The 131621-nt window shown below is 42.9% G+C and overlaps 1 protein-coding gene and 1 pseudogene across 2 annotated transcripts; both read left to right on the top strand.

Moving 5' to 3' along the window:
- Window positions 1-9943: 9943 nt before the first annotated feature.
- Window positions 9944-97718, top strand: LOC137625411 (tRNA pseudouridine(38/39) synthase). Of its 2 annotated transcripts, none has more exons than XM_068356316.1 (10): window positions 9944-10035; window positions 21828-21955; window positions 41446-41573; window positions 41796-41957; window positions 44045-44211; window positions 57830-57951; window positions 58250-58674; window positions 81561-81704; window positions 83106-83323; window positions 97565-97718. In XM_068356316.1, exons 2-10 carry the CDS (start codon window positions 21854-21856, stop codon window positions 97675-97677), a joined length of 1581 nt encoding a protein of 526 aa, XP_068212417.1. In that variant the 5' UTR covers window positions 9944-10035; window positions 21828-21853; the 3' UTR covers window positions 97678-97718. The 2 variants fall into 2 exon arrangements, with proteins under 2 accessions (XP_068212417.1, XP_068212418.1); XM_068356317.1 differs by having other exon boundaries at window positions 10032-10054.
- A 15768-nt stretch (window positions 97719-113486) lies between these two features.
- Window positions 113487-115733, top strand: LOC137625795 (uncharacterized; annotated as a pseudogene).
- Window positions 115734-131621: the final 15888 nt, after the last annotated feature.

Here is a 131621-nt window from a genome sequence, read left to right as displayed (position 1 = left end):
TATATATATATATATATATATATATATATATATATATATATATATATATATATATATATATATATATATATATATATATATATATATCTAAATATATATATATATATATATATATATATATATATATATATATATATATATATATATATATATATATATATGTATATATATATATATATGTATATATATATATATATATATATATATATATATATATATATATATATATTTAGATATATATATATATATATATATATGTATATATGCATATACACAACAACAGCAAATGCGGTTGTTTCTAGTCCACTGTAAAAAAAAAAAAAAAAAAAAAAAAAGGCCTCAGACATGTCCTTATTCATGTCTGGGGTTTGGCCAGTTTTCCTCACCACGCTGGCCAACTCAACTGCAAATTGATGATGGTGGGAGACTTATGCCTCATAGCTCACAGCAAACCAACCTACTATGAGATTCAGGGCCTCTGTAACACGGTTTTTTGGACTTTGCTCCTTATCAAAGCATCGGATGTAGCTGAAAGTTGACATATGTATATTTTACAACAACACACAAATTTTGTCAGCATTATCAATAACCTAAACCCGATAGTTTTAATTTCTATAGAGTAAAAATGATCTAGCCGACGCCATGGCCAGTGATAACGAGCAAAGAGTCGAAAACATTCATTACGTAAGCAATGTAAACACCCTTTGACAAAATTTTGCCCTGCCCATCCACCAGATACCCATTCACCTTCCATTGGCTCTGAAACCCATGACAGTCACGAATGGCTAACAGGATTTGGAATTGCCCCCGTGGTTGCAAAACTGCATTTGTCTTACGACTTGCAATTTTATACAGTCAAGAGAAAGCCCGTGGCCATATTTATTATAGCCTGAATAAGTAATTATTCGGTTTCTAGTTTAAATCCAATGTTTATGGTCTGATTTGTTTTTAGCATAACATGATTATAATACTTGTAATATCATTCAGGCTTTTGAACATTTCCATTAACTATTCACTATGCCACCAAGAGAGAGAGAAAGAGAGAGATTGTATGTAAACAGTCTTTATATAACTATTTTTGTTAAAATAAGATTTTTGTGCTAAAATCTCCATCAGACCAACGGATCATCCGATTTAAATATTTTTTTCTTCTTCTTAGGCCGTGCGACCGTGTTGGCTATGTTTTGGGCATGACTGCATTTTGTAAATAAATCATGAATAGTTTTAGGAGTTTTATTTGTACATCTAAGGGGAATTTATAGAAGTAAAGTGGACATAATTAATTCATCCTTTAAAATAATTACTACATGTAGCCAAACAAATAGTAGTAAAGATGATAATGCAATGAAGGAATGATACCATACTTTATCTTTAGCTTCAACATCGGCAATAACATACCCAGTTGCCATAATTTGTCAGCTTAATGAAATAACCTATCATCTAATGTTAAACTTAATTTCTGAGGAGGCCATGGCTTATTGCACAGTGAAAAAACATGACAAAGACTTTATGAATGGCGGAACGATACATAAATGTGGGTGGGGTATCTGTGCTAGCGTAGTAATACTACTGTAGAAGTAGTGCCGCAACAGTAGTATACATGAATTAAACGTTTAGGCCAACTGCTGGGATCCTTGAGGATCATTTAGCACTTCTTACAACTACTCGAGAATTGAGTTTTTATAGCCAGAATTCAAATTTTATAATCCAACAATGCCCATGATAGCCTTCAGTGTTATCCTGGATTATAACGAGGCCAAAGTGGGTGGAGCCTCATGAAGGTTTGAAGCCAAAATACGGTACCGTTTTTTTTTCAGTAAATAGGTAGGTAGATAGACAATAAATAAAAATTGCTTGACATTGGATATAGCAGTTATCAAATCAAGCTTGTCTACTACGTTTTTGAAAATTACCAACTATTCCCTACACCTTGTCAATCTGATTGTGACCTATAAAAGTAGACTGTAATTTCTTAGGAAACCTATTTTGGGAGTTAGACTAATAATCGAAGTGTTTTTGTATTTATTAATATATTTTGTTGGTTTGTTCATTAGGACAATTATCAGTGGAGAGGTTTCAGAGTTCATAAAGGTGTACTGCTTTGCTTTTATTTAAACTTTTGTGTCATTGTTGGCAGAGGTATAGCCTTTGTTACGTATAACCAATCATTGATCGAGAAAGAGGGAAGAAATGCCGTCATAGGTTACGTAACGAGTGCGTTCGAAACCTTTTCTCTGAGTAAGTTGGCCCGTCTTAAAAAAACGTCACTTTTACATTATAAGTACCAAATTTATTCAACCTACGTAATGCAGAATATAGTCAAAATTTATGTGTAGATATAATGTGCATTCTGAATAAGCGATATATATATGAAATTCATAGATAAAAAATTATTGCGAAAAAACCGTGTTACAGGGGCCCTGAATCTCATAGTAGCTCTGTCACCACATTATCCTTTGTATGTGCTTTCCTCTGTGCACTCCACAATATTATTTATCACCAGACTGTTTTTGCTTTTCCTATATTTTTTTAACCTCTTCATCAATGTCTTCTACTGACTCTTTGTCCGTTGTCCTACCTTTGCCACGTCTATATTTTTTTTCTATTATTACATGTTCTAGTACCTCTAGCTTATCATTAATCTCCTTCACCTTTTTTTTTTCTTTTTTTTTTGTACTCTATCTTCATATTCGTATATGATCCCTTGCATCTTCTACAAAACCAAGTGAGATTTTTGTTGTTTTGCAGTACTTTATATTTATCCCTTCTCAGTTTAACGCAGTTAAAGTGGTACCAATACTCATTGTGGTATTCTTAAACTTTTCTTTCTGTCCTGTTCTCTTAACTTTTCTAATTTTGTGTCTGAAAACAAATGTTCTGTATTATCTTCTTCTTTGTACGAGTTAAAAACATCGTCTTTGCATTTTCCCACGAAATTTACTTTTATTTTGAGCATATTTAGCCTTGTCTTGTCCAGATCCATTTCTATAGGACTTTCTTCTACGAATCTCAATTTTTTTCATCCGTGTTCTTTTTTTCAATAGTTTTCCCATAATTCTTTTTTAGTTTATTCTATTTTCATCAGGACCTTCCCCAACCCCCCATTTCTGTTTTTTCCTATTTTCATTCGCTATTTATAACAGAATTCTTCAATGCTGCTACGATAGAACTTACCATAGTGATTCTTCAAGCGACCCTTAATTCTCTCTCTGAGCAGTCTCTTTTCATCAGTTTATATTAAAGCAGAGCATTTTTCTATCATCTATTCTGCAAGATACTGACCATATTCCTGTTTCTGCAAGGATGCCCCAATATGGAGTACATGCTGGTTGTTTGTGCATGTTTCTTATTATCCTATATTAAAGGATTTTCAGATCTCTCATATCTTTATCTTTTATTTTACTCAAAGGCTTTACATTAACAAATGTTGCTGGAACAACCGCTGTTTCATATATTTTCTTTTTCGCTTCCAGTTCCATTCTTATACTTTCCTCATGTCTCTATGTTATGTATTTCTTGGATCATGTACGCAGTCCTATTGCTTTTCTTGTTTAGACTCACTTGATTCACTTCCTTATTTCCTTTCTCTGTGTGATGCCGCCATAGTTGTTTAACTTGTATGTTGATGGAGTGGTGAGAGAGGTGAATGCTCGAGTGCTTGGACGAACATTAAAACTGACAGACGAGTATGATCAAGAACGGGAGGTAAATCAGTTGTTGTTTGCGGATGATACTGTACTGGTTGCAGACACAGAAGAGAAGCTTGACCGACTAGTGACAGAATTTGGAAGGGTGTGTGAGAGAAGGAAGTTGAGAGTTAATGTGGGTAAGAGTAAGGTTATGAGATGTACGAGAAGGGAAGGTGGTGCAAGGTTGAATGTCATGTTGAATGGAGAGTTACTTGAGGAGGTGGATCAGTTTAAGTACTTGGAGTCTGTTGTTGCAGCAAATGGTGGAGTGGAAGCAGATGTACGCCAGAGAGTGAATGAAGGATGCAAAGTGTTGGGGTTTGTGAAGGGAGTGGTAAAGAATAGAGGGCTGGTTATGAATGTAAAGAGAATTCTGTGCGAGAAAGTGATTGTACCAACTGTGGTGTATGAATCGGAGTTGTGGGAAATGAAAGTGATGGAGAGACAGAAATTGAATGTGTTTGAGATGAAGTGTCTGAGGAGTATGGCTGGTGTATCTCGAGTATATAGGGTTAGGAATGAAGTAGTAAGGGTAAGAACGGGCGTAAGAAATGAGTTAGCAGCTAGAGTTGATATGACTGTCTTGAGGTAGTTTGGCCATGTTGAGAGAATTGAAAGTGGCTGTCTGCTAAAGAAGATGATGAATGCAATAGTTGATAGGATAAGTACAAGAGAAAGGCCAAGGTTTGGGTGGATGGATGGAGTGAAGAAAGCTCTGGGTGATAGGAGGATAGATGTGAGAGAGGCAAGAGAGCGTGCTAGAAATAGGAATGAATCGAGAGCGGTTGTGATGCAGTTCCGGTAGGACCTGCTGCTTCCTCCGGTGCCTTGGATGCCTGCGGAGGTAGCAGCAGTAGGGGATTCAGTGTTATGAAGCTTCATCTGTGGTGGATAAGGGAAGGGGAGTGGATGGGCTGTGGCACCCAAGCAGTACCAGTCGAACTCAGCTGAGTCCCTCGTCAGGCTGGGAGGAGCGTAGAGAGGAAAGGTCCTCCTTTTTCTCATTTGTTTGAAATCGGCTAACCCCCAAAATCTGGAGAAGTGCCTTGGTATATGTATGTATGACACGTAGGCTACTATTCTCCCAATTACTTATACTCCTTAACTATACTTCGCTTTTGGTTTATTTTCTTCTTCCTTTTCCTTTCCTGTGTTAATTATTTAGACAGCAAGTTTTTTTTTTTTTTTTTTTTTTTTTTTTTGTGATTGGTACTAATTGTTGATTTTTTTTTATCTCTAACAGTTACTTATAGGTTCCAAGTTCTTCGTTACTCTCTCCACAACACTATGATTGTGGGCACACTACAAGAAGCGTAGACTCAAAACGCTACAATTAGAAGAAAATTTAATGTCATTAGTTACCTCTGACACTGTCCAGCAGGTAGGCTACAACCGGAAATATAAAGATTGAAGTAAAAGTTATACAAGGGACTATATATGGACCCAAACTGTGCAGTATCGGGACTGACAAAGTGAATAGCATTAGTAGAAAAAATATTATGTTGATAAGAAATATTGAAATTGAATCACTGATATTTGTAGATGATATTATGTTTCTTACAGGAAGGAAAGAAGGAACAGAATGTGCCATAAGTAACTGTCAGAGCTTGGAGATCTTAAAGTTCACAATCAACACCAACCCCAAAAACTGGGTATATTAATAATTAACACAAGAAAGAATGAGAAAGAGGAGGAGATTAAAACAGAAGTGAAGAGGCCAGTAAGTTTAGTTAAAGAATATAAGTATTTTGGTGACTGGTATACAGAGAAAGGAAACAAAGAATTGAGTATCAGTAGAAAAAGCCAGAGAGTCCCATATATGACCCAAGAAATAAATAAATATGGGGATACGGGAAAAGTAGGAAAGATGGTTTTGGAAGTCAGATAGAAAATATATGAAACAGTAGTAGTACCAACATTATTTGCCAATGTAGAGACCTGGAGTGAAATAAGAGATGAAGATATGAAAGATCTTGAAAACCTTCAATATAAGATAAAAAGGAACAATGAACAACCTACAAGTATTCCATATTGGGGCATTCTGGCTGAATTAGGAACATGGCCGGTGTCTTGCAGAATAAAATATAAGAAATTAATGCTCTTCCATAACATCATAAACTCCGATTAAAAAACACTAGTAAGAGAGGATCGAAGATCAGTTGAAGAACCCTTATGAAAAGTGTCGGAGTAAGAGCGTAGAAGAAATCTGTAGTAAATATGGGAAGGAATTTGAAGAAAGAAGAACCTGGGGGAAAAGAACCCTGAAAAAATAAAGAAATAAAAAAAAGAATTGTGGAAAAAATAGAAGAAACTATTAAAGAAAAAAATGATGAAAAAATTGAGATTTATAGAAGGAAATGGCCCACAACCTTATATCAGATAAACGAATCTGGATAAGGCATCCCTTGTAATGAAGACAAAATTAAATATGCTCAATTTAAAAGCAAATTTCAGGGGAAAATATGAAGGGTACTTTATGTGACCTGTGCAAAGATGAAGAAGACACTACAGAAGATTTATTTTTATGCCCAAAATTAGGACACCTAATGCAAGTAGACACAAGTATAGGTACGCTGAAAAATCTAACAGGGATCTGGTTGCATTTATAGGTAGGGCAATGCACATGAAAGAAGAATTTGAAAAGTCCAAACTGACCACAATAGGTTGCCTAAACTGATGATAGCAGGGTGTTATCATATCTGAGTTCAAGGTTGAATGGGATAAAAGTAAAGATTGAGAATCTCATTATTGATTTATTTATGGTACAGGTAAAATAAGCTTGATTATAATAATAAGAATATGCCGAGAAGCTTTGCACCTATCTATAAAGTGGTAGAGTGCCCGCAATCTTATTTTGCGGAGTGAGCAATAAGGAATCAGGAGCCTACACAGACAGCACAGCTTTCATACTTTTGATTCGAACTTCCAGGGCCTGTCTAATACATCTTTCATGTTCTCTAGTTAGTGATTCTAACATATTGAATCCTATGCCACTGCCTCTCAATTATCTTAGTTCTTTACAGCCAAACATATGCTGTGTTGTATAATCTGCATCACTGCACTATACGCACAAAGACTATCCTTTTCATTCCCCTTTCTATAATCTCCTTTCATATCTATCAAATTCAACATTGTCTTCATTACTATTACTGCTTTCTTAGTGTTAAGTTCGCTTATGTAATCTCTTCTGTCCCTACCATTTACAAACCGCAACTTGGTCATTTCTACTTTCTTTTCTTCTCTTTTTTTTTTTTTAACTTCATTTGCCACTTTACTTTTTATTTATTAAAACTAAACAGTTAAGAAAGTATATTCTTAATTGTTTAATTTTAATATATATATATATATATATATATATATATATATATATATATATATATATATATATATATATATATTTTACATATTTCCAAAAGTCATCTTCACCAGCATTCCCCATATAATTCCCTTAGTTGGTCTTCCAATATATCCTTGACTAATCGTTTATCATCTGATGTAGTGATGTTATGAAACAACATCTTCTTCTATACTTTATTCTGTTTTCAACTGGCCACATTCCTATTTCTGGTATTAATCCCCGATAATTCCTTGCACAATCTTGTGCTGTATACCCTCTAGTTCAGTGGTTCCCAACCTTTTTCCTGTCATTTCCCCCTGCACCCAGTGCAACCCTCCAGATTTCCCCCTTCATGTGTATGAGGGAAAGAGTAGTTGAAACACACTGTGACGACTTACTAATTTATTTTTCCATTATACAAATATACTGATAAACAAATAGTTACAGGGTAAAATGGATAGAGAGTGGTTAGTAACAACTAACCGCATAGCCATAGAGCTATGAGGTTAGTTGTTACTAACCGCTCTCTATCCTTTTTACTCTGTAACTATTTGTTTATCAGTATATGGAGAGCGGCTAGTAAAAAAATAGAAGGACTTTTGTTTATTCTTCTACTTCAAAATTGAATTAATGAGAAGGTTGAGGCTGCTTCTTGTGCAGCAGTGTATCAATATCAGGGCTAGCTTCGTTACCTGATATATTTTTTAGTTAGTAGGTGGTGTAATTATTTCCCCCCTGGTAGCTTCAAATTTCCCCCCCCCCCCAGGGGGAAATTTCCCCCAGGTTGGGAACCACTGCTTTAGTTCTTTCATTTCTTGTTACTTGTGAGTAGTCTTCAATACCCGACTCCGCTGCAGGCGCAGCGCTCCGTGGGGCCTCCCCCGTGCATATTTCAGTTAACATCCGTATTCTTATCTGGTGTACTTTTCACTCAAGTTATAGCATCCAGCTAATAAGTGGGTTTTTAATTTCGTCTAAAAACTCTAGAGACTTTCGCTGTTCTTGAGATTTTCAGGCAGCTTGTTATAGATTCTTGGTGCACACGATGCAAACTCTCTAAACACGATATTCAAGTTATAGCTCGGCTCATTCAATATATGACGATCTAAGCTATGCCTTAAAGTCATAGAAGTGTTGATATGAAGGGCGTTTAATAATTCATTTATGTAATTTTGTTTTCCAAAATGTAGTGCTTGATAAGTCACAAGACATATATTGTAAATACTCCTTGCCTTTACTGGCAGCCAGTGTAAATCAATTAATACTGGTGTAATCCTTTCTCTTCGAGGTAAACCTTTGATTAATCTGGCAGCTCTGTTCATGACATTTTTTTTTCAATAAATAGCTGAGTAGTCCATAGTATAGTGAGTTGCAATAATCCAGCTTGGAGAACATAATTCTGGACAAACATTTTTATAGTTTTCTCATCCAAATATTTCTTAACGAAAGCAAAATTCTTAAGATGGTATCCAGTTGCCTTTACTACATTTGTAATCTGATCATGAAAAGACAGATGGCAATCAATTAAGACTCCTCTAGCTCTGACCACATTTTTTTTTACTACCATAGTGGTTCCATGCATTTGTAGAGTTGTGGTCGCTAGTCTTCTTAGATTATTCTTCTTCCCTGTAATTAACATTCTGATTTGTCTTCATTCAGTTTCACTTGTTTAGCTTCCATCCAGCTTTTAACATCTCACATTATTTCATCTAGCTTTCCTTCAGTGTCTCTTACATTACACAGGGACGTATAGAAGTGAGTATCATCTGCAAACAATTTAAAATCAACTACGTGTCTTCTCAGCAGAGGTGAGAGTTCAGTTATATAAATGCAAAATAAAACTGGACCCAATAGCCTACACTACCTTGAGGAACTCCTCTTGTCAAGGGTTTAGTAGATAAGAATGACTTTCCAATCTGTAAGCTCTATTTTCAAGATAACTCTTTAAGTAAATCAATGCATCCCCACCTACGCTAATTGTTTTACACTCCTCAAGCAGGAGGTCACGTACCACAGTATGAAAGGCAGCACTCAGATCTAACAAGATAAGAATTCCACATTTCCCTTCATCCATTAATAAGAGCAAATCATTCACCACTGAACACAGAGCTGTTTCTGTGAAATACAGTCACTTATAGGCAGACTGATTATCTAGAAGGGCTTCAACCGTTTTCCATAATCTTGGATAGAAATGTTAAGCACGACACTGGCCTATGAGAAATTAAGCTTTGGTAATCTATTTTGTCCTCAACTACGAGCTTCACAACTGCTAGCTTTTCGGTATCTGGAAAGACTTTATTCTCAATACTGACACTAACACAATGCAGGAACACTCGTAAAATTTCCACTGAAGTTATCGCTATTGACAATGTCTCAATATTTGCAAACATTGTAGGCACTACCTCTGTTTCATAGACATTTATACTCACCAACAATGTCAAATACCCTACACTGTTACTGTCTCTATAGTTCCTATTTTTGTTTCCCTTTTACTTTTTCTATGACTATGGTACATATAGCATATTCATCTTCTTCTGTTTTTAGTAGGAGTCTGGAGATTTGGGCATCTGCCATCTGGCTCAATCTTTGGAGGCAATTTACTCACCTGAAACCTGAAAAATGATACAGAATGGGACATAACTATTCAATGCAGTTGATATAAATAGAAATGTTAGTCTGTCAATACATAAATCAATCAGTGAATGAAATGAATGACATTTTCGATCCACCACACGAGGCTTAATACCTATTATACAACTAATAGCCATATCCCCATTCCATTGATATCATTCATATTGATAAAATATTTCACAAACTTTTTAAAGATTTTACTCTTTCCTTCCTGGGGAAACATTACAATTTTGTATTCCCTGCACTTTCAGCCCATATGTTTACCTAATTCTATCGTGTGTCTTTCTTTATTTCCAGGTTATCTATCATAACACTCCGCTTACAGATAAATAAGTGTACATTGAAACACTGAAAGTTTATTTTGCTTATCATAATTGGGTACGTGGTTAAGGATTGAGTAAGGATTACTAATATCTCCTGTGTGCATTATTGTGCTCCCTGTGGTGTTTAATAGGATTTTGAGAGTGCTTATGTTGGTATGCTAATTAAAGAAAAAGTTGTGTGACTTAGGAGAGAATCGAAGGTTCTAACTCACAGTGAATGTTTTTATGTTGAACAGGTTGACACTAAGTCTCTCTTCATATTTTATATATGAAAGATCCATGGTTAAGTTGTACTGTAATACAGGGCCTGATTTCGAACAGAAAATATATGTTTTCCTGTAGTAAATAACGTGATTTGACCGAATTTGACCTTCATTTCAACCTTCATTTCAACCGCAAACAAACAGAACAACCAATCCTACTTACTTTAAGTGCCCAGACTGGATGCTGTTATTACGGATGAAATGAAGGTCAAAACCGGTTAAATCACGTTATTTTCTACAGGAAAACATATTTTCTGTTAAAATGGTCAGATATAATGTCTTATAATATATATTTTGTTAAAATACTTAAATATAATGACTTGTTCAAATTCAGTGTCACTTCACTCACGTATGTACTGTGAACGATAACATTAGCAACGTTACCAACGGTACACGCCGTTAACAATGTTACGGTGGTACACAGCGTTACTAACTCTACGGTGGAAATACTAACGTTAGCAATTATACGGTATTATTATCATATGTATTTTAAAGAATTTTTCCATATACCCTTTACACAAAATATAAAAAAGTACAAAAAGGGTACAGAACCTGATAAACCCACCTAACCTAACATAGAAGTTCCCAGGTTACAAACCCTATATAATGCACTTTGTTATATCACTTCACTCACGTTACGGTAACGTTAGTACTGTTACGATAACATTATATGTAATGGTTCTTGTTTCGCCATTAGTTCGCTTCGCTCCCATGAAAATAAAACATCAAGGTCGTATGTACTGGCAAGCGGTAGTGTTGAGCTGCGCACGCTAACATTAGTAATTTTACGCTAACATTACCAACGTTAAATATAATGGTTCTTGTTCCTCACTTACGATCACAGGAAAATAAAACATCACCCTCATATACATTGGCAATTGGTAATGCTGAGCTTTGCACTCTAACAAAATATAATAAAACTAACACATTAATATTGAAGAAATTAATGACTTGCTTTTATGACCGTGACATCGTAACTTAGGGGTCAAGGGTGGTGTTGTGACTGAGTCTGTGGTGTCTTAACTGTTTTGCCTTAGATTAGCACTGCACTTGGAACACTGTAAAAGTTGGTATATTACATTACGTGATTTAAGAAAATTATCAATATTGGAATACACCAAAATACTTTCAAGTATGGATTACTGAAGCCGAAACAATTTTCTAATACTTAGATCGTAAAATACGCAAAAGACGACAATTGAACTAACAAAGACCTGACTAGGGCAAAGGTTTCCACGTAAAAGGGCTTGTTGGAAGGTGGGGGTAGGGAAATATTAACCCCCCTGTGCAAACTTTACATACGTTTAGGTTCGTGATTGGTTAACGGAAAAGCAACGAAGTCTAAAGAGTAAACATGAATGAACAGAATGAGAAACTTGTCCAGAGCAAGTATTTATGTGAAATCTGGGAGTGACAAGGTAATAAGAAAATGTATAAAAGTAATATATGAAGATAAAATGGAATGTATGTTAAATAATATTTGATGGGTATATAAAATGAGGTGATTTTATAAGGTATCGGATAATAAAATGAGTAATACTGGGGTCAAACGTAATATGTATACGAGGGTATTACATAACTAATCAAGTAATAGACTTGAACAGAGCTGGTAGAGTGACGAATACTTACATTTCACGATTAGAGAAGAAGAAATCCTATTGGTGGAGGAAAAGTCTCTGCGCAGGGAGGCAGGGTTTTTGCGGCGAAGGTCAAAACCTGCTATTTACAAACGCACGAACAAGAGCGTCTACAACGGGCAAGTAGAATGAGAAAAATTAAATGGAAAACACTGCTAATGTTAGCATGATACGTTAACATTTGATCTATATTACACGTTGGCAGCACTGGTTACTGTATTTTTTCATGAGACATAGCCTTTGCAACGGCGCCTCCAAAATTTATCCAGTTATACTGTTTTGTATTTTCCTCCGTTTATTATACATCGAAGAAGGTTATGTATAGAAAAGAAAAGGCTTGTTTTATGTCTATATATCGTTTCCCCAGTATATTTTCCCCACCCAAAACCCTGAGTTCCCACTGGGGGTTCCCCATTATCGTAGGATATATATATATATATATATATATATATATATATATATATATATATATATATATATATATATATATATATATATATATATATATATATATATATATATATATAAATATATATATATATATATAAATATATATATATATATATATATATATATATATATATATATATATATATATATATATATATATATGTATATATATATATATAAATATATAAATATATATATATATATATATATATATACTGTATATATATATATATATATATATATATATATATATATATATATATATATATATATATATATATATATATATATATATATATATATATATATATATATATAAATATGTATATATATATATATATATATATATATATATATATATATATATATATATATATATATATATATATATATCTATATATCTATATATATATATATATATATCTATATATATATATATATATATATATATATATATATATAGATATATATATATATATATATATATATATATAGATATATATATATATATATATATATATATATATATATATATATATATATATATATATATATATATATATATATATATATATATATATATATAACGGATTTTGAGCGAAGCGAAAAATCTATTTTTGGGTGAGATAGCCATGGCGTCCTGATGGAAGGTTCCTTTTTGGTAGCTTCCTTGGGTATAAGACTACTAAGATATTCCCAGAGAATTTAACCACAGGTTATCACAGAATTCTAACTTCTGGAGCGAGTATCTCAAAGGTTTCCCTTTAAGACATCGTAATACAACAGGGGACGCGCATGTCTGAACGCGCCACATAGCTATCTTCACCCCGAACAGAGTTAATGCTTCGGTGTGTAAGGACTGAGAATAGCTGGGAGCCGTTCCACAGCTAATCTCACTCGTGGCTACTACTGATACTCGAGACGTAAACAAACGGACGCCATTGCTCTGATGACGTCACGCCCGTCTTCATCCTGAAGCCAGTTGCTGCCCATCACCATGATACAATTGCGTAGGGTGGGAACAAAACTGGACGAAGTAGTAGGGAGGGTCCATCAGGACGCCATGGCTATCTCACCCAAAAATAGATTTTTCGCTTCGCTCAAAATCCGTTTTTTGGGCTCAAGCCATGGCGTCCTGATGGAAGAGTACCAGAGAATCAATGTATCGTGGTAGATTTTCCCCCAGTATTAAGTGCCTAGGCATTGACAAAACAGCAAAGTAATCTTAGGTAAAGAACCATAGGAACGAAGTATCCTGCCCCCCTTGGTAGGAAGTTCCATGGGCTATGCCGACGTCAAAGTGGTATTGAAGGGCTATTCATCCTGAAAGAAGAACTTGAAGAACTTAGAGATGAAGCGGAATGTTTGGTATTTGTATAGGAACATTCTGAATTAGACCAGTGGTGGTTGGGCACTGTGTATAGAGTTCATCTCTTGGTTATCAGAAGTAAGTATTCGTGTAGGAACCTTACTGAGACAGGGTGAATATAATTTAGGATTAGACATCTTAAATTCTTCATAACCATAAGAAAGGAGGAATAAATAAAACTATGACAGTATGTATTTCATAGTAAGTAGGAGCTGAAAGAGACGCATAAGTAATAAAATAGAAATTTTATTTCGCAATGCAGAAATTAAATAATTTACAGCAAAAGTAAAGTTCATTTACAGTAATAATAATGTACATAGAAATAAAGGCTTGCTCTTGAATCTGAAAAGGAATTTCAGGATTAGTAGGTACTCGTTCTCGAGGAACGCAAGTCTTTAAATAACACATCATGCTCAAGGCATGCGGCACTTGTGTGACACTATGACATTTCACCTGGGATAAGAACAGTTATAAAAGCACTAAGTGTTTTTAGACATCACTATGAATCGCTCGAGGGTCAACATAGGCACCCGAAGAGTTAGAGTCCCAAGTAACTCACTGTTCTACGCAGAGTTAGGTGCAGGTTTCATAACACTACCTGCGGCTACCACAAAATGTTTGACTTCGTGCACTTGTTTCGCATAATGTTTAAAGAAAACTCGCGAGGACTTCCAGCCCGTAAAGTTTTTAAGGCTTTCAAAGTCCATGCTCTGAAAGAAGTTCAGAGAAGATGCCACTTTTCTAGGATCATGACCAGCGGGTGTACTGTTCGGATCCGCTCTGCGAATGAAGTAGGTGATTTTCGCTCTTAATTGTTTCAGTGACAGGTCGCTGCCCGATGTTTCTCCTTTGAAGAGTTGGCCTCCACCAAAGTTCGAAGTTCTGCGAAGATAGACCTTGAGACTCTCTACTGGACATAGAGAGACATCCTCCTTCAGGGGGCATATTCTCCAAGGGCCCCATCTTTTGGTGGGTAATTCGTTTTTAGCGAGAAACGTCGGATCAGGGGAGAGGGTCACTTCTCCTGAATCGGTAAACAGGATGTGTCCTTCTTCTCTTGATAATGCCACTATTTCGCTGACTCGAGCTCCCGAAGCGAGAGCAAATAAAAATATAACTTTCTGAGTCAGATCCTTGAGGGGGCATGAATCATTGTCCAAGTTGGAGGCGAAATGGAGTACCTTGTCTAGTGACCAGGAGATCGGTTTCGGAGGGGGTGCTGGACGTAGGCGAGCACATGCTTTTGGTAATTTGTTAAAGATGTCGTTGGACAGATCAATTTGGAAAGCATATAGAATTGGTCTAGCCAAGGCCGATTTGCAGGTTGAAATCGTATTGGCTGCTAATCCTTGTCCATGAAGGTGAATGAAGAAGGACATACAGAAATCAATGGTGATTTCTTTAGGATTTTTTGCCTTGACAAAGGAGACCCATTTCCTCCAGGATGATTCATATTGCCGTCTCGTGGATTCGGTCTTGTATTCCTCTAGGAAGTCTAGACTTTTCTTCGAGATCCCAAACCTCTTCTTTGCGGCAAGGGAGAGAAAATCATGAGATGAAGGTCCTTGATTTTCGATGATGAAGCGAAGACAGTCGACTTCTGTACTTGTTGAGAGAGAACTGGGCCCGGGAGAGGGATCAGCTTGGGCTGCAGCTCCAGGACCAGGGGGTACCAGTTGCTCCGGGGCCACTTGGGAGCCACTAGGGCCGCTGTCCCTTTGAAGGTTCTCAGTTTGGAGAGGACTTTCAACAGAAGGTTGGTGGGAGGGAACAGGTAGATCTTGGACCACCTGTTCCAGTCCAGTGACATGGCGTCCACCGCTTCTGCTTTGGGGTCCTCGTACGGGGCTACGTACAGAGGAAGTTGATTGTTGTCGCTCGTTGCAAAGAGATCTATCTGAAGTTCTGGGACTTGGTGAGAGATGAAGGAGAACGATCTTGCGTCTAGAGACCATTCCGACTCTATCGGGTTTGTCCGAGATAGAGCATCCGCTGTCACATTGCGGAATCCTTATAGGTGAACTGCAGACAGGTGCCACTTCTTCTTCTCCGCCAGACGGAAGATTGGGAGAAGCACCTGATTTATCTGGGGCGATCTTGAGCCTTGGCGATTGAGACAACGAACTACCACCGAGTTGTCTAGGGTTAGACGAATGTGGATCGAGGGCGGCGGGGATAACTTCTTCAGAGTTAGAAGGACCGCCATGGCCTCCAAGATGTTTATGTGGAACGTCTTGAATAGTGGAGACCAGGTACCTTGAGCCTGTTTCAGGTGGGAGTGACCTCCCCAACCTTCCAGTGAGGCATCCGTGTGGATGTTGAGTGATGGAGGAGGGTGTTGGAGAGGAATGGACCTTTTCAGGGCCTTTTCTTCCGACCACGGCTTTAGGAGGCGTCGTAGTCTGTTTGGAAGCCGTCTCTTGAGGTCTCTTCGAGCGATGGATGCCGATCGTCTCCAGACTCCCGCGGCATCCTTTAGCTGTGCACGAAGCACTGGGTTTGTCACTGAGGCGAATTGTAGAGAGCCTAGAACTCGTTCCTGCTGTCGTCTTGAAATGCGTTTGGATTTCAGTAGTCGCTTGACAGACCCTGCTATTTCCTTCCTTTTCTTCTGGGGGATGGAAAGGCGGTGTGACTGAAGATTCCAGTGGATTCCCAACCACTGAAACTTCTGAGCTGGAGAGAGGCGAGATTTTTTCTCGTTGATCTTGAATCCCAGGTGTTCTAAGTACTGGGTAACTTCGTTGCAAGACTTTGCACACTCTTCGGGCGATGGAGCCCAGACTAGCCAGTCGTCGAGGTAGGCCATCACCTGGACGTTTCTTAGACGGAGCTGTTGTACTATGGCATCCGCCAGTTTTGTGAAGATCCGAGGGGCCACATTGAGGCCGAATGGCATGGCCCGGAAGGCGTAGCTTTTCCTTTGGAGTCGAAATCCTAGGTAGGAGGCAGCGTGATGGTTCATTGGAATGTGCCAGTAGGCATCCGCCAGGTCTATAGAGACCGTGTAGGAACCTTGAGGCAGAAGGGTCCTTATTTGTTGAAGCGTCAGCATCTTGAATTTGTTGTTCTCTATGAACTTGTTGAGGGGGGATAAGTCCAGAATGACTCTGAGTTTGTCTGAGTCCTTCTTGGGAACACAAAACAGTCTCCCTTGGAACCTGGTGGACTTTACCTTCCTTATCACCTTCTTGTTCAAGAGGTCTAGAACATATTCTTCCAGAAGGGGGGTCGATTGCTGGAAGAACTGCTGGAAGATTGGGGGTGGTTGCGTCCAACTCCAGCCTAGACCGTTCTTGATGATGCTGTGTGCCCAGGGATCGAAGGTCCAACGATCCTGGAATTGGCGGAGTCTTCCTCCCACCGGAAGCACTTCATTGCTTCTGGTGTCCCGAGGACTTGTTGCCTCGGCCGCTAGCTCCCTTTCCTCCTCTACCTCTGGAGGGACGGCGAGATGCGTCTCTGCTTGCACCCCTGAACGAGCCTCTACCTTTGGCATGAAAGGTAGTGGATGGTTGCTCAAAGGCAGGGGTGAAGACCGGTGACTGTGACAACACCGGTTGGGGGACCAATTGAAAGGTCTGTTGTGGTTGGGCAACCACTTGGGAGGTAGCGGGTCCCGGAAACTGACGTCGTTGCTGACGTTGCTGGGGTTTTGGCTTCTGAGGTTTCCTCTTAGGCTGAGGTCCATCGTCCTGAGAGGGTTTCCTTTTTCTGGACATGCCCCACTTGTGGAGAAGGTTCCTATTCTCCGTGGCGGCTCTGTCAGTTATTTCCTTGACAAGGTCAGAAGGAAACAGGTGCTTTCCCCAGATGTTGGAGGAAATCAGCCTCCGGGGTTCGTGTTTCACGGTGGCACCGGCAAACACGAATTCACGACAGGCTCTTCGAGCCTTTATGAAGTGGTACAAGTCCTTCATTACTGTCAGTAAGTGGGATTTGGAGAGTACCATGTAGTGATCTGGTACTCTAGTGTCACAGGCCATCACTTCCAGTTGGACTTGATGAGAAAGAGATGCCGCAAGCCTCTCCTTCGTGTCTTGTTCCCGGCGAAGGAGGTGATCGTTGAGCTTAGGGAGGTCTTCATTAAACTGACGTCCGGCGACGTCAGGATCGAGCCTTCCCACGACGAAAGTATGCTGAACATCTTTCCAGTGTCGAGCGTCAGGGGGGGTCACGATGGAGAAGGGTCTGCACTCCTCCAGTGCAGGGCAGGGTTTCCCTTCTTCCGCCGCTTTAAGGCATGCAGCTAAGGCCTTTTCCAAGAATGGAAGAACCGCAGTGTCAGGTGCAACGTACGTAGGGTGCTTCTTGCTCAAAGCCGGAAGCTTAGAGCAGGTAAAGCCTCTACTCTTAAATGCGGAGGCTAGCATAGCCTGGGCCTTTGTGAGATCGAACACTATCTCTTGTTTAGGTTCGGTCTCTTCCTTCGAGGCAGGTTCGGAACGAAGCCGGACGTAACAGTCCGGGTAGGCCTCAAAGCTTGGGAAGAATTCCACATCTTCCAAAGGGACCGTGCCGATCTTATCACTGACAAAGATCCTGCCGGTCGCAATAACCATATGCTCTGCATACCTCCACGGGTTGGCATGAGAGCAAGCGGGGAGATCCTTGACCGAAATCTTCTTCGGCTCTCTGGATCCAATCATCGACCTGATGGACTCCTGGTTCTCCTTCAGCCTGTCGTCCATGACGGCTCTAATCAGCCGGATCAGTTCTTGAGTAGAAGAAGAGGGATCCGGAGTCGAGGAGGTAGACGGAATGGACATTTCCGTCGGTGTAGGAGTAGGAGGGGGGATGGACGAGGGAGCAGCTCCTAGCTCCGACTCGGTGTACTCCACCTTGTCTTCGTCCTCTTCGGCTCCTTGAGCCATAAGCGTCTTCTCCGTGTCTTCCGAGACGTCTGAAATCTGTTCATCATCCTCGGAATCTAAACGACACTCGTGCATGGACTGAGCCATGACCACATCAGGTTCCACCGTAATTTGGACAGTGGGGATCACATCTTTTGGTACCACTGAGTCAGGGGAGGCCTTAGGGAACAATAGGGACCTCAGTTCTTCGGTGGCCAGGTACGGTCCAGTAGCATTTTTCTGAAAGCCACGCACCCACTTGCGCAGCTTTTCACGAGAAATGTCTCTAACCTCCGCTGAAGGAGGGTTATGGAAGGCCTCAACTAGGTGGGCCTGGCAGACCGTACAATCCAGTGGATTCCAAAACTTCAAATCCCCTTTCTTGTCTGCACAAGGGGCGTGAGTCCTGCAAGCCGTATGCCCGTAAAACTGCGGGCGTTTCACAGCGCAGAAGGCGAAGTCACACTTCATCTGCTCCTCCTGTGGAAGAAAGAGAAAATGAGTATGGGGGAGTCATAAGAATGGCTCTTAAACTAAGTTAATATTAATCATTAATTTTAACTTAAAGAAGGTGTGATGCATAGAGAATGAAAACAGTAAAGGAGAACATGCTCCATGCATCTCGCCCGGCTGGTTACCATAAGCTTGGTCCCTGGATAATCCAAATGACCGAGATCATTGGATATATTTTCCTAGAATTCCAAGTATTTTGGAATTCCATGAAAAACCAAGGACAAGATTGGGATCGAATTCATTCGGTTCCCAGTTCAGAGCCAGAAGGCCTCATTTAAAGGGTAACTGCTTCTGGCAACCAGCCGTGCTAAGATGCACATAGCATGCTGGAATTAGAAGAATGCAAAGAGACAGCATGATCACTAATAGAGCAGTACTAGGTACTGATCTTAATAGCAGAAGCAGCTTATCTGTTTGCGATATAGGGCTATCATAGTCTTATGATAGCTACAGTAAGGGGGTGCAAGTATTCTTGACGCCTCCGGGGCATCCGGCAAGCCGCCGGCATGCCGGAGCTCGCTCCAGCATAGATTCTGGCATTAGGACAGACAATTTTCAAAAGTCAGTTAAATACCAGGATGGCGGCCGCCGGCACAACGGGGGCACGCCGGCAGGGAGCGGCGGCTCCGGCAGTCGGAGGATGCCAGGTTGGTGACTGGGATAAGGATGGTAAAGGCTGTATCGGGTTGCCGGCAGTATATGCCGGCACTCCGGTGATCGACCGGCAAGCGGACGACTAGATAGGAGTAGGAGAGCCGCCGGTAGTAGCCGGCGGCAGCCGGCAGTCCCTCGGTACACGGGGGGCTGGCGGCAAGGGTAGGGAAGTCACCAAGTAGGAGGCAGGTATTGCCGACAGTAGAGGCGGCAAGAGACCGGCACCCGGATAGATAGAGAGACAGGGGGGAGGGGGGAAGGGATGCAGGAAGTACCATCAGGGTTCCAGACATCCCTCCTCCTCCCTGAGGGGGTGTACCCATGATAGAGGCAGGCTCTAACATCCATGAGCAGGGGTCACTAGGGACCGGGAGCAAGGTAGCCCAAGGGAGGGCTAGGGAACACCCAAGAGGGGGGGGGGGGAGACTCCCATATGCAGAACTATACTAGTAACTAACCTTATAGGACACTATGAAGGTATATGTACCAGAGTGGACTGCACAAGGAAGCTCGGGTAGCCCTACTCTTCCACCCTAAGGAGGAGTTGTAGGACAGGGGACAGATGAGTATAAACTAACCTAAGCATAGGCTAGGCTATACAAGAGATAGGTGGGGAGGGAGAAGAGAGAAGTCTTCCCAGGAAGGGTTTCTGTACCAGAGCGGCCACTAAGGAAAGGGAGGACACTCCCTAACCTAAGATCAGGCTGATCGGCTAAAACGGTGCAAGAGTACAGTTTCAGCATGGAACAGAGAAACCTTCCTAACCTAACCTAGAACAGGGCTAAAAGTCCTGAACTAGGAAAGGAAGAAGACATATCGCTATCGCAGGAAAGTCATAGACTATCCTAGCCATAGAGGTAGGCTAGCCTAACCTCACTCTCGGACGCAGCCCTAAAGGGGGTTCATTCCTTTAGGGAGGACAGAGAGGCGATATATACTCTATTAGACAATTAATCCCTTTACTCAGAAAAGGGATCAAGGCTAAATAGAGGGAATGCCAAGGCAGGGGATGAAGGAAGCATATAGGGGTCCTAATATTAGGTTAGGCTAGAAAGAGTCACTGACTAGCCTATCCCCTATATGGTCCCTGAAGGCGAAAACATTTGCATCACTGTCAAAAGTATTGTAAAATAATAATGCCACTATCTTCATAACTTAGTCTAGGATCACTAATAAATCATGCATGAACACTTGTATGTAGGCTCCTGGCCTGGGGGCTATAGTAGCCGACTGGTATGAGGTCAATCGATGACCGATAAAAAGCGTCTAAACACGATATAAAAGTTCCTAGCTATGAAGACTAAATAAACTAATGAATTCGATTAGTATATAATGCCGGAAACGTTGTTGTGGCTAACTAAATAAGACATGCATAACAACAACGACGCCATAAAATGGCGGGTCCGGTAGAGGCACAGCTCTGCCACAAAACATCAATTATTTCGAAAAGTAATATTTACTTTACGGCCAGAGCTTAATTAAACAATACTGGAACCTTGTACTCAACTTTCCAGAAGAAGGCGAGGCTGAAGGTAACGACATAGCGAAGATGCAAAGCGATAAAGATAACACAGGGAAAATCCGTCTAAGTAGGGCAGCTACTAAACAAAGGATGAAGACGGGCGTGACGTCATCAGAGCAATGGCGTCCGTTTGTTTACGTCTCGAGTATCAGTAGTAGCCACGAGTGAGATTAGCTGTGGAACGGCTCCCAGCTATTCTCAGTCCTTACACACCGAAGCATTAACTCTGTTCGGGGTGAAGATAGCTATGTGGCGCGTTCAGACATGCGCGTCCCCTGTTGTATTACGATGTCTTAAAGGGAAACCTTTGAGATACTCGCTCCAGAAGTTAGAATTCTGTGATAACCTGTGGTTAAATTCTCTGGGAATATCTTAGTAGTCTTATACCCAAGGAAGCTACCAAAAAGGAACCTTCCATCAGGACGCCATGGCTTGAGCCCAAAAATATATATATATATATATATATATATATATATCCACCGGGTAAGTATATTCAAAAATTTATTTTAAATTGAAAATATAATTTTTCATATACTATTTCTAATAACTTTAATAAATACTTTTTTTCTTTTATTTGTCTTTGCAGGATACTGAAAATATTTCAGATTCATAATGGATCCACAGAAGACCAATGGTGTTGTTGAAAGGGACAAGAAGGATGTTAAAAGAAGTAAAAACCAGAAGAGCACTCCCATATCCCAGCTGACTCGAGAAGTAAGTAAATTTTATACGTCGTTATTATGTTTGCATGTTCGTACATGTAATATAAGCCTTTGACCTTTAATAGGTGTATGACTTCAGTGAAGCTGGAACTCCCTAAGTTTTTATGAGGTAAACATAGTTGCCTGCTGTTTGGGAGCCAACTGATAGGGAGAGCTTCCTTCACTTTGGCTTTGGCCATGGCAAACTACAGATGTGTTTCTCAACATCTTCATCTGTCTGTTCCTCTCCTTTGATGAAGGGATTAACTAAATGGAAGACAGCCTGTGAATAGTGGTTTTCACACGCCCTTGTTGTATACACGACACCCACAATGTGATCGCGCGAGGGTAGTAACCTCTGCATTCCATGCTTTTATCTTTCTCTGGTATATTTGGAAATTTTATATTAGAAAAGTGTAAAGAAGGACCCTTTTCACCGGGCGTCACAGGTCTCTCCCCAGAAATAGATTTTTCCTTCGTCAAAATCCCTTTTGTTTTATCTTTCAGATTAGATAGATTGTCTTTCAGACAGTCGCCTTTGAGAGATATTGTAAGAAGCCAAGGATATGTATTGTTTCCTTGTAACTGTAATTGTGTGACCATTTTCTTTGCTATTGGCCATTATCCAGCTTACTTGTTCCTCTCGGACAGCATGTCTACTGTATTGCTGTTCTATCCCTTTGTGTGTGGCCGCACACTGAGAATGACTACGGAAACCTGAGGAATTCTGTTTCCATTCGGACATCGTTTATGCTCCGTCGCAAGAGGAATTTCTCAGTGTTTGGTGATCACAGAAGGCGCTACGTACGTTTCACCTGATTGTGCTGTTGTGGTCTCTCCCAGTGAGAGCGTCGTCATTAGCCTTGCAAGACTCCAGGGAAAAAGAACTCTCCCTTCTCCACTAACTCAACTACCCCAATGTGGAAATCAAAAATGACCAAAAGTGATTAATATACCCAAAAAAACATTTGAAATAAAAGAAAACTTCTGTTCAGTACTTAATTCAATTGGAAATTTATAATTCTTCTGAGTCTTAGAATTCTGTCTCGGGATATACGCTGGGATTCAACAATTTGCTGACGAGCAATAGTAATTTCTCGCAGCACTGGAGATAGGTTAAGCCAGCGACTCTCCAAGTATAAGCGAGGTGCCTTTAACCATTCAATAACCTCGCATAACATTTGATATTTACGGGCTGACGACATTCTCAGATGTGGCCCGGAGACGGAATGTGTATGCTCAGAAGAAGAAAATAAAAATCCCTAAAAATCGCGCGATGATTCAGGAAAAATTCCTAGTTGAGAAAACCAAAGAGAGCTGTCTCGTTCAGATTAGATAAATTTGACTGTGCTACTTCAGCCTCGAGTTCCGACCTGTGTTTCAAACTTCCATCGTAATGCAGAAAAGGGTACAAATTCCGAGGGGACTCAAGAGTGGAGGACAGTTTCCTCTCTGGAGTTTTCATCTGATCAGTGAGAAGAGGCTTCCACTCCATGACTCGTGGCTGAACTAGAGGTAGGTCAGGAACTGGAGCTTTGTACCAAATACATGGGGAACTAAATCCACTAGAGGTGGGATTTTCAGCCAACAATCGGGTGGCAAAAAGCCATGAAAGTCATAATCAGGGTAAATGGACACAGCTGAATCAGAAACAGGGCTTTCTAAATTTGCAGGTTTAGGTAAGTATGAATTGGAACTTTTGGAGCCAACAAAAAGTGGTCCCAACAACAGAATGCTGGAAATTTCCCAGAATTCCCAACTCCCTGGGGGATGAACGACACCTTCCTCTTGGAAAGAGGGTGCTAAGAAACGTGGTGTTGAAAATTCGGACACAAGAGAGTTAAGCACCAATTCAGGCGTCAAAATTGGGGTTTTACGCAATTTAGCAGAGCTGTTCTCGCATAATTGGAGGACCACACGATCTCGAACCGATTCAGGCTTCAATACTGGAGTCTCATCAAAATTTTCTGGAGGATATAACCAAGCATCAGGTGCTCTTTTCCACTCTTAAGTCCTAGCTGGCTTTAGGATGGGTATGGGCTGCGTAATACTGTAGTTCTTGTAGGAAGTTTACTTTTCATTTGTTATCGGGACTTGTTATGATCTTGAGACAAAAAGGTATGATGCGACTATTGCAGCCACACCATACAAGTTACTATCACTACTAGAATCAGAACACTGCAAGACTTCAAAGGAAGTCGGATTATTATCCACAAGTCCTGAAGTATTCTGAGTCTTGGTTACAGGATCAGGACCCTTCGGATATCAGAGAAAGTGCCTCTTAAGATACACCGTAGGTTCAAGACAGATTTTTAGCTGGATATGGTGCGTTTTTACCAGTTCACCATCAGGCAGTCTCTGCAGCTCTCAGGTGACTTTATTTTCGTATACTATAGTAACATGAAATACCCTCTTAAACCTTGGGATGAGCTTGTTTGACAGGTGTCCCAACTGGTACACCTTCTTAAGAACCAAAGAACCCTCCTTAAACTGTTTATACCGAGGATGCCCTTCAGCCCATGTGTCTCTCGTTTCTTCTGACAGCAATGGGATACTATCAACATCGTGAGCATCCTTCAGTATGTTCTTAGCTGGAGTAAACTAATCTCAGTGTGGTGGGAATGGTTGTAGCTGAGAACTGCACAGGATAAATACTAGTCCAATTTCCCAAATTCTCCAGAAACCACCCTCAGTAACTCACCAATGGTATGTATCACCTGCTCCATAGTGGCATTACTAGAAGGTTTATACAGTTGTTTTCACTTGTACAGTAAATTCCTGTGAAATAAACTCAGGGCCTGTTTCAGTCAATATCTGGACTGGAACACTTTGAATAACAGGAAAAACTCGGTCCTCAATTGCTTGGCATATCGTACTGCTTTTCTTATTCCTTATGGATACTGCCATCACCCACTTGCAGTAAGGGTCGACTACCATCAGACACCAAATAAAACCAGTACTGGTTGTTGGAAGACAGACAAGGGCTATAGCAATCAATTCATAAGGAGAAGAGGTCACTATTTTCAAGGTTGGTGAGGCAACCACCTCCCTTGAAACCTTACAAGTCTGACATTCCTAACACATCCGGCACTTATCCCTGATTACACTATTTAGAGATTTGTGCCAATTGATTTGATGGAGCATTGCAGTCATTTTCCTTATTCCACAGTGAGCATTCTGGAGGTGTGTTTCGGAAACTAGGTCAATTATTGAAGGTAACTACTGAGCCATCTGGGTTCCGTTTCACTAGCAAACCCTGGTGCACCTCCAGGTCAGACCAACATCTCTTAACTTCTCCCTGGATCTTTGACCACTAGACTAAAGGACAGGAGATCATTCCCAGAGAACACTCCTTGATCAGGTTCAGGATCAGTTAGCTCCATAACAGTGGTCTTGGTATGCAGTGGGGAGACTGAGAGTACCTTGAGAAACAATTAAAGAACAGTAGTGTGGTCATACACCAACTGTTCTCGGTGTGAATCCAGTGTCAGGTAGGCTGCGTTAAGTAGGTTCCTACCAAGAACAAAACAAAAGTTAATGTCTTTGGCAGTTACCACCTCAGTTAAATGGCGGTAGTCTCCAACTGGAAGGACACTTCACCTCTAACTGGAGATAGCCTAGAATGCTGGTGCAGGTACCGGTCACCTCCTCTAACCGTTCTCCTGACAGTACCTGGTACTCTATTATTATTATTATTATTACTAGGCAAGCTACAACCCTAGTTGCTATTAGCCCAAGGGCTCCAACAGGAAAAAATAGTCAAGTGAGAAAAGGAAACAAGGAAATGAGTAAACGATATAAGAAGTAATGAAAAATTGAAATAAAATACCTTAAACTTTAACATTAAAACATAATTCATATATAGACTATATAAAGACTTATGTCAGCCAAATTGGCTCAGTACAGACTCATTGACAAGGCAAACCTGTGCCCCTGTATCAACAAGGGCATAGTACAGTACCCGTACAAAGTTTCCTGTAACATTATTAGACCTACTGCCGAGTGTCGAGACATATGCTTAAAACTCGACTTTTCAGTCACGTACTGGTTTACAGGATAATACTCTGTTGGACGGACATAATTACGGAGCTCGATCAAAGGGTTAAAATTCACTCCATTATGACACTGAAGATGCACAAACTGAGGCTTGGTCATGGGTGGATCTTGATAAATTACAAGACATGTACCAAAATGGACCCATATTTCCAGGTTCAGTATCTTAGACGCTACCAAGAGCAACTCCTGAGCTGGGGCTGTACCTGGAAAACATATTGCCTTGATACTGTTTCTGCTAGTTTTGTCCAGTTTAAAGCCTAATCAACCGGCGTCTTTCAGAAACTGCTGAACTAAGGCATCCCGGAGTTTGGCTCCCATTAGCGTAGAGTCGGATGCAACACCTGACCCTTTCGTCCAGCAGTTCACGACGAATTCCAAAGATTCTGAGAGAATATGGACCACCAGAAATTAGCGGAGCAATGGCTCTACTCCCTAAGAGCCTCTTTGGCTGAATTATATCCCAATACTTGGAGCCTGATGTCAGCAAATGCTCTACACACTTGAAGTCCACACAGCTGATTTAATCAGGATTGCCAGTACTGTATTAAGCACGTACTTGTTCCTGTCACCGTAGATTTTCCTAAGGGGCTTGACACCTCTTTTAGGTGATCTGCTTGTCTGTCTTAACTGTTTGCTGGAGATGTATGATGATGGCGACATCATAACTCCCGGGTCTGGGAACCAAAATTTATGTAGTGTTTTGCGGTCTGTGGTTGGACGTAGCATGCTGACTGCCTAGTGTCAGAATGCCAACCACACTTGAACTTCTCACTACACAAAATAAAGATAGAATGCCCAGAGATCTGAACAAAAAGTAAACAGTCAAGAAAGAAATCGGGCACTGGGCACCACCCCTTGATTTTATGCGGGGCAAGAGAACCCAGAAACGACCTTAGATCTTACCTCTTATATTTTTATCTTGAGTATACCGACTCTCTTCCACCTGCAAACTGCACTGAGTTCTTCGGAACACTGGAAAAGCTCATGGGTTTAGGTAAGCTTCGCTTGCGCATGGCTACATTAATAATTCATAAAATAGATAAAGAATTAAAGTCTAAAGGCTGGGAATGAGGAAAATTATCAAAGGAATTACATATGGCATATATATTTAAGAAAATTATTCATTTTCAAAATGAGAAAATAATAATTAGGAAATCTTGTTCTACTATATTGAATAAGACTTTACAAGCAATAATTGGACTAAAGAATGAATTGACAAAAAAAAAAAAAGCCCTCTTATTTGTCACTCCCATACCAATACAACTACCCAATCTCCTCATTAAATATATCTTGGTTCAGCATGTCGATTCAAATTTCATGGAACTAATTATCCTCTTTCATTAATATTCCCCTACTATAACGGAAGTGGCACAGCATTTAGGTGTACAACTAATGAATGTAGAACTCTAAACAAGTATCTAGAAAGAGCAGCTGTTGAGAAAAGCAACTCAATAACTAGATAAAAATCAGCTGCTGAATTCAACATTAAAACAAGTGGACGGAAAGCATTTGACGCAAACCTTTTAAAATTGAGGGTTTAAACAGTTTTCAAATATGAGGACACACACACACTAGCATCTTTTCAGGAGCAGATGTGCTCAGAAAGGACAAACATGAATTATATATCCTCTTCCAGGCAGGCTTTAGTCTCTCATAATAAATCAAAATATGATTACTCCTTTGAATCCTTAGGAAAAACACTTGAGTCAGGTTTAACAAGGCAATTAAGCTTGTGATGCAGAGCCTATTTTCACTGTTTGTAAAGTATACAGGATCACCAAATGCTACGGTAATGAACGTTACCCAATATAGTACTTCTATGAGGTCCCCCTAGAGGTGACAGGCAAGGGAATGGTTGTTTAATTAGAAATAGATTTCATTTGTGTTTACATCAGCAGAGAAAGTCAAGTTCATCAACAGAGAATTCAATCAAAGTTGCCCTAACTTTAGCAGATATCTCAGCAGGTGCTCTTACTATCTACAGTTCCCTACAGGGAGTAGGCTGTGCTGCTAATTACCTGTTAAGAAAAAAAAAACATATTACAGATTACTTGGGACATTATTTTAAGAGAGGTTTCACCCCTTTGCTATGATGATGTGCTTGGTAATACACACCGTGATGTCAGGATACGTCATCTATATTATTATTATCATTACAGTATTATTTTGTTCCAATGCCAAACATATCTTATGCTATTTAATAGGGATTATCTTTTGGCTAAGCTGAAGACTAGCCATTAAGACTTTAATGCTAGTTGGCAACTACTCAACCATTAGTTAGTGGGAAGGTGGAGGGGGTAGCCGTATGTGCCGGCTACCCCTACTCACTTAAACGTCAGTAATGTAACACCACTTTTTCTTTTGGCTTTGGAGAGAACGGATGTGTCCGCTCACTGCTCCCTCATAAGACTTGGCCATACATACCATTGCTTTCAATTCTCTTTTTCAGGTGTGATTGTTCTCCTTGATGCTCCTTATGCGCTTAAGTCCAGGGCCTAAAGGGCACACTAGTGGCACCTTCATGTCCACGGTTGAGACCAACTCCTACTCTTTGTGTCTGACCGGTAGAGGGCATTGCTGAGTGTAGGGTTTCACCTGCAATGAGTGTAGGGAGTGGTCTGCCTCCCAGTGGGAAAGGTTTGGGCGCCGGCGAAAGAAGAAGTCTTAAAAGAGAGCCTTTGCCTTCGGGGTCTTACTTGGGGCTAAGACACCTCAGACAACTTCTCTCACCCCCCCCCCCCCCCAATCTCTTCCTTAAGCTCCTCCTTGGTTTGCCTCTTCTGAGGGAGATTCGAGTTGGAGAGTAAACCGATTAACTCTTTGGCAACCCCGGGGTACTGGGGATGTTGTTGCTTCTCCTAGCAAAGCACCTTTGCCTCCGCCCTTGGGTGAGCCTTTCTTCCTTTCAGATGTGTTGCAGGCTTGGCTGTCTTTGGGTTTGGCTGGACCTTCTTCCAAGGAAGTCCTTGAGCTTCTTCAGCGAGGTGCCCAAAGGGATTGCTCTCCTGTTACCTCTGTTCTTGACGTCTCTTCTCTTGTCGACGCTCTGGGTGTGTATAAGTCCCATCTCTCGCCTTCCCCTGTTCCAGCCAGTTCTGTTTCTTGATCATCGCACCCATTCACCCTCTCGTCGATGACCTGCTGACGACAAGTCCCCCCATCATCTTCAGACCTCTTCGTCTTCGAGGGACCATAGTCCGCTACGTTCTTCCTCCTTCGGGCAGCGCTCCAGTCTGCGAGATTGGCGATCTTGTCATTCTCTAGGTTGTGATCGTTGGTCTTCTCGTGATTGTCACTCTCCAGCTCGTGCTTGTCCCTCAACATCTCGTGATCGTCATTTGCCGGTGCGTGGTTGACGCTCTGTTGACCGTTGTTTTCTTGCTGCGGTGGATCGTCATTCTTCAGCTGCATATTCGCCCACAGCTTGTCATTCATCAGGATAAGACCTTCCAAGGCGTTGTTCGGCGTCTCGTCCCCCCCAGGCGATCTCCCACTAGATGACACTCTCCTGCCCAGCGTTCTCCAGCGCACCTCTTGCCATCTCGCTGCTGGCCCAGACTCTGTTCGCCTTACCGCAGATTGCCGACGCGACGATCTCCTGCTCATTGATTGCCAACTCGTCAGATCTCCATCTCGCCAATCACCGATGCGTCACTCTCCATCTCATCGCACTGCCCTTATCACTCTCCAATGCAAAACACTCCAGCTCATTGCTCACTAACGCGCCGCTCACCAGCTCGTCGATCTCTAATGCGTCAATCGCCAGCTCATCTATCTCCTACGCATGCTCCCCAACGCATTGCTTGCCATCGTGACGCTCTCCAGTGCATCGCTCCCCTACGTGACGATCAGATATGCGATAATCTCTTACGAGTCACTTGCCAACACGTCGCTCGTCATCTCATTGCTCGCCTACTAGATGATCTTCATTGCGGTGCTCCCCAATCCGTCGCTCGCCATCATGTTGCTTTCCTTTTCGCCATTCACCTGCTATATGCTATATGGTTACCTGCTCATAGATCTCCAGCTTGTGATCGTCGATCACCAACTTGTGATCGTCGATCACCAACTTGTCGAAAGTCTCCAAGGTCTTCCCAGCCTTCTCCTCCTCGTTCTCCATCTTTTGCTCGTGAATTTAGTGCTCCCGTGCATAATTTTGATGTTTTCACACGTGTTTCATGCGCTCCTGCAAACTTATCACGAGTTTCCAGAAGCAAGGAGGCTTCTAAAGAGGCCTCGACTTCTACTAGAGCAAGCAGAAGGCTTGTTCCTAATCCAGGCTTCAATTGACCAACAAATAGGTACGCTGATGTGCCTATCTCGGTGGATCACCCTTGGAAAGTGTCAAAGGAGGATCACCAGATGCCTGTTCCCTTCTATCTTTCCCTGAGTTTCAGGCTCCAAGGGAATGCTCAGCAAAGGAGTCCTCTACACCTTCAGGCCTCCCCAAGGACATTTCGGACCTGTCATCTGTCGTTGAACAGCCGTCTTGGTTTGACAACCTTATTAAGGCTATCAAAATAGGGATGGTAGGCACGTCCCAGTATACTCCCAGACAGAGGCCTGCTGTTGTCTCTACTCCTAGGATTTCATTGGAGAAGTCGATTTCCTTCTTTTCCTCAGTCTTTCCGATTGACCCCAGGAAGAGACCTGCTTCCACCAGGGATCCGGATTCATCGATACCCTTTTCTTCCATCGGTAGTTTGAGGGGGGGTGCAAGGGGTACCCAGGGAATTAGTTAGGTTTTCAAAAGCTAGGAACTAACACTTGTCATGATGGCAAGAAATAAGAGGAGGATGCCAAAACAGACTTCTCCTTACACAGACCTTCTCCACCCTCGGATGAGCAGGGACTTAGGTTCTCTTTGTGAGATCTCCCGTGTGCCTTACTGTACTTTCGACTGTCTCCGATCGAAGTATATCTCCCTGAACTGCGGCCCTTCAGACTTCCTCTGCTGGAAGAGTATTTTCCGTTCCGTTTGGAGGCTAAGAATACAAAGACGGTTCTTAAGAACATGAAGGCGCGGGAGGCTCCCATGCAAGAGAGGACCAGATGATCTCCTGTGGCGGGATCCTCACGTGATGTACCTTCGGTTGATGGCTTCGACCCATCCCAGGCTCCTAAGGGTGAGAGCTTGGAGGTGGATGAATACTTGGGACTCAGGTGAACTCCCACCTCCTTTCATCCAATGGAGGAGGTATTGTGAGGTTGCAGACGAGTCTCTTCCGCCACTGACCTTATATCCTTCTCTTGAGGCTCTCTCGAGGGGTATCCTGATAGAGAGACTTTTTGGGCTTTTGGCCTCTTTCTTTGCATCTATTGGAAGTTAGACCTCCTCCTTGGAATGTGTTTCGCATCCTTCGAACCCTGAAGGCTGATCCCTATGATTCATTCCTACTTGCTTTAGCTTCTGCAAAGTGAATTAGTGAACTTTATGGTTTTTGGGTGCAACAATTGGTACATGGTCTTGAAATATTCAGAAGTAGGGTGATTCCATTTAAGATATCATCAACCTCCAAGAAAATTACCAGAGATATTCTTTTGTAAATATTTTATTGGTGTTAAAAAGAATATGCCTGACTTAGAAGCCAGGTCTCTTTTTATGGAACTTGTTGCAGAACATAAGGAATCAACTTTTACATATAGTGATGGCTCCAAATATGATGACGGTTTTATATTTGGAGTATATAGTAATGCTTTTAATAGTAGAGATGCACTTCCTCAAACAGCTTCCATATTTACTGCCGAACTGTATGGCATACTAACCGCCATTGAGAAAATAGCAGAGGATTAGGGCAATTTTACCGTTTTTAGTGATGCAAGGAGTGTCTTTCAAACTTTAGAAGTTTTTAATTCCAGTAACCCTTTAGTGTTAAAGATTTTAAAATGGCTTCTTATTATTGGACTGAGAGGCATAACAGTTCAATTTTGCTGAGTTCTGGCACATGTAGGTGTGTCTGGAAATGTGAAGGCAGATTTACTGGCAAAAAATATTGCAACCGAGTTGCTACCAAGAAGGTATCCAATTCTCTGTGATGATTGTTAACCCAGCATTTAGAATTTGATTCATAATAATTGGCAACAGCATTGGGATTGTTTAGTTGAAAATAGAATGAGAGAAAAGGGATTTTGACGAACCGCCGCCGAGAAAGGCACAGCGGATCCAAAATTAAAATCCACATTACTGGAAAGAGAACAAATGCCCGGTACTGAAAAAAGCTGTCAAAACAAACTGTGGTACTTAACATTGGTAAAGGTGAAGTAGCAGTGCCAGTCATGATGAATTAAGCCAAAAACGGGACAAAACACCAAGAGCACAAAGAATAACGACTAAGCGAGCAAGGCCAAAACAGAAGGATGTCCTAGAGGGTGCTCGTGTTAGGTGTCGGTGGCGTGGTCTAAGTGTGGTTTCTAGGGCCTCTGTTACGGCCCTTCCCTTTGATGAAGGAATAATCTAAATGGAAGACAGCCTGTGAATAGTGGTTTTCACACGCCCCTGATGTATACACGACACCCACAAGGTGCTCGCGTGAGGGTAGTAACCTCTGCATTCCATGCTTTTATCTTTCTCTGGTATATTTGGAAGATTTATATCAGAAAAGTGTAAAGAAGGACCCTTTTCACCGGCCGTCACAGGTCGACCCAGAAATAACAAATGTTATAGCCCCTTGAAAATATAATATAATACCCCGAAAGTGGGAGACTACTCTTTGTCGTCTCCGCATTAGTGTCACACTGATAACACATGAATTTCTGCTAACTGGCCAATACCAGCCATATTTTGACGACTGTTTGGTACCCTTGACAGTGAGGTACTTGTTGATGGAATGCCCCACTAATATTACCAAAAGAAATAGATATCTGTTTGAGGCTCGAGGTAAGGATGGCAGGTTCATCCTTGCAAAGATTCTTGGACATGATTTGTCGATATTTTTAGATTACTTTAGAAGCAGGTCTTCTGAAAGATATTTAACTTTTAAAAAGACATTTTTGCTATCATGGTTTTAATTGAATATTCTTTTATTCTTTATTTATGATAAAATATATCAGCATCAATGACCTTGGATATCAGGATGCAGGAAAATTTCAAATCAATCAATTATCTGCCCCCATTTGGAAGTTAGACCTCCTCCTTGGAATGTGATTTGCATCTTTCAGTCTCTGAAGGGTGCTCCCTATGAACCATTACCCCAGGGTACAAATAGCCACCTTACTCTGAAGACGGGGTTCCTACTTGAGTTGCTTCGGCCCAAAGAGTTAGTGAACTGCATGGTTTTTCTTAAGACATCGCCTATTCAAAGGGATGCGAGTGGTAATTCTCAACTTCATCCCTGAGGTTTTTTGCTAAGACTCAAAATCCAGGGGTAGCGGATCTTAAATTCAGGCCCTTCCGGATTGGGAGTCTTCTTTCAGTAACCGAAGACCGAGACCAACTGGTACTTTGCTCAGTGAGGGGTCTGAGGTTTTTCCCAAAGAGAACAGCATCAGCCTGCCCCAACATGTTGGCACTCTTTTTTTCAGCATAGGTAAGGTCAAGAGGGTCACGATAAACACCATCTCTGCATGGATCCGCAAGGTCATTGACCTGACAATCAACCCTGATTCTCCTTCACCATGATGACCCAGAGCTTTTGATGTCAGGGGCATTCCAACGTCCCTGGTGTTCAAAAAGAACTATTCTGTGATGTAGGTCCTACAACCGGACATATGGAAGCATCAGACAACCTTCACTGCCCACTACCTGTATGACGTGACCCACAGGAGCATGGAAACATTTTTCATTGGTCCTGTGGTGGCTGCACAAGTGGCTTAAACACCTCAGGCTCTTTGATGGACACATAGCAGAGGGTTGAGGGCTGAGGTTACCCAGGATTAGTCTGGGGTAAATGGGTAAGAATGACTGGCTTCCTTTCTTTCCTTCACCTTCCTCTCTCTTGGGGAATCAGCACCAAGGTCCTAAGCACAGCTGACCTCCCCTTTCTGCAGGTAAGAACCATTTCCCTTGTGTAACCTTGAATAGAAGCAATACTTGTTGCATCCCTAATACCTTTAGCGAGGGGGGATTGGGTAATGTCTAAGGTACTCTCAGAGATTTCTATGACTCAGAGAACAGCTTGCGTAGGCTGCTGATTGTGCGAATTACTGTAATTTTAGTGAGGTGTTATGATTTCTTCCAACTACGATCCATATCGTGAGGAGAGAATCCCGGGTCAATACCAAGAACCAGTTGGTATGGACTTTCACCCTCCTAAGAAGAAAGTCATCCATATAAATAGCGATGGTTTGTATAGTGATGGAGCAATTGACGAATTTGGAAGTAATTTGTGTTTTTTATAATGATACAGACCTGGAGCTATTTATTCAGATTAGCCCATCAGCACCTATCCCTCGAGAAATTTCTGCCTGCAAGCAAAGTTGGTGCTCAGCCCAGGTTTGGGAGTGAGCGGACGTGGCCAGCTACCCGCCCCCTCCTCTCTTGCTAACTAGCAGTTGGGGTAGTTATCCATTGTTAAAAGTCTTATGGCTCGTCTTTCAGCTACGCCGAAAGTAACATGCCTATAAATAGCTCAAGGTTTGTATCAATAGGAAAAATAAAAATTAATTCACAATTTGTAATTTTTCCAAATTTGTTTAGCTGTTAAATTAGCAGGTTTGAATGATTTTATGCATAGTGATATTGATTCCTATTAATCAATGTTAGCTCCCATGAGCTTTATTATGTTAATTTTAATACTCATGATTTAAAGGCAACCTCAGCGCTTTATGTTTTGTAGACATTAAAATAATGGCAAGTGATTGGTTTTGTGATTTGCTTTATGTCTGAAATTTTCAATATTAAACTTACCCGATAATCATGTAGCTGTCAACTCCGTTGCCCGACAGAATTCTACGGAAGGGATACGCCAGCGATCGCTATACAAGAGGGGGGTGTACTCACAAGCGCCACCTGTGGCCAGGTACTGCAGTACTTCTTGTTGACACCACTTCAATTTTTCCTCTGTCGTGCTTCCGGCAAGACGGTCATGGATACGCTTATAATTTTGGAGTTTTGTTCACGGTTTTTGGTGAAGTATTGCTCTAAGATTTCAGCTTTCGCTATTCAGGAAGTTTTATTATTAGCTTAGCTAGCTTTTGGAATTAATTTGATTAATTATGGTGACGAAGAGAGTATGAACTCTCTTTCACCTTTTAATGGCCGACCCTTCCCTTAGACGGAAGTGTTGGTGTCTAAGAGAATATAGACTCTCTTTCCTAATTTTGCTTAACAAAAGTTATAGATTTATTTTATATCTCTCCGCCTTTTATAGGCCTCTTCGATTAACTTCCTTTTTTATAAACTTATTAAAATTAATTTTTATATTTGTTTATATTCGACCTTTCCTAATAGTAGGCGGTCTTTTCTTGTACCGAAGTTAATTAACATTGAGCCCGTCATTTCGGTTTTACCTGTTCACATATTATGCTATTTTAATGTTTTTGAAAGAATTTCTTTGATAGTCTCGTACTGTTTCAAAGTGGAACTAACGTTTTGTTTTGTCTCTGCAGTTGTTGACGTTCAGAACGTTCAACTTGCGCTCTATCGTTACGATAGAGAGAGAATTTTCACGGTGTCACGTTGCAGTAAGAGTAAACCGTTTCTAGCGTTAAGTTCATTCTTTCTTAGCTTAATGGTTTTAATTCTAATAAAGGAACTTTTTATTTGGGAAATCTTTCAGTTTTTTTCCTTTAACAATAATATGTTTTAACGATATATATGATTGGGCTCTTCTCTCAGGTTCTAAGTAGAGAGAGAGAGAGAGAGATATAGAGACGGAGGGAGAGAGAGCTGGATAAACGTTTCGTTCAAGCGAGTAACGTTGTTATCGTTTTTGCTCTTCTCCCTAGTCTCTTTAGGGGAAGAAGGTAAATGTTTCTAGAGTTTATTCTTGTTCTCAAGCTTTATGCGGTGAGAGATTTTAAACGTAGTTTATTTGATCTAGTGTTTAGTCTCTTTCCAGCCACTGAATTATTTATCTTTCATTAGATTTTTCTGTTACATTGTAATTCTGTTTTCGCAATTACTATCTTTTAAGGAAGGATAGAATTGCGTGTTTCAGGTACAAACCACTTAAAGTTTCGAGTTCAGTGAAATAAGTGCAAACAGAAATTCAAAAGTGATAAGTGATTAGCGCAAAGTGTTTCAGTGTTGTGCGTGAGGGTACTTCTGTGCGTGCCAGTCGTCCTCCCAGTCCGGGACCTCTTGCAAGCTCCCAAGCCCAGGGGAGAAGCAATGTCGAAGGGCAAAAGGGTTCGGCAGGCCTTGATCGGCGCACAGAAGTATCCTCGGTGGTTGCGGGCGTGTCTTACAGAGACCGTCACTCCCACCCGCAGACGATTGAGCCCTTATTTTGCTCGTCTGCAGAAGAAATTTAGGGGAGAAAACGCTGGACTCAGGTCTCAAGACCTCTTAAACGTAAAGTCCAGACCTCTAGAGTTCAACAACCCGGATGCAGTCATTGGGTTAGCTCTGACTCTCCGCAGTCATCAGGTGACTGCACACCTCCTAAGAGAGGTAAGGCGATGCCTCAACAGACCTCATCTTCTATTAAGGCTTTGCCTCAACAGACCTTATCGTCTGTTGATCCCAAGACGACTTTGCTGCAGTCCATGCAGTCGCAGCTTGCGGTCTTAATGCGTGAGTTTCAGGCTGAGAAGGTTACACCTCCTCCTGCGAGAGCTCCGCCTCACCGCAGTCCAGTCTGCCAGGCGTACGAAGTTGAGGTTCCTCAAGCTACCTTACCGCGTTCGGAGTTGCCAGTTACCAGCGTTGTGCAGCAACCTTAACCTTCCTTAAGGCAACCTCAACAATGGGAGCAGGAGTCTTATGCCTTGAGGCAAGATTTTCTTGCAGTTAGACCATCTTCGAGGCAACAACCTCTTGAGGTACGACAACCTCTACCATCCTTGAGGCAGCCACCTCAGCTCTCGCAGCTGCTACCTCAACTTTCCTTAAGGCGAGAGCCTCAACTCTTGAGGCTAGCTCCTCAGGAACCTCAACTCGTGAGACAGGAACTGCGTTCTGCGCAGCCGCTACCTCAACTCTCGCAGCTCACACCTCAAGAACCTCAACTCGTGGGTCAAGAGCCTCTCTCTGCGCAGCCACCTCAACCATGAGGCAAGCGCAACTCTTGAGGCAGCAACCTCATGCTATGAGTCAGCCACCTCAACGCATGCATCTGCCACTTTCTCCTCAACTTGAGCCTCTTCCCATTCAACTTGGAAATAACAAATGACAATAATAACACCTCATTACTTTCATAACTTGCATTTGTAATCATATACATGTATGCCTACACAAACATTATGATAATGGAGGTTATTTGTTTTACTTAAATATAAAAATATATATGTATTCCTTGCAATATATTTTTAACAAAATCGCAAAATATGGCAAAAATATCTTCAAAACAAAAATGAATCATGAGTTATGAATGTAAGGTAAATATTATGTTGATATTAAAACCCCAAGCAAGCATGCATGAAGTAATGCAGTGTTGCCAACAGGGCGAGTTTCCCTTTCCTGAGGTGAAGTAGATTATAGTACATTTAGTGCAGCTTAATTCTACGATTATCATGCCGGCTATCAAATTCATCAACAAAACAGTCTAAATCAATTCCCTCGGCACGTGCACTTTCAATGGACATTAATGCGATATTACTCAATCTAGCACTGGTCATGGAATTTCTGAGAAATGTTACACGCCATGCAACATGCTCTGCTTACCTTACAGCATGCTCTACATACAGCATGCTCTGCATACAGCATGCTCTGCATACCTTACCGCATGCTTCTCAGTCACACATCTTTGGTTGTTGCCAACTCACTAGACTGTCAAGCAGTTTCATAACGTTGCCTTCTAGTCTGCTGCTTTTGCACCAGTGAAAACCTCACTGAGAGAACTTAGCTTTTCTCGGATATGGTCCCTGTAGATGAGAAAGTGCTTTTCTCCCTCCTTCTGATATTCCCTTGAGGACTCTGTCATTTGGAGAGGAGCCTTTAGCTGCGTAGCCTCTTATGGACTTTTATTTAAGCATAACATGCTTCCAGGGAAGGTAATGGTTCCACTTCAGTCGCTAACCCCGTCTGTTACCACACCTGCTCCCATAGACCTTGAGCTGTGTTGCAAGACATGCAGTCCAAGCTTAGTCCTTGTTAGAGGATTTTTTGTTTACGGAGTCAGTGTGTCACTGGGAAGACGTTCAACAACCAGCAGAAGTGACTTGTTGTGACGCAGTGCGGCAACCTCAGCAACCCGATAAGGAGTTGTCTGTACGACCCAGACAGTCTAGACAGCTTCGGGTTGTCACTGTACTTCCTCGCTTCCCCTGGTTGACAGTTCACAGACTGTGCAGCAGTACCATGATCTTGTGTCCGGCTCCGTCAGACGACTGGCTTTTAAGAGCTCCCACAAGTCGTCGCTGTCTGGAGATTCTCAGATGGACTATGGATCTGACCAAGGAACTGGGCCTCCTGGTCAATTTTGAGGAGTCTCAGCTCGTCCCATCCCAGACCATTGTCTACCTGGGTATGGATCTTCAGAGTCGAGCTTTTCGGGCTTTCCGTCGGCTCCAAGGATCTTCCAAGCCCTAGAATGCATCCAGAGCATGCTGAGAAGGAACCGATGCTCAGTCAGGTAGTGGATGGGTCTAACAGGGACACTTTCATCGCTGGCCCTGTTCATCGTGTTAGGGAGACTCCACCTCCCCCCCCTTCAGTATCATCTAGCTGCTCACTGGATAAAGGACATGACGCTAGAGACGGTCTCAGTTCCTGTTTCCGAAGAGAGGAGGTCTTCTCTCGCGTGGTGTAAGAACAGCTTTCTTCTCAAGGAAGTCTACCTTTGGCTGTTCAGAAACCCGACCGCCGTCTCCTCTCGGACGCATCAGACACGGGCTGGGGTGCGACTTTGGACGGACAGGAATGCTTGGGAACATGGAATCAGGAGCAAAGGACACTTCACATCATTGCAAGGAGTTGTTGGCGGTTCTTCTGGCCTTGATAAACTTCAAGTCCCTCCAGCTTAACAAGGTGGTGGAGGTGGACTCTGACAACACCACAGCCCTGGCTTACATCTTCAAGCAGGGAGGGACTCTTTCGTGGAAGTTGTTCTAGATCGCAAGGGACCTCCTCATCTGGTCTAAAGATCGAAAGCTCACGCTGGTAACGAGGTTCATTCAGGGCGGTATGAATGTCATGGCAGATCGCCTCAGCCGGAAGGGTCAGGTCATCCCCACAGAGTGGACCCTTCACAAGAATGTTTGCAGCAGACTTTGGGCCCTGTGGGGTCAGCCAACAATAGATCTGTTCGCTACCTCGATAACCTAGAGACTCCTGTTGTATTGTTCTCCGATTCCAGACCCAGCAGCAGTTCACGTGGATGCTTTTCTGCTGGATTGGTTCCATCTCGACCTGTATGCATTCCCGCCGTTCAAGATTGTCAACAGGGTACTTCAGAAGTTCTCCTCTCGCAAAGGGACACGGCTGACGTTGGTTGGCTCCGCTCTGGCCCGCGAGAGAATGGTTCATAGAGGTACTGCAATGGCTGGTCGACATTCCCAGGACTCTTCCTCTAGGAGTGAACCTTCTACGTCAACCTCACGTAAAGAAGGTACACCCAAACCTCCACGCTCTTCGTCTGACTGCCTTCAGACTTTCGAAAGACTCTCAAGAGCTAGGGGCTTTTCGAAGGAGGCAGCCAGAGCGATTGCCAAAGCAAGGAGAACATCCACTCTCAGAATCTATCAGTCTCAAGGGGAAGTCTTCCGTAGCTGGTACAAGACCAATGCAGTTTCCTCAACCAGTACCACTGTAACCCAGATTGCTGACTTCCTGTTACATCTAAGGAAAGTAAGATCCCTTTCAGCTCCTACGATCAAGGGTTACAGAAGTATGTTGGCAGCGGTTTTCCGCCACAGAGGCTTGGATCTTTCCACCAACAAAGATCTACAGGACCTCCCTAGGTCTTTTGAGACCTCAAAGGAACGTCGGTTGTCCACTCCAGGCTGGAATCTAGACGTGGTCCTAAGGTTCCTTATGTCATCAAGATTTGAACCTCTCCAATCAGCCTCTTTTTAGGACCTCACATTAAAAACTCTTTTCCTCGTGTGCTTGACAACAGCTAAAAGAGTAAGTGAGATCCACGCCTTCAGCAGGATCATTGTTTTCACATCTGAAACGGCTACATGTTCCTTGCAGCTCGGTTTTTGCTAAACGAGCTTCCTTCACGTCCTTGGCCTAAGTCGTTCGAGATCCCAAGCCTGTCCAACTTGGTGGGGAATGAACTGGAGAGAGTACTTTGCCCAGTTAGAGCTCTTAAGGTACTATCTAAAAGGTCTTAACCTTTACGAGGACAATCAGAAGCCTTATGGTGTGCTATCAAGAAACCTTCTTTTCCAAGTTCTAAGAACTCAGTTTCTTACTATTCAGGCTTCTGATTAGGGAAGCACATTCTCATCTGAAGGAAGAAGACCTTGCTTTGCTGAAGGTAAGGACACATGAAGTGGGAGCTGTGGCTACTTCAGTGGCCTTCAAACAGAACCATTCTCTGCAGAGTGTTATGGATGCAACCTATTGGAGAAGCAAGTCAGTGTTCGCATCATTCTATCTCAAAGATGTCCAGTCTCTTTACGAGTACTGCTACACCCTGGGACCATTCGTAGCAACGAATGCAGTAGTAGGCGAGGGCTCAGCCACTACATTCCCATAATCCCATAACCTTTTAACCTTTCTCTTGAATACTTTTTATGGGTTGTACGGTCGGCTAAGAAGCCTTCCACATCCTTGTTGATTTGGCGGGTGGTCAATTCTTTCTTGAGAAGCGCCGAGGTTAAAGGTTGTGATGAGGTCCTTTAGTATGGGTTGCAGCCCTTGATACTTCAGCACCTTAGAGTTGTTCAGCCTCCTAAGAGGAACGCTGCGCTCAGTAAGGAAGACGAACTTATTTAAGGCAGAGTAATGGTTCAAGTCGACTTCCTTACCAGGTACTTGTAATTTCATTGTTATTTTGAATAACTGATAATATGAAATACGGGATACTTAGCTTCTTGATATACATGTACACTGGTTTTCACCCACCTCCCTGGGTGTGAATCAGCTACATGATTATCGGGTAAGTTTAATATTGAAAAATAAATTTTTGAATATACTTACCCGATAATCATGATTTAATTGACCCACCCTTCCTCCCCATAGAACCAGTGGACCGAGGAAAAATTGAAGTGGTGTCAACAAGAAGTACTGCAGTACCTGGCCACAGGTGGCGCTTGTGAGTACACCCCCCTCTTGTATAGCGATCGCTGGCGTATCCCTTCCGTAGAATTCTGTTGGGCAACGGAGTTGACAGCTACATGATTATCGGGTAAGTATATTCAAAAATTTATTTTACTAATGAAAATAACATATTTCAGGAACTTGAGGCACGCCTCATGCAAGTGGAAGCCCACAACAAACAGCTACAGAACCTTCTTGCGAAGAGTCAGGGCATTGCTGTCGAGACAGCTAAGATCAGGAAAGAGAGGCCCTTTGATTTCTCCAAGTGAGTTTATATTTTCTTAGCACGTACTGCATTCTCTCCCTCAACTTTGAAGTTCATGTGTTAGTTGTTGATGCACTGAAAAGGAGGAAATTTGAAATCACCTTTGGTTTTGGGTTTCTGAGGAAAAGAAAAGAAATATTGGTAAAAGTGAGAAAATGAATAATAAACGATATTGTATTTACACTTTATTTCATAATAATGATTCACAGTTTTCAATTCCAGGTACTCCAAACGTCACGTTCTACTAAAGTTCGCTTACTTAGGATGGGATTACAATGGTTTTGCAGTGCAGGAAGACACTCCGTTAACAATTGAGGCACAAATCTTTCATGCATTGTTGAAGACTCGTCTAATAGAATCAAGGGAGACTTCTAATTACCACCGGTGAGATATTTGGAGGAGGATTTTTTTACTCAATTTTTTTACCTCACTGTACTTCATTTTGCTTCTACCCTATATATTACAGTTCTACTGTCTAGCGTTCGTCTTCCTTTTTTCATTAGATTTCCAGATTTTCATTAATATCTTGGATTTCATTCTTTTTTGCGCTTACTGAAAAATTTCTCATGTGTAATATCATCCAATACAATTCCCATTGGTGCAAGCAATAAAGTTTTCGCTAATTAATAACAAAACGCAATAATGGCTCATATTGGTAATCATTACATTATTGCTAATTGTTTTAAGCACAGATCGTCCTCAACTTACAAAGATTCACAGATACAAACACAAATCCAACTGAAATCATGAATCTCAGATGTCGTACTAAAAGTTTGTACGTTTACTGTAATAAGACAAAGAAAAAATGTTGATAAGACTAATAATGTTAATAATCCACGATTGATAAAAAATATCGAGAGCACCACAAAATAATTCAACACTTAAGAATCCAAAAAGAAGGATGTAGTTCAGATGGCGCTCGCGTCGTGGCGTGGGTGGTGTGGCGCTGGGGGTTGGCTAGGGCCTTTGTATCGGCCCATCCTTTTGACGAAGGAATTAACTAAATGGAAGACAACCTGTGAATAGTGTATTTCACGCGCCTTTGCTTTATACACGACACCCAAAAGGTGCTCGCGCGAGGGTTGTAACCTCAGCATTCCATGCTTTTATCTTTCTCTGGTATAATTGGAAGGTTTTATCAGAAAAGATATATAAGAAGGACTCTTTTCACCGGCCGCCACAGGTCGACCCAGAAATGTTACTAAGGGTTACAATGTTGATGGGGCTAATAATGTTAGTAAGAGTCATAATGTTGATAAGGGTCATAATACTTGTTGATGAGACTAATAATGTTGCTAAGAGTCATAATGTTGATAAGGGTCATAATGCTTGTTGATGAGCCTAATAATGTTGCTAAGAGTCATAATGTTGGTAAGGGTCATAATACTTGTTGATGAGGCTAATAATGTTGCTAAGAGTCATAATGTTGATAAGGGTCATAATGCTTGTTGATGAGGCTAATAATGTTGCTAAGAGTCATAATGTTAATAAGGGTCATAATGCTTGTTGATGAGGCTAATAATGTTGCTAAGAGTCATAATGTTGATAAGGGTCATAATGCTTGTTGATGAGGCTAATAATGTTGCTAAGAGTCATAATGTTGATAAGGGTCATAATACTTGTTGATGAGACTAATAATGTTGCTAAGAGTCATAATGTTGATAAGGGTCATAATGCTTGTTGATGAGGCTAATAATGTTGCTAAGTGTCATATTGTTGATAAGGGTCATAATGCTTGTTGATGAGGCCAATAATGTTGCTAAGAGTCATAATGTTGATAAGGGTCATAATGCTTGTTGATGAGGCTAATAATGTTGCTAAGTGTCATATTGTTGCTAAGGGTCATAATGTTGATAAGCAATATCATATTGTTTAATACAGTAAGCAAAATGACATTTACAATAACCAGATATCTATTTTATATGAAACGGGACTACGGGTTCACGTTTGTAGCTGGAAATCATAGGCATGGGAGTCAGGTTAGGTCTACCCTAGGCCATAAATAAAGAAGATTGAACTGACAAACAATTTGATTGTACAAACAGGTTCTTGGAACCTATTAAGTTTGTAAGCTGAAGACCTTCTGCATACCTCCGAGTCACATTTCATGCCTTATGCGACTCGAGCAAGGGTATGCTGTAAAGCTGAGAGTAAAATTTAGAGCAAGGACACGTTAAGAGAAATGGGTCATGTAGATGGGCATACAGTACACAAAAGCATACTAATGAAAAGGGAAAGGCAGATATAAGTGTCGCTCCATTAACACTGCAAAGGGTCACCATCACCCCACTCTTCATCATCAGTTTTTCTTACATACATTCTTGGTAGTAAATATATCCCTCAAAGAGATCTGTCCTACAAATATGATCTGCATTTTCCAGTTGAAATATGTCATGTTTACGTATTTACGTTTACATAACAGCAATACCATGTACTTCCATACATTGTTTATTTACTTGGTAATATTTCAGATGTGGTAGAACCGATAAAGGTGTAAGCGGATTTGACCAAGTCATTTCTATTACACTTCGGAGTCGGCTAACGTCGGGAATTGGTGTAATCGTGGGGGATGAAAAACCAGCTGGATGTGTGGATGATGATGACCAAGAAATTGGTTATGTCATGCTACTAAATAAAGGTAAAGCATCTGCATATGTATCCCTATTTGATGGTCAAGATTTGAAGGAACGAAACTGTGAGCGATGACTTTATTTGCATTGCAGTTTGATTACAGCTGCAAGATGTTCATAACATCAAACACTGTATCCAATTATTTGTTCCTACACAAATATAAACCCTTCTTGCTTTACTGTATACTGTACAGTATATGTTTTGGAGCAAGCTGGAATCTAGCCATAATCATTTGGACTAGGTGTCAATAACCCTCTGCTAGTTAGGGGGGTTAAACTGACCCTCCCACTAACACACACACCCTGCAAGATCCTTTACTTTGATTTTGGCTCAGTAAAGTGATGACGTGCTGTCTCGCTCTTCCTATATTTCCTTATTTACTGGCCGCAAACTTAATGAAATATTTTTATTTTTCAGGTGTTCTTGGTCTTGAGGAGTTGCAACCCTGAGGGTTTACCCTGGCGTAGCAGGCCACTCTTATGTCTATGTTTATGTCTGAGGTGGATCCTCGCCTGCTTTGTCCTGCGTGCAGATGTCACTCATGCATGCAGGCTTCTCCTTGTGATGAGTGTCGGGAGTGTCCATCCTCCCATCCTCCAAGTAGGAGTGGTATGGTAGGTGATGTAAGAAGTCCAAAAGGGATTCTTCTCAATTAATTTCATATTTTCCCCTTTGCTTTATTACGGTCAGCTTCCTCTGTAGGCCCATCAAGTTAGAATGATGACCAATTCATCCCCGGATAACATTCAGGCTCGTAAGACCCTGCTGCTTCCTTTAGCAAAACAGTGGCGCCCTCCACCTGCAGGGAGTCTCTCTCTTGTAACACTTTGCGTCATTTGTGGTCTTCCTTGGGATTTTTGGGTTCTCCCACTAGGCAATATCTTGTGGAAGTGTTGAAGTTGGGGGCACTGCAGGAGCTCACAGCCATTAGAGGGAAGGCCCATCCAGTTGGTCTTGTGCCCCTTGCAGATTCTTCCTCTGCTATTCTTCATCCACTTTAGGAATTGCAGGCTGGTTCTCCTCAAAATTTTAGCTTTGTGCGTTCAACCCCCGGGGTGAGTTCGCTCAGGAGGAAGATCCTTGTGATCCCCCATCCTACAAGGATGGCCTTACTTGAGCAGTCACCTTCTTAAGGTCCTTGTGAGTGAGTTCACAAACCCTCTTCTTCTTGCTCTATGCGTCTCGCAAGTGCGAAACCCTACAGAGTTCTGACTCTGGCATCTGACCCTTGGGGGGAAAGCGTCAGGTTGGTCTGATCTTCGAGAGCGATGGCACCTCGCGTTCTCAGTCAATCCACCCCAGCCTTGCTCACCCCTACGAGGAGTGTGCGTCCTATTTCGGTTGCACAAAAGGAAACTTGTGATCCTCATACTAATGCTCTGGTGGATGTTTGTGCGTCAGTTCGCGATTGGCCTAACTCTAGTCTAGGATTAGAAGTGCGCTTGCCAAGCTCGCTGGCATGAAGCGGACTCATTCTTTTCTTTTTCTTACAAGGGTCTGGCTACCTATCTTGGGGGCCCGCTAAACTGGGGTGGCATGTGCGAGTTCATCTTTACATTCCTCAGGAGAATCGCGTTCTTGTGAAAAGCACGCATTAGGACATTCCTCACCCAGAGCTCTTTCAGCCGCCTTCTCATTTGCAAGGGACACGCCATATGTTCTTGGAGCTAATCAGAGCCGTAAAGCAGGCTGCCATCAATCCTGCTCCTTCCTGATCATTAGGGAATTATGAACCAATAACCCTACCCCTCTTGGTGTCAGGTTCTCCTGAAGGTTTGAGGCCACCTTCAGACTCCATGAGTAGGACTGTTGCCCCCAGGCATGCCCTTTCTCGTCATCTGGTTTCTCATCCACCTTCGCCTACTGGTCACTCGTCTCGGTATCAACGGTACCGTGACTCGAAGGCTGCCCTCAACCAACCTGATCCCCTGTGCGAGAACTGGGTACAGTATTATCCTGGTTAAAGTGGTTGCAAAGCAGAGGAGGCAGAGACTATGACATATCTTGCAGGAGAGATCTTTCTCTCCATGACTTGTAGAGGGTCAAGATCTCATAGAGAGATTTTCTTTATGGATAAATACTGTCTGTCACCAGTCAAGGTAGTTTGTACTCCAACAGATATTCCACCTCCAAAGCCTGTTGCTACTCCTTTGAAGCCTGTTGCTACTCCTTTGAAGCCTCTGCTGGCTTTGCAGCCAGAGGCACCTTCTCAGGAGACAGTCAGTCACTTATCTTCTTTCTCAACTAAGCCTCGGGAGTGTAAAGATGCGAAAACCTTTTCGAAGAACTGTGTATCGAAAATTGTCGATGACCCAATATTTCAGAAAAGGGTCTAAGGTGCGGTATCGTCCTCGTCACTGCTCGCAACTTGAGAAGCTACACTGAGGTCTCGATCCCCTGCTGGGGTACTTGATGACGACCCTGACCCAACCCAGGCTCTTATGGGTGTGATTCTAGAGTTGGATGAGCTCTAAATCTATGATTAGCACAACTATGATTGTGTGTCGCCTCTGCCAGATAGCCCTAAAGCACCTGCCACCGAGCAAGGAGAGTCACACTATTCATTTATGTAGGTGTTACCTAGCATGAGAAAAATTAATGGACTTGGGGATCCCACGTCCTCTCTTGTGAGGGGAGAGACATGGTCTTGGACCTGTTCTGCTGTGCCCCACGACCTGGAAAGACCAGGATTTAGGTGCCTTGGTCTAAGATGATGTCAGGTCTCATTAAGAAGGTCATTTCCAAGATTGCAAGGAAAAAGGACTCTCTTAGGGGGAATAACTCTTCTTGCTTACTTCCTCCACCTTTTGTTAGGCAGAGAAAGTATTATAACATATTGCATGATGATTGATTGCCCTTGCCATTGGACCCAGCTGTGTCTCCGGCTCAGGGCATGTCTGTCAACAAGCTGGCAGCTTACAGGTTACGTTCGTGGCTGCAAAAGCCGCGAACATGGAGAGGATTGCTAAGGTGACTTCTCAAACCTCTTCATGGATTGTCTGGTTCTGTTAGTTATCTGACCGACAGTGAGGATTTGTCTGACCCACATAAGGGGATAACTTTTAAGACTGTTTTGCTTTCTGGAGCAAGGGCTGTTGAGTTCCTCGCTCACAACACAGTCAGCCAGTACACAAACAGGATTTCAAAATTCCAGAGGCAGGTGCCGAAGAGAGAAGTGCTCCATCTTCACCACTCATCAGTGGAGGGTCCTTCCTTTTTCTGTATGGGAGACATTGATGCTATTGCAGAGTGCTGGAGGAAGGTGAACCGAGACTCCCTTCTCAAGGGCAGGGACACCCCCCTCACTCTTTAGCTCCTTCATGCACCGAGGTCGTCTCCTGTACAGTGCCAGGTGCACAAGAGGACAAGGGTGGCTTCTAAACAGCCTACCATGAAAGAGGCCAAACCTCTTAAGCATCCCTTTTATGGCAAGGATGCAAGGGGAAGAGGAGGCAAAGCTGGCAAATGTTGTTGCTCCTGCTATGGGGGCCAATCCTCCCACCTTACCACCGGGGGGTGGGGGGTGGGGGAATGGCTGAAAAACAGGTGGCAGAGATGGGAGATCCTCGGGACCAAACTTTGAACGGTCTCAGTCCTTTGTGTGAGATACCACATCCCATTCACTCATTCACCCTCCTCTGCATTGGCATGTACAGTAGTAATTTCATAATCCTTCGCGAAGGGATTAGTGAAGGATCTCACCCTTCGGACAGAAGTCCAGACAATATTGGATAAGGTCACTCTCCAAGAGGCCCTCGACTTGTCCCCAGGCATCTACAGTTGACTCTTTCTTGTAGAGAAGGCGTCTGGATGAATTTGTCTAACAAACTCCATTCAAGATGGAGATAACAGAAATGGTTCACAGACTGTCAGACCAGGCAACTTCATGATCGCACTTGATCTAAAAGATGTGTACTTCCAGATCCCAATTCATCCATCATCTAGGAAGTATCTAAGATTCATTCTACACGAGAAGATGTATCAGTTTCAGGTGGTGTGTTTTGGTCTGTCCACAGCACCTCAAGTATTCACAAGAGTATTTGGTCTAGTCTCAACGTAGGCCCATGCCAACAGCCTTCATCTCCTTGGTTACCCAGATGGTTGGTTGATTATTGCAGACTTGTAGGAGACCCTTCTCCTTCAGCGAGATAGATTCCTCACATTTTGCCGTGACCTGTGAGTCGTAAATTTCAAGAAGTCTTCCCTCCAACTTTTTTAAAACCTGGTTTATCTCAGGATGCAGATAAACATCCTGGAAGAAAAAGTGTTTTTTTCTCAAAGCAGAATTGAGAGACTCAGGGAATTGGCTTGTATCTTCCTCTCATAAGGCTCACTATAAGCTTATTTGGGGCTTCTCCTGTTAGGACACTTGACTTTCATGGAGCGTCTGGTGCCCAATGGTCTACTTAGCAGTCAATCTCTCCAGTGGCAGCTGATGACCTTCTTGTCTAAGCACTGGGACCCTCTGGACCTTCTGGCTCCAATAGGGTCAGAGCAAAAGAAAGACTGGAGTTTGTGGGTGCTAGATGCCAACCTTCTCAAGGGAGTAGATCTTGTCTATTCTCCCCCTGATTTGATGCTCTTCATGGATGCATCAAAAGAAGGTGGGGTCTCACCTGTTGCAGCACATGGCCTCCCAGCTTTGGTCTGATTCCGATTGGAAATAAGGGCAGCTTTTTTAGCTTTCAAGCACTTCCAACAGCTCTTTGTTCTGTGACCAAATACAAACATTTTAGCTCTTTTCTATGGAAATACATTTTGGCGACTGCTGAAACTAGCCATGAAACTTTTAAGTGAGGTGATACTTCCCTCTGCTGGTTAGCGGGAGGTGTACCCACCACCCGGCTCACACACTCAGTAGCTAATAGACACCACTTTGTATTAAGGACATTGGCTAATCTCCTCCACTTACTCAGTTTTTCAAACCTCTTGAAAACAACTGGCTTAAAGTTTTAAACTTTTCCTTTCTCAAGAGTGATAGGGTGAGCATTCAAATAGAATGCTGATTTGTCCAGGCAGGAAAGGGCGCCAATGCGACACCTTCATGTCATTCTTGGAAACAGATCCCTACTCACTTTTTCCTGTCTGCAGAGAGCACACCTGTTCGCAGGAGTCTCCATGTAACGTGGAGGGAGTGGACTCCCTCCCAGTGGCAGAGATTTGGAAGGCTTAAGGGGAAGGCTATGAGGGATTCTTTCCCTTCAAGGACTTCCTCGAAGTCGAAGAAACCTCGCTATCCTACCTCCAAGGTCTCTCACCTTACAAAAGTTCCCTGTTGACGATCAACACCCTCTGCGGGTTCCTAGGGATGTGAATTCGGACGAGGAAGACAACGGTTTGGACCGTTCCGAGGGAAAACTGCCACCTTCCACCAGCCCTAGAGTCTCTTCCCTATAACAAAGAGATGCCAACCAAGTCTTCCTCCAGATCCTGACATGTATAAGGAGGGCTAATAACCTACAGGAACCGGACCCTGATCTATCCGAGGGGAAGGACACTCTTTTATGACACCCTAGATCAACCAAAGCTAAGGTAGCTTAACCTTGGTTGAGAGGGGTCAGGGGTGCCAGGAAAAGAGCCCACACTCATGTGGCACGGGATTCTCAATCCCTTCAAGTGATTCACTCCTCCCGCCTACTTCCTCCACCATATGTTAGGCAGAGGAAATTGTATGACATTGTGGATGACGCCCCATCTCCTCTCCTTCTCGATCCAGCAATCCCTGCTCTGACACACAGCATGCCATTACACAGACTGTCTTTCTCTTCAGTTGATTTTCTGCAGCTGACGCTGTGAACATGAGGCGTGTAGCAGTGTTCCCTGCAAACCCCTTCATGGCTGAACTACTGGTTTGGGACAGTAGATTACTTGTTCAGGACCGAGAACTTTACCAGCGAACAGAACAGGGAAGCAATGTTCTCTTTCCTGCTTTCTGGTACTCGGGCTGTAGAAATTTTAATCCACAATCAGTGGGTCAACTGGGTCTTGAGATGTTTGGATGCAGTTGTCTCAAAATTAATGAAACAGATACTGAGGACATCAATGTGGTTGCAGAAAGTTGGAGGAAGACAAGCCAAGACTCTCTCCTCCAATGGGCTATATCCCTGTCACCCATACCCCACGGTACCTCAATAACAACACCTATCAGCCAAGGTGTCAAGGACAGGGGAAGAGTCCTCAGCAACCAGAAAAGGCAGTGAAAAAGAACCCTTTCTGCCCAGAGGACTCAGGAGAGGTAAGAGGCGTAGGATAAATCAACGAGGTTACACCCATTAGGGAGGGCATTCTTCTGACCAGTCCACTGGTGAAAGGATGCATACAGAGCAAATGGAAGTGGTGGATGTTTCACGGGGCCGGTCTCTGTCCTCAGGGTAGGATATCACGTCCCATTCACTCTCTCTGTCCCTCCTTTAACCTCTCATCCAGTGATTGATTGATTGATTAGGAGTTATCTAGCATCCTTACATCTAAGGCCATTGACGCTAATCCTATCCAGGGAGCATGAGTTCCTACTTGAAGGGATCTGCGAAGGAATAGGCCCTTCAGGCTTATGTCCAGACCATATTGGAGAATAACTCTCTACAAGAGGTACAGGACAAGTCCCCAAGGTTTTACAGTCGACTCTTTCTTGTAAAATAGGCGTCTGGAGGCTGGAGACCAGGCATAGATCTCTTGGCTCTGAACGAATTTGTCCAAGAAACTCCGTTCGAGATTGAAACTGCCCAAACTGTCAGACGGACCGTCAGACCGAAGGGCTTCTTGATTACCGAATCTCAAAGGTTCGTACTTCCAGATCCCAATTCATCCATCCTCAAGGAAGCATCTAAGATTCTCCCTCAACAACTCAGTATATCATTTCAAAGTGCTGTGCTTTGGCCTGTCCACAGCACCACAGGTTTTCACTCAATTGTTTAGCCTAGTGTCAACTTGGGCACACAAGAATGGCATACGCCGTCTTGGTTACTTGGACATTTGGCTGATTCTAGCAGAATTGATGGAAGTTCTTCTCCTTCATTGAGAGACTCCTCGAGTTTTGCCAAGATCTGGGGATCATGGTAAATTTCAAGAAGTCCTCGCTGCAGCCAACTCAGAATCTGGTATACTTAGGGATGAACATCAACATAAATCTAGGCAAAGTCTTCCTGTTCTTAGCATGAATGGAGAGAATGAAACGAGTAGTAGGTCTGTTTCTAGAATGAAATGAACTGCCACCACATCTTTGGCAGAAACTCCTAATATATCTTGCCTCCCTGGAAGCTCTGGTCCCCAACAGTCGTCTCCACACTTAAACCCTCCAGTGGCAACTGAAGAAATTCTAGTCTCTGCACATAGATGTTCCGAATCTTCTAGTTCCAATAGGGTCGGAGGAGAAGAGAGACCTGCGGTGGGGGGTATCAGATACCAACCGACTGACAGAAATAAACCTTCTCTCTCCTCCCCCGGATTTGATGCTCTTCTCGTTCGCAGTAAAAGAAGGGTAGGTAGCTCATCTGTTACATCACACCACCTCTGGACTACGGTCAGAAGCTGAGCAACACTGCCACATAAACATCCTAGAAATGAGAGCAGCCTTTCTAGCTCTCAAACACTTCCAGCAGCTCCCCCTAGGACACTCTGTGCTGTTGATGAGTGACAACGCTACAGTGGTAAGGAGGTACTTTTCACAGCTCCTCTGCTATCTGGCTTTTGAGATAATTAGATAGCTGGAGGACAACTCGGTGATCCTCTCAGCTTTTTTCATTCCGGGTAAGAGAAACATCTTGGCAGACAAACTGAGTAGGAGGACTCAGATAGTTGGTACTGAGTGGTCTTTGAAACAACAGATAGCAAACAAAGTCTTGACTTTGTGGGGTTTGCCTACAATAGACCTATTCCCGACATTTCTCAACCGGAAACTCCCTGTGTTCTGCTCCGCAGTACCAGATCCCCAAGCATTCTGGCAAGATGCTTTTCAACACCTATGGGACAACCTAGATGTCTGTGCATTCCCCCCCCCCCCTTGTGTCCAGTAAGAAGGCTTCTGAACAAAGTTTGGTTATCTCAAGACCTATTCGATGACCTTAATAGTTTCAGTGTGCTGACATGCAGAATGGTTTTGAGATCTTCTATATCTGCTCACAGAGGCATCCAGGGCACTCCCTCCACTTCTTGAGCTACTCAAACATTCACATGTTCAGATTTTCCATATACAAGAAAATAGCTTTGCTACATCTTCATGCATGGAGATTATCCAGCAACTCCTCTGTGCGGGAGGTTTTTTGCAAGCATTTGCGAGGAGAATGGTGGGATACCGAGTGTCATCTATCGCTGTCTACCAAGCGAAGTGGACTTTTTTTTGTTGTTGGTGTCATGGAAGGGGTATCCTTCCATTTAGTGCAACTATTCCAACAATAGTGAAGAACAGAAAACGGGAATGATTCCTCCTACCACCCTTTAACGGGTGTTACCACCCAACCACCACAAGGCGGTTGCCTAGTTTTAGAAAAATTCTGCCGAAATAGAGATAATTAGCTATTTATATATAACTGCCAGGTAAGTATTCACAAAACTTTGTTTTATCATAAAAACTCCATTTTACATGAGTGGGGAAAAACTCTGTTCAGTGTCGGCTGTTAAAGGCTATCCCTCAGCCTTAAGCGTTGCCTATAAACTGAATGGAGTTGATATTTCCTCCTTGATGGTATTATCTCTCCTAATACAAAGTTTAGAGTTGCCCTCAGTCAGAAGTCAAACAGCCTCCTTGGAATGTAGTACGAGTACTGCAACCTTATGAACCTCTTAGTCGTGCTTCTGATCGGGACCTGACTTTAAAGATGGATTTCCTCTTAGCCCTGGCCTTTGCAAAGAGAGTTAGTGAACTACACGGTGTCCTATGATGTCACCCATTCAAGGGGATGGGGGCAGGTGACACTCAACTTTGTCCCTAAGTTTATTACTAAGACTCAAAATTTGGCTGTAGTTGCAACATGTGAAATCCTCAATGACTTGAAGAAATACAGTTTAAAGACACCATTTCCTTTATTTTCCTTGTGTATTCAGTGCAATAGTGATCAGTTAATAGTGTTTTTCTAAAACTGTAACAAAATAAAGAGTTCAGTTTAGAGATTTGCCTAATTTGACACTAATTGACCATAAAGACTCAAGTACTTTAGCTATACATAACTAGACCATAATAGAAATGATCAAAATCAGTAATAGAAACTAATTTGAAATTAAAAACAAGCATAGCATAACATTGCAAAATGTTGACATTTGATTTAAAACACAAGAAACTACTTAATATATGTTACAATTGACAAATTTATCAGAAGCTTCTAAGAACATAACAGAAAAGACACACAACAGTGTTCTCATGTGGGAAAAGAAAGGTTAATTTTCAGTTAGTCGAGTTATGCTGTGTTCTTGAATTAATGTGAATTGACAATCCACATAACAATGATACACATTCATTCATCGGTCGTCATTGCATAAACACAGAAAGCCTCTGTGGAGAAACAAAGCCTGTTATTGTATCCAGTCTGAACAATGACACAGCCTTGAAACACAGCACACAACTGTTTCATAATTCGTACTAATAAGTTTTCCAAAAGTCTAACATCTAAGCAAACTTTTCATATGAAAAACAAAGATCACAATTTCATAGTCAATTGGCATAATTACCATAAAGGAATGTCATGCTGCCAATGTTGTGGTTTTATGTAAACTTTACAATTCATGATTGAAATATAACCCAAGCACAATGCTGATTGAGGTAGTTACAACATGCGACCCAACACCACAGTAGCCAAACACAAAAATTCTTATTAAAATACACTGAACAAAATTAATCTATCCAAAGTTTGGCAGTAACACACCCGGCTTGATGAATGGCTATCATTTATCAATAAAATGAATATACTGACAAACTTCTAACACAGTCGAAATGCATAACTATAACAGAAATGTCTTTTACCAAAACTTCAAAAGTTTTACATAAGTCATGCATATACCAAGGCACTTCCCCCAATTTTGGGGGTTAGCCGACATCAAACAAATGAAAAAAAGGGGACCTTTCCTCTCTACGTTCCCTCCAGCCTGAAAAGGGACTCGACCAAGTTCGGCTGGTACTGCTAGGGTGCCACAGCCCACCCTCCCCCGTTATCCACCACAGATGAAGCTTCATAACGCTGAATTCCCTACTGCTGCTACCTCCGCGGTCATCCCTGGCGACTGGAAGAAGCAGCAGGGCCTACTGGAACTGCGTCACAGTCGCTCGCCATTCATCCCTATTTTTAGCACGCTCTCTTGCCTCTCTCACATCTATCCTCCTGTCACCCAGAGCTTTCTTCACTCCATCCATCCACCCACATCTTGGCCTTCCTTCCTCTTGTACTTCTCCCATCAACTCTTGCATTCATCACTTTCTTCAGCAGATAGCCATTTTCCATTCTCTCAACATGGCCAAACCACCTTAACACATTCATATCCACTCTAGCTGCTAACTCATTTCTTACAACGGTTCTCACCCTCACCACTTTGTTCCTAACCCTTTCTACTCGAGATACACCATCCATACTCCTGAGACATTTCATCTCAAACACGTTCAATTTGTCTCTCCGTCACTTTCATTCCCCACAACTCCAATCCATACATCACAGTTGGTACAATTACTTTCTCATACAGAACTCTCTTTTACATTCGACCTCCTCCTCCCTCCCTCGGATTTGATGCTCCTTTCAGATGCATTAAAAGGAGACGGGTGGACCACATTCTGTACCACACAGCCTCTGGGCTCTGGTCAGAGTCCGAATGGTACCATTATATATATCTCCTAGAGATGAGGGCAGCCTTCCTAGCTTTACAGCAAATACATTAGGTTCTGATGGGTCACTTGGTGGTATTAACGAGAACAAACAGGGCAGTATTTTTTTTCGCAGCATCTTTGTCTTCTAGCATGGCTATGCTAAGATGGGCAGATGACAACTTGGTTTCCGTATCAACTTGATTCATTCTGGAAAGTAGGAATGTGCTCACAGTCATCTGAGCACAGCTACTCAGATAGTGGCCTCTGAGCAGTTTTTGAACCATCTAGTAGCCAACAAAGTCCTAACTTTGAGGAGTTTCCCAACAGTGGATCTTTTTGTGATGTCCATGAACAATGGGCTCCCGCTGTACTGTTCACCAGTCCCAGATCCCTAGGTTCTATGGCAGGATGCATTCAGCAATGGTGGGTCAACATTGGCATTGTAGCCATTTCCCCCGTTCTGCTTGATAAAAAGGATGGTTAACAAGGTAAGATCATCTGGAACCTAGCAATGACCCTCTTAGTTCTGCTCTGCATCTGCAGGATGGTTTCCATACCTTCTTCAGCTGCTGACAGAAGTCCCGAGAAACTCCCTTCATGACACAATCTACTCTGACAGTAAAATGTGAACATCTTTCATGGAGCTGTAGATCCCCGTACGTTTTCACGCCTTGACACTTTCCAAAATCTCCTTTCACGGAGAAGCTTTCACAGCAAGCTGCGAGAGGATGTTCCAGATTCCTCCGGTATTCTTCAGTTGCTGGCTAACAAGCTAGTGGACCTTTAGTGGTTGGTGTCATGGACGGGGTATCTCCCCCCTCATTGCCACTTTCAGCTTTGCAGAGTTTTTTTTTTGGAGACCTTTGGTGGGGGAAAAATTCCTCTTTGTCTTGGCGGTGAAAGGCTACCACTCGGCCTTGAGCCTCACTTTCAAGCAGAAAGGAGTTAACTCTACCTCTACGTTAGTATTGTCTCTTCATATGGAGTTTTGAGCCTACCTGCCCTCAGTCAGAAGTTAGACTTGCTCCATTGAGGATGTTTCGCATCCTTCAATCCCTGGAGAGTGCCCTCTACAACCCAGGATGTCAAGCAGCAGATCTTCACCTGACCTTGAAGACAGGTTTTCTGCTCGTGTTGGTTTCAGCCGAGAGTCGGCAAATTCCATGGTCTGCTTATTACATCTCTCATTCACGGTGATGGGGAAGGAAATACTTGACTTCATTCTTAGCAGCATCGGATACCAGATTCGAACCCTTCGGATTGGGAGCCTTCTTAGCGCAACCAATTATCCAGATCATCAGCTACTGTACCAGGAAGGAACTTGAGGTGCTGCTTCAAGAGAACTATAGAAGCTCACCGCCGAATGTCAGCACTTTGTCTGTTCGACGAAGGTCAAGAGAAGGATCAGTAAGAACACATTCTCGGATTTGATTTGCAAGGTCATAGACTAGGCATTGAATCCTGATCTTTCCCTTCAACAGAGGAAACATAGAACTTATATCGTTAGGGGCATGATTATGTCCCTAGCGTTTAAAAGAACTACAGTACTCTGTCACGCAGGCCTTGCAAGTAGGTATGTGGGAGCATCAAACGACCACCACCCACTTCCTGCAAGACATAACCTACAGGAACATGAAGACGTTCTCCGTTGGCCCTGTGGTGGCTACACAATAAATGGTTTAAACACCTCAGGCTCCTTGATAGAAGACTGATAATGAATGGCTTGCTTGTTCTTTCTTTCATCTTCCCTTCCTTGGGGGAACAGCATCTACAGTACTCTGCAAAGCTATCCTCAGCTGTCTGCAGGTAAAATCATTTCCTTTATGTAAGCAGGTATAGCGATATACTGTATACTTGTTACGTCCTCATACCCCTGGCAAGGTGGGATTGGGAAACGTCTATAGTTAATTCAAAGATTCCTATGTTTCTGAGAATTCTTTCCTAGACTTGTCATACGGCTAGTATCTCACAATCGCACAGATTGCTTAGACCGCTAACCGTGCTTTGCACGGAATTTAGCTAGGTGTCAGGGTTTCTCCGTTACGTGTGGAGCACGTACGGGAAAACCCCGGATCTAGTACCACCCAGTGGGTTCGGACTTCACCCTGACTTCCACCCTCCTAATGAGTGAGTCATCCCTAATAACTAGAGAAAGGGTTTGTATTTAGTGTCAGAACAAATGACAAATTTGAAAGTATTTTATACTTTTCCTAATGATACAAACCTTGAGTTATTTATACAAATTGGTCTGCCTTCATCTGTCCCCTGATAACATCTGCCTGCAATAAAAAGTGACAATACAACACAGATGTGTGTGTGTGAGAGTGGGGTAGCATAGTTACACATCGCTAAAAGTCTTGTGGCTAGTCTTCCAGCTTTGATGAAAGAATAATCCATAATAAATAGCTCAAGGTTTGTATCGTTAGGAAATATACAAATTACTTTTAAATTTGTTATATTTCTGTAAAATTTTTTATTGTATTGGTTGATCTTGGACATCGATTTTGATGAAAAAAAAAGTAAATTAGGAAACATAAATTATCAGATATTTTGAGGTGCATTAGCCTTACAAAAAATATATATACAGTATATCTTAAATGTCATTATTCATGATTAAAATTATTCTTAAAATTTTTTGCTTGATTTGCTATTCTCCTTACTTTATCCATGAATAATCCAAAGACCTTCAAACCCAATGACAAGTATGCACTGTTTTAATCTTTTAAGATGTTTTAAATATCAATGTATGTACTCCTTTTTTTCCTTTATTCCATCAATTTTACTGTTTCTTTAGTCACCACACCATTAATAGTTAAATGGGTTTTTCTTCCCTTTTTTTAAGTTCTACCCCCTGAAATACGTATGCTTGCTTGGTGTCCAGTGGCAGTTGGGTTTTCGGCAAGATTCGACTGTTCCCATCGAACTTACAAGTATTTCTTCCCGAGGGGTAACTTAGATATCAAAGTAAGTACAGTACTGTACTTAAGGTTACAACTTGTGTATCTACTTAGCTTTATTAATGTAGTTTTCCCTAATTTATGGATTGATTTTCAGCTCTTCTATCTGTATTAATGACATATTGAAATTTATGACCGTTATTAAAGATTATAAGATATAATTTGATTTTTTTCTTGGTTAAATAGTTTATTCCTTTTCATATTGGGCTACTTTCTTTATTGCACTCCTAGGCCTTGCAATATTAAACTTTTCCAGCTGGGGTTGCAACTGGACTTGCAATAATGATAGTGATATTGATTTTCAGTTGATGAATGAGGCAGCTCAACATTTGGTCGGATCTCACGACTATAGGAACTTCTGCAAAATGGATGTGGGAAACGGAGTTGTCAATTTCTGCCGACGTATCTTGAAGATTCATATCTGTGAAGTTGGAGAAGATATCAAAAAGACATTTGAAGTTGAGAATACGACAGCAGAGGATTCCTCGATTCACAGTTCTAATGATGTTGAGAGGTCTTTAACATTTTCTCATATGGGGTCAAGCTCAAGTACAGAGACCAAAGGTGGGGAAATTCCTGATGGTTACGACATGTGTGTCGCTACGCTTGAGGGGCAGGCATTCCTTTGGCATCAAGTGCGAGCAATTATGGCAATACTCTTTTTGGTGGGAGAGAGAAAAGAAAACCCAAGTATAGTTCAAGAGCTCTTGGATGTTGACAAGTATCCAAGGTAAATGTTTTATTTATTTGTTCCTACACTAGATACAAACCCTCATTCTTTACTATAGGAGATATTCTAGCGCGAGCTGGAAAATACGGCAGAAAAACCTTAACAAGGTCGTTAACGACCATGCAGGTAATTACCCACCTGTTAGTGGTGGTGGACCGCCGGTTGGTAGCTGCTGTTTACCTTCAATCGAATTCTAGCCGTCACAGTGATAACACCGCTGCTCCTGCTTTTATTTAACTGGCAGACTAGCCTTTCTTTTTTGGTTTTTTAATTAATCCTTTTTCTTTTACTTTGTTAGATGTGATGTCCTCTATTATGAGGAAGTGTTCCGGGCACCTTCATGTCGCCGCTGGAGGTGGATCCTCTTTCCCTATGTCCTGGGTACAGAGGTCATAGGTGTTCTGAAGGCTCCCCCTGCCAAGTATGTAGAAGTGGTCGCCTTCTAAGTTGGAGAAGTTCGAGAGAGTTAGAATAGGAAGTCCTAGAAGGACTCATTACCTCAAGGATCTCCATCGAAGGTAAGGAGTCGTAGACCTCTTCTTCGGCCTTTCGATCTCTCCCTTCAGTCTCTTCCTTGCCTGCCTTCCTCGGGGGGGAAGTCGAGGAAGAGTGGCACTATTGATTTAACCCCCATTCCTCTTGGTCAGGCGGATTATGTTGCCTCCCCCCCAGTGGGGCAATACTTTCCGCCACCGGGAATGACTCTGTTACCACTTCCATTCCAGATCATGTACGAGCAGTATGGCCTGCCCTTGGACTTCCTGGTTCCCCTTTGGAGGAAGTTTGGAACCAGTTCCTCGCGGGCAAGGTAGTGCCTCAGGTCCCTTCTGTTTTGGAACCCTCGGGAGTTCCGGACCTCGCCTACCTCCCATCAACTCAGTCGGCGCTCACGGAAGTTTTAGTGGATATAGTAACTTCAGCTCGTGCGGCGCGTATTTCGCACTCCGTTGCGCATCTACAAATTACAACATCGCGAGCGCAAACATCGCAGTACCTCCTCCTCCTCCTCCTACTCCTCCACTTCATCGCCTCGCCCTCTTTGGAGGCTAGGAGTGAGAGAGAGAGAAGAGGAAAAGGAGAGTTCACTCTCCTTCACCAAGACGTTCTTGCCGGAGACACAGGCGACATAGGAAGAGACATCATAGTTCTCGCTCTTCCTCCCCTTCTATCTCTTCACGTGATGTCTCGCCGTAAGACTATAAGCACTCTCGTCACAAACATAAGAAGAGCGCTTCCTCCTTGTCATCGCCCTCTTCGGAGGTCAGGAGGGAGAGAGAGAAGATGAAAAGTAGAGCTAGCGCGCCTTCACCTAGATGTTCTCGCTGTAGAGACAGACGATATAGAAAGAGACATCATGGTTCTCGCTCTTCCTCGCCTTCTGTCTCTCCTTGAGACGTCTCGCCTTGAGACTATAAGCGCTCTTGGTATGAACCTAAGAAGAGCACTCCCTCTCGTTATCGTTCTGCCTCACTGTCGTCTTTCTCTCGCGAGGGATCATCTAAGGAGCGCGGCCAAGGGCAAAGCACGTCTTGACCTCGAACCCTCTTCTTCACATAATAGTTTGAGGGTCTCCGTTTGCTCTAGAAAGTCAGATAGAGCGCTTCTGCTTTCACTCCTTATCTTCAGAGAAGATCGCTCTCGCCTTCGACTTCTCGATATCTATCCCTTCTGTCTCTTGCGACTTAAGTTGCTGAAACCTCGGGCTCTCATGCATTTAGTCTCACTGACACCTCGGTGTCTCGTGACAAGGGAGACTAATGTTTCCCTTTGATCTGGCATTTCGGGTTCTCGCGACACAACCTCTAGGGGCTCACGCAATCATGCTGAACCTTCTGGTTCTCGTGAAACAAATCACCAAGAGATTTACTCTTATGACAGAGAGTCTTCGGACTCTTGTCACGTGGAGTTTTCGCGTACGCTCAACCAACAGTGCGCCCATGACCATAAAGAGTTTTACTCTTATGGTAGAGTCTTCAGACTCCTGTCACGCAAGGTGTTCGCACGCAATTGGCGCTACACTCGCAAATCTCCGGTCATACACTCGTGGGGTTAATCCCTCGCTCACATGTTTCAGACAGGACAACCTCCCAAGTTCCTTTGCTCCTTAATGAATTAAGGATTATAAGTCTCTCGGAAACCTCGAAAGAAGATGCAGGGGTTCGGCCCTTCTTCTCTTCAGTTGAAAGCAGGAGGCAAAGGGGAAAAAGTGTTAGAGAGGCTAAAAGAAAACAACCAGATAGCAGCGACGTAGAACACAATGCCGAGGGCTTCGGGCGCTCTGTTCGTTATCATGCGTTTCATGTGGCAGCTCATAAGCTGCCCATGTTACGAGGTACCACTCGTTGTCACGTGGAGTTTTCGTGTACGCTCAACCAACAGTGCGCCCATGACCATAAAGAGTTTTACTCTTATGGTAGAGTCTTCAGACTCCTGTCACGCAAGGTGTTCGCACGCAATTGGCGCTACACTCGCAAATCTCCGGTCATACACTCGTGGGGTTAATCCCTCGCTCACGTGTTTCAGACAGGACAACCTCCCAAGTTCCTTTGCTCCTTAATGAATTAAGGATTATAAGTCTCTCGGAAACCTCGAAAGAAGATGCAGGGGTTCGGCCCTTCTTCTCTTCAGTTGAAAGCAGGAGGCAAAGGGGAAAAGTGTTAGAGAGGCTAAAAGAAAACAACCAGATAGCAGCGACGTAGAACACAATGCCGAGGGCTTCGGGCGCTCTGTTCGTTATCTTGCGTTTCATGTGGCAGCTCATAAGCTGCCCATGTTACGAGGTACCACTCGTTGTCAACCTGCAACTTGATCAACTTGTTGTTGGGAAACATAGATTGCTGCCAGGAGGTTCGCCTCCAGGGGTTAGAGAACCTCCCCTTATGAGGGAATGATAACCTTCCTTGGAATTGGGCTGCGTGAGAGAACCACCCCCCTTCCGAGGGAAAGCTTCCCCACTTCAGCCATTCAGCAACCTTCCTTCCTTCGTGAAGAGTTGCGAACAGCTCAATGAGTTTTTCCTCTGCTATTTCGTCCCAGAAGACTGTGCTTTCTCCCCTTGAGCTGGAGAAAAGCAAGTCTAAGGCTTGTTCCTCCTTCGGGGGAACTTCTCCGTGGGAGTAAGCTTCGCTCAGGCGATGTCCTCCATCGGAAGGACTTCTCTCTTGTTCACGAAAAAGAGATTATTACGCCTATGCTTTTTTCCCATAGAACTGGGAGAAAGCTTGTCTTAGGCGATCTCCTCCTTCGGGAGAACTTCTCTCTCGTTTGCGAGAGAGATTATTATGCCTATGCTTTTTTTTCCCATAGAACTGGGAGAAAGCTTGTTTAAGGCCATATCCTCCTTTGGGAGGACTTCTTTCGCCTTCACCAGAGGGAGATTATTACGCTTACGTTTTTTCCCATAGAACTGCGAGAAAATTTGTCTTAGGCGATGTCCTCTTTGGGAGAACTTCTCTCTCGTTCGCGAGAGAGATTATTATGCCTATGCTTTTTTCCCATAGAACTGGGAGAAAGCTTGTCTTGGGCGATGTCCTCCTTCGGGAGAACTTCTCCCTAGTTCGCGAGAGAGAAATTATTACGCCTACACTTTTTCCCATAGAGTGGGGAGAAATCTTGCCTTAGGCAATATCCTCCTTTGGGAGGACTTCTCCCTCGTTTGCGAGAGAGGTTACTACGCCTACGCTTTTCCCCATAGAGCAGGGGGAAAACTTGTGTTAGGCGATCTCCTTCTGGGAGAACCTTCCTCCCATTCACGAAAGGAAACTGGTAGGAGTTTGCTGATACACGCTCCTTCCCCTTACGCTTTTGGTTCTCCTCCAGGGGCGGAGCGAGAGCCTTGTCTTAAGCGACGTTCTCCTTCGGGAGAACAAATCTACCCTGCAGAGGAGTTATCTTCATCCCTGACATTCTCCCCCTCGTGTTATAAGGAGACGTCTTTTTGAACCTACTGGTTCTCCTCATGTTGACCCCTCGGGGTCTCGTGACAATCACCCTTTCGGCGGTCGTGAACGGGAGCCCTTGATCTCTCGTCATACTGATCCTACGGGTTCTCATGACCTTAGGAGTTCTTCGGGCCTCTGTCGCGCTGGACTTTCGAGTTCACACAATTTGGAACCTTCGAGGTTCAGTTACGAGTAGTCGGGCTCTCGTAACAATTAGCACAGACTGTCCGCGCACGCATGCAATTAGCGCTATGCATGTGACCATCGTCATTAGGAGTTATACTCTTATGACAGAGTCTTTTGACTCTCGTCAACGGTCTTTGCCATTACCTCCAGACACTCCGACTTCTACCATTCTTCCCCTTTCGATAAGAAAGATACAAGGGGTGAGACATAAGGTTTGTCTGCTACTCGCGTCTCCACTTTTACCTGTAATAACACGCGAGCAATTATCGCAGCCTGAGGATTCCTCGGGAGAGCTGCCGTCGAGTCCTATTTAAGGACTCTAAGAACTATGTGTAATATCTCATGCCTCGGCGATTTGCATCTGTCTCCTCGACCCCATGACGCTCCAGCCTTAGACAGGCTATGTAGTCCACCCCAAACCCTAAGACCAGAATTATCTTCTGGCTGTGGCCTGATTGGTAACGTCTCTGACTGGTGTTTGACAGTCTGGGGTTCAAGTCCCATTCAGACTCATTAAGTGCCATTAGTGCCTGCAACCTTACCATCCTTGTAAGCTAAGGTTGGGGGGTTTGGGGGAGCCTATAGATCTATCTGCTAAGTCTTCAGCAGCCACTGCCTGGCCTTCCCTATTCCTAGCTGGAATGGAGTGGAGGCTTGGTTGTTGACCACATATGGTCAGTCTCCCGGCCATTGTCCCAACTGCTAGTGCAATGTCACTGTCCCTTGCCTCTGTCATTCTTGAGCGACCTTTAAACCTTTAAACCTGGTCTGTTCGCCGAGATCAGAGACGTCAACCCTTCTCCTCTGATCTTGGATCCCCTCACGGCGAGGCTCACACAAGGCTAATCCTCGAAGAGACACTACTCTTCCAGGCTCTCCTCAGTCACAGAAGCCTCGGCAATGGAAGCGACTTCAATATCCATTCTGGCTTGACACGTGGTTTGATACAGTTGGCTACCTTGCGAGCCAAGAGGACTTGTCAAACCAAAACTCCAGGCAGTCCCTACAAAAAGTCCTAATAGCTGGGGCCAAGATAATGAACTTCTTAACAGCTACAACAGCGATAATGTGGAGCAATTGGGTTCTCAAAAGGAAGGATCAGTAGTTCCCAGACTTCCTTTTGTACCTCAGTGAGGAAAAGCTCCTCTCAGTCTCGGCGATTAAGGGCTATCGCTCAGCCTTGAGCCTCATCTGTAGACAGAGAAGGGGTTGACCTCTCCTCCTCAGAAGTCATCACCTTGGCTGATTCGGGGTTTTGAGTGATCTTGCCCCCCAGTTGAGATTAGACCATCACCGTGAGACGTGTCTTACGTTCCCTGAAGGGTTTGCCCTATAAGCCCTTAAGGGCCTCAGGCTACTTTTTTGAACCTTAAGACTGTCTTCCTCGTACCTCTGTCCTTGGCTAAAAGGGTCAGTGAGCTACATGGTCTGTCTTACGTCGTCACCCATTCTAAAGGATGGGGGGGGGGACGTGTCTCGCAACTTCGTAACGGGCTTGGTGGCTAGACTCATAATCCTTCATATACTGATGAGAGATTTCGAGTTTTTCAGTTTCCACCCTCAATAAGGTAACGCAGGATACAGACCAGTCGTTACTATGACCAGTCAGGGCGCTAAAGAAATATCTGAAGCGCACCAGACCTTTCAGACCACGTCTCCGTCATCTCTTCCTTAGTACCAACAAGGTAAAGAAAAGAACCTCTCACAACACCATCCCTTTCTGGCTCAAGAAAGTTATTGCGAGGTCTTTTCATGGAGACCCAGAGGCAGCACAACCCATAGCCCATCAAGTTAGGGGAGTGGCTGCCTCACTGGTGTTTAAGAGAATTTTCTCAGTCTCCCAAGTCTCAATTGTTGGGGTCTGGAAACGCTATCTACATTCACCGCTCACTATTTGAGCGACGTGACACATAGGTCTCTAAACACCCTTTCTATAGGGCCTATTGTGACAGGTTAACGGGTGCTGTAGCTACCTTACGCCCTTTCAGGGGACAGTAACCATTGGCTGAGGATTCTGGGTTACACTAGGTTTTAAGAACGACATCCATCTATCTTCTTCGTCTCCTCCCTCCCTGAAAACTTTAAATCATTCATTCTCACCTGGGGATCCTAGTCTGTATCCAGTTTCAACTGGACTTGCCAATGGAAATAAGGTATGATACTCATCTGATTCCTCTCACAGGGTATAAGTTATACTCGTGGTCACGAGGTTTCTCCTTTGCAAGGTCGGGGGAATCCTAAGTTTGAAGGGATCCGAGTCAAATGTTCCTGACCCACTTCATCCTGAAACATTTGTTTCCTCGAAGCTACAAACCTTCAGTCGTACTGAGATTATGGGGATCTACAAAGAAAGAAGATTAACGGCAGATTGTTGCTTCAAAAGAGTCTAGTCCGAGGACTATCTTCCCTAGGGATAGGGAACTCCTTTGCCACCCTGGCCTCAAGACTAAGTCTCCTGTAGTAAAGAATAAGGGTTTGTATCAAGTGTAGGAACAAATGATAAACTTATAACAGAGTTTGTATTTTTCCTAACATACAAACCCGAATTCTTTACACAAATCTTCCCTCCATCACCGCCCCCTAGGATAGTCCTAGCTAGAATCTGATTGAAGGTAAACAGCAGCTACCGACTGGCGGTCCCCCACCACTAACAGGTGGGTAATTACCTGCCTGGTCGTTAACGACCTTGTTAAGGTTTTTCAGTCGTATTTTGCAGCTCGCGCTAGAATATCTCCCATAGTAAAGAATTTGGGTTTGTATGTTAGGAAAAATATAAACTCTGTTATAAGTTTGTCATTTTTTGATAAGCAAATAAATACTCCTTTGTACTCATTTATTTTTCTAGTTTGTTTCTACATAAATACAAACCATTGTCTAATAGAAACATGACTTGAGGGAAGCTGGAACTGCCGTTGAAAATTTAACTGGGTAGTTATAACTATTGGCGGGTAAGCTCTGCGCACCTGTCGGTCAACTAGACTTCCACTTTAGGCTTTGGCCATAATCAATAAGGACATACAGTACTCTTTTTGTCTCTTTTATCTTGGCTGTTTTAATCTTTTCCTTTTCTTTGCAAGGTTAATGGGAGAAGGGTGTTAGCACGCAGTCATATTTATGGAATCCTGGTAAGAAATGTGCTAGGTTTATGTTTAAATCTGCTGTTGACACAAGCCATCTGTATGTTTTTTGTTGTGGGTAGGACTGCTAGCAGTCATCCCTTGTGACAAGTCTAGATCATGGCCTCATTGCCAATGAGTTCAGTTTGCCAAGAAGAAGACTAAGATGCTTGAGAAGCTCTAGAGCTCCTTCTTGTCTTCCTGTGCTGCTCTATCTGTTGTGTGTCTCTGATTTTTTAGGGCTGGGTCCCCTGCAGGACTTTGTGGGTGGGTGGGGAGGAGACCTCAGAGCTTTTCTCAGGAAAAGCAGAAGTATCACCTTTACCTATGGAAGGTAATAATCCTCTACCTTTGCCTTGTGGCTTGCCTGTTGCTGTTCCAACTGACGATGACATGGACCTGAGAAAGTTGTGTTCTTCTTTGGTTATTGCTGGTACCCCGTCGGCAGGAATACTCCTGAAGGTGTTAGCTACTGCCATTACTAATGAGGCTTTCTCTGCTGTATCATCCTTGTTTCTGGCTATACTTGTGGACATGCTTGGCAGTGTGACATCTGTTGATATGGTCTCGACTGCTGTGGAAGAGGTCCCTGTGGTCCCCTCCTTTGTAGGATCATTATTGTTGGCCTCCAGGACCTCGACCATGAAGAAGCCGGATATGAAGAAGATGCATGTGGATTCCTCCTCCTCTTGTAGTTTTTTTCTTCCTCCTCTGCCTCGTCTTCAGTTGATCCTTTGGACATAGTTACTTGTGTGCAGAAGAAGAAGAAGAAGAAGAATTTGTCAAGGAAATTCAGGAAGACTGATCTACTGGAGTCACGTGAGATTCTGACCGATCTGCTTGCCTGCTCATGAGACAATACGTTACAGTATCAACCCAGACTGGAAGGTGTAACTGTATTGTATGTGGTACAAGATCTTACACTTCTGCTACCGTGCTTGGTCTTGCACCGGGATATGTGAGTGCCTTCTTGTCTGAAGGGAGGGAAATTGGCTCATTTTGGAGTGAGAGGTACCAGCCATCAGTCTCCTCTCTTTTATGAGTGACAATAAATGTGGGATCCTTGGTCACCACGTGATTGTTCCCCTCCTGAGCCCCAGATCCCGTTACAATTCCACTCATGCAAGATCACTTGTCATTTGCTTTTTTCCCTATGGGGCCTGTCCACATGCCAGTAAGTTCTCAAGGCTCTTACAATCACCAAGATACCCCATCACGTGTACGTGATCGGTGGAGGTTTTTCTGTCTCTGTGGTTATGATGGCCAAAGGCCGTCCTATTTCTGAAGGTGAAGCTGATTGTCAATTGGACCCCCTTCAACCTCCTCAAAGTATAATCCTGATTCTATTTGTGTATACTCTGAGAGGAAAGGACTCCTGAGGTACATGTTGAAACCTCATCCTGTGAGAGGGAGGGTTAGTCTCAGGTTTTGGATGCCCTAATGGCACCCAACTTGAGTCCAGTGAGATGGTGTTCATTTATCCATGTTCTTGTGATTATTTGAAAGTAAAATTAACTTATAGAGGCTACCAGGGCTCTTATGAAAGTAGGCTCTACGATTAATCACCAGTGTTTCAGCACCCCCTAAGATCAAAGACCTCACATGAGTTGTCTTGATCAGAACTTGTTCACGGGGTTCTGAATGGAGTAGATTTTCAGATCTCCGGGTCTGACAATTCACTGCGGTCTAACTGGTTGAGTAATATCCTGTCTCCCACAATTTCTCAACAGAGGAGAATCTATGCGCTCGAAGGTGCGAGCCCATCTCCTCTTACTGTTGATCCCGCAGCATTTAGATTGATGGCGGTGTTGCCTGTGGAAAGACTCAGGACTAAAGGCACATTCTTCTCACTTCTTGAGTCTACTGCCATGAAAACCTCTTCATTGGCCAGCCTCCTGGATCGATCAGTGGTCGGTTGATGTCATTTATTTTATCACTACTCAGGATTTGTCAAATCCTGACATTTTGGCATAGTACAGCAAGTTGATTTTGTATGGTGCAAAGATGGTGACCTTCATGACGCACCAGTCATTGAACCAATAGGCCAATTAGATCCTGTAGAGAAGGAATACTGTTGTTTCCCGATTTTCCAACCTGGTTGGGCAAGAGGCATTATTGGCACCGAGTCGGTACTGGAGGCCATGGTAGAGAAGTGTCGGGAGGCTAGCCATGACTCCATCATCCATTGTGTAGTTATTTTCAGGGGCCCAGGCCCTTTGAAGACTGTCTCTGCCACACCATCAGTTTCAGTTTTGGTGAAAACTCTGGGTGCCTTTAAAGCCCGATCAGGACCTCTAGCTGCTGCTTCAAAAATAGCTTTAGACAGTGACCCACCCTTCTGTGGCCAGCCTGGCCAGTTAAGGAAGGGCAATAGAGTAATAAGGAGGAAGTCGGCAGTCCCCTCCTCCAGCTGCTGCAGGTGTGGAATGATTGTCAGCCATTGGGAAAGGTGGCTAGGACATGGAGTAGAGCAGTGGATGTTGAAGTCTATAGAGGCAAATACCGCCTGCCCTTCATAGTTCCTTGTCATCCCCTCACTTACACGCTGATGGTGTTCTAAAGTCACCCTTGGAATTTGCCAAAAGCTCTGGCTTTAGTAGCAGAGGTGAAAGTTTTTGATAAGAACAATTTTCAAAGTAGTTGGAGACAGTTCTCCGTGTTCTTATAGTTGACTCTTCCTGATGGATTAGACGACTGGGGCTAGAGATCGTTCATTGACCTCTCTTTACTGAATAAAGGGATTTTGACGAAGGAAAAGTCTATTTCTGGGCGAGGAACCTGTGTCGCCCAGGCATAGTTATTGCTGAATATATCTGAGAAAAAGAGATGCATGGAATGCCAGGAATAAACCTTGCTCGCTCACTCTTTGAGTGTCGGTATAGAAAACTGGGGCTTGATTGAACCACGACCATAGATCTCTCACCAATTAGACCTCTCCTTCATCAACATACCCCCTCTCTACCCCTACATCTCCCCACCCCCCATCCTCATTCCTTCCAGCACCCGAAGCTTGGACCAACCAGGGTGAGCGAAAAAAGGGAAAGGGTGGGTTCACTGGGCGACACAGGTTCCTCGCCCAGAAATAGATTTTTTCTTCATCAAAATCCCTTTTCTGGGCTCGACCTGTGTCGCTCCGTGAAATCATAACAGAGAAATGGTACAAGCTCGGGAAGGGTTAAACACAAGGGACTGAAACTAAAAACATATAATGCAAAAAGAGAGTTCAATAGTACAAAAATATTAACAAATATAAAACATAAGATATACAAAACAAACAGATAAACTGGGAAAACTCAAATGAAAAAGCCAATACAACCAAGTAAAAATCACAAATTTTTAGTAATTTGCATTTTTCCTAACATACTTACCGAGAACTACTTTCTTAGGAGGTACCTGGAATCTCCTCTCAACCGACCAGAGTTTTGTGTAGTTTACCCTACTTCCGTTTTCTGTGAGGATCACCTCGGGCGGAAGGATACGTGCCCTGAGGCTAACCCCAAGTCAGGCCATATGCTAGCTTGGGTCTCGACCCTCAGTAAGTTCTTGGATGCTAAAAATACCTAAGGGTCAGTAAGGCACTCGGGGAAGGAAGGGAGGGCCATTACCCGAAAGTAATCCGTAAGTAGTTCTCGGTAAGTATGTTAAGAAAAATACAATTTTCAATATTAATCTTACCCGATAATCATGTAGCTGTCAACTCTGTTGCCGACAGAAATCTACGGTCGGGATACGCCAGTGATCGCTATACAGGTGGGGGTGTACACAACAGCGCCATCTGTGGTCAGGTACTCCAGTACTTCTTGTCAACACCACCTCAATTTTTTCCTCTGTCGTGCCTCCGGCTAGACCTACATGGATACGCTGTTGATTCTGGAGTTATTGTTCACGATTTGGTGATGTATTTGCTCTAGAGTTTAGCCTTCGCTATTCAGGAAGCTTTTTCATTAGCTTAGCAAGTTTTTTGGAATTAATTTGATTTAATTTTGGTGACGAAGAGAGTATGAACTCTCTTTCACTTTTAAATGGCCGACCCTTCCCTTAGACGGAAGTGTTGGTGTCGAAGAGAGTATAGGCTCTCTTTCTTAATTTTGCTTAACAAAGTTATAGATTTATTTTATATCTCTCCGCCTTTTATAGGCCTCTTCGATTAACTTCCTTTTATTATAAACTTATTAAAATTAATTTTTATGTTTGTTTATATGCGACCTTTCCTAATAGTAGGCAGTCTTTTCTTGGAACCGAAGTTAATTAACATTGAGCCCGTCATTTCGTTTTTACCTGTTAACATTTTATGCTATTTTAATGTTTTTGAAAGAATTTCTTTGATAGTCTCGTACTGTTTTCAAAGTTGAACTAACGTTTTGTTTTGTCTCTGCAGTTGTTGACGTTCAGAACGTTCAACTTGCGCTCTATCGTTACGATAGAGAGAGAGTATTCACGGTTTCACGTTGCAGTAAGAGTAAACCAATTCTAGCGTTTTGTTCATTCTTTCTTAGCTTAAATGGTTTTAATTCTAATAAAGGAACTTTTTATTTGGGAAATCTTTCAGTTTTTTTCCTTTAACAATAATATGTTTTAACGATATATATAATTGGGCTCATCTCTCAGGTTCTAAGTCAAAAGAGAGAGAGAGAGAGATAGAGACGGAGGGAGAGAGGGGAGGGTAAACGTTTCGTTCAAGCAGGTAACGTTGTTATCGTTTTTGCTCTTCTCCCTAGTCTCTTTAGGGGAAGAAGGTAAACGTTTCTAGAGTTTTATTCTTGTTCCCAGGCTTTATGCGGTGAGAGATTTTAAACGTAGTTTATTTGATCTAGTGTTTAGTCTATTTTCCAGCCACTGAATTATTTATCTTTCATTATGTTTTTCTGTTACATTGTAATACTGTTTTCGCAATTACTAACTTTTAATGAAGGATAGAATTGCGTGTTTCAGGTACAAACCACTTTAAGTTTCGAGTTCAGTGAAATAAGTGCAAACAGAAAATCAAAAGTGATAAAGTGATATGCGCAAAGTGTTACAGTGTTGCGTTCGAGGGTTCGTCTGTTCGTGCCAGTTGTTCGCCTAGTCTGGGACCTCTTACAAGCTCCCAAGCCCAGGGGAGAAGTAACGTCGAAGGACTTATGGGTTCATCAGGCCTTGATCGACGAACAGACGTTTCCCTCTGTGGTTTCGGGTGTAACCAACTCACGTAGCCGACGTGATCACCCCACCCACACAAAGACGAGAGAGCCCATTTATTCCTCGTCTGCGGAAGAGGTTTCTCGCAGAAACCATGGACCAAATCTTGCAGCTTTTAAGTGCAAGTCGGTCCCTTCCGCGCAAGTCCAACTCCTAGGTGTAGCCATTAGCACTGGGTCAGTTCGGACTTGCTGCAGTACGACAACTGCACACCTCCCAGAGAGGCAAGGTGGTACCGCAACAGGCAGTAACTCCGTCTGTTGCCGCACCAGCTGTTTTAGACCCTCAGTCTCAACGGACAGTAGCTCCGTTTGTTGTTGTCTTTCATAGACCCTAGTGGTCTATGCTGCAGACAATGCAGTCTCAGCTTGCGGTTTTGATGCAGGAGTTTCAGGCAGAGAAGGTTAGCACACCTCCTCCTGCGAGCGCTCCTCCACCTCTGCGCAGTCCACCCTGCCAGACGTATGATGTTGAGGCTCCTCCTGCCTCCATGCGTGAGCTGCCGCATTGGGAGTTGCCAGGTACCAGCGCTATGCAGCAACCTCCTCTTACCTTGAGGCAGGAGCCTCTTGCTATGCGGCAACCTCCTCAACCCTTGAGGCAGGAGCCTCATGCGTTGCGGCAACCTCCTCCACCCATGAGGCAGGAGCCTCATGTGTTGCGGCAACCTCCTCCACCCATGAGGCAGCAACCTCATGCTATGCGGCAACCTCCTCTACCCATGAGGCAGGAGCCTCATGCTATGAGGAGCCTCATGCTATGCGGCATCCTCCTCAACCCATGAGGCAGGAGCCTCATGCTATGCGGCAACCTCCTCTACCCATGAGGCAGGAGCCTCATGCTATGCGGCATCCTCCTCAAACCATGAGGCAGGAGCCTCATGCTATGCGGCATCCTCCTCAACCCATGAGGCAGGAGCCACATGCTATGAGGAGCCTCATGCTATGCGGCATCCTCCTCAACCCATGAGGCAGGGACCTCATGCTATGAGGAGCCTCATGCTATGCGGCATCCGCCTCAACCCATGAGGCAGGAGCCTCATGCTATGCGGCAACCTCCTCTACCCATGAGGCAGGAGCCTCATGCTATGCGGCATCCTCCTCAACCCATGAGGCAGGAGCCTCATGCAATGCGGCATTCTCCTCAACCCATGAGGCAGGAGCCTCATGCTATGAGGAGCCTCATGCTATGCGGCATCCTCCTCAAACCATGAGGCAGGAGCCTCATGCTATGCGGCAACCGCCTCAACCCATGAGGCAGGAGCCTCATACTATGCGGCATCCTCCTCAACGCATGCGGCATGAGCCTCATCCCTTGCAGCATGAGCCTCATCCCATGCAGCATGAGCCTCATACCATGCAGCATGAGCCTCATCCCATGCAGCATGAGCCTCATCCCATGCAGCATGAGCCTCATCCCATGCAGCATAAGCCGCACGCCATGCAACATGCTCTGCTTACCTTACAGCATGCTCTACATACAGCATGCTCTGCATACCTTACCGCATGCTCTGCATACCTTACCGCATGCTCCTCAGTCACACATCTTTGGTTGTTGCCAACTCACAAGACTGTCAAGCAGTTTCATAACGTTGCCTTCTGGTCTGCTGCTTTTGCACCAGTGAAACCCTCACTGAGAGAACTTAGCTTTTCTCGGATATGGTTCCTGTAGATGAGAAAGTGCTATTCTCCCTCCTTCTGATGTTCCCTTGAGGACTCTGTCATTTGGAGAGGAGCCTTTAGCTGCTTAGCCTCCTATGGACTTTTATTTAAGCATAACATGCTTCCAGGGAGGGTAATGGTTCCACTTCAGTCGCTAACCCCGTCTGTTACCACACCTGCTCCCATAGACCTTGAGCTTTGTTGCAAGACATGCAGTCCAAGCTTAGTCCTTGTTAGAGGATTTTTTTGTTTACGGAGTCAGTGTGTCACTGGGAAGACGTTCAACAACCAGCAGAAGTGACTTGTTGTGACGCAGTGCGGCAACCTCAGCAACCCGATAAGGAGTTGTCTGTACGACCCAGACAGTATAGACAGTTTCGGGTTGTCGCTGTACTTCCTCGCTTCCCCATGGTTGACAGTTCACAGACTGTGCAGCAGTACCATGATCTTGTGTCCGGCTCCGTCAGACGACTGGCTTTTAAGAGCTCCCACAAGTCGTCGCTGTCTGGAGATTCTCAGATGGACTATGGATCTGACCAAGGAACTGGGCCTCCTGGTCAATTTTGAGGAGTCCCAGCTCGTCCCATCCCAGACCATTGTCTACCTGGGTATGGATCTTCAGAGTCGAGCTTTTCGGGCTTTTCCGTCGGCCCCAAGGATCTACCAAGCCCTAGAATGCATCCAGAGCATGCTGAGAAGGAACCGATGCTCAGTCAGGTAGTGGATGAGTCTAACAGGGACACTTTCATCGCTGGCCCTGTTCATCGAGTTAGGGAGACGCCACCTCCGCCCCCTTCAGTATCATCTAGCTGCTCACTGGATAAAGGACATGACGCTAGAGACGGTCTCAGTTCCTGTTTCCGAAGAGAGGAGGTCTACTCTCACGTGGTGAAAGAACAGCTTTCTTCTCAAGGAAGTCTACCTTTGGCTGTTCAGAAACCCGACCGCCGTCTCTTCTCTGACGCATCAGACACGGGCTGGGGTGCGACTTTGGACGGACAGGAATGCTCGGGAACATGGAATCAGGAGCAAAGGACACTTCACATCAATTGCAAGGAGCTGTTGGCGGTTCACATGGCCTTGATAAACTTCAAGTCCCTCCAGCTTAACAAGGTGGTGGAGGTGGACTCTGACAACACCACAGCCTTGGCTTACATCTCCAAGCAGGGAGGGACTCATTCGTGGAAGTTGTTCTAGATCGCAAGGGACCTCCTCATCTGGTCAAAAGATCGAAAGCTCACGCTGGTAACGAGGTTCATTCAGGGCGATATGAATGTCATGGCAGATCGCCTCAGCCGGAAGGGTCAGGTCATCCCCACAGAGTGGACCCTTCACAAGAATGTTTGCAGCAGACTTTGGGCCCTGTGGGGTCAGCCAACCATAGATCTGTTCGCTACCTCGATAACCTAGAGGCTCCCGTTGTATTGTTCTCCGATTCCAGACCCAGCAGCAGTTCACGTGGATGCTTTTCTGCTGGATTGGTCCCATCTCGACCTGTATGCATTCCCGCCGTTCAAGATTGTCAACAGGGTACTTCAGAAGTTCGCCTCTCGCAAAGGGACACGGCTGACGTTGGTTGGCTCCGCTCTGGCCCGCGAGAGAATGGTTCATAGAGGTACTGCAATGGCTGGTCGACATTCCCAGGACTCTTCCTCTAGGAGTGGACCTTCTACGTCTACCTCACGTAAAGAAGGTACACCCAAACCTCCACGCTCTTCGTCTGACTGCCTTCAGACTTTCGAAAGACTCTCAAGAGCTAGGGGCTTTTCGAAGGAGGCAGCCAGAGCGATTGCCAGAGCAAGGAGGACATCCACTCTCAGAGTCTATCAGTCTAAAGGGGAAGTCTTCCGAAGCTGGTACAAGGCCAATGCAGTTTCCTCAACCAGTACCACTGTAACCCAGATTGCTGACTTCCTGTTACATCTAAGGAACGTAAGATCCCTTTCAGCTCCTACGATCAAGGGTTACAGAAGTATATTGGCAGCGGTTTTCCGCCACAGAGGCTTGGATCTTTCCACCAACAAAGATCTACAGGACCTCCTTAGGTCTTTTGAGACCTCAAAGGAACGTCGGTTGTCCACTCCAGGCTGGAATCTAGACGTGGTCCTAAGGTTCCTTATGTCATCAAGATTTGAACCTCTCCAATCAGCCTCTTTTAAGGACCTCACATTAAAAACTCTTTTCCTCGTGTGCTTGACAACAGCTAAAAGAGTAAGTGAGATCCACGCCTTCAGCAGGAACATAGTTTTCACATCTGAAACGGCTACATGTTCCTTGCAGCTCGGTTTTTTGCTAAAACGAGCTTCCTTCACGTCCTTGGCCTAAGTCGTTCGAGATCCCAAGCCTGTCCAACTTGGTGGGGAACGAACTGGAGAGAGTACTTTGCCCAGTTAGAGCTCTTAGGTACTATCTAAAAAGGTCATAACCTTTACGAGGACAATCAGAAGCCTTATGGTTTGCTATCAAGAAGCCTTCTCTTCCAAGGTCTAAGAACTCAGTTTCTTACTAATTCAGGCTCCTGATTAGGGAAGCACATTCTCATCTGAAGGAAGAAGACCTTGCTTTGCTGAAGGTAAGGACACATGAAGTGAGAGCTGTGGCTACTTCAGTGGCCTTCAAACAGAACCGTTCTCTGCAGAGTGTTATGGATGCAACCTATTGGAGAAGCAAGTCAGTGTTCGCATCATTCTATCTCAAAGATGTCCAGTCTCTTTACGAGAACTGCTACACCCTGGGACCATTCGTAGCAACGAATGCAGTAGTAGGCGGGGGCTCAGCCACTACATTCCCATAATCCCATAACCTTTTTAACCTTTCTCTTGAATACTTTTTATGGGTTGTACGGTCGGCTAAGAAGCCTTCCACATCCTTGTTGATTTGGCGGGTGGTCAATTCTTTCTTGAGAAGCGCCGAGGTTAAAGGTTGTGATGAGGTCCTTTAGTATGGGTTGCAGCCCTTTATACTTCAGCACCTAAGAGTCGTTCAGCATCCTAAGAGGACCGCTACGCTCAGTAAGGAAGACGTACTTAATAAAGGCAGAGTAATGGTTCAAGTCGTCTTCCTTACCAGGTACTTATTTATTTTATGTTATTTTTGAATAACTAATAAAATAAAATACGGGATACTTAGCTTCTTTGTTAACATGTATGCTGGTCTCCACCCACCACCCTGGGTGTGAATCAGCTACATGATTATCGGGTAAGATTAATATTGAAAAATGTTATTTTCATTAGTAAAATAAATTTTTGAATATACTTACCCGATGATCATGAATTAAAGGACCCGCCCTTCCTCCCCATAGAGAACCAGTGGACCGAGGAAAAAATTGAGGTGGTGTTGACAAGAAGTACTGGAGTACCTGACCACAGATGGCGCTGTTGTGTACACCCCCACCTGTATAGCGATCGCTGGCGTATCCCGACCGTAGATTTCTGTCGGCAACAGAGTTGACAGCTACATGATTATCGGGTAAGTATATTCAAAAATTTATTTTACTAATGAAAATAACATATTACTAAAAATTTGTGATTTGTTCCAACACAGAGACTTACCTCGAACTACTTTTTTAGGAGACTTACACTTTAGGAGGTGGGAGTGTCTACCTGACCTAGACCCAACTAAGCAGAACGGCCGTGAACCTAGATAGGAGACTAGGTTCCAAAGGTTGTCGGAAAACGAATCGTAGGAAAAACTACACAAAGAGCTCATGCTAGTGTCTAAGTACTCACCCTTAAACAATTTCTTGCTGTTGTGTTCAATGACGAAGGTGTGAAGTCATGTCTTGTGCAGGCTCTACCTGGTCAAATCTCCGGGGAAAGAAAAGAGAAGACAAGGGGAAAAGGGAAAACGAACCTGTGTCTTTTTGGTCTTGATACCCGCGATTATACCTGGGGCTTTGGCCGTTTAATCGCTTGGAGCGCGGAGATGATTGTCCCAATAGAGAACCCATCTAGAGACTTCCTCGAACATTCCTTGAGGTAGTGGGTTGTGAATGTAGATTGGTTCGACCAGGTGCCTGCTCTGAGGATCTGCGCTACTGCCATGTTTCTCTCAAAGGCAAGAGAGGTACTTATACCCCTAATGTCATGCGGTCTGGGATTACCTGGTAGGGGAAGACCGGCACTACTATAGGCCTTGATGATCACCTGTCTAAGCCAAAAGGAGATGGTATTCTTAGAGACCGGCTTTCTCACCGTGCCCGTGGAGACGAAGAGGTTCTTGATACCAGGTCGGAGACTGGCAGTCCTCTCCGGATATTTCCTTACGGCTCTGACTGGACACAACTTCAAATCTTCCGGATTACCTGACTGAGGAATTGCTGGAACAGTGAACCCCTCGAATTTTGGATCCCAGACAGCTGGATTTTGTGTTTTAGCCACAAATGAAGGAACGAACTTGAAGGAGATCTCACGCCAACCTCTTGTATGCGAGACTTCGTAGGACAAACCATGGATCTCGCCCACTCTCTTAGCTGAAGCCAAAGCTAACAAGAAGACCGTCTTGAGAGTGAGATTTCTATCTACTATGTCCTTCAAAGGTTCAAATGGTGGCGACGCGGCTCGTCAAGATACTGCCGAGCTTCTTTGGTCACTTCTTATAGAAGTCTCCAATTTTAGCCTCTCCTCATGGAACAAGTTTGATTTTCAAACTCTGCTATGCCAGAAAAAGGCTTGTTATCATATAAATAGTTAGCCCATGGCTTCCTGTACAAATTTGACCAGTAGAACTCATACTCATAGTCCTTTTTCCTTGACATCCGTCTTTAGCCTGTCATGCTTCAGTTTAGATAACACCAAAGGGTTTTTACCCTAAAGTCAACCTTGCCCTTCAAGATCAGCCTCGTCTCCAAAGACTTGGGACAATTGGTTGATCTTAACAATCTCGAGCTCCTCTAAAATACCTGCTCGAGTTTACCATGATCTGAGGATTGGACTAATCTCTGGAGACCCAACTGTTACATTGAATATGGGTATCTATAGACGTGGTCATCACTCTGCAAAAACTTCTGCAGGTTCGCCAAGACTACAACAGTCTCAGTCGAATCCAACAACTTCAGGAACAGAAAGATCCCAGGTCCTTTGGAACCAGGGATCTTCCTTTCCTCTGGTTCTCTACAAGATCCAATCAAGAGACTGTCCTGGTAAGGAGGTTGCCAGATGAGAATCTCATCTAGGGAGTCGACCACCCCATTTTTCTCCTAGATTTAACGTTTCCTATAGAAGCATCAAAGAAAGGAGGGAAGGGAAGAGGAGAGGCCACATATGGTACCACATATTAGACTAGCTCTGGCAGAGATCTTTATTCCTGGGTTTGAGGCTGCAATGGCAGCAACTGCTGCATAGGAAGGTACACCTTCCACGGCTGGTAACTTGAATTTTAGCAGGTGCTTTGGATCCATAGAGGTGGGACATGGTTCTGGAGCAGGCTCAGCAGTCGGGGTGAGTGCGGCAGTGGCTTCAGCAAGTAGCTGTGTCAGGCAGGATTTTCAGTTGGTCAGGCAGATGTGACTCAGCCAGAGCAGGAGGGTGAGTGTCTTTGGAGGGATCCAGGTCCATGGCTGACATTTCTTCCTCTGCTGCTGGTAGGTGGTGTGGGAGTAAGTGGTTCCACTCTTTCTTCCTTTTTCTTCTTGGCAGGTGGGGTCTCCACTGGTATGAGGAGAGGGGTCAGGAACATGTTCTGGGTGAGGAGAATATTTTCTAGGTGCGGCCATCATGCAGTCGATATCTGGATTTGGGTCAAATCTGGGCCATTTAGGTGGCCTGCCCAGGGTCTTCAACATCTTCTGGAGTACTCCTGGGGGGTGGAAGTGTGGGAACTGAATGTTGATGAGCTTCAGTGGTAGGGCTTTCTTATACATTGGAGGCGCTCCCTATTTCTTCCTGTAATGAGTCATTACATGAGGTCGTGGTACAGATTGCAATTGTCGCATATGCACCATATCGTGTGGCGGGCACAGTCCCAATCAAGCTGCAAACCCAACACTACAGCCAACTTGAGAGAAAAAACACATATCTTCCTCGGTGATCATAGTATGCAGTGCATTGCTTGTAGGGTTTCCTGTCTTGACGTTACTAGTACTTCTTGTCATAGCAAAACCAACAGATGAAGGTTCTGCTATAAGTGTACGTTTGAAAGTCGACAGTCCACGTCAGGGCTTAAAATTTCAGCCCAGCAGAAGACTGGACTTCGAGCCTGACAAGGACGACAGTCGGATAGCGTTGTTCATGTTGGGATCTTCCACTGGAGGTGTATATGGCTCGGGAGCTATTGAGGACTTCCTTCACGACCCAATTTTCTCCGTGGTGAGGATCGTGCAAGGGTTGTCTCTCTTTTCGATGGCGCTATCCCAGTAATAGACCCTCAATTTGCCATCAGAAGGAATTCCACTCCTAGACTTAGGTGATGGGAGGCCCCTGTTCATTCCTGGAGCATCTCCTCCAGACCAAAAGGCTAAACCTTTCCCATGTCGCCAGTCATTGCTCTTTACAGAGTTTGAGCCTACCTATCTCCTTCAGTCCTGGTCCCCCCCCCCCCCCCCCTACCCGGATGACCCAGGACTCCTAGACAGCAGATCTTCACCTGATCCTGAAGACAGGTCTCTCTCAATGTTACCCCAGGCTAAGAGAGTAGGCCTACCTCATGAGTTGCCCTTAACATCTCGCCTACGGTGAGGAATCCAGTAACATCTGACATCTTTCCAGACTGCGAGGACCCTAGGTTCAAGCTCTTTGGACTAAAAATCCTCCGTAGCATGATCAATGATCCGTATCAATGGCTATTACGTCAGTGATTAACTTGAGGTTATACCCTGAGGAAGATACATCAGCTCTCCTCAAGGGTACGCCAACCCTAAGAGGGTCAAAGGAGGCTCATCAGGAACTCGTTCGTGACTGGGACCTGCAGGGTCATGGACCAGTCATTGAATCCTTCTCCTTCTCTTAGAGGTGACCTAGAACTCATAACGTTTCAAATAGGAATATGCCCTTAATGTTTATATGCAGCTACTCTGTGACGCAGACCATGCCAGTGGCAATGTGAAAGCTTTAATGACCTTTACCTCCCACTTCCTGCCAGACGTGAACCGTAGGAACATGCAGAAGTTCTCCATTGTCCCTGTGGTGGCTACACAAAGGGTTTATAACAATCAAACTCCTTGATGGACAAGTAGCAAATGGTGAGGGGAGAGTTAACCAAGGATAAGCCTGGGATGATTGACGAAGAATGACTAGCTCTTTCTTTCTTTCATCTCCCACCTCCCCTACTGGGCAACAGCTCCTACGGTACTCTGCAAAGATGACCTTCACCATCTGCAGGTATAACTGTTTCCCTTGTATAACCTGGTATAGATAGATATACTTGTTGCGTCCCCATACCCCCTGGCAAGGTGGGATTGGGTAATGTCTCGGGTTACTTCTAAGAATCCTATGTTTCTGAGTGTTTTCCATACACTAGTCACACATTCAACAAAATTGCTTAGGCCGCTAATCGTGCTTTGCACGTCTAGTTTAGCGAAGTCTCAGGGTTTCTCTCTGTTACATGCGAACATGTACGGGAAAACCCCGGGTTAAAGACCAGCCAGTTGGTCACGACTTTCACCCTCCTAAGGGGTGAGTCATCCCTAATAAATAGCGTGGGGTTTGTATGAGCGTCGCAACAAATGACAAACTTGAAAGTAATTTTTATTTTTCCTAATGTATACAAACCTGGAGCTATTTACACGAATTGGCCTGCCATCACCTCTATCCCCCAAGAAGTTCTAACTGCAATACAGTAAAAAGGGACCAGGATACACAGGTGCATGTGTGTGAGAGGAGTGGCTGGTTACTCCAGCTAACCCCTCTAACCCCCCACCGCTACAGAGGGTGCAGGAGGGGTAGTTCCACCTCGCTAAAAGTCGTATGGCTAGTTTCAGCTTTGCCGAAAGGATAATCCCTGATTAACCCTTTTACCCCCGGGGTTTTTGGAAATTTCCAATCCTTAACCCCAAGGGGGTTATTTTTTTCCCAGCACATTTTGCAGTATATATTTTTTAAATTGCTCTAACAGCCTTAATTTTTGTCATAGAGAGGTCAGGTTGGTCTTATTCTCTTGGAAAATGCCTGAATCTTCTCAAAAAATTATCAAAAAAATATGAAAAACAAATTTTTATAGCATTTTTTTGCAAGGACGTACCGGTACGTCCATGGGGGTAAAGGGATGGCTTTTGTGAAACGTACCAGTACGTCCTTTGGGGGTAAAAGGGTTAATGGCTCCAGATTTGTATAGGTTAAGAAAAATACAAATTACTGTACTTCCAAATTTGTTATTTTTACTTTATATCTTTCAATGGATATTTATCGTGGAATTGTTACCAAATAACAGTCACTTCAGTTAATATAGTTTTTTTTTTTTTTTTTTTTTTACACAAAACCACAGTGCTTTACCATTATTAAGAGAAAATTATATAAAACAAATTTCTTCAAAATTATTCTATAATCACTTCATAATGAATGTAAAAAATGTTTAGGTTGTTTAGAGTGAAATAAAAAGAAAAAAGAGCAAAATTTCAAAAAAATTATTCTATAATCAGCAGTAAAACAAATAAACAGGAAAATGTAGTTTATTATAGATTAAGTGAGCATGATGATAAATGTCTTATACTGTATAGCTTGATTAGCTGATCTTCTACCTCGTAGTGAAGGAGTTCAACTTTGAACAGCCGTTCCAACTTTGCTAAAGTCTTAATCCTCTTCATGGACCGAGGTTTGTATAGTTAGGAAAAATATAAATTTCTTTTAAATTTGTGATATTTTTTTCTACAGGAAACCACAGTATTGTTTAGCCAGTGATGTGCCCCTCAACCTGTATGGAACCACATTCGAGGGTGTTGCATGGCAATGGGATCTTGAAGTTCTGAAGTCTGTTATATCCCAACTGCAGGCTTTATGGACGCAAAACTCAGTCAGGTAAGAAGACATCTCTTCACAGATTTACCTTCTAGAGGGGTATCACATGTACTGTAGTGAGTTTTTTTATTGATACTAAAGGTATAGCAGTTCCTCAGTTTATGAGTTTAAGTTGTCCTAGGAGTGAGCTCATAACCTGAAATACTTGTATTCTAAAACAAATTTTCCCATGAGAAATAAAGGAAATTTATGAAATGCGTTGCAGAAGTCCTTGAATACACATATACATGTATGTTCATTTTGAAAGGTTTGTAATAGAATTAAGTGAATAAATTACAATCCCTAATATAAGAAATAAATAAAAATAATGATACCCATTAAAGAATAGAAACGTATTGACAAAATAACACGGTTTACCTTTGAGGAGAGTAGTGATTGGCATGAGGGAGATAAGAGGAGGAAGTAGGAGAATTCAGGAGCATTTCTGGCAAAAGAGTTGGTATTCTCTCTTGAACAACATTCACTAACTGAATTACTTAATTCACACAAGCATGGTGTGATGTATGGGCACTGCTTGACTGATTTTCTGGTATTCATGTCAGTACTTGTTCCAAAAGAAGAATACCCACATGAAGGAATTATTATTTTTTTTTTTTTTTTTGCACCAATAAAAAGCTTGTAAACCGATTTGATTTTTTATGCTCATTTACTGATTTTCTCATATTCTAAGTTGCAGTATTCATAGACAGAGGTACTATTGTACTTTATAGTGTCCTAGCTGCATTGGATTTTGTCTTTTACTTTTCATCAATTCCCTTTGGTCTCCTGTCACCTAGGGGTCCAACCCCTTCAAATTGAAATTGTTCCAATTTTCATCTTCCATTTAGTAAACCTTTTTAAGTTTGCCCTATGAGATTTTGAAAGCATCTTATTTGTATTGCTAATGAACTTTGAATAAGCACTTTCAAATTATACTTCATTTTTCTGTTGATAAGATTCAATAAATCATGCAATTTAATAATTTAGTTGTGAAAGTCGTCACTCTCCTAATTTTTGTGAGAGTTAAAGATGTATAAGTGCAGAAAAACTAAGTTTTTTAAGAATTTTTCTCTATATTAGATTGCATTATCCCTAAAGCACTTCACTTACTTTTGGAGTCTGGCCTTCTGATATGCAGCAAAATCGGTGACATGATTTGACAAAGACCATGTAGTCTTGAAGGTATTTCACTGACTGCTAATAGTGATTGCACATGAATTTTAGCATAACCTAATTAGTACTTTAACGTTAATCAATTTTAGAGATTCATTGGCAAAATGGATCTCGTCTTAATGTAGCTGTTAAGTAATTGATTCTAGAGACCTCCCAATGATTATGCTTTGAGTATGCTTATATGTGAACTGTAAATTTTGAATGTTGACACACTCATTGGGGAGAAACTAACAAATTTCATCCTTGTAGGACTACAATGATCAGAAGGATGCTCTGGGATTTGGAATCTCGTTATAAAGACCTATCAAAGGGATTCACAAGCACAGCAAGTATAGAATGTTCGGAGAATGTGACAGCCCCAGGTGCACAAGTATTGCGACAGTATATCCCTCAAGATCAATGTGAAACTCTGGTCTCTGGTGCCAGAACTAAAGTATACCGTCCACTGCTTTCACGGCCAACTTGTGGTAAGTACATTTTATGTAATGAAATTAGTGTAACATGAAAAGAAATTATAGTACCTATGTTATAGATACTGTGGTTCAGTAACCAAGTAGAAATTTAAATTATGAAAGATCATGTTTTCACAGGAAGGAAGATTATTACCTTATGATATTGTTAAATGACTGTTGTTGAGTGCAGCAGTTGATTTTATACACAGTACTTTTATTCTTATTTATTATACAGTAACAGGATTTTATGTGCTTTTAACACTTTTCCATTGATTTTACGACTTCAATATTTATGGCGGACAGATGTAAAGTCAAATAAAATTACCTAAACTTGATTTATATTTTTAAACATTTAACTTAGCCGGTGGATCTAAATATAGCTAACGTCTCTGACGTCCGGCAGAAAATTCAAAACTCGCAGGCAATCGAAGATTGGGTAGCTAGGTGTACCTCTAGCGCCACCACTCACCAGGATACTGGAACCATTCCTCAAGTCCTCGGTTCTTCTCTGCCACTGTGGTGATAACATTGGAATTTTCTTGCTCGCGCATAACCTCCTGTTTTCTACAGCTTTGGTGAAGTACTTGTTTTTCGGTTAATGGCTTTTGCTTGGTTGGTTTTTCTTACGCCTTTCCTTGAAACTCTTTTTGATTTGACTATTTTTGACCCTTGCTTGTTTGATCTCTCTCTGGATATTCCAAAATGGCCGACCCTTCCCCTGTGTATAGGAAATGTGTTAAAGGCTGTAAGACCCGCCTTCCTAAGGCTTCTATCGACCCCCACTCTATTTGTAACAATTGTAGAGGTAAAATATGTCAGTTAGGGGATCGATGTGATGAGTGTGTAATTTTATCTAATAGCGAGTGGCTTGAATATGAGAAGTACACTCGTAAGTTAGAGAGAGATAGGGTCAGAAGAAGCTTTTCTCATTCTCCAGAATTTTCCTCTCCCCATGTCCCTAAACCTTTTCCTTCCCCAGTAGTGGTAGTTCATGAACCCCCTACTAGCACTAACGAGCCTTCACTGATGGACATGATGAAGGTGATTCATGCTCTTGGTACCAAGGTCGAGTCGCTTGCTACAGATAGGAATCAGCTCATGTCCGATGTTAAATTGTTAAAAAGTGCCAGTGTTAGTGATTAAAGTGCGAAAAATGTGTTCAGTGTTGCAGAGGGTACGTCTGTTCATACTTGCCGTTCACCCAGTCCTAGACCTCTTTCAAGCTCCCCTACCCCTGGGAGAAGGAATGTCAAACGACGAAAGGGAACAATAGGTTTTAATCCACGAACAGACGTCCCCTCATGAGTTGCGGTTGACGTTGCTCGTCACGATTGCCCTTAACATGGGAGAGGTAAGATTAAGTTCTCCTCATCCTCTGAAGACGTTAACGTCAGTAAGAAATCCTGGCGTCAGGATTCGAGACCTCTCAAGAGGAAGTTGGTCCTTTCAGACCAAAGTCAATGTCCTGACTGCAGTCATTGGAGCAGTCCAGAACGTCTGCCTTCAACGGATGAAGGTACTCCTGCCAAACATTCCCTTATAACGTCTGGTATGATTGCTCCGGAGACCCCTTTACAGGGTCACGGTTCTGTGGTTTCGTCTGGACGTTCCAGACGTGACGTGAGTGCTGCTGCTCCCGTTGTCATCACTGACGTTGCGGAACGGACGTTACTGAAGTCAAGCCCTGACTCTCTTGTGACGGACCCTAATATTAGCATGCTGCAGGACATGCAGTTGAAACTGTCCTCATTCATGTAGTCTTACTGTCCAGCCCATGAACGACAGGTTCTAATAAGCGTGACACTTCTCGCCAGGCTTCCAAGCGTGAAGTTTCACGTTACGCTGACGTGACCCCCAGTATTCAGCATGCTGTCAATTGTGATGCCGATCGTCAGTTTCGACGTGATGTTGAACGTCAGTCGAAGCAGTCCCGACGTGACGTCGACCTTCCTCCTCTTCCTGCTACCCATCGGCAGGTTGATGCAAGCTGTCAAGCTATTCCACACAGTTCCCGACACCTTGTTGATTCTCCACCTCGCAAACACGTCGAGCTTCCGGATGAAGTTTTTTCTGACGAGGAAGCGGATGATCTCCTTTCCACAGCTGTACCTTTGGGTACCTTGTCAGAAGGAGAGGAACCTAGATCCGCTCAACAGTCCTTGGATTTTAAAAAGATCATGTCTGTGTTTAAGGAAGTTTTTCCTTCGCATTTTGTGCCTGCTGCTCCACGCTCTCCTCCTTCAGAATTCACCTTAGGGATGGCTACAACAGCTCCCCTGTTTACTAAATTGGTGCTCTCTCGGTCATCTAAATAAGCTTTGCGGTTGCTGGGAGAATGGTTGCAGTCCAAAAGAAGTCTTTGCAAGTCAACCTTTGCCTTCCCTCCAGCTAAACTTGCTTCTCGTTCGAGCGTCTGGTATGACACAGGAGAAGTTCTCGGCTTGGGAGTACCTGCCTCTGCCCAGGGGGACTTCTCAAGCCTGGTAGACTCTCCTCGTTGTCTGGCCATGAGACGCTCAAAATTTTTACGGACAACCTCGGAACTCGACCATCTGCTCAAGGGCGTCTTCCGTGCCTTTGAGGTGTTCAACTTTCTTGACTGGTCATTGGGAGCCTTGAGCAAGAAAGTGTCTGTTTTTGATAATGAGTCTGTGGTTCAGATTATGTCCTGCATGGACAAAGCCGTAAGGGATGGATCTAATGAGTTGGCTGCTCTTTTTACGGCGGGTGTTCTTAAGAAGAGAGAAACGTTGTGCTCTTTCTTGGCTTCGGGAGTTACTCCTTGTCAAAAGTCGGAGCTTCTGTATGCACCACTTTCTCGTTCACTTTTTCCCCAAGATCTTGTGAAGGAAATAGCTTCATCGCTAGCCTTGAATGACACCCATGACCTGGTTCCTAAAACGACTCGCCTTCGTCGTTTTCAACCAACAAACCGAAGGTGGATACCCCTGCATCTAGGTTCATTCCTCCCTTTCGTGGTAGAGCCTCCAGCAGAGGCAACTCTCGCTCTGATGGAAGACAAGGTAAAAGGAGGGGAGCTAGATCAAGTTGTGGCAGAGTCTGACTACCCACAGCTTCAGACAGCAGTAGGGGGCAGATTGAAGAACTTCTGGCAGGCTTGGGAGAGATGAGGAGCAGACCAATGGTCTGTCCTCTTGTTGAAGGAGGGGTACAAAATTCCTTTTGTAAAGAAACCCCCTCTAGTCCAAGAGCCGATAGATCTCTCTCCCAGATACCGGGAGGACGCAAGAAGACAAGCTTTGCACCTACAGGTGTCCCTTTTGTTAAAAAAGGGGGCTGTGGAGAAGGTGCTAAACCATCAGTCTCCAGGCTTTTACAACCGCCTCTTCCTAGTTCCAAAGAACTCAGGAGGTTGGAGACCAGTGCTGGATGTGAACGCTCTCAACGCGTTCATTCTGAAATCGAAGTTCACAATGGAGATTTCCAAGTCTGTTCTTGCAGTAGTAAGGGAAGGCAACTGGATGGTCTCGCTAGATCTCCAAGACGCATACTTCCATATCTCTATAAATCCGACCTTCCAACACTATCTAAGGTTCGTATATGGGAAGGAAGTGTTCCAATTTCGAGCTCTATGCTTCGGTCTCAGCACCACTTCTCTTGTGTTTACGAAGCTTATGCGGAACATGGCGAGCTTCCTGCATTCGACAGGTATCAGAGCTTCCCTTTACTTAGACGACTGGTTACTCAGGGCGTTGTCCTTCGATCGCTGTCTGAAGGATCTCAGATTGACTTTGGCCCTAGCGAAGGAGTTGGGTCTCCTAGTCAACAAGGAGAAGTCTCAGCTGACCCCATCTCAAACTATTCTCTATTTGGGGATGGAGATACGGAGTCTAGTTTTTCAGGCTTTTCCATCGCCCACAAGACTAGAGCAAGCTCTCTTAAAGATTTGTCTTTACTGGAGGAAGAGCATTTGTTCTGTAAGGATGTGGATGAGTTTACTTGGAACACTCGTCACTGGAGCAGTTTGTCTCCCTAGGAAGACTCAATCTTCGCCCTCTCCAGTTTCACCTCAACCAGCATTGGGACAAGGAGAAGGGCTTAGAAGCAGTGGCCATTCCACTTCCAGAAACGGTCAAGATTTGCCTGAAATGGTGGGACGACAATCTCAGACTTCAGGAGGGCCTCTCTCTAGCACACAAGTACCCAGACCATGTGTTGTGCTCAGACGCCTCGGACTCGGGGTGTGGAGCAACACTAGACAATCTAGATTGCTCGGGCCTATGGACCAAAGACCCGGAAAAGCTTCACATCAGCCAGAAGGAGCTTCTGGCAGTTCTTTTGGCCCTTCAAAGTTTCGAAAGACTGATCCGAAACAAGGTAGTGCAAGTAAACGCAGACAACACCTTAGCGTTAGCCTACATCTCCAGTAAACGCAGACAACACCTTAGCGTTAGCCTACATCTCCAATAAACGCAGACAACACCTTAGCGTTAGCCTACATCTCCAGTAAACGCAGACAACACCTTAGCGTTAGCCTACATCTCCAAACAAGGCGGGATCCACTCGCAGTCCCTTTACTTAACTGCAAGGGAACTTCTGGTTTGGTCGAAGGAGAGAAACATCACCTTACTAACAAGGTTCATTCAGGGAGAAAGGAACGTGATGGCAGAGTGCCTCAGCAGAAGAGGCTAAGTCATTCCCACAGAATGGACTCTGCATCAGGAGGTTTGCGAGAAACTATGGCGGATATGGGGACGTCCGTCCATAGACCTGTTCACAACCTCGAGAACGAAGAGGCTTCCAACTTACTGCTCTCCAGTTCCAGATCCAGAGGCGGTCCACATCGATGCGTTCTTGTTGGACTGGTCTCACCTGGAAGTATATGCGTTTCCCCCCTTCAAAATCTTTTACAAAGTCCTACAGAAGTTCACCTCTCACGAAGGGACCAAGTTGACGTTGGTTGCTCCCCTCTGGCCATCAAGAGAATGGTTCACCGAGGTACATTAATGGATGGTGGACATACCAAGAAGCCTGCCAATGCGGTTAGATCTTCTCCAGCAACCGCACATGAAAAGGTTCCATCAAAACCTCCACACTCTTCGTCTAACTGCCTTCAGACTATCGAGAGACTCTCTAGAGCTCGAGGGTTTTCGAAGGAGGCAGCTAGAGCGATTGCCAGAGCAAGGAGATCCTCTACCATCAGGATCTACCAGTCCAAATGGGAGGTATTTCGAGATTGGTGCAAAGTCACCTCTATTTCCTCGTCCTATACCTCTATAGTCCAAATCGCTAACTTCTTGCTACACCTTAGGAATGAACGTAACTTTTCTTCCTCTACCATTAAAGGTTACAGGAGCATGTTGGCTGCAGTGTTCAGGCACAGGAACATAGACCTCTCTAACAATAAAGACCTTCAAGACCTTCTCAAGTCTTTCGAGACTTCCCAGGAGCATTGGATAGTGACACCAGCTTGGAATCTGTATGTTGTCCTGAAATTTCTTATGTCTGAGAAATTTGAACCTTTGCACTTAGCCTCTTTTAAAGATCTCACCTTAAAGACACTTTTTCTAGTGAGTCTTGCTAATGCAAAGAGAGTTGTGAGGTTCATGCCTTCAGTAAGAACGTCGGCTTCTGTACTGGTAAGTCAGTATGCTCCTTGCAACTTGGTTTCTTGGCCAAGAATGAACGACCTTCCCATCCATGGCCGAAATCTTTTGAGATTCCCAACCTGTCAGATGTGGTTGGTGACGAGATAGAGAAGGTCCTGTGCCCTGTGAGAGCAATTAAATTTTACCTAGACGGAACCAAAAATTTACGAGGCGAATCGGAGGCCTTATGGTGTTCGGTTAAGAAGCCCCCCTTACTGATGTCAAAGAACGCCTTATCGTATTTTGTCAGGTTCTTAATTAGAGAGGCTCACGGTCACTGCGGTGAGGCTGACCTTAGATTGCTGAAAGTAAAGACACATGAAGTCAGAGCGGTGGCAACTTCAGTGGCTTTCAAGCAAAATCGATCCCTACGAAGCATTATGGACGCAACCTTCTGGAGGAGTAAATCTGTGTTCGCTTCACATTGTTTAAAGAATGTCCAGACTCTTTACGAGGACTGCTACACTTTGGGACCATTCGTAGCAGCGAGTGCAGTAGTGGGTGAAGGTTCTACCACTACATTCCCCTAATCCTAATACCTTTTTTCTTCTCTTGAAACTATTGTCTTTTTGGTTGTATGTGGAGACTGGGACAGTCTTCCGCAATCATTTGCTATATACATATCTACCGGGTAAGTATGTTCAAAAATTTATTTTAATATGAAAATATCATTTTTCCATATATCTACTGTATTTTTGTTTTTGAGATGACGTATAATCGAGAAGGACATAACCTTTTATTAGTAGTAGGTTGGCCAAGGCACTAGACACATAGAAAGATACTACCATTAGAGAGTGATGGGATCCTTTGACTGGCCAGACAGTACTACATTGGATCCTTCTATCTAGTTATGGTTCTTTCCTTTTGCCTACACATACACTGGATAGTCTGGCATATTCTTTACAGATTCTCCTCTGCCTTCATACACCTGACAACACTGAGATTACCGAATAATTCTTCTTTGATCAAGGGGTTAACTAGTGCACTGTAATTGTTCAGTAGCTGCTATCCTCTTGGTAAGTGTAGATGAGACTCTTTAGCTATGGTAAACAGCTCTTCTAGGAGAAGGACACTCCAAAATCAAACTATTGTTCTCTAGTCTTGGGTAGTGCCATAACCTCTGTACCATGGTCTTCCACTGTCTTGGTTTAGAGTTCTCTTGTTTTAGGGTACACTCGGACGCACTATTCTATCTAATTTTTCTTCCTCTTATTTTGTTAAAGTTTTTATAGTTTATATAGGAAATATTTATCTTAATTTTGTTACTTGTTCTTAAATTATTTTATTTTTCCTTGTTTCCTTTCCTCACTGGGCTATTTTACCTGTTTATAGCACCCTGCTTTTCCTACTTGGGTTGTAGCTTAACAAGTAATAATAATAATTATAATAATAATTAGGTATACCTGTACTGTATTTTATTGATAGTATTGATAGTCTTATGCTTTACCAGTATCTTAAAAATTTGAATCTTAAAATAAATTGAACTGTTTTTCTTTTTAATTTTCAACTATTCCCTTCAGTTTATTACTTAGCTGCCCAACTTTTTAAACTTTACTACCTTCACTTAAGTAATTTGAAATAGTAAAATTTTGATTGTTCCTTTATTTTTCAAGTAGGAGTGATGATTCAGCATAAGCTGGTGTAATCATAAGAACTTTAATGCATGGTGTCATTGACCCTTTGGTAGTTAGTGGGGATTAGACTAACCCGCTCGCTCACACACTCATCCAGTAGCTGAGCTTACTTTTGATTTGGCTACGGTTAAGTGGAGACACTCACGTGGCTCTCTCCTGTATTACTTACTGTATTAACTGGGCTGTAATATTGTTGATTTTTTTTTCTTCTTCGGGTGTGGGTATAAATGAGGACTGCAACTACAGTATATGGGTTTGTCCTGGCATATTGGGCCCTTTGCAGCACCTTTATGTTGGCTAAGGAGACGGATCCTCATCAACTTTGTCCTTTGTACAGACAACACTCCTGCATGGAGGCTTCTCTTTGCAATGAGTGTCAGGAGTGGTCATCCTTGTGGGAGCAGTACAACAGATTCAGAAAAAAGTCTAAAAGGTCTTCTTTACCTTCGGGTTCATTCTCAAAGTCAAGAAATCCCGCCTTTTTTCTTCTGCGGCTAGTACTAACCCACCTGCATCTTCCCATTAGGTTTCTTCCGGAGACCTATCGGACAAGAGTAAAGACAGTTTAATCCCCAGACAACCATCTGGTCAGGAAGACCACGTTGCTTCCTTTAGCGAAGCAGCAGCAGATTCCTTCGAAGGGAGTCTAGCTCTTTTGACACCTTGCATTAGCTATGGCCTTCTTTGAGGCTTTCAGGTTCCCCTGCTAAGGCACGGCTTATGGAGGTGTTGACGCTAGGGGCACAGCAGGAGCATACATCGACCTCTGCAGAGGATGGTCTCGGCTCTTCCCTGTCCCGAGATAGTAGAGGTCAGTCCCTTCTAACTGGTCACATGCCCTTAGCAGACGTACTCCGCAGTTCTTCTTCCACCTGAGGTTCTGCAGGCTAGTTTTTGCCCAAATTCTAGCTTAGCACACACCTCTCAGGGTGAGTGTGCACTCCTGAGTTCGCTCAGCCTGAGTTTCCTTGTGGGCCTCACACTTACAAGCCTGCTGTCCCTTGGGGGTCCCTCAGTGGATGCTCTCGCAGCCACGAGGGGGCCGTCTTCATTTGAGTGGTTTCCCCCCCCCCTCGAACTGCTCGTAAGCATGTGAGTGATATGTTACCACCACATACTAGATCTCTAGAATTAGGCTCTTCGGAGCCTTCTGGTGATCGTGCCTGATAGCTCATCTGAGCCAGAGACACTTTCCACCATGATCCCCCAGGCACCACAAGTCTCTCAATCGTGTAGCCCTCTGGGCTAGTGCCTCAGGCAAGTGCTCCTTTGTGATTTCCGCCTGTTTGGTTAGGAGACGCTTTGCAACACCTATAAGCATTTTCTGCTAAACCAGCCTTGATTAACCTGCCATCCTCTGAGCGTGCTCGTTCTCACAAGGACAAGCATGAGGCACAAGCTATTAGGAAGCCTTCTGTGAGAACTCTTGTGACTGTTCGTGCGCCAGCGTGTGTAGCTCAGTCTCGCGCACGGACTGTAAACTATTAATACAGTTGCATACTTGCCTGCAGTCCAAGGTCGTGCTCCCACCTTGCTCGATACATTTGCAAATGCTTCTGCTCTTGTGAGTGTCCATTCACAAGAAACTCAGCATGGTTTTAAGAAGTCATGAAAGCCATCATGCAGGTTATGACCTGTCCCATGACAGCCCAATTGCAAGACAAATTATATGAACCCATGAACATCCCTCTGATGATGTTAGGGTCTCCAGATCCTAGGTGTAGGATTTTGTTCTTCAATTCCTTGTCTTACCCTTTTAGATTCTTTGTCGGCACTAGTAACCCCCCCCCCCCCCCCCACTGCTTGCAAGTCATCTACTCACGTGTCTAGATATTTAGACTTAAAGGCTGACCATGCCAAGCCTGATTCTTTGTGGGAACAATAGGGGGTTATTCCAGTTAAAGTGACTAAGACATGGAGGAAATCAGGGCTGGTTACGCTTCCTCCAGGAGACACCCTTCACCCAAGAACAAGCTGGGGATCAAGATCTCCAATAGAGGTCTTGTTTGTCGACAATATTCAACTGTCACCCACTGAGACAGTGAACACTGCTTCTGCCTTTCTGCCCCAGAGCTTGTTGCTGCTCCCGCTGAGCCCCCGCATGCCTTATAGCCTGAGGAGGCTTTTTGAAAGGAGGATACAGTACAGTACTTGCATATTATCCTCCTTCACCCTTAAGTCTTTAGGGTGGAGGGATTTGAGTTCCCTTCCCCAGAATTGGGCATGAAAAATTGTGGATGACCCTGTTCTTTAGAAGATGATTCAGGTGACAATGGCTGCCTTGTCGGTTCCCTTGATCTGGGATCCTCTTCCCAGGCCTCAATCTCCTGCTAGGGTGTTCCTATGGATGTGAGTCTTGAGTTGGAAGACCCTATGGATCTTAATTTGTACAATTCCAAGGGTTTGTGACCAGTGCCAGCTGGCCCAAAGCTATGGCCACTGAGCAAGTGGAGTCTTACTATTCCTTTATGCAGGCTCTGTCTTGCATTAGGAAAGTTAATATATTTTGGAAGCCCACGTACTCCCCATGAGGGGAGAGAGACTGTATTAGAATTCTCCTGCCGTGCCCCACTACCCACTAAGACTAGGCTAGTCTCCCTGGTTGAAGATGTGTCAGAGTCTATTAACAAAGTGATTTCCCTGTTCACAGCAAAGGACTCCTTAAGAACTAGTAACTCATCCCATATATTTCCTCCTCCTTTTGTTTAGCAGAGTATGTATTATAACCTCCTAAATGACATGTTATCTTCTCTGCCCTTTGATCCGGGAATGTCAGCCTTGGCTCATGTTATAGCAGTTGAGAAGTTGGGAGTGCAGCCAGTGACATTTTCAGCTCTGGATGTGTCTACTGTGAAGAGGGTTGTGTAGGCCACCTTTTAGTCCTCTTCATGGATAGACTACTTGTTTGGCCTCATAGGTTAGCTGGCTGACAATGAAGACCTTTTGGACCCAGAGAAGCGGAAAGTCTTTAAGGAAGCTTTGCTTTCCAGGGCCAGAGCAGTTGAGTTCTTGTCCTGCAACAAGGTGAACTAGTGGGCTAACTGGGTCTTGAGGAGGTAAGGTTCCGTCATCTCCAAGTTCCAGAGGCAGGTGCCAAAGAAGGAAGCTCTCTCACCTCAACTCATCAATTGCCTTTGTTGAACACAGAAGATATCGATGCAGCAACAGTGATGGAGAAAGGCGAGTCAGGACTCCCTTCGCCACAGATCCATAACAACTCGTTCTCCTTCTTCGGCACCAGCTGTGCCGGAAACATCACCGCTGCGCCGGCAAGTGTATAGGACATCTAAGGAGCCTCCTCTGCGTCCACCGCCAAGAAGGCTTCTTGTACCAGGCAGCCCTTTCATGGCAAAAAAGCACGTAAAAGAGGAAGGAAACTTGGAAAATGTAGACAACGTCCCCAATAGAGTCCCCGTTCCTCCTGCAATACCACCATTGGGGCATTTCTCCTGCAATACATACCATCAGTGGGAAGATGTTGATGTATGTGTAGCATAGTTGGGAGTGCCACGAGCCCTAACCCTGAATGGCCAATGTGTTTCGAGTGGGTTACACTGTCCGGTTCATCAGCTCTCCCCTGCACCTGATTCCTTATCCAATGAGGTCATCATCTTTCGAGAATGGATCAACAAAGGACGTTGCCCTTCGGGCAGAAATCCAGACCATGTTCAAGAAGCGTGCTCTTCAAGAGGTTATAGTCAGGTCACTAGGCTTCTTCAGTTGCCTCTTTCTTGTAGAGACCTGTCTCAGACATCTCGGCCTTGAATGAGTTTGTCCTTCAGACTCTGTTCAAGATGGAGACCGCAGCCACTGTCAGACAGGCTGTCAAACCAAGAGATTTTATAATCACTCTGTATCTAAAAGATGCATACTTCCAAATATCAATCCATCAGTCATCATGGAAGTGTCTGAGATTCGTTCTGCATGAAAATGTTTACTGTATCAGTTCTTGGTGCCGTGCTTCGGCCTGTCAACAGCCCCATAGGTGTTCCCAAGAGTGTTCCCTCTCGTTTCAACCTGGGCCCAGGCCAACGGCATTCGTCTCCTTCATTATCTAGACAACTGTTTAATTGTAGCAGACTCGGTAGAGACCTTTCTTTACCGAGGCAGGCTCCTCATATTTTGCTTTGACCTGGGGGTCATATTGAACTTCAAGAAGTCCTCCTTGCAACCATCTCAAAACCTGGTATATCTAGGTGTGCAGATAGACACCCGACTAGGAAAATTTTCCCATCGCAGAGCAGAATCGAAAGATTCAAGGATGTGGCTCGTCTTTTTATGTTGCAAAACTCGCTACAAGTCCACCTGGGGCACTTGACTTCCTTCAAACGCTTGGTCCCCAGCGCACGGCCTCGCATCTTGTCACTCCAGTGACAGCTGAAGACCTGGTCTCAGAGCAGGGGCTCTCCTAATTCTTTATACCGGTAGGGTCAGAGTAGAAGAAAGGGTCGAGTTGGTGGATCCTAGCTTCCAACCTTCTCAAAGGGGTAGATCTCTCGGCTTGATGCTCTTCACAGATGCATTAAAAGAACGATAGAGGACTCACCTGTTACAGCACATGGCTTCCATTCGGGCTGTGATCAGATTACGATCATCAATGCTACATAAACCTCTTGGAATTGAGGGCAGCCTATTTAGCCCTTCAACACCTCTAACATCTTTCAGTCCACTTCATAGTGTTGATGAGTGACAAGATGGTGATTCCATATCTGAACATAAAGGGAGGTATTTTTTCATGGCAGCTATGCCATCTAGCTGTTGAGATTCTGTGATGAATAGAAGACAATATAATCTGCCTGTCAGCCAGGTTCATTCCAGATAAGAAGAGCTTTGTGACTGGTAGTCTAAGCAGGAAGACTTGGTCCCTGGATATCCAACAAAGTTCTGACTTTGAGGGATTTGCTGCTAATAGACCTGTTTGTGATGTCTCGACTAGAAGCTTCCAGTGTACTGCCCGCTACTACCAGACACTCAAGTGGCCTTCCATGACACCTTTCAACACCTGTTGAACAATCTAGACCTGTATGCATTCCCCCCGTTCTGCTTGATGAGAAGACTCCTCAACAAGGTAGCAAGCAGAATGGGACCCAGACTGTCTACTTCTGCTGACAGAAGTTGCGAGGGAGCTTCCTCTCTTACACGACCTTTTCCGTCAACCACATGCTGAGATCTTCCACAATATAGTTGCATCCTTACAACTTCTCACTTGTAGGCAGTCCAGCATCATTCTCAGAGAGGGATTTTGCATCCAGTGGCAAAACATGTCTGGATACCTCGGGAGGTCTTCAATCTCCATCTATCAGGCAAAGTGGGCAATCTTTTGTAGTTGGTGTCATGGAAGTCATGTTTCTCCACTTGTTCCACCTTTGGGAGGAAAACTCTGCTCAGTCTCAGCAGTGATAGACTATCACTAAGTCCTAGGCCAAGTCTTTAGATTAAATGGAGTTGATATATCCTCCTTGATGGAACTGTCCTTGCTCATATGGAGTTTAAAACTATTGTAACACCTCCTCTGTTGAAACATAGTCAAACTACTGCGTTCCTTGAAAGGATCTTCATATGAATCGTTAACCTGAGCGTCAGATCAGGACTTGACTCTTAAAAATGGACTTCCTGCTCACGAATTGCATGGTCTCTCCAATGGCATCATGCATTCTAGGGGATGAAGGCAGGTTACCCTCAACTTTGTCCCTGAGTTTATTGCTAAGATTCAGAATCTGCCTGTAGTGGACTTTAGGTTCGGGCCCATCCAGATTTCGAGTTTTTGTGAAGTAACTGATGATCCAGATCAGCTGTTACTATGCCCTGTAAGAGCATTGAGGAGCTATTTCAAGCGCACTAGAGGAGCCCACCCTCAGATCAAGCGTCTGCTTGTCAGTACGGACAAGGTTAAAAGGAGAATTATAAAGAATACTGTCTCCTTTTGGATTTGGCCGGTCATAGACCTTGTACTCAATCCTCCCCCTGCCCAACTGTGCAGATGACCCAGAGCTCATGACGTCTGGGCCATAGGCACATCTCTGACTTTCAAAAGAAACTTCTCTGTGGTGCAGATTCTCCAAGCAGGCGTGTGGAAGAGGCAAACCGCCTACTACCTGCAAGATGTAACCCACAAGCCCCCAGTTATGTTTAGTCTACGCCCTATTGTAGCCACTCGGCAAGTGGTATAGCTACCTTAGCTCCCTTGCAGGACTAGTTGCAGTTGTTGAGAGCAGCAGTTATAAGTGTTAGACTTGGATGGATATAAAGGAATGATTGGCATTTTCTTTATTCATCTTCCTATCTCTTGGAGCATAGCATCTATAGACTCTGCAGCTGGCCCCCGTCTGACTGCGGGTAAGCCCCATTTTTGTTTAGTGGTCTAAATATACAGGTATCTGGTGTATTTTGCTACGTTGGGTCATGTCTGGGTCTTAGTGTGTGTGTTAACCCCCTTTGGCATTGATGGGCCAATGGCTCACGAGATGTCAAGATGCTCTTCCTTTGCGCTATTGAGCTTGGATTGGTATATTGGGGGCAAAGTTCTAAAGCCAGATGAAATAGGACTTCTTCCCATCTTGAGGTGAGTCTCTATAGTAAAGAACAAGGGTTTGTATTTGTGTAGGAACAAATGACAAATTTGAAAGTAATTTGTATTTTTCTTAACTATACAAACCTGATTTATTTACATATACTTGTCCTGCTATCACCTTCTCCCTTGAAGTTCTGCCTGCAATCAAAAGTGAGCTCAGCTACTGGGTGAGTGGGTGGGTTGGTCTATCCCCGCTAACTAGCGGAAGGTCATTGACACCTCGCGTTTACATTTTTATGGCTAAACCAGCTTTTGTTGAATCATCTCTCCCATGTAAAGAACTTGAGTATTTATAGTTAACAAAAAAAAAAAGAAAATCTTTCAAATTTGTTAAGTTGTTTCAGCACTTAGGTAGAAGATATTGAATTGTCTGGTGATGGTTCTATGCCACAAGTTTTTTTTTTAACAAATTATGCTAACGCCGAGTGTTTTACCTTTTCAGAAAGTTTGGAGACCCGCGTTGAGCATTATGTTAAAAGACAGAGACTAGATCCTGACATACTTCAAAGGTTAACATCTTCAGATGCCTCAGTTGTTGTAGATAATTCCTCCTGACTTTGAAAATAACATCTTTTAAATAACCAGTTTCATTATCCTTAAACAGACCTGATAGCCTATATTGTATCTATAGTTGCTCATCATGAGGATTAGTAAATTATATCCTTCAGATGGTAAGCATATAATTCCATTTTGTAGTTATGCTATTGGTTCCTACATAAATACTGTACAAACGCTCGTCTTTTAATAGGAGCATGACTTCAGCAATACTGGAAACGTTTGTTTAAACTTTTAACGAGGTAGTTAGAGTTGTTGGCATGTGAAAGGTACAGTAAGTCCCGCCGACTCGCCAGTAGAACAACCTTCACTTTTATTTCCGGCGCCTCTTAGTCTGGCTGTTTTAATCATTTGTTTTTTCTTTCAGTTTGAATAAAAGTGTTGCCAGATTGTCGCATCCGAAGGATTTTAATGGAAGAAGCCAAGGGTATTCAGTGTTACTTTAATTGTTAGAAAGTTTTCAGTTCTAAGTGTTCAAGATGTTAACCAACATATTTGTTCCTGTTGTTTTCCTATCCCTCGGGTGTGTGGCTCCTTATAGTGACAATAATAACATGAACTTAAGGAAGTTGGTTCTCCTTATACATCACTGGTGCTCCATTGGAGGAAGAGTTCTGCTGCTGCTAAGAGTGAAACAGGAAGGGGGCCACTTGTCTTCTTTCTTTGTGTTTTTCCGACTGTGGTACTAAGGGCGTATCACCTGATTGTGCTGCTGTTACGTCTTTCCCAGTAAGAACATTCAAATTAATTCATTTTTATCTGCCTTATCTTTGTTGGAGTCTTTGCAACTTCTAGTAGAAGAACAAGTGAAAGTGTCAACAAAAAACCATTGGAAATATAATCGATAGGAGTCGCGTAGGCGTGACTCCTGTCATTTTTTTCTCAGTAGGAGAAACAGTGCCGGTACCAGGACCTTTTTCCACTATTCTGGAAGATCATCTTCTCTCTTTGTGTCTCTCTTTAGGGGAGAGAGAAGCAGTGCATGCCAAAAACTTTTCCATTCTTGGAAGAAGTATCAGTATGCACTACCCTTGCTCCTGTTCTTGGTCTTGTACTGAGGGGAATACATGACAAGAATTGCCTGACAACCACTTGTAACGAGTGCAGTGCCCTCGAAGAAGATTGACTGATCTCTCCTTGTGAACATTTGGGAGGGACAGTGTATTGGGAACATATCCTATTGGGAATACAATCCTCGTATGTCCTTGCGTAGGTTTCGTATTGGGAACACTGCATTCTCAGAGGATAAGTTTTGGTATTCGGTAAAGGTGTTCAGCCTCCTGCTTCCGATGCGTGGTCTCTCACACGACTGCAAACCAACTATGCTGTTGGGACGTTGGCAACTGCCTCCATTTCCCTCCTCCTCCTGGACACCCGAATGACAACTGTCCCAAAGAGGTCTGCTGGAGGTAGAGGAGAAAATTTAGATCGATCTCCTCACTCAGTCGAGTCACGAGAATCTTCCTAATGGGCAGAGTTAGGTGTATTGTGGTTCTCCTATATGCCCACTGTCTCCCGTAACTAGTCTTATCATCGTCTGTCACCACGAGACTGTTCTCTATGCACACAAGCTCCAGGATCTCAATCATGGTACGCACTATCACCATAAATAATATCCATGTACAAAGGATTCGCGGGCTCCGGTGTCCACGCTCTCTGTCACGGCTTTAGTGGTTTCGGCATGATTGGTCTTCCATGCACTTTTTGGACCCCAGGCGATTGGACACCTTACGATTTGACCCCTCACACCTGTTCTTCAGTTACTTTATAGTCCCAGAACTTCTGGCATCTGTTTTGTTCCATCTATTCCAGTCTATGATACCAGTGAAAGAGGAACCTATGATCCTTTTCATCTCTTGTACGGACTATGAGATCTTCCCTTCACAAGAGGCGAGGTTTCCTTGTGGTATTTTCCTTCGTGTTTATTCTTCAGGGGAACGCTTTGATTGTCTTCACTTCTTGTAAGACAAGTCTCTTCGCTCTATTTTTCCATGATTGATCACTACATGATTATTCCCTACAGCCCCTCACTGCAATAGGTAACCTAGCGATCTGGAACCTCACGATTGGAAACATACGCTGACTCTTTGAGTAATAATATCTTTTGAGCCACCAAGGAACTCGTACACCTGTCACAGGTTACCTGTTCCTTTCCAGCACTCCCTCCGAGATCTTCGTATGTATCAAAACTATTCCACGACGTAGATCTTCTCATGCTCAGAAACCTCCCCATGATATAAGATCTTCCCATGATCTAAGTTTTCCCTAACCCTAAGATCTTCCAACTCATTCAACTTCCAACTCATTCGTGCGATAGGAATTGGAACTGGTGACTTCTCGGGTCCAATTTCAGAGCTGACACAAACACTGAGATGTGATGTCGTGCTTATGCGGTTATCGGAAAAGATCATCTCCAATCAAAGACAGGCAGTCGTGTGATTCTTCTGTTCATTGCGGGGTGCCACACTCACCCATTTTGCTCTCCAAATGCTAAGATAATTAGTATCTTAGCTTCTGAGAGCATGAGAGTCAAAAGCCATTCAATTTCCAATGGAGACTGGTCAACGCTCGTTTGTCCATTCTTCCTTTACAGGGGATCATCCCATTCGGTTGGTGAACCAAACGTCGAGCATCCTAAGGGAAGGAAGGATTCTTCAAAGACCATCGAGAGAATCATCGCCCCTACAGCATCTGACAAGTCCAGCAGAGATCTTCAAGATTTATTCTACATCACCAAAGTCTTTGCATTCATTCATGAGTTCATTGACCTCCATGGGCAACCTTGACACTTTTCAGATGAGGAGCTGCGTCCATCAATCAGCACTACGGCACCTCTCTAAGGTCTAACCAGCCTTTATAGTGCCATTGTCGGTTCTTCCTCATAGCTTTTATTAGGATCAAGTCTATTTCCGACCCAAGGCACTCCTTACACTCCAGCCAATCAAGTAGATTCTTCCATGCATTCTCTTGACTGTGGATGTTCTGCTTGCCATAGGAGGTGGACCTTAACCACTGTCCATTGATTCAGCAATTGAAGCACTGACAACGAGGACACAATGGAAGAATCATGCATGTGTAATGTATGTAAAGTTACATGTTTAAATCTATGACCTAAGAGGTCAATATGGAAGTTAGGAGCGAGTGTGAGAAATGCCATAGTCAGTCATAAGCAGGATGCGAAACTCAAGACACTGCTATTCAATTGCAATGTAACATTTTTCATGAAGAGTAAACACAACCAAGCCATTGTGTTTACAATAAATCATTAAGTGCTGAGATAACTAATTAGACTTAAACATCAATATGGATATTTTAGTCACTTTCTGGTCAAGATGTCATACGGAACGGTCATCCGACCAAACCATCTATACTCCTGTGATGGAGATGTTAATAATTGTTTTTAAAGAAATAAACTGTTTTAAAGTTAACTTACTTAGACTTATTCAGAAGAAGAAGTAACCTACCAAGTCTAACATTACACCACATTGAAGAGACATTTGACTAGAAACCTAATGTGTGTTTATAACAGTACCACGCTAACACATGTAGTCACATTGTTCTCAGGCCTGTAGTCTACTACCACGGGAGACACTTCCAGGACCAAACTTAACATCTTTGTGTTTTGACCATTTGTTGGGCACAGTTGTATTCTTCACCTCAAAATGCAGATGCATTTAGACCTATTCTGCTCAGGCCAAAGGCAGGGACTTCCTGACATTGCAGGTAGCTTACTGGTGGGTATTTGAGTCCTGAAGAAGTATGAGGATGAAGAACACACTCGAATTCTTCGAGACAGTTCTTTGTGCCTTTACAGTCTTGTGAAAAATCAAGATGAGGACGACAAGCACCTTATGGTCTGCCATTAGGAAGAAGTCTTCTTGCACATAGTAAACTTGAAGGATATGTGTACCTAGATAACCATCCTTTGGTCCAACAGAAAGTACCTCCTATTTGTCCTCCAGGGACTTCCTGACGTTGCTCCCTGCTTACCAATGGGTCTCTTGAGTTCTGAAGGAATATGAGGGAGAAGAAGGCTCTCAAAGTCTTTTAGACAGTTCTATGTGCCTTTACAGTCATCTCTCCCTGTGCAAAAGTCGACTGGGGCCCAGTGAGAGACCTTATTCCTCCTTCCTGACTCCAATCAAGATAAAGACGATAAGCACCATATGGTCTGCCATTAGGAAGGAGACTTCTCGCACAGTAAACTTTAATGATATGTGTACCTAGATTCCCATCCTTTAGTCCAACAGAAAATACTTCTCATTTGTCTTTTATGGCCTTCCTGATGCAGCCAGCTTACCAAAGGGCCTTTGATTCCTGAAAGAATATGAGGGAGAACACACTCAAAGTCCCAGACAGTTCTTTGTGCCTTTAGTCAACTTTTCCTGTAACAATGTCGACTGGGTCCCAGTGAAAGACCTTATTCCTCCTTCCTAACTCCAGTCAAGATGAAGATGACAAGCACTGTATGGTTTGCCATTAGGAAGACCTCACACATAGTAAACTTGAAGGATATGTGTATGTAGATTCCCATCCTTTGGTCCAATAGAAAGTACCTCCTATTTGTTTTCTAGGCTTTAGTTAACAGTTCAAACCCTAGAGCTTTGGACGGTCTACCACTCCCCAAGTATGTATGCTCTCCTTTTTGGGGTGCCTACTTGAGCAAGATTCACCTCTTGGGTTTTCTCAACGATTGACTGTTCGTCTTCTTCCAGGAGGCAGTGCTCAAGGGCCGAGACAGTTGGTTTCATTTTGCCAGGATTTGAGAATTATGTTCAATCAGTAAGCCTAGTTGCATGGCAGGTAGAAGATAGAAGACTGAAGTATGCTGATAACACATTGAACATTTGTATCAGAAAATGTAGGGAGACAGGGCAGTTGCTCCCTCACAATCAAGAACTTCTGGCTCAACGGTGGCAACTACTTCTGAGACTTCTCTCGTCAGTGTAAAACTCATTGTACATGGACTTCTACACCAGCAATTGCTACTGAGTTGTTGGAAGCATCAATGGTCAGCAGCTAGTGATTTTCCTACATTTGATTTCAGTAAAACAGGAACAGTAGATGATCAGATCCACTTGAATCCCACCTCTAGGGATCCTTCTGCTCAAAGACTTATCCAAGGAGGTAGGCTGGCTGTGGAAACCAGACCACTTTGGGGACATGGTTCACAGAAGTAAATACCTCCATATCAACATACTGGAAGTTCAAGCACTGCTGTTAGTATTTCAAACTTCCCAACAGGGTTTGATAGGAGACCCAGTACCGTTGAAAAAAAGCAACTCCACCGTTACGACTTGAAACAAAAGGGTACTGTTTTACTGATTGGAAAGCAGGTACGTACCTGGGTAGTCGATAACGTGATAGAGTTATCAGCATAGTCCATTCAAGAGAAAGAAATGTTCTAGCAGACACACTCAATCACCAGGGCACAGAGTAGGACCAGTGGGTTCTCACATTCGTGGGTGGTGAAAAGGCTTTTGGCACTTCGGGAATCAGCGCTGATGGAACTGGTTGCCTCCTGGTCGTTCCAGAACTTCCAATAGGTTGCTCTCCATTTCAAGGAACATCAGCAGCATCTGGGACACCTGCCAACACACCTGTTACTTCTGAATGCGTTAGCCTTCGTGCCCATTTACTTGGTTTACTGATTACTCAATGGTCGGTTGATGTCATTGGTCTCGGTATGACCTTGGTGGACCCAAGTGCGGTATATCAGGTGATATCCCGGTTTCCTGATACTCCTCTTCAAAGTACTTAGTTGAGGTAACTCCATTCAGAATCTGGTAAAAGGCTGTCACTCACCCCTAACCATAAGCGTGGACCCTTCCCCTTTGGAGGATCAGCCTCAGCAGGGGAGTAGCTCTGAGCAGACCCTTGATGAGCCATTCATCAGGCACCAGATAGGATCTGACCCCAAAACTACTCACAAGCTTCAGCCTCAGCATTATGAATGAGTATACCCCATCTCATTTTGTATGTTGCAAGTCATTCTCAAATGGAGGAAGGCCTTCCTTTCCTTTGTTCTGGAGTCTGTGTCCAAGAACCAGAATTTAGCCTGACACAAATTCAAGTCCTTCTCCATCTCATCTTTACAAGGTGGTTTAAGGATGACTTACTATTCTATCTTGTGAGGACACCTCAACACTACCTAGAGAACTCAGATCCCCTGCCAGAGCACTAATGGTAAATTATTATTATTAAAAGGAGGTTTACCAACCCAATGAGTCAAACTTGACTCTTACAGTGCTGTCCCCTAATGTGTAAAGAGGAAGATATCCAAGAACTTTGCTTCTGACTCGTGCACCATCAGACATACAAATCCAACAAGAGTACGAAGTCAGTGATATCTGATTTACCCTTATCCTTCTAGAAGAACCTGTCAGTGGTACTAGTCCTGAAAAATCTTATCCTTGGCCTGTGGTAGTTATTCGACAAGTCTTGTTGTAATCCTGGCTTCCTCAATGGTCAAGAAGCATCTGGTTTAAAATAGCTGTTGCAAGAATATCTGGCCTTTCTCCTCTTCTCCGTTTCTATTCCTGGCATGCATCAGTCATTCAGTTTTGTGCTAGAAAGAATGCTGTATGAGACTCAACTGAGTACAGTAGGGTCCCGAATTATGCGAGAATTTTGTCGATCAATGACCTCGTATAAATGGAAAATCGCATATTTCGAAACACACGACTAACAGAAATAATTACATTTGGGCCATGGCAACCGGCAACTTGCCTATTCAAACGTGTTTACCACCCATTTCCAATACTTTCTATATACTATACTGTATTATTCTATACTATCAAATTGTTTTTGTATATAAATCAAACATTTAATATACATTAAAGTTATAATAACTTTAACAAAAGGTTAAAGTTACAACCAGGATGTGTGTAAACACCATATATTTCTCGTTATAACAGGACCCAAACTACAGACAAATTTTAATGTTTGTCATATCTATTGTATATAAGACAACTGGTGAATAGCAAAACCATCACTGTATAGACTAGCTTTTGTTGTATCATTGAAAATCCTAAATTATCAAAATAAAGGAGATTTCATATCACGAGTTTCCTAAACACGCCAAAAAGCACAATGAAAAATGACGACCATTGTTTTGTTTACGTTTATCTCTGATCATAACGAAGAAACGAATGCATTTACACATCTTTGTATAGGTTAGTTTTATATGATGATTTTGTTATTACCAATGTTATTCTACTTAATTTTTTTCAGAACTTCGAAATAAATGAAAAAACGTTTTCCTTTATGATGCCGCCTGAAACAGAAACCTTCCATTTGTTTACTGTACGCTCCATATTCGATCATAATAAACAGACGAACGCATTAATCACACATGATCAAAGTGATAACTATTGATATTAAAAGCATTTAGTAAACATCATGTTATTACAAATATTTTACTTACCGTATCCATAAAAATTCCTAAAATCGTAGCAAAGCAGGAAATCTTTTTTTCATACAATAGCAAAGAGCCGCTATTAACAGTATGGTAATTTACGATAATTCTAAACTGTTACGAAAGATAATTGTCCTTTCCATATCCAAAATACTTTTCTCAGCTGCAGTTGTAAGTCAACTTGTACCCACCTCAATTATGGAACCATTTGGAAAAAAAGATAAAAGAAGAAGAAAGTCCCAGGCCGGTTTTTAAAGTCATCGAACAATTAGGTTACCGCTAGAACATTCGATATGATAGAGAAGGTGCGAGATTGGAGAAGTAAGGAAAATTGAATCATGCTTGATTTTTAATAAAACTGAACTTTGTGAAACAACAAAGATTTCATTTGTTAGAGAGATAGAGAGAGGTAAAAAATGAGGGGTGTAGCGAAAGGTATCCTAGAGAGAGAGAGAGAGAGAGAGAGAGAGAGAGAGAGAGAGAGAGAGAGAGAGAGAGAGAGAGAGAGAGAGAGAGAGAGAGAGAGAGAGAGAGAATGATGGTTTTAAATGTAATAAACAATAAATATGATAGGTTATAAGACATTGTTGCTTATGTAATATTAACTGTATAGATGGTTTGAATAATTCAAATTTAAGAAATGGTATAAACAATGCTTTGTTATTGTATTCGTATGCTCATATTCTTACCAATGATTGAAACAACTCAAGTTAAGGAGATGCTGCAAATGCCTCAAATCTCGGGGAAGAGGGAAAGTGAAACAACAATGGAGACAAAATTAAGCTGATGCTTTCTGGGAAGTTCAAGCAGGGAAGTTTGGGAGAAGTGAGAGGTTTAACCGTATAGCGTGTCGAATGTAACAAATTGTTTCACAAGATGTGCTGTGGATTACAAAATCATCTTATAAGACATTTCAGATGTCCATATTGGATAACAAAACAAACCAGGAAGACAAAAGTTGAAAACCTTTGTTACAAGCTTACACGCAATAATTAGAAATATGAATTTTCTACATTTGAGTGTTTTGCAAACTATTCTGAAATTCATTTTTAATGGAAAGGGATAGTTTCAGTTGAAAATAATAAGAGTTACATTGGTATCCAATTAAGTTTTTAGGTGGAGAAGACATTAAATGAAATTCGGTAACACATCTTAACACTTGGTCATAAGGGTAGAAGAGACCCTTTAGCTATGGTAAGCAGCTCATGTAAGAGGAGGACACTCCGAAATCAAACAATTGTTCTCTAGTCTTGGGCAGTGCCATAGCCTCTGTACCATGGTCTTCTACTCTCTTGGTGTGGAGTTACTTTGCTTGAGGGTACACTCAGGCACACTGTTCTATCTTGCTTCTCTTCCCTTTTTACATTTAATAGTTTATATATGAAAGTTTTTTTTTATGTTGCTCCTATTCAACTTTTTATTTTAATTGTTAACTACTCTTGTAGTTTATTTATTTCCTTATTTCCTTTCATCATTGGGCTATTTTCCTTGTTGAAGCCCTTGTGCTTATAGTATCTTGCTTTTCCAACTAGGACTACAGCTTGGCAAGAAATAATATGTTAATCATATGGTTTTTTTTTTTTTTTTAAACCAAGATACTGTCGAGGTAACAAGTATGAAATTAAAAGTGAATACCGGCAGTTAGGAAATACTTGAAAAAGAAATGTCAAGAGATAAATTCGAAGTAAAATATAAAATAAAGGAAAAATAGGAGAAAAACATGCAGGAATTGTAAGAGGACAGAAAAAAGAATTGCATATATGAGCTCAACGACAAGGGAGAATAAAGCTTTCTCAATAATGAAGACAAGGTTGGGCATATCTGAAAAAAAATATATAAAAACATGAATATGATTTCAAGAGACAGATACAGCAGATCATTTATTCGCTGTGAGGAAAAACTAGAAGTGAAAGTATTAGTTAAGAGGGCAATCTGAGGGTTTAGTATTTATGCTTGGATTTAAATGAAATTAAGTACCCTACAATAAAGCTTCCCCCCAAATTTATTGCTATATCTTTTAAAAGTTTTAGGTTAGTAGAGTTTTTGAAATTTTTAAATCAATAGAACTCAAAAACCATAAGGAATATCACATTCAAATCCCTTATTACATGCATTAAATAGAAAAAAAAATTATCTTGCTTCACTTGTTTTAACAATTTTAAAAACAATGGAAGCAAAATTAAGCTGATGCTTTCTGAAAAGTTCAAGCAGGAAAGCAGCCAAGTTTGGGAGACGTGAGAGGTTTAACTGTATAGGTGTATGTTGCGTTTATGGATCTGGAGAAAGCCATGATAGAGTTGATAGGGAAGCAATGTGGAATATGATGAGGTTATTTGGAGTTGGTGGAAGGTTGTTGCAAGCAGTGAAAAGTTTCTACAAAGGTAGTAAAGCATGTGTTAGGATAGGAAATGAAGTGAGTGACTGGTTTCCGGTGAGAGTGGGGCTGAGACAGGGATCTGTGATGTCGCCGTGGTTGTTCAACTTGTATGTTGATGGAGTGGTGAGGAGGTGAATGCTCGAGTGCTTGGACAAGGATTAAAACTGGTAGACAAGAATGACCATGAATGGGAGGTAAATCAGTTATTGTTTGCGGATGATACTGTACTGGTAGTAGACACAGAAGAGAAGCTTGACTGATTAGTGACAGAATTTGGAAGTGTGTGTGAGAGAAGGAAGTTCAGAGTTAATGTGGGTAAGAGTAAGGTTATGAGATGTACGAGAAGGGAAGGTGGTGCAAGGTTGAATGTCATGTTGAATGGAGAGTTACTTGAGGAGGTGGATCAGTTTAAGTACTTGGGGTCTGTTGTTGCAGCAAATAATGGAGTGGAAGCAGATGTACGTCAGAGAGTGAATGAAGGTTGCAAAGTGTTGGGGGCAATTAAGGGAGTAGTAAAAAATAGAGGGTTGGGCATGAATGTAAAGAGAGTTCTATATGAGAAAGTGATTGTACCAACTGTGATGTATGGATCGGAGTTGTGGGGAATGAAAGTAATGGAGAGACAGAAATTGAATATGTTTGAGATGAAGTGTCTAAGGAGTATGGCTGGTGTATCTCGAGTAAATAGGGTTAGAAACAAAGTGGTGAGAGTGAGAACGGGTGTAAGAAATGAGTTAGCAGCTAGAGTGGATATGAATGTGTTGAGGTGGTTTGGCCATGTTGAGAGAATGGAAAATGGCTGTCTGCTAAAGAAGGTGATGTATGCAAGAGTTGATGGGAGAAGTACAAGAGGAAGGCCAAGGTTTGGGTGGATGGATGGTGTGAAGAAAGCTCTGGGTGATAGGAGGATAGATGTGAGAGAGGCAAGAGAGCGTGCTAGAAATAGGAATGAATTGCGAGCGATTGTGACGCAGTTCCGGTACACCCTGCTGCTGCCTCCGATGCCTTAGATGACCGCAGAGGTAGCAGCAGTAAGGGATTCAGCACTATGAAGCTTCATCTGTGGTGGATAATGTGGGAGGGTGGGCTGTGCCACCCTAGCAGTACCAGCTGAACTCGGTTAAGTCCCTTGTTAGGCTGGGAGGAACGTAGAGAGTAGAGGTCCCCTTTTTTGTTTTTGTTTTATTTGTTGATGTCTGCTACCCCCCAAAATTGGGGTAAGTGCCTTGGTATATGTATGTAAAAACAAAAAACACTCAAAATTTAAGAAAATTTGTCATAATAGATAATGAAAAAAAAATGAAAATTCTACATTGGCCATATTTTCTTATACATTCTTTAGAAGTATTTTCCTTTTTACAAAAGTGTTATATCCTTTTAAATAGAAGTTCTTTAGCTTTAACCCTGGATAGGTACGCTACTCGGACACCCCTTTAAGGGTATACTCGGTTGCGTGCGACCCCGACTCCAAAAAAAATTCAGGAAAAATTTAGTTATGCATCAATCTGTATTGTTTGACTTGCTAGAAATACTTCAAAGAATGCTAAAAACTACTGAAAATATAAATGATACCCATCTACAAAATAACTATTTATTAGAAATATATTGAAAATTTAAGTATAAAAAAAAGACGACGTAAATATTCACAAAAAATAGAAATATACATATACACATAAATCCCTTTAGGGACACCTTCTTAGATGGCAAAGCAACAGCGTGTAATTGCTGGAAATGAGTTGGACCCATAGAAGTCAAGATCTGAAATGAGAAAAAAAGGGTAACTTTTTTGGCCAAAAAAATTTGTCCAAATTTCATGAATTTTTTGGGTACCCAAATGAAATAGGAAGAGGCCAATTTTTTATAGAATAAACTCATATTATCCTAGAACAGAAATACATAATAAAATGTGCACTAAGATGTAATTTACTGTTATATCAGGGGCGAAATCTAAAGGTCATTTTTTGACGGCCTAGTTTCACAATGTAAATTCCTTATGGAAATCATTGTATCTCCTATAAAATATGATATTTATGTATTAAAATATACCAAAATATCAGGAATTCTATACAGAACAAGAATATATAGAGATATGCCAACTTACCTCTCGGGTATGTCAACAAAATGGCCGCAGACCGCAACAACTCTTACAGCCCAAACTACCACTTGAAATGTAGAATGAGGTTGCAAGCTCCATATTATCATCAACATCTCCTTTTAACTCCATTAGAAGTGTGTTGATGACATCCATGCCGAGGGAATACTGCCTGCTGGCCATTATTGAAGATAAATTCAAAATAAATAGAAAAAAAATCAGAAATTTGCAAAAAATAAAAAAATTCAGAAATTAGCATTTGAGGGAAAATGGACCTCATGGCAATATATGGCATCTAAGCCAAAACCAATGTCATGCAAGTGGTATACACACCATCCACCCACACTTTCCAACTATAAAGAACCAAACAAGTATCAACACTGTTCGATAATTTATAATTAGGTAATAACTTTGCTGTTTGATCACTTACCCCTATAAAGGTATGTCAGGGTCGAGGTCGACCCCTGGAGAGGGGGGGGGGGTGGTAGTAAAAAAACGGGGAAGGAGGGAAGTTAGACGAAAATCAGTCCTAAAGCAGACAATGGCATGTAGACTAGTCACCCCTTGCAGGTCGATCACTTCCATATTCGAGACAGCTGATGATTTATGGGGAAAAAACAGGTTTTGAAAATGCTGTAGGTTTCGCGTACGACCCATCATACCTTTCCAGGGTTTTAAAGGTAAAAAAAGTAGTTTTGAAAAGATTAAATGTTGCAAATTTCACTTTTTTAGCCCTTGTTTTCCTCTAATTTGTGGTAATTAATGTTTTTATTGGCAATTTATCTTGTTTCCTATGATTTGTAATCTTAAAATGTAGAAATAGGATAAAAATATTTTTAAAAAATCCTATTGTGCACCAACCTTGTACAAGGATTGCTGGTACCCAGTCCCCTCCCACCCACCTAGCTGGTGTTTAGGATACTATACAATAATAAGATATATCAGAAGGGTATCATCTGGCACCACCAGACTCTTTGTAGCTGGGTTTGCAATCTTAAATGGCCCAGCTTCATAATCTTTGGTTCATTTAGTACTTGATCTCCTCTTCTTTGAACGAATGGGTGTTGTTTGCAATGATTCAAAAGGGGCATTTCCTTCGATGCTGTGCTTGGTAGATTTAAGTCCAATACACGCCAAAGTGGACCCCTCTTTATAGCCAACCCTATGCTGTAAGATTGACAATTGAGCAGCATATCTAACCTTGTCGAGTCCTGCAAATTTTGCCCATAGTTTTCTATTCAAACTTTCACTTGGATTCTGTGTTTTCCCTTTGAGACATCGCTCTAAAAGCTCCTTACTGGTCAGATCTTCATACACAGTAGTTCTTCTTTAGTCACTTTAATGGCAACTAGCATGGAATTATGATCAGTCCTCTCCGGCAGCCTGCTTTTGTTTGGCACCAATCTATTGAACAAAGGTTATTTTTAGGCATCTCCTTTGTACTCGGTTCAATTGTGGAGGCTCATCTTCATATAGAACCTTTTCACATGCAGTACATTTCACTGATAGAGGCACATCACAGAGCTTTCCCTTCGTTTGAAGTTCAACTTTTTTCCCACAGTCAGGACATTCAGGCACTAATATATTTACAAGTGAACAGATTCTCTTTTCAGTCAAAGGAATAATTTTTTCACCATCATCTATCAATTTATCTTCTTCTGTACTCAAAATCCTCTTTCTTATGAATAAAGGCCTTTTTTGTTCAGCTGAATGAACTCCAGCGTGTTGTGTTGAACTAGTAGCTGCCGTTATTATTGTCTGAGAGTCTGCACATGTTGTTATTGTTTGGGAGTCGTCACACGTTGTTATTGTTTGGGAGTCTGCACACGTTGTTATTGTTTGGGAGTCGTCGCACGTTATTATTGTTTGGGAGTCTGCACACGTTGTTATTGTTTGGGAGTCTGCACACGTTGTTATTGTTTGAGAAGACAATGAAGCACTATTCTTTTCTGCTCTTTTCTTTAGTAAATGTTGATACAGTGCCTTTCCTTGGGCTTTCTGTTTTTGCTTGGATATCTTAAGAGGCATTGTGTAATGATAAGCACAGAAAATTACGCAAAAATATCACAATATTGTGATTGTATACCGAAACCAAGGCCAATATAGAGGAGGTCAGGCGGTGATGAGATTTTTAGTGACTCACCTCTCTCAGCGGGCCTCAAATCACCCCCATGCGGTCAAAACAGACCACGACCTTGTCTTTCGGGCCTCATCTCTAGCCCAAGGCCAATATAGGCCTTGCTCTAGAATTTAAGTATAGGATTAGATCATTAATTTTAGGGAAGGATATCAAGATAATAAGTGAAAAAACAAACATAAATGCAGAGCGAAACAATGAAGATAATATAATGATAAATGCTTCTGCATGTAATGTTAAGTATAAGGAAAAACGGGAATTATCTTTAGAATTATATCTAAGTAGTTCTTTATTCAAAGACCTTGAGTGGGACTGCCCTACTGATGATATAGAAGATATCGAAGAAGCAGACAAGGAGAATAGAAGCAATGAAAAAACAATAGCCAATGTAATTGAAAATGAAGCACTAAAATACATAGGGGGCTATATCGTAAGAAAATTTTCAACAAAATATCCTCATTTAGGGAAAAACGCGTCTATGTGCTCCATGACTCATGGGTGGGGATGGTGAATAAAGGCGGACTTTATTTGCCATCAGATGAATTTTTCTCACAGCTGACAGTGCTGCGAGAGATATTCAATAGCATTCATGGCAAATCTCTTTTAGGGGGCAATGACTGTCTAAAAACTCTGTCTAAAAACTCTGGTTGCAGAGCTGAAAAGAGGAGAAACAAATATACCAGAAGCGGTCATATAATTCTTCGCAAAAATATCTATATATTTTAGGATAAGGCATTTGAATAATCAGATAAAGTAAAGAAAAAGGACAAGAGAAACTGAAGATAACAGAAGTAGCGCCAAGAAAAAAGTTAAGCTAATTATATAGAAAACATGTTTTTTTCCTAGGTTAAGTCTCTCCTCTGTAAATGTGAAAATAAATTTTTAATAATAAAAATTACATTAATATCTGCATTTTCTTTAATCCCTGTATTTTGATGCCTGCCTTAGAGAAATAATATGGCTATATTATATTGTATATTATAATTATTATATCAATAAATTTAATTACTCAAAATAAAAAAGTCATTGCAAGACTGAAAAATTAGTTATTTAATACCATAATAAGGCTAAGATATAAGTTGAAATAATTATCACAGCTGTCTTAATAGGAAAAAAAAAAAAAAAAAAAAAAACTTCCCTCTGAGAATCCTTAAGAAATAAACAAATTCATTCCAAGACTACCACAACATGCACTGCAGGGGGCCACACCCATGCCTTATCCAGTGTTGCCGTTTCATGGGATTACTCCCTAAATCTGGGGAGGAAATGAGGCTTCTAGGGAGTAGTTGTGGGGTAAGAATTTTTTGTGGGATTGTTTGTGGACTAATAAATAATTTAATAAATTTGATTTCTAATAATATTAGCAAATGTAAAATATATTTCCAAAAAAAAAATTCATTTTGGGTATGGAATTATAGATTGGAATTATGTTACTACCATGAGAAAGTTATATTTAATAATCTTATACTACTTATTTATTTTTGTCTGATTCTCCTTTTGGTGCGTATGAACACTTATTCCATGATAATACGAATGATACGTCGACAGAAATATTATCTTCTTTCCCGTTCCCCATATATATATATATATATATATATATATATATATATATATATATATATATATATATATATATATATATATATATATATATATATATATATATATATATATATATATATATATATATATATATATATATATATATATATATATATATATATATATATATATATATATATATATATATATATATATATATATATATACACAGCCTGTAGAAGGGGATTCAACAAAAGCTCGCTGCAAGGTTTGTACTGGCTCTGTCTTCCAAGCACATATCAAGTCTATTGTTGGTCACAAGGAAAGTGGAAAGCATTCTGAAATAGTAAAGGCTCGCTCTACTATTCAGCAACCTTCCATAGCTCAGTCCATGGTCCCACAAGTTCAAGATCCTACGAGAGTTGCCGAACTGAAAGTTGCATATATATTACAGAGCATTCTTCTAACTTCTCGATAGATCATTTGGGAGAATTACTGCCACATTTAGACAAAAAATCTGTATGTCTTCAAGGTTTAAAGTTGCACAGAACAAAATGTGGTAGGTTACAAAGAAATGTTATTGCACCCAGCTTTGCTAAATACCTGAGAAATTATATTGGAGAAAGTAATTTCAGCTTGATGAAAGCACGAATGAAGCCAACATTTCGTGTCTATCACTTAGTATTCGCTATTTCAGAGTAAAACAAAAAGTAGTGGTAGATACATTCTATCGATTGGTTCCATTGTAAGACTGCTCAGCAAACACACTTAATGCAACTGTGAGAAATGTTTGGAGGAGGATAGATTGCAGTTTAAGAAAATGGCAGGCATAGGATGTGATGGTGCCAGCTTGATAAAAGGCTCTCACCATTCCCTTGTAACCCTGCTGAAAAATGACAACCCTGACTTGACTGTATTTAAGTGTATCTGTCACTCTCTACATTTGCTGCCAGCAAAGCCTCTGAAGTGCTTCCAACAGCGTTAGAGTTCATTATTTGTGAGTCACATAATTGGTTTTCAAATAGTCCTAAACGTATTCAGAAATGAAATATACCAGACTCTCGAGAGTAAAAAACCAAAAAAGATACCAGGGATGTCAGCAACTCGTTGGTTAGCGCGGTTAGAGGCTATGAGTGTTATTATTGACCAATGGGATGCACTGAGGCTTCATTTTCAGATAGTAGCATCTACAGAACGTTGTCACATGGCGAAAGTATTGACAGACGCTTATAAAGACCCTCATAATGAACTATATTTCCTGTTTGTTAGGAAGGTGTTGAAGGAATTAGTCGGGGTAAATAAGCTGTTCCAAGCTAAAAGGGCTGATGTTACGATATTAACTCAAGATCTATTGATCATGTATAGAAATATAATGCAAATAATTGTAGATACTAGAGCCTACTCATCTTGCAAAGTGTCCAGTTGAACAACTTCCTGGGCTAAAATTTTTAGATTATATGATGCCGGTGTCTTTTATTAATTTTGGATTTGAGTTTAGAACAGCTGCATTAAAATGTATTCTTAAAGAAACTCAAATTACGCATGTTAAAGAACAATGCAGAACTTATTAATGTTGGGAAAACTGCACCCTAAACATGCTACCTCTCAGAGCAAAGATAACATATCCCCATTAGCTGCAAAGAATAGGTCAACTTTTAATGATATAGACCAAGTTGAGAATGAATGGCAGGCTTTATGGTTCAGAGAATGGCCTCAAGATTGCATGAAAGAGGTTTTTTTCATTCTGGGCATTAATTAACGAAAAGAGCAATTCAATAGGCCAGAAAAGATTTCCTAATATTTCATCCTTGGACTTAGCACTTCTTTCACTGCCATTCTCTAATGCCTCGGTCGAGAGGATATTTTCTCAAATGAACGTAGTACACAATAAGTTGAGGAACCACCTGGTTGTATGGAGCGTAGAGGCAATTTTGCAAATAAGGTATGGCCTAAAGCTTCAAAATGACACTTGTATAACTTATGAGCCACCTGTTGATATGGTAAAAAATTTGATGGCTAAGGATGTAATTGAATACGAGGAATGTAACAGTGATTTGCTGGTTTTAGCAGATGAGGACGAAGAGGAATACTGATGTCAATTTGTTGTGTTTAGGCTTTCTAGCTATTATTGATTATTGCTTTTCTTCGTGCACATGTTAATTCTTATTGTCTCAATTTCTAAGGAATATCTTTGTTGCTGTTTTATCCAAGGATAATTGTAATTGTGGCACCCTATAGCCCTTGTTAGCCAGTAGGCCTACTGTATATTTTCAAAATAAAGCGGGGAATTCCAAAACTTATCTTATCTATATATCTTTTGAAAATATAGAGCACTTAGATTTCCTATCACTGAATGATGTGTTCAAGGGAAATCGAATTTACAGTAAATTTGAAAAAAACAATTATTCATGGGATATTTTGTGGGAGCCTGAGAATACTTTGTGGGAATCTGTGGGGTTTTTGGGTCCCATTTGTGGGATTTCCTTCTTGACAAAACGGCAACACTGGCCTTATCTTGGGCAGTTGTGACCTACAAAATTCCCACGGCCACTTGACAGGTGACACCGGGTCTCGTCTGAGCAGATGAGGCCGCTAATTTGCCTCGGGCATTTCTCTCCGCCCGACCTCTTTATATTGGCCTTGACCGAAACACCATTGGAAAATCAGACGTACACAATACCAAATTCCTGTTTCAATGATACCGAGTGTTGAGGTTGAGACTGCCTGAGTAGTGAGACTGTGTCTATCAAACTTCCAATTTAGTTCCAAAGTTCCAACAACTAACTACAGTTACTACACAGTTTCAAAAATCAAAATTCAATCAGGTTCAGGTTCTGGGGTGAGGCATAGCCTTTACAACGGCGCCTCCAAAGTTTACCTTCTTGTACTGTTTAGTCTTTTCTTCCACATCAGATTTAATACTTTTTTTTTCTTTTCTATATTTGTTTCACTGAATAGAAATAATCCTACTATTTTCTTTAAGTCTTCCTCGTATGGTTGTTATAGCTCAATTACTTCATTCCTTTCTTTTCTATATTCCTGTATCAAATCTTCCTCCTCATTTTCACAAAAAATACAGTACATTCCCCTCATTGTGTCTATTTAAAATATTTAGTTTTAACGTATTAGTTCTTGCTCTAAAAAAAATATCACTGAAGCAAATGTATTGTCATAAATTAACTCCTCTTTAATTTCTTTCTTCCACGTTCTATATATTTCTAAGCTCACTTTACTTTCTATTTCTTCTTTCCACTTTTCAGTATCCCACTTTCTGGTTTCCGTTTTTATTTCTGCCTTGTTCATTCTTCTTCTGTCTTATGCCTAAACTTAATTCTTTCAAATACTTTGCAGGTTGTGTGGCGGGATGTTAAAAAAAACAAGCCCCACACCCTGAATCACACCTACTGACAATGGTCCCACAACACAAACTTTCCCCTTACTTTATCAACTGGACTCTTGGACAAAAGGACAAACAAAACAAAACATACCCTTAAAACTATATTTCCTAATACCACAATACTTAACATGGAACCATTCACAATCAAAATAATAATCACACTTACAACTAATCATAAACTTCACACTAAATATATAATAACCACCATTCAAATAATCAACGAAACCCCTAACAAAACTTAAATCACCCGCACACCAACACCCAAATAAATATGTTTATATATATTTTATAGACACCAACACTGTATATACACTCAAGCCAACTGTCTTTTATGGCACAACACCACTATATGAAACCCGAAGATTGTTTTCAATTTCCATAACGGACTTAACTCCTCGGGGTCATGGGTGTCATCGTCGTCGATATCATCATCATCATCATCCTAAATCTTAATTGTAATAAACAGGCCAGGTCGTCAACAGTTGATCAATCAAATGAGCAGTCCAAACAAAATCGTAATACAAGCCAAGTCATCAACAATACATCCACTTTCAAAAAACTTGGGTCTCTCCAAAGGAGGAATCGCAGCCTGCCAAAATAAAAAAGAAAAACACTTACGAACACTTCTAGCTAACTGAACTATCGCACTATAATCAAAGATAAATAATAAATTGTTCCTATCATTCACAATCACGACAAGCAAAGATAAACAAAACTGTACTTACTTTGAAAATCAAAAAACACTTCCACGCTGGTCGAAAAAATATATATATAATCCAGCTCTCACACAACTGCCTTATGCTGCAGTCAAATAAAAAAGCATTCGCTCCGAAACATTCACCACTGTCGTAACCTTACTAAAAATGTAAACAAACAATCTCATTTAAACCAACAGTCTTCCTCACCACAAACGATCGTTACACTAACTACTTTCGCTCGCTAACACAATATCTCTCTCTCTCTCTCTCTCTCTCTCTCTCTCTCTCTCTCTCTCTCTCTCTCTCTCTCTCTCTCTCTCTCTCTCTCACACACAGGATTTGGCAAAACAAAAATAAAAATAAAGCAAAAATAAATCCTCCACATTCCTCCCCCCTTACTTTGCCAAATCCTTCTCACACAACACTTACATTATTTTTTTCATAACCCAGTCGCAGTCGGGAACGGGACCTCTACTCCGAGTAACTGGGCCTCCATATACTCTCTCATTCACTTCTTCCTTATCACAATCATTAGCTACATTAACACTATTCCTATCTAAATCCCTATCATCTAATATATCATGTACAATCATATCTACCTCGTTATCATCTGGCCCTATAATTACACTCATTTCTGTAAACAGTTCATCCATTTCATCAAAAACATTCTCAACTTTAGTAAAAGATTCATTCATACTACTAATCATTCTCCTATCTCTCACTCTCGCATTCGTCATCCTTTCTTTTACATCACCTAAGGAAAAGCCACACACACTATAGGTATCATTCATACTCAGCCATGATTCATCTGTATTAACACATTTATCTTCCATACACACTTGCACATTTACACCCTTGTCATACTTATTTCTAGTCTCACTTTTACTTATAAAATTTTCCCTTTTTTCATCCTTACGTAAAACTTTCAAACGCCTCTTTTTCCTATATTCAACTAACACTAATTGTTTATTTTCCAGCCCTAACTTTTTATGCATACTAGATTCATACTTGCTCATTTCTAACCAATTATTCATCCCATTCTCACAAACATTGATCCTATTCCTTCCACACACACAGGAGGACTCACCCAGCTGAACCCTCTCACACTCTAGTTTCCCGAACATCCTGGCTGACTTACTCCCTTCTTCCTACATACTCTAGCTACATGCCCATCTGCACCACATTCAGTACACTTACCCCGCGGCTCCTTGCACATTCTAGCATAATGACCATCCTTACCACAATTACCACAAATCACATTCATACGATTACTCCTACATCCACTTGCTACGTGCCCAGTCATACCACACCGATAACATTTTACCCCTTTCTCTTTCGTGCACTCGCTAATTCTATGCCCTACCTCACCACATCCAAAACAAGCACCAAGAGCCCATCTACATTCATTCTTCTTATGTCCTACTTTCCCACACCTATAACACTTTTCATCACGGACACGGCTATCTGACATACCTCGATGTGCACTCACACTCCTATCCCTATTGCGCCAATTACCCTGCCTAAATCCTTCATTTGTCCTTACAGGTATTCCCACATTACTCGCCCTAACACTCCTATCTACTACATTATCAGCTACCCTCATTGGTCCTCTCAAAATTGCATCCTTATAACTACCAAATTCTATTACACTTTCTTCCATTCCAGTTCTTACACTCACAGATTTACTTTCTTTCATGCACCTATCTAACTCATAATCCTCAACTATCTCTAGTATATCATCCCATGTCAATCTCTCTTGCGTCCACCTCATTTTCTCTTTGCGTTTCAAATTAATAAATTCACACACATTCTCAGGTACTGTTGCCAAAAACTTCCTCATTAACTCCTTATTCTCATTTATGCCTTCATCCCCATACTTCTTCCTAGCTAACGTTTCCAACCTACATACGTACATTGATATAGCTTCTCCTGCATTCATCCTTGCCTCATCAAAATCATTCTTACGCTTATACTTAACACTCCCTTTCATACGTTTTACCTGATCAATTATTCTCGTTTTCACACTTTCATAATCAACGTCCCCTACACTCATTATCACTCCATACATCGTCAACAAATACCCAGTCAAATATTCTCCTAACTCCCTAGCCCAAACTCTTTTACTATCACCATACTTATCCTGACAATACCTCTCATACTCCTTGAAAAAATCATTTACATCCCTACTGCTATGCTCATTGAACCTTTCACACCGAGGTACCTCTCTCATAAACACAGTCTTACACACATCACGTTCATTCTCACTGCTATCATCACTGTCTACTCCCCTGTTACCTTCTTCCTCATTTGAATATAATGAATCCACTTCCACACTTAAATTCCTATCCTTAACCATTCCCTTCTTACCCTTTTTCTTACTTACCACTTTCACCCATTCACGATCGTCCTTGCTATCAGCCTGATACTTTTTCTTCTCTTTCTTCACATCACTTTTACCTTTCCTTTCATCTTTCCTCTCCCCTTTCTGTTCATCCTTACTATGCCTAATTCCCTTATCTTCAATATCACCATCACTATTACTACTATCACTATCACTTCCTTTCCCATTATCACCTACCTTAACCTTCTCTTTCACTACCAACCCATTACCCGAAGCTGAGGACACTCCTCCGACTGCACCTTCACCCATTATAGTTTTCATCATCCCCATGACTTGCCCCATCATATCTTCCATTCGTTTCTCCATTCGTTCTTCATTCTCTCGCATCCTCATCTCAACACATTCTTGCACTCTCTCTACTGTCCCCTTTAACTCCCTAAGCTCCTTCTGCATCGCCGCATTCTCCCAGTTCAACCTCTCATTCTCTATTAGCAACCTCTCCTCACGCTCCTTACTCAGCCGCAATTCCTCCTTCAGTAACTTGTTCTGCTCTTCCATTTTTCATCAACCTTAATCCTAAATTCTTAACCTAATTCCGTCCTTCGTCCAACAGTCCAGCTTCTATCCCACCTCAGCAGTCCCTGTTCGGGCGCCAAAATAATGTGGCGGGATGTTAAAAAAAACAAGCCCCACACCCTGAATCACACCTACTGACAATGGTCCCACAACACAAACTTTCCCCTTACTTTATCAACTGGACTCTTGGACAAAAGGACAAACAAAACAAAACATACCCTTAAAACTATATTTCCTAATACCACAATACTTAACATGGAACCATTCACAATCAAAATAATAATCACACTTACAACTAATCATAAACTTCACACTAAATATATAATAACCACCATTCAAATAATCAACGAAACCCCTAACAAAACTTAAATCACCCGCACACCAACACCCAAATAAATATGTTTATATATATTTTATAGACACCAACACTGTATATACACTCAAGCCAACTGTCTTTTATGGCACAACACCACTATATGAAACCCGAAGATTGTTTTCAATTTCCATAACGGACTTAACTCCTCGGGGTCATGGGTGTCATCGTCGTCGATATCATCATCATCATCATCCTAAATCTTAATTGTAATAAACAGGCCAGGTCGTCAACAGTTGATCAATCAAATGAGCAGTCCAAACAAAATCGTAATACAAGCCAAGTCATCAACAATACATCCACTTTCAAAAAACTTGGGTCTCTCCAAAGGAGGAATCGCAGCCTGCCAAAATAAAAAAGAAAAACACTTACGAACACTTCTAGCTAACTGAACTATCGCACTATAATCAAAGATAAATAATAAATTGTTCCTATCATTCACAATCACGACAAGCAAAGATAAACAAAACTGTACTTACTTTGAAAATCAAAAAACACTTCCACGCTGGTCGAAAAAATATATATATAATCCAGCTCTCACACAACTGCCTTATGCTGCAGTCAAATAAAAAAGCATTCGCTCCGAAACATTCACCACTGTCGTAACCTTACTAAAAATGTAAACAAACAATCTCATTTAAACCAACAGTCTTCCTCACCACAAACGATCGTTACACTAACTACTTTCGCTCGCTAACACAATATCTCTCTCTCTCTCTCTCTCTCTCTCTCTCTCTCTCTCTCTCTCTCTCTCTCTCTCTCTCTCTCTCTCTCTCTCTCACACACAGGATTTGGCAAAACAAAAATAAAAATAAAGCAAAAATAAATCCTCCACAGTTGTTTCCACCATCTTCCTTCTTTTTCTTGAATATCCTGGATAATTATTTTCAGTACTTCCTTCTTTCCATTCAGGGTTCGATTTAAGTACTGCAGCTTCCCATCCATCACCCTTGCTTTCAAGGAAGATGCACCTATCTCCTCTCTTAGAGTAGTATTAGCTATGCTTTTAGGGGCACCTAAAATCTTCCTGTATAACCAATTCTCTATTCTTTGTAGTTTCTCTATTAAACTGTTTCAGTTTCATTTCAGCCCATGCTGTCGTCAGAAGGGAAAAAGCTTGTACTATCGGCAAAAACTAACAGAATAGAAATATCTATATTTTTCACTGAGATATTGATAAATAAAGTAAAGAGATAAAATTGCACCCCCAGTCAGCTGTAGCTGGGCATTTAAATCCACGAGTATTACGCAATTAAAGGTCCGTGCGCCTGGCACCGATGCGTAATCACTACACCCGACATCGGGAATGCCTTACAGAAAGGTATTTTCTTACAGACGTTTTCTTGGAAGAGGCCCTGGGGGCCTGTGGCTCCAGTATGGTAGCCTGGACACTATGTGGGTGGTGGTGGCACGTGGTGTTTATATGAGCTTTATAACTGAATTTTAGATTCTGTGTTTTCCAAAATTTATCAAGTCTTGACTCAAACTGTGTCACTGTCTCTGAGTGTACAGTACCACCTCGTCCGGCAAATTGTTCCAAACGTTAACCACGCGGTTAGGGAAGGAGTATTTGCAACTGTTCAGCCTGGCTCTTGTCTTGAATAATTTCTTATCATGGCCCCTTGTCACACTATCCTCCCTCATCCTGAAAAGACCCTCAGTACACTCCTTATCATACTTGTTGTTGACGATCTTAAATGTTTCAATCTGATCTCCTCTCGATCTCCTGTACGCTAATGATGGTAGATCTAATCTCTTAAGTCTCTACTCATATGGCAGTTCCTTGAGACACGGCACCAGTTTCAATGCTCTCCTTTGCACATTTTCTATTGCGTTGATATCCTTGATAAGGTGTGGGCACCACATTTGGTTGGCATATTCCAGGTGTGACCGTACCAAGGATGTGAAGAGAGGCTTAAATGTTGCCGGTTCCAGGTGTACAAATGTTCTCCTAATGAGGCCCACTATCTTATTTGCCTTCTCTATTTTCTCAGCCAGATGGTCAGCAAAAGTAAGTTTGTCGTCTATGACTACACCAATGTCTCTTTCCGTTCTGGTCTTTGACTACACCAATGTCTCTTTCCATTCTGGTCTTGCTGATGTTGTTGTACATGATGTAGCCATTATCGTCTCCTGGGGTGTTGCCAATTCTCATGTATTTGCTCTTCTCTGGATGGAAGAACAAAAGCCATTTCTCTGTCCATTTTCTAAGCTTGTCTAAGTCCTCCTGCAGTCTGTTGCAATCTTCCACATCCTGAATCTTCCTGAACACTTTAGTGTCGTCTGCATACAAAAACACCTCGCTGCCTTGCTTAACCACTTCAGGTAGATTGTAAGGATACCGCTCCCTTCGTCGTCCAGAAAATCAACAAACTGCTCATTTATTTGAATTCTCCTTTCGCCACACCGTGGTTTCCCATGTATATGTATTCCGCTCTATCAGAGCTACATTTTGACATATGTATCATTTCATTACATGTTTCTGTTAACTCATAATTCGTATATTTGTAAGTGTAAGAAAACACATATATTTTGGCGGGCAATTCATTCTGATTTGGCGCCAGCGCCATCCTACCTTTCAGTCCGCACCTTGTAATATACTCCCATGCACATTTGAATAAAGTATCAGTTGATCTTGGTGATGCTTGTCTCACTATCCTTACAACTGGTGACCCCGGAGTTGAAAGTAGCATCAGCGGTTTTGGCTTTGCCATTAACGGACTTATTACGGCCGTGCTACCTTCTCTATACTCCGTTACCTTAGCCATGAGCCTGCCTTTGGTTCTCCCACACTTCGGTGCATGTAAGGCTTAACCTACATATCAACTTCTCACCTCTTTGCCAACTCGTCGTCTGGCCACGATGAAGGAAGCAACACGCCCATCACACCCAATGGCCTCGTCTCCACGCCCAAAGTCAAACTGCCGCCCTTTTCTCTCAACACAACACCGCTTCCTGGTTCCTGAGAGCAGACGTACTCTTCCGTGTCGCTAGACTCAGCGACTCTTGCGCCAAGGCTGACATCGTTCTCCCCTCCATACATGAAGAGGTATTCAACAAAATTTCCTCATGGCTCGACGCCCAGGCCGGCCAAGTTTCATACGACGACCTGAGAATGAAACTCATCGGTATCTACTCCCTCTCCGTCTCAGCAAGGGCACAGAAAGTCCTGGACCTCGCCGGAAAGCCCATGGGTGACACTTCTCCTGTCGAGGCGTGGGACGAGTTAACCAGCCTGCTCTTGCTCCCCGAAACAGACAGCAACGGCCGACGACGTGAGATCAGCTTATCTCGCGAGATCTTTCTTCGGCGCCTACCACAGGACGTAAGGGCCCGATTGACAGACGCCGACACGCTCCCGATGAACGAACTCCTGTCGAAGGCTCAGAAGCTCCACGAGGCCTCCAAAGCATCTCGCCTCGGAGCATCATCGTCAACACCGCCTTCGTTCTCCTCCTTCAGCAGCTGCTCTTCCATAGACTCCTCGGCAACGGCCCCTGAGGACGACGAGATCAACGTTCTATCAAGAAAGAAACCGCCGCAACCAATACGACCGAACCCTAGGACTAACCCAGCATGGTGCTTCTACCACTAACAGTTCAGCAGCGATGCCAAGAAATGTAGAGCACCATGCAGTTTCCCTAGAAGATGACTCCAGAAGAATCCACCTACCACCATCGCAGCTGCAGGAAACCAAAACAAGAATGGTTTCTATATCCTCGATACCATTTCCAACCGTAGACTCCTGGTAGACACCGGCGCAATGCAGTCAACGTTCCCACCTTCCAAGTCCGACATAGACCGTGGTCCCGACAAAAACGCTCCCTCACTCATCACCGCCAACGGATCTCCCATACGGTGCTATGGGATTAGGGCCCTCAAGATATCTATCATGGGCCGTTCGTATTCTTGGCCCTTCGCCATCGCTGACGTCAATCGCCCCCTCCTCAGTGCGGATTTCCTCGCCCACCACGGACTCCTCGTCGATGTCGCTAACAAGCGTCTCATCGACACGGGAACCTGCCAGTCCCGCGCCCTAGAACATGGCCCTGCAACAATGTCCGTATCCGCCGTAACGACGCACCCCTACGCCGACCTCCTACAAGAATTTCCCGAGGTTTTCAAGCCCGAGCTCCGACACTCGCCAGGGTCCCTGTCCAAGCACGGGATCTACCACCACATCACAACGACAGGACCTCCTACTCACGCCAAATTCCGCCGCCTACCGCCCCAGAAACTGAAGGATGCCAAACGCGCCTTTGAGGACATGGAACGCATGGGTATCTGTAAGAAAGCATCGAGCCCCTGGGCATCGCCCCTACACATGGTAAAAAAGACGGACGGGTCCTGGAGACCTTGCGGCGACTACAGGTGCCTCAACCTCATCACAACGCCCGATCACTACTCGCTACCCAACATGCAGGACCTAACAAACGCGTTGCACGGCGCGAAGTATTTTACCAAGATGGACCTCCTCAAGTCTTACTTCCAGGTCCCCGTATTTCCGGAAGACATCCCGAAAACTGCCATTGTAACGCCGTTTGGATCCTACACCTTCGCATACTCAACCTTCGGTCTACGCAACGCCGGGGCGACCTTCCAACGACTAATGGATAGCATTCTGGGTGACCTACCTTTCTGCGTCTGCTACGTCGACGACATCCTGATATTCTCGAAAACCAAGGAGGAACACCGGAGGCACGTCCGCACCGTCCTCAAACGCCTACAGGAGAACGGCCTGGTCGTACGTTTCGACAAATGCACATTCGGTGCGGAAGGAGTGGACTTCTTTGGTCACCGCGTATCCTCGTGCGGGGTAAAACCCATGACAACGAAGGTCTACGCCATCAGAAAGTTCCCGATACCTATGACCATCCGCCAACTTCAGGAGTTCTTGGGGATGGTCAATTACTATAGGCGCTTCATCCCCAATATCGCACAAACCCTGTCACCCCTCGACAACGTCCTGAAAGGAAAAGCGGAAAAACTCGAGTGGGGTTTGCCCCAGCAACAGGCATTCGCCCGTACGAAGGATGCCCTCGCGAATGCCACCACCCTGGCTCATTTTGACGACAACGCGCCCCTGCGACTAACGACCGACGCCAGCAACGTCGCCTGTGGGGCTGTGCTGGAGCAACTCATCGATGGTTCTCCTCGACCGCTGGCATTCTTCAGCAAGAAATTGAAACCCGCCAAAACAAGATACAGCACCTTCGATAGGGAACTCCTCGCCGTCCGCCACTTCAGGCACATCTTGGAGGGCACTCCCTTCACAATCGCGACGGACCATCAACCCCTCGTACATGCTTTTACGAAATCGACTGACGCATGGTCCTCCCAACAACAACGTCATCTCGCAACAATCGCCAAATTTGGGTGCACCATACGTTACGTACCAGGAAAGAAAAATCCAGTCGCAGACGCCCTTTCAAGGATTGAAATTGACGCAATCCACCTGGGAATTGACTACGCCAATCTCGCAACCGAACAACGCACCAACCGAGAAGCACAGGATCACCTGGCGGGGCCATCCGTGCTCAAGATAAGTGCGATTCCCCTCGGACCAGCAGGACTAACTATTCTTTGCGACACCAGCACCGGCCGCCCACGTCCCTGGATACCAGCCTTCTGCAGAAGGAAAATATTCGATATCATCCATGGACTTTCACACCCCTCAGGACGCACCAGCGCTCGCCTTCTGTGTGAAAAGTTTGTCTGGCCAGGGATAAAAAAGGACGCCCGGGAATGGGCGAAGTCATGCATCAACTGCCAGTCAAGCAAAGTCAGCCGTCACACCGAATCGGGGGTAGGCGATTTCCCCCAGCCAAAAAGACGTTTCGGTCACATACACATCAACGTCGTGGGACCATTGCCCCTTTCTGGATCTGCTCGCTATCTGCTTACGATCATCGATCGCTCCACAAGGTGGTTGGAGGCATCGCCGATGACTGAAGCTACGACTCAAGCATGTGCCGAAGCCCTGTCAAGCATGTGCCGAAGCCCTGTCAAGCTGGGTGAGCAGGTTTGGCGTTCCTGACGACATCACGACAGGCAGAGGCCCTGCTTTCCTCTTAGAAATATGGCTCGCTTTGGCGAACCTGATGGGGACGACGCTCCACAGCACCACGGCATACAACCCCGCGGCAAACGGTACGGTCGAAAGAACTCACCGCGCCCTCAAGGCGTCCCTGATGGCGAGCTGCACCGACGGGGACTGGAAATCCCGACTTCCTTGGGTACTCCTCGGCCTTCGCACCGCCCCTCGCACAGATGGTGAACCTTTGCCTGCCGAAAAGGTTTACGGGGAGGCGCTCGCAGTTCCTGGCGAATTCTTTCCCTCATCAACCGACGACACACAGCTGGATCACCTAAGGGACATCGCCAGGAAGTTCAGGCCATGTCTCAAAACTTACCAGGACAGAACCAAGCACTTCAAGCCAAAAAACCTGGATGACTGCGGGTACGTTTTTGTCCGTGTTGACGCTCATCGACAACCACTAACTAGACCTTATCGAGGCCCCTACCGGGTAATTAAGAGGACAACGAAAGCCTTCCTTCTCGACGTCCATGGCCAAGAGGACTGGGTCTCAATAGACCGCGTGAAACCAGCATTTCTCGAAGGAAGCGACACCGCCTCCGCCGGACCTGGCAGATCCAGAGTTCCACCTCAAAACAAGGCACCCAACGAAAGAAAAATCATCAAAGACGACAAGAGGAAGAGATCCTTACGCCGACCGCCGGGGCACCCCTCCGTTAAAAAACAAGAGGAACCCTCCGACGCCCGAAAAGATACGAAGATTGATCATCAGCCCTCTACGCCGCCCGATGTCTTGGGGGGAGGGGAGTACTTGTAAGGACAGCGCTCCCTTCGTCGTCCAGAAAATCAACAAACTGCTCATTTATTTGAATTCTCCTTTTGCCACACCGTGGTTTCCCATGTACATGTATTCCGCTCTATCAGAGCTACATTTTGACATATGTATCATTTCATTACATGTTTCTGTTAACTCATAATTCGTATATTTGTAAGTGTAAGAAAACACATATATTTTGGCGGGCAATTCATTCTGATTCGGCGCCAGTGCTGTCCTACCTTTCCGTCCGCACCTTGTAATATACTCCCATGCACATTTGAATAAAGTATCAGTTGATCTTGGTGACGCTTGTCTCACTGTCCTTACAAGATCATTTATGAACAGAACAAACAGCAAAGGACCCAGTACCTAGCATTGAGGTACTCCACTAATAACCTCTTCCCAATCTGATGCCTCACCATTCACTAAAACCCTTTGCCTTCTCCCTGTTAAGAAACCCTGGATCCAGTTCAGTAACTTCCCTTGGATATTATAGCTGACAACTTTTTTCATCAGCCTTTTGTGTGGTACGCTGTCAAAGGCCTTCATGAAGTCACAGTAAACCACATCCACTGCCATCCCCTCATCAAGTGCACACATCTGGTTATTCAACACTTTAATGAGCTGTAATGCTGTTGATCTCCCAGATATCAATCCAAACTGTCTCTTGCTAAACATGTTGTTTTCCTTCATATGTGTTAATATTTCTTCTCTGAGTAGTGATTCCATAAGTTTACAAATGACACTTGTAAGGCTGACAGGTCTGTAATTTCCAGGATCTTTCTTATTTCCTTTTTCGAATAAGACAGTAATATGTGCAATTCTCCATTTCTCTGGTACCACACCCTCCTGTAGTGAGCTGTTGAACAATATCCATTTTTTCATCATATAACCCTGTGATTGTCCCCTTAAGAAGTAAAAAAAAAAGTTCCAGATATACAGTACTGTAGGCTTACTTTTATTTTTACTTTTAGGGGTTTGTTTCTCGCCCTCCATCAAACACTAAGAGTTTGTTCAGGCGGGCCTTGATGTATGAAAATAATTTCTTTCCAGTTAATATTTTGCTCTGTATCTTTTCAGTTATTTGCTAGCATTTGTATTCAGGCTTAATAGTTTTCAGATCACTATTATAACTGTTAGATCTTAAACTAGGCAGGATCAAGAAATGACAGTCAGCGTTGTTTCTTATCTTCATTGCAACTGACGCTGCTGCATCATGCACAGCGGAAGGAAATACAGATAGCCCGTGACGTACACAATGACGTCACTTATGTGGGCGGAGCTTAGGCGCTGCAAGCAGCCTCATCTTACACTGATCTTACATCTCCCTCCCAAAATATTACGAGGGTAATATTTTCAAAACTTATAAATGACAATATCAAAAACAGATATGATAAACAAAATTCTATACTCTCTTAATGTAAAACATCAGACATTTAAGGTAAATCATAATCGTAATAATTAATGGTAACGTTCAGATGGGATAGATAGAGAGAGAGAGAGAGAGAGAGAGAGAGAGAGAGAGAGAGAGAGAGAGAGAGAGAGAGAGAGAGAGAGAGAGAAATAACAACATCGACAGCATTAACGTAACCTCAATGAAACAATAATTAAATCAGCATTGTAAGATGTGCACTAAAATTGAGTCGTGAATGCAACACCAACTTAACTTAAAATTTCCTACAAAATATAATTTTGTAAATGAAATCAATGCACGTCTAAGTGCAGTAAAATAAAACAGAATTTTTCATTTTATAAATGCAAGATCAAAGCAGAGATAATTAAACATAATCGTTCATCCAGGCAGGGGCCTCTCTCTTCCTTGGAGGCCGTACCTCTGGCGCTGATGGGGGAAACTTAGGCTCATGACCCACTTCGTCGTCGGTAGGAGTGGCTCCTCTTGTCTCATTGACGGGCAGTTCAGTGACCTTGAGGTGTCTTCTGTTCCTTATGGACGGACGCCCACTACCATCTAGTCTCACGATGTACTGTCTATGAGGTCGTTGCTCGACTATGATTCCCAGCCTGTCCCAGGCCTTGGTCATCTGGTTCTGAATCCTAACGTGAGTGCCTGGCTGTAAGGGCGTTAGCCTCCTGTCACTGCCGCTTTCGATTATCTTCTCATTTTTCTCTGCTACTTGAAGTTCTCTTTTTCTAATGGATTTTCTCCAATGTTGGTCTATCATATAGTTGAGTTTCGCAGTCGGTACACCATCCCGTAACTGTCTCCCAGTTGCCAGTTGCGCCGGAGATTTATTTATACCTCTTAAAGGCGTGTTCAGGTATTGTAGCATGGCCAATGATACCTTGTCGTTATCGAGGCTTCCAGTCCCACTGATACTTGTTCTAATTATCCTTTTCGCGGACTTAACCGCGGCCTCGGCTCTCCCATTTGACTGCGGATAGTGGGCCGATGATAAGCGTATGTCAACTCTCCATCTCCTGTAGAAGGTCATCATCTCTTCACTCACCAGGTTGGTGCCGCCGTCGGTAGACAATTGTTCGGGTGCTCCCCATCGAGTGAAGTAATGCCTAAGTTTTGTCATGACCTTTGCAGACGAGGTGCCATTGGGGAAGTGGGCTATTTCTAGCCAGCCTGTAAGCCTGTCACAATATGCCATATACATGCGTCCTTCGAGCTGAAACAGGTCCATGACAGTCTGTTGGAACGGATACTCTGGGGCAGGGGTCATTTTCATGACTTCGGCAGGAAGTGATGGTGCGTGGGCGTCGCACGATGTACATCGTGAACGATGATGCTGGAGGTCACCCTCGATGCCTGGCCAATAGACCGAATGTCTCGCTCTCCTCAACATTGTATCTAGGCCTTGATGTCCAGCATGGAGGTTGGCGGTTATCTGGTGACGGAGCCCTTCGGGAATGACAAGGCGGATGCAGTTGTCGTTGAAACAGTATGTGACCAGGTTACCAGATATAGAGAGACGTTCTCTGATGCCGTAGAAGGGCCTCAAACATGCAATTTCTTGAGATTTCTTCGGGTTCCAATCCCCTGCATTCACTCGAGCGACTAGCAGCTGATATGCTGGGTCGTCAAGGGCTGCCTCTTCAACAGTTTTCTCGTCTATAGTGCACTGCTCCTGTAGGTTTTCTGCGATTGCTGACACCATGGCAATCGATAATTCTTCGTTGAAGCTCGCATCCTGTCCATCTGGCGTCGTCCTCAGGGTAGGAAAACGAGAGAGAAAGTCAGCAGCATGATTTCTCTTGCCTGGTAGATATTTAACGTTGAAATTATACAATAATGTTTTCTCCTTTAATCTAAACAGTCTGGGGTTGGTAATGTCGCCGAGACTCCTATTGCCTAGTAACTTGACTAAGGGGCGGTGGTCCGTGACAATGGTTAAGTTCGGGCAGCCCAATAAGAACAACCTTGCCTTTTTTAAGCACCAAGCCACTGCAAGGGCTTCCCCCTCCACAGCTGCATACCCAGACTCGGCGGGCGTGAGGAACCGACTGCCGCAAAGTGCTATTCTCCAACCATCTCTACAACAGAAGGGGGTTTCGACGGAGGTGCAACTGCAATATTGTTGGAGGATGACGAAGCCCACCCCCTCCTTACTCCAGTCAGTGACTGCAACAGTCGGCCGCAGCTTATCGTAGTAGGTGAGGCCGTCCTTGGCCAACTTGCAGACGATGTCTTGCACTTGACGAAACTTTTCCTGAAGGTACTCATCCCAATAAACCTGTTTGCCCGAGGGCTTCTTCAGCAGGTCTCTAAAGTGGGTCATGATGGGCGCCGTTGTCAGGAAGGGGGCCAGCTGATTGACAAAACCATACCATGACCTGATGTCGGATATTGTGGGCTTTTGGGGCATAGAAAAACGTTTTATGGCAGATAAATAATCTTCTGAAGGCTTGTAGGAGTCCCAACCGACGTCGAATCCGACAAATTCCACTTCTTTCTTGCAAAACTTGAATTTTTCTGGTTTCAAAGTGATGCCCTTGTATGCACAGACAGTAAGGAAGTCGTACACATGCCAAAAGGCGCTTTCTACGCTCGAATCGTACAGAAGTGTATCGTCCACACACTTAAACTTCCTGGGTACTTCTTCAATGGCATCATCGAAACGGCGTGTATATGCGTCGGAGGCAGAACAATGTCCCATTGGTGTCCTTCGGTAT

This window comes from Palaemon carinicauda, chromosome 32 (assembly GCF_036898095.1).
Source record: "Palaemon carinicauda isolate YSFRI2023 chromosome 32, ASM3689809v2, whole genome shotgun sequence".
Taxonomy (NCBI): domain Eukaryota; kingdom Metazoa; phylum Arthropoda; class Malacostraca; order Decapoda; family Palaemonidae; genus Palaemon; species Palaemon carinicauda.
The sequence above is the reverse complement of the archived record's forward strand: the minus strand, read 5'-3'. Positions and strand labels throughout refer to the sequence as shown.

Bases quoted from the DNA above. Each gene is read 5' to 3' on its own strand.
- LOC137625411 (XM_068356316.1), top strand. From the start codon at position 21,854: ATGGATCCACAGAAGACCAATGGTGTTGTTGAAAGGGACAAGAAGGAT. The intron at 41,958-44,044 runs GTGAGATATTTG...GTAATATTTCAG, and splicing joins GAGACTTCTAATTACCACCG to ATGTGGTAGAACCGATAAAG. The intron at 83,324-97,564 runs GTAAGTACATTT...TTACCTTTTCAG, and splicing joins GCTTTCACGGCCAACTTGTG to AAAGTTTGGAGACCCGCGTT.